The following is a 124,340-nucleotide window of genomic DNA, read 5'->3' on the forward strand; positions in this document are numbered from 1 at the left end:
AGGTGTGTCTTCTTTAGGTTTGTGTCAGAATAACATTGAGTGACTTCTCAGCAGTTGTGTCACACTTTCATTATGCAAATACAGTCAAAGCGGATGAGACACTCCTTTACACCTGTATGCTGGCAAACTTATTCCCAGACATCGTCACCACACCACACTTGGGAAAATCACTGTTTATAAATTATCAGTTTTTTTCAGTAGCATTAATTAACAAAAAGCAGTGGAAGTTGTTCTGGTGTGAAAATGTAACGCAATTCATGAATCTTCACACCATAGCTGCAAATATTCACACAACACCTCCAGACTTTTTCACATATATTCAGCAAGAAAAATACATCATCACCGAGACTGCACAGAGGGGCAACACAGTATTAATCACAGACTGGGGCGGAGTGTATCGTTTTTTCATTGGAATGTGACGTTTGTTATGTGCCAAGATAATGCGCTTCCTTCTGCCGTCTCCACCTCCCCTACGCCTTTGTTTTCTCATTTCTACTCCTTATTTTACATTTATCCTCCTCCCTCTTTCTCTCTCAGGCTCCATCTCTTTGTTCAGACTGCCATCCACTTGTCCCCGCTCCTCCTCTCCTGCCATCATGGAAGAGCCAGCTCATAACCCTGCCTTCATCATGGAGAACGGGATCCCCCCGGGAAGCATATTAGTGAACCCACATACCGGTACATTACACACACACATGCGCACACCCAAACACACATACATGCCAGTGAGATTTTAGTGCACAACGCATACACACTATCGTTTTATCATATTCAACCCCTCCACCTCTCAGGGCAGCCTTTCCTAAACCCTGATGGAACCCCTGCAGTGTACATCCCTCCAGACAGTCAGCAGCCAATCAAAAGCCAGACTCAGCTGCAAGGCTCTTCCTCTCAGCAGCAACAGCAGCAGGTAACATGAGCACACACACAAGGAAGTGTTTGACATGAGGCAGACTACTTTTTAGTGTCATTATTCCATGTATAATAAAATTATGGAAGGCTTCTTATCCCAAATAAATGCAAGTCATATATTCATAGAAAAATAGTAATAGCAAAATAAACAAGTAGTAATAAAAAGCAGTTCACACACACAAAGAAAAATACAGATAAAAGAAGAAAAAATAAAGCAGACATTTGTAATGTGTAATAGCTTTAGTGGAAGTCAAGAGGATGAGATAATCAGTTGTGTTTAATCCTTGTGCAACTTTGTCTGATGTGTCTACAGTGTCTTGCACACATGTTGCAGTTTGTGTCTTATCTATGTCTTCATATGTGTGTCTCTCGCAGGTGGTTCAGTACTCGTCTGTGTCTTACACAGCTCCACAAATGTTGCCTGTCACTCCTTCACAACCATACTCAGCAGTATGTATCACGGAAATGTTTACAGTACAGTACAGTGTGTGTGTGTGTGTGTGTGTTGACCTCCTTTCCCTCAACCCACAGATTGAAGACTTGCCCTCGCAGTTTTCTCATGTGACAGTGAGCTGTCAGTCAACGGGTGACGCCCCACCTTACTATCCTCCCAATCAGGGTTACATCTATGCAGCTCCTCCTCCTCCTTGTCCTCCCCCACCTCCCAACCCACCAAGCTACTGCCACCCTTCACCTCAGGTACCTAACCAAACACACACACACATTTTGCTCCTCCTAACATGGAACGATCATCATGTCAGTGTTGTGATGTATTAAATATTGATGTTTATGAAAAATGTGTTTATTGGACATAGATTAAAATCGAAATCCTGTAAAATGGATAGGAGGGGTGTAAGAAATAATAGTTTTTAAGCAAAAAACTGGTTTTGATTTAAAAGATGCAAATGTACCAGTCCACTGACTCCCTGATCAGTCTGAATATACCGTGAACCAGCTGACGGCCTGAAGTTAGGAGTTGGTTATGTGTTGTTGCTGTGAATCCTCAGTCTGCTGAGTGTCTGCACCCAATAAAACTATCATGACACTTGTCATAGTAATGCGAGATTGCTGTTTGCGATAAGGTTAGTATTGACTTATGTCAATTCATAATGGAAAGTGATTGTCTACTTTAAGTGAGGAACGATATAAGATTGCATGTTGCATAAAATCGCATCAAATCAAATCATATTAAATCATGTTGATTCAAACAAACCAAATCGTTCCATTTTAAAAATGGATTGTCCCTGAATTGTATTGTATGCAACGTATGAATTAGATTGCATTTTTTTAGAAAGCTGCACACCCCTAAAAGATTGTCAGTGCCAGTAGGACTATTTTATTTATTTAGTTTTTTCCAATAGGTGCCTGTGTATTACTATGGCCAGTATCCTACCTCAGCCCAGCATGGATGCCGGCCTGTCTCACCAAGCAAACACATCCAAAGCCAAGTAGCACAACCTACAGGTACTCCCCCTCCATTTGTGTGTTTGTGTATCTGAGAATGTGTGTGTGTGCGTGGTTGTTGGGCACACAGTGTGGCAGTAGAGAGGGGGGCCGTTACACTGTCAGAGATGTAGTCTGAGGGTCTCACAGTGAACCGGTCTCTTTTCCTGCTGCTTCTATTCAACACAGAGATAAAGACGAAGGGAAAAGACGTGTTTAGACTCTGTAGGGTCGTAGAGTTTACAGAGGGTCACAGACTGCTTCGTTCTAAATGAGCGATATCTCTCGAGATGACAGCAAAAGATCAGTCAACATCTTCAAGACAAACGGCTCATAAAAGTGATATGTGATATATATATATATATATATATATATATATATATATAAAACATAATATAATATAAATGACATCAACAGAACTGCATGAATGCTTTAAAAAAAGTGTTTTCTGTTTCTGTCAGGCTTTAATGTTGCCAATAAAGTTATGTGCCAACAAAATCCACAGTGAACACAACCACTATGTTATTTTTATATTGCATCTATTTATTAACAAATAAACCATTTCTGGAACATTTGCATTTTCTGATTTAACAGTTGTTTGCTGGTGATGTATATAATCTTCTAATTGTTCCTCATAGCTCCTTCTAATAAGCTCTAAAATGGATGTGAAGCTGTCTGTTGGCCTTTCGCTTGCAATTTGTGAAAGCAGTTGCATTGATAATAATTTGTAATAATGGTTTGTGTTTGCTGAAGGTTATGCCCCTACTCTTGGGGTGCAGCAGTCCTCCATCACCCAGACACCGGCTGTGCTGGGGGCCTACTCTCCCATGACCACTCATCAGTGTGGTGTGGTTCAGGTATGTTCACAGAGCACAAGATATTGAAGCACAACTCAGCCACAAAAAGAAGAGTTTAGCAGTTTGCAAAGTGTTTCTGGTAGCAGATTAGCCTTCACTGTGTCAGCTTAACAATAAAGTTGTTCTGAAAATGTTGCCAGAGTTTTGACCTCTTTAGACTTTTTCCTTTTCCCCTTGCAACTTAGAAGTAGGTAAACTTGTACCAGAAACCTCTGCTCTGCAAATTCTTTGCTCCAGCTGTCTTTCTTTTCTTTCCTCTGTAGGGAGGTGTTTCAGTGGCTTATCCCCAAAGTAAAACTATAACTGGGGTGGGTGGGGAGGCAGGTTACTGCTGCATGGTGCCCTCACCCTCCCACCACAGCACCTGCCTCCCTCCCAGTTGCACCAACCTCAGCGCTCCGACCTGGAACGCACAGTACTGATGATGCCTCAGAGGATGAAGGGACGATACTTTGGTTCCTGTGTGAACTCGTCACGCATTCTTAACATGAACATTTTTTTCTCACTTACTCTCTCCCTTTCTTCATGTTCACCTACACCCGCCTTCTTTCTGATGATGCCCACAGGGCACACTGTTCACACACACACACGCACGCAAACATGGACACATACAAATTACACCCACTCACATATATAAATGTACCACTGTACCAAAGCTTAATAGTATATATATCAGAGCTGCTGTATTGAATGCATAATTTATATACACAAATGGAGTTTTATATTGATATTAAATTATATATTGTGTTTTAAGGAAATGCACTGTGTGAAGAGAATAAAGGCCCATGGCTGAATTATTTCATCCTGGCTCTTTATGCGTCTATATGCCAAAGATGATGCTCATGGAGGGGATGCAGCCTGATGTCATACATGCAGGAAATCAAATGCATTATATGAGGATATACTATTGATAACATGAACTTTGTTGTACCACTTAGTGTATGATGAACACCATGTCCTCATACTTCAGAAGAAAGTGAAATTGTGTGCATTGATACAGTTGATTATTAAGGGCAGTCGGTTTTAGGGTGCCTTAAGGTTTAGTGTGGAAGATATCTTAACAAGAAAGTGATGATTCAGCTTATACATTTCAAGTCAACATGACATCTGTTACAAACTACAAAAATAGCAGAGAACATTCCCAGTTACCATACCCAATTAAGCCACTGGAGAATTTCCACCTGAAGACTTTAGTGCCCCCTCCTGCTCAGAGACTTTCAGCACATTGTCCTTGCATGTCAAGCAATTCAGGTAATTTCACCCAGTAGTTAGTTATCCCTTCATGAAACAATACATATGATTTAAGGTTTATATTTTATCTTGGAACACAGTCACAACTGTACCTATTATTATTATTATTATTATTATTATTCAAAATGATAAGTCCAAACAATAACGCTCAAATTGAAGCTGCTAAATTCATTTCAGTCACCACTTGTTTTTCTTAATGCCTGCTTTTTCTACAATCACATATACAGATCAATATCCATCTAAATTAGTCTTTGAAACACAAAGCAACACTAGAATGTGGCTCGTTGTGAGTCATGTGGTAGCCAACATTTTACATCACTGTGATAAAACTACTTTCACTTTCGTGCAGCTTGAACTGATGAGCCCAACAAGTTATTGTTCTGATGGTGGGTAATTCATTTTGCACTGAAACTGATTCATATTCTCCCCATCAAATTAAATGAAACATATCCATCATCCACACAAAGCTTTAAAATTAAATTTGGATTTCATAACTGCAGTACTGAATGCATAATTTATACCAACCAACGGTTTCACAAAGCCAGCTCTATTTTTGTCCTTTCCATAGTCAGACACACAGACAAAGGCATGAGCAGCAGTGCAGGTTCCATGATCTTTAATAAAAGGCACATGTACAGCCGTAGTGAGATGAGTGAGTCCACTGGCATAGAGACGAAGCATTAAAACACAGAAACACAGGAAGTAGAGGTCAGGAGGAGAGAGATCTATCTGCTTTACAGTAGAATCTACTTAAGTAACATCTTCTTGTTCTCATTCAAGAAAGTCTAACACTAATATGTCACTGTGGTAAGATAACCCCCCACCCCGCCCCGCCCCGCCCCCGCCACACTCACCACTCACACACACACACACACACACACACACACACAACCCGTCACTATCCAAGGTCTGAGCTTCCAAAACAGTCCTGTTGAAGTGCTCCATGGCTGCATTATCTTGGTCAGGAAGAAATTGTATTGTTGGGCTCATTGTGTTCAGGTTTGTTATGGGCTGCAAAAAGTGTGATAATTTAAATCAAACCGCTTTGTTTAGGAAAATGCATTTTGGATGAAAGCTTCTAATTCCTAAAATTGAGGACCAAAAAGTATTGTGTTATTGACTGACCAGGTGACATAATGGCAGAAAATGATATATTCAGTGACTGTAATTACCTTTTCTGAACATCTTTGGAGATTTTTTTTTATGAAGGAAAATACACCATGTGAGTAAAATATAAAAGTGAGGGAACTTTTAACACACAACCGTAATATTAAATCATGATGTTGATCAGGTCCTGTAGGGCAAATTTTGAAACATTTCCAATAAATCAAATAACAATTACGGATCAGGGAAAGTCAACTAGCACATATTTTGACAAACAGTTAATAATTTCAGTCACTTTTAGACGAAAATGCTCTTTAAACACAATGATTTACTGCTGTGGACGGACAAAAAAACTAATGAAGGGTAATCTCTTACAAAAAATGATTAACTGAGAAAGCCAGTCAATAACCAAAGTAGTAGCAGTCCTAAAACTTCCATTACAAGCTGTGAACCTGGGGCCCCTGATGATCAGTTGGTAATCCACTCTGGCTGGTTGTGTAATTTAATGATCATAGCCTGCTTCACCTCAGGACATGCTGACAGGAATCTCACAGTTATGATCTGTTCACACATACGCACACACACACACATACACAGAGCCAACTGCTCACATGCTAAAATCCCACCTAAGAGAAAAAAAGTTCACAGGTACTTAAATATTTAGGGTTAAAAGGAATAAAAATGATAGCAGTGTTGAAGGTTAAATATAACCACAGCTGGAGGAATAAGTCCAAGAACTAAAATATGCATGCAGCCAGGCCATCTCTCCTCTTGCTTAAAGGTAAAGGAGAGTTAAAGTAGGGGTGATGTCCTTAATCTGTTCTGGCAAGTCTGAGACACAAAAGGGAAAGATCTGCCAAAGCAGAAGGAAATTGGTGACAAAACTGTGTTTAGGGAGTGGAAAAATACACACACACACACACACACACACACACACACTCAATCACTCATGCCTTCAACATCCCTTCATGTGTCCAAAGAACAGCTCAGTAGAGTAAGACGCTCTATTTTCACATTATCACGTGATATTTGAACATGCAAGCAGTGTGGGCTCCACCCCAGGGTTTGCCAGTAACCCTCTTTCTGTCACTCTCACACACAAACTCATACACGCATGCACGCAACAAACGCACCCAGGAAATCCTGCTTTGGTTGGTGTGTGTGTGTGTGTGTTACCTTTGGTAGGAGTTAAAGGTCAAACATAGCCTGACATAGCCCCCTCAGGTGCACACCAACCATCTCACAAACCCCCTTTACCACTCGCTGTCCCCACCATCCCTCACCTGTGCTGTCGCAGGTTTCACCCCACCCCTCCATCCCATATCAATGCCCACCCATCTCCATAGCAACTCACAGCTTCCCCGAGCAAGGGGTCTCACTATCTTGTAAAAGGAGGTAAGTGTAATTAGTGGTGTGTGTGTGTGTGGGTGTGGGTGGGTGTGTGTTGGTGTGTGTACCCTGTGTGATTGTGTGTCTGTGTGTGAGTATATGTGTGTATTTGTGTTAAGAGGTATCAGTGGTTCAGTGGTGTCTCTCTTTAATCTTCATCACATCAGCTCCCTCTTAGGCCCCTCATCCTCCATCACCCTTCTTCCTCGTCTTTTCCATCATCTTCCTCCTCTTCCTCCACCCCTTCTTCTTCCCTCACTCTTTATTTTTGGACTTGGAAGATGAACAAGCGCAGGTTGATGTTTTTGGCGGCCAGCAGTTTGTTGCACTCCACCGAGTCGGAGATGGGCAGAGGGACATAGTCGGTCTCATTGGCATCATTGCTGAAGGAGTGATGGTGGATGACGGGCTTGATCCGCACGTCGTCATATGGCCCCTTCAGCAGCAGGAAGGAGCATTCAAGGGCTGAATTCACCTGCACATTCAGACACACAATGTATCAGGTAAAGCATCTACTCAGTACAGAGCTGGACACATACTGGATATTTAACACGAATACCAAAGTTTTGTAAAGAGTGACATTAAAATTTTAATCAACATTATCTTCGATGTTACTGCTATTCAGGTTTTATAAGCGGGAACTCTTGGCACAACTTGCATGGCATCAAATCTGAGCTCTCCATTCTGGTCACTACAGGGGTTCTGGAATGGATCCAGAGTACTGAAACACAGACAGACAGGACGATGTAAGTACCTTGCTCTTGAGGATGAGCTGGAAGGAGAGTGTGCGCTTGCAGGAGAGGTTCGGGTTGCGTTCTGAGTCGTTAACACGAGCCTTCAGCACCCATGTCTGGTTGAGAACAGTGAAGCGTGGCGTTTCATAGTACAGCCGAGTGATGAAATCATCGGTGCGGTACGGCCTGAACTGTACCTCTGGATTGGCAGGTGGACAAATTTATGAAACAGGGAAACAGGTCATATGTGGAAGAGAAAGAGTGGTAAAGATGAAGGAGGCTAAAGAAATCATGTCACCGCTTTTTCTAGTAATCTCTTTAAGTTCATGATCATGCTTCTGCTCTCTGTTGTGTTTATGTATGTACCTGTAAAGCCAATCTTTTCATAGCACAGCAGGCTAAAGATGCTGTTGTAGAGCTGCATGTCTCTGCGGTGGCTCTGGTCCATCTCTCCCAGGATTCCCATCAGCTCTGTACCAGTCTTAGTGGGATGGGAACACTCGCCCTCATGTGCTGGCAGCTCGTGGAAGGGACCTTGCCAAGGGCAACCGATCCTCTTGTACTTACACTGCGTCACCCTGGCAACATAATGTAAAATGTGAGTTAACAGACAAACTTGAGGAAGGAAAGACTTTGCTTTGTAGAAATTGGTTGCCTCACAGAGGAGCTTTGCGAGGAATACGTGCTACTTTGTAGCATTGAGTGGAAGATACCAACAATATCAAAGGGCCTTATTAAACTAGGTTATGAACGGAGGTTAATTAACTTTCCAATAATGACAACTGTTCGCTCATAGACCACCTCATAGACTCATTGATTACAATCTAGATATAGACGTTTATGAATGAAGAGCTGCTATTTCACTACAGTGAAGTGGGGTGAAATTGATGTTAAAGGTACCAATTAGCTTCAATAATGAACCAGGGATAATTAAAACCACACTGATGTTTTTCACCTATACATATTACCCAGTAGCTAAAAAGATGAACATATTGCTCTCAGTCATTTAAACAGGCTCTAATTTTGCTGACTGTAATTTCTACATTTTAACAATAGTTTCCTATTCAGATTTATTCCAGCCTCATGGTGTGACGCTGAGATTCCTATAGATAATGATATCAGAGGAAGCCAGATCTTTGCAGGAGACCAGCACATTCCTCTATCTGACCCGACCAAAAACACCTGGTGATTGCCACGGCTGTTGTCATGGCAACGCCAGCACAGAGACAGCTGTCCTGAGCAGGGTCACTGGTTGCCACAGCAACAACCCCATAGGATTTTTCTTTTTTTGGATGCAAATTCAAACAGCCCGAGCATCACACGCAACAAATACACAGTCTATAATCCCATCAGCTGTTTCTCATCTGCAGAAGTCACACGCTCCCCTTTCTTCCCCAAATGAACCCCATGTGACCAGCTAATGAGCCCAGTTAAAGCGCACACACCTAGAAATCACACTACTCACACAGCTTTCACACATTTCTGTCTCTCCCTTTTTTCAGTTCATGTGGAGTGTTTATAGCTATCAAATTACATTTTGTACCTTTATGGGAAATTAAATTGAACTCATTTTTAGATACTTTTCATTGTGATGTGATTATGATGTAAATAAAACTGCAGTAGATTACTTTTGTTGGAAAAACATTTCTATCTTATAAGTGAGTTAGGCTGTGAGTGTGTGTGTCTGTGTGTGGTGTGTACTGTGTAGTGCGGTGTGGTGTATACCTGTCTTGACACTCCTCTTTCTGGTGTCTCTCTAAGCTGGAGCGGGGGAACTGTTTTAGGCAGAAGGTACATTCTGTCGGCAGCTCACTGACAGCCTTCTCCACAGCAAGGTTCCTGCAGCACAGGTTCTTGCTGATCTCACACCTACACAACACAGATTCATTCCTCAGTGCAATGGCATACATTGTATTTGTGGCATGCACAGTATGTTCATACAAGTCTGTGAACAATACACAACCACAAGAAGCTGTCTGCACAGCAGAAAGTTATATTATGTTTTTGCCAATTGTTGGTGGTAATTCCAATATGCATAGTTGGACAAAAGTTATTATTCCTGTGCCCTTTCATAATTTTAAGTGCAAAAGTGTTTTTGGAAAATCATTTGGAGCGCAATTAAAGGCATTAGGTAAGACCACTTAAATAATTAGCATTCCTATTATCATTAAAATTTTAATGAATAATTGACATGGTATTAGCACTGCATAGGTCCTATGCATAAAAGTACTTAATAAAATATTGTGTATGTGATTTCAAACCCTAGTCTGATGTCACTGTGTTGACAGTGCAGCTTTGTAACATTCTTTTCTAGAAGTGTTTGCATATAACCAAAATATTAACAACATTAAATTCAAGGAATATATGACAATGCACAGTGATGTTTATCTGCCTACAATTACGAACTTGGGTACCCAGCTGCTCCTGACTTGGACTGAATTGATACTCATGTCTAAGGTGAAGTAGGTTTACCTGCAGTTGGGACATGTGGCCTGTTCCTCTTTGAGACGAGAATCAGCCAGAAGGTGAATGAAACAGCCTGCACACATCAGATGTCCATTGGTACACTGGATGGAAAAAAAGGTTGAACAGTCATTGAAACAAAATGACAAGTTATTAGAAAAATAGGGACCATTGGCTGAGGACTAAGCAAACTACAAAAAAATGTTATTGGAAAATTGGAAATTGTTTTAAATTCCACTTGTTAAACCTAATGATAAAATATCTGTATAATCTGTTATTATTTAGGACTTCTTGAAAATAGAAACTAGAAACTATTTCTGGACCAAATTCAAATCCAAATAACATAATTTTGGGGAAATACCATTAGACAACTTCTGATAAAGCTAGACATATTTAGTTTTTGTGTGTGTGTGTGTGTGTGTGTGTGTGTGTGTGTGTGTGTAAGTACAGCTAAATTATTGCAATGGATTGCCTTAAGTCATTGCACAGTAGTAGAGCAACCCTTGAAAATGTTAAAATGTACAAAGAACTTTTATAGAGGCGAGAGATCTGGAAGTGTGTAGTTTCGGCCCAGTTCTGTGGGATACACAAATTAAGAGCATTTAATATATTTATTGGTTATACTTATCTTGATCAATATATTTTATATATGAATGCAGGGGGAAAACATTGTTTATGGAGTTTGCAGTGTATTGTTGATTAATGTTAAATAACTTTAGAATATGTGTTCTGCATGACACATCAGGGGATGTAAATGTTTAGACTAACTTAACAATCAGTAATTACAAATGTGTTCATTTGACATCGAAGAGACCAGTTTGAGCCCAGCATGGGGAATAATGGGGTGGTTTGAAGGTGAGGGAAATATATAATTAAAATTTGGATATTTGCTGAATTGTGGATGTTTGAGTTCTGGGAGTGGGGGGCTGGGTTGTGGCTTTTGCTGATGGGGTTATTTGAGGAGAAGTCACAGTAAAATGTTGTGAACTTGAGCCTGCACGGTTGACCACGGGGCCTGGGTGTGTCTGGTCCCTGCCTCACGGCTCAATTTGCAGTAAAGACACTTGGGGCCTGTGTTGGGTTTAGTATGACTAAAAATAAATGGAGCTGACCAACACATTCAACAGGTTGACGGTGGGGATCAGGTTTGGGATACATGGGGGTCTTCTAGTAGGAGCTCCAGCTGGTTTGCTGATGTTTGACGGCAGCTTTTAGGAGTTATGAGGGGGAAGTTTTATGATTGACACCATGTTTACCTGGTATACAGACGCCTTGGGCAAGTCTAGGCACACGGTGCAGCACAGCACTGAGTACAGTCTCTCCTCCAGCTTTCCTGACTCTCCCTCGGGCATTTTCACCCTCTTCTTGGGTGGCTCGTCTGCGTCAGGCTCGGGCCCATCTCGTCGTATCCCGACCTCCTCCTGCATGGCAGCGACCCCGGCCACAGCCTCAACTGCCGCCCCCACGGCCCCGGCCCCCAGGCCGGCCGAGGAGGAGCCAGGGGCGGCCGCAACGCCCACGTCTCTCTCTTCCATTGAAGACATGGCGATGACTGTCTAGAAATGTCTGAGATGTACCTGCCGCCACCGGGGTGAAGCCGAAATATTAGCAGGTTAGCTCGGGAACTAGCTCCCAACCTGTCAGGCTAACGGTCAGCTGACAGCGAGCTAACGTTAGCCGGGCTAACGCTACGGAGCAGGCTGTCAGAGAGGACTGCGGGCTAACTTCAGATTAAAGCCACCAACACTTCGGAACCGGAAAACGTATAAAGCCGATGATTGTGTAATAACGAGATCATGTGCAAAATCGAACTGCGACTAGATTAAATGTTGACTAGTTTTGTTGACTTACAGTGAAGCTAGCAGACTATGTGCTAGCTAGGTTGACAAAAACACAGCAGTCCTCTCCCTTTGCCCAGGCAGAACAAAAACAACTCGGCTCCCTCAGCTGTTGTTGTGCTCTCGACGCCGTTACTCGCAATGACAGCCGCTTACAGCGATGTGCACCGGCGGCCCTGCTCGGCTGCCGTCTACCGTCCCCGCTCCGGTACCGACCGACCCTCCACACGGTTCACGGGAGCTGTCGGTGATCAAAGCCGCGGCTAGAGACACTTCTGTTGGGACTCGTCTCTCTGGCTACACAGCCATCTTTGTTTTTTTTTTTTTTTTTCCTGTCCGTCTCCCCCGACTTCACCCTGCACAGCCTCAACGACTCCCGGGTCAAATTCGTTATTACTCGGGCAGTTTCTCGATCGTGCCTGATAATAGAAGTACCGTGTTTAAAAGTAAATATTTTTTCCTGAATCTGAGGCGGCCTGTGTGTGCCTGTAACTACTTGTGTACAGCTCTGAATTGGCTGACAGCGAAGTGTTTTGTTGTGGCAGATGACTTGGGGTATTTAAAGAGTTTTTAAAGGCGCATGCGTAGTGAGCACCTGCGGGTCAGAGTATGGCAGGACTTGAAAGGTGACCAAAACCTGATATGCGACAAATTTTAGATAGTCCACCAAAACGACGCATCCTTCATACCTTTCCAACACTTATGAGTAAAATGTGCGTATTATAACAGGTTAATAACGCTGATAGTACTATGTGATAACTTTCAAACAAACTTTATGACAAAATCAGCCTGTTTCTTCATAAAAGTGATGCAACTGGTTGTAAGAAACTTGTTTATGTTGAGGATGCATACATAATAAAGAACAAGTCGGGTGATCGAAGAAAGCCTTTGCTGTCCTAGGTCAGAAGCATCTGTAAGCGTTTTCATCCCCTCAGTGGCCCAGATTTGTGGCTTAGCAGCCCCAAGGACTGGGAGGGGTGCCTGTGTGTACATGACTGGGGGTTGTGAGAGTGTACTTGGGGCGAGGCGGGGCAGGATGTCAGAGTTTCAGCTGTCGGTAATCGGGAGGGACAGGACTAACCACTCCTATTGGATAGACAGATATGCCTTATTTGGTTTGTGTGGAATGGCAAGGGTGCCATATCCCCCTCAACTATGCACACACAGTTTACCAAGGAGATCTATGTGGTCGTACGCTGGGTCTTGAATGCTGGGTGGCTCCAGTTATTAGCCATTTGATGTTACCACATGTCATTTCCACAGACTTCAAATGTTCTAGTTGTTCTAGATGACACAACTTTGTAATTATTCCGCGTAAGCAGCTATGTGTCACGGCCCATTACAAAATGAACACAGTAATACAAAGAGACAATTCAAGAACTTTAAAAAAAAAAATAAAAAGCTCGTGGTAAAGATTTTTTTAGTTTATAAATCAGGTTAACAAACGTTGAAAAATTATCCTAAGACAAATTTCTAGGAATGGGCTTCTTGGAGAATAGGTAAGTGCCACATAAACGCAATCAAAAATAACTATGACTAGACATGTTAACGTAACACATCCTCAAGGGTAATAATGTCAGAAAAAACAGATGGTGAACAAAAGCAAAAAAAATATGAAAATTATCTCTCAATTTATACATCACAACTTCAAGGACAAAGACAAACTTTGAAAACGTAGAAAATTAGTTTAAATCTGAATTGTGTCCTATTTGATTGACCCTGCAGCTAATTTCAACATAGTAATCCAAGAGTCTAAAAACTTTGCTATTCCCGTCATACAATCATTGAGTGTAACACACATTGGTCATTACGCAACATCTCATGATCAATTAATGATTATGGGATAAATGGATTACACACATTTATGAGATGCATCATCCCCCCATCTATCAGTTACTGTTCAGTCCTTAGAACAGTACATCATCTGTGCGTCATCAGAGGATTCAGCTGCTAAGAAGTGGGTGGTACTGTCCAGAGCGATGAAAGTGATGACTTCAATCTAATCAGATTTAAACAGACAATTGATAGTGAGGGCAGGAGTGTTTAGGTTAATGGATGATGCGGTGTGAACCAGCTTTTGTGGTTCTGCTGGTGGAGAGTGAGATGAGAACGAGTTGGAAGATAGATGGTGTTGATTTGAATGACTTGCTGTGCTTCGTTCAGCTGTATTGGTTGAAAGGTGGTGAATCCGCAGGTGACCGCTGTTGGCTGTTTTGTTTGGACTTTGTCTTACTCTGGGATGGAAGTTGAGTTTGAGGTTTGGTGGCATCGAGCTGATTGAGTTCCCAGTCTGCTGCTTTTGACAGCTCAGGACCCACATCTTGTATTTTTTTACAGTTGGGCTCCCTGTTGGGTGAACCAGACTCCAATTTATTTTGCCCAGGTGTGTCTGCTGAAGTTGTGCTCACTTTGATTTGGGTATATACTGTATGAACTGTTTCTGTCTGCGCTGACTGGTGCTGTGGTGGTTCATCCTCATCTTTCTCTCTGCTTGTGTTCATCTCAGTGTGTTTCTCAGGTGTTCCATTGAACTCTTTTACTGTGATTTCTCCCTCACTGCTCGGTTTTGTGTCTGCCATTATTCCTGCTGTACCGGTCTGAGCTGGACCCTGCACTTGGTGTGCTTCCACTTTATAGTCTGATGTGATCCTCTGTGTTTTGTCTATGAGCATCCTCTGCCTGCAGTTTGAAGCCATAGCCTTCACCCAGGGGTGCAGCAGGGTCTGCTCTGCTGTCAGCCTCACTGTGGGATCTGGCTGAAGTAGAGCTCTGACAAGGCCTCTGGCCTCTGCGTACACACACACATAAATTAGCATACAAAATGGATTGTACATTGATGTGTGGATGTTTGTAAGTACATAAATTTTTGGACCAACGTATTTTATAATTTTATATTTCTCACCCTCTGAAATGGGGTCCCAGTAGGGGGACAGGAAGTTGATCTGTCCCTGTTTTATTAGCTGGAATAACTCTTCCTGGTCTCGATCCCGACTGAGAAATGGGGGGAAGCCACAGAGCAGTATATAGAGAATAACACCCAGAGCCCATACATCGACTGCTACACCATAACCTGTTGAATAGATCATAAAAAGTATTATCCAGTTAAAAAATCTACAAAGACAGATACTGAAGTGACAAAGGATAAATCAGCCATATTTGTGATAAAAATGCATTTGAATGTATAACTGAAAGTAATGTTTGATACTGCAGAAAACACCAGTGACCTGTCTCACAGAGAATTTCTGGGGCTACATATGTGGGTGTCCCACATATGGTGAAGACTGGTTCAGTCACAACCATGGCAAGCCCAAAGTCTCCAAGCTTCAGCCTACAGATGTCAGCTGCCACATGCTCTATCTGAGAGAGGACATGAAAAACAAGGTACACACAGACACAGAGTCAGGTGAGGAGGCAGAGTTGAGAATATATTTAAAATTTCAAACTCCAACTAAGTTTCACACATACTGAAAAACTTGCTATGGAGATTTTCCTGTGAATACCCCAAATACTTACTTTACTTTATATCACCAACTCATAATAGTGTCCTCACATTTACTTCAATCTTTTATTGTTTTGTGAAATGTTAATCGAACTAGACATACCAGGTATATAAATTTGGCAAAGTTGGCATTAGATAAGGAAAAGATAGCTAAAAATACACTCACTGTTATCCCCTGAAAATAGGTAAAAAATTGGTTAGTTTATTCCATGTCATGGTATGGGGCAGCAGGGGAGCAAGTTGGCCCACAACAAGAAGGTTGCAGGTTCAGTTCCCGGGCCTGGGGCGTCTCTGTGCTGATTTTATATGTTCTTGTCGTGCTTGCGTGGGTTTCCTCCAGATACTCTGGCTTCCTCCCACCATCCAAAGACATCATGTTTAGGTTAATTGGTGACTATAAATTGTTCATAGGTCTGAGTGTGAGTGGTTGTTCATCTCTGATTGTCTCTGTGTGCTGTCCCTGCAATTGACTGGCGACCGGTCCAGGGTGTACCCTGCCCTCGCCTAATGTGAGCTGGGATTGGCTCCAGCGCCCCCACGACCCGGAAATGGATAAGTGGTTGAAAATGAATGAATGAATATCACAGTATGGTTCTGTCAACAAAATAATTAATATTACTCAACATCATCATCATAACCTGAAATAAATAGACTTTCTTCTCTGTGTAATTGTGACAGCAGTCTGTGACAGTTTTAATAGTTTTGAGTTAGGGCTGAAAGCCATTAATATGTGCAAAGTGATTCAAATTAATTAATGAATTAATACATTTTTCTTCTATGTTTAGTTATTAGTGGAATATCAATTCAAGGAAAAGAGTTGTATTTTGTTTTGTCTTTACTTCATGCTCCACCCATAACCATTCCAGCCTCCATTTTCCCTCATCCTGAGTGCTGTGAGGGCAAACACAGGCATTGCATTTGTCAGGTAGCCCCAATCAACATCACACAGTTGACCCTTGTGTCACCCTTGTGAAAACCCCAAGGGCATCTGTTTCTCAGTGCTCAGCCTTGCAAAACTGTTGTCAAGGGTAAATCTGTTCATGTGTGATCTGTGAACAAGTTGGTGCTCTATGCTATAAACTGGCACAGGACTTACTTATACTATTATTTCTTCATCATATCACATGAAACATTGTAATAAATTGATTACAAATCATCTTGTTTTAAAACATTGTAATGCCACAATGTGAAGAATTCTAGATGTTGTTGTATGGCTCCCTCTGGTGATGACAAAAAAGAGACACTGGCAGACAGAAAAGCATGCCGTTGATCTAAACAGTAAACAATGGAATAACAATTTTAAAGCAACATAATCTCACTGTCACATTTTTAGTCCCTACTCCTTTCTCACTAACCCTGATACCCACCAGCAGGTTTTCTGGTTTGAGGTCTCGGTGGACGATGCTCTTGCAGTGGATGTAATTTAGTGCTTCACTCATGTCTGACACCATCAGTCCTGCATCTGCTTCTGGAAACTTTCCTCTCTCACTGATGGCCTCAAACAGATCACCCCCACTCACCAGCTCCATCACCAGGTAGGAGTGAGTATGTGTGTGGTGGTATGCCACTAGCCGCACTATACGAGGGTGACACAGGCTACCCAGAAGGCTCAGCTCATTCTGCATCATGTGCTCTCGACCAATCAGTTTTGAGCGTTCAACTATCTTTATGGCGAATGTTTGCCCATTGTCACGACGACAGCACTCACGCACCATGGCAAAGTTTCCATCGCCAATGACACGTCCTATGTCATAGCAACGCTCAATATCGGACAGGGTGACCTCACTGCCGTCTAAAGGAAGGTCAAAGTTCGTGCCCTGCTGTACATCTTTCTGTAATGCAGCCACTTCTGGAAGCGGCTTTAAAAGTTGTAACTGTGAAATATTCTTCTTGTCATTCCTGCAGACTGGTTCAGCAGGTGGGGTGCTGACAGGAACATCCAGTTCCCTCACCTCTTGTTCTGTATGAGGACTACCTTTCTGCTTTTTCGACACAGGAGGAAGTGGGACTCTCCTGGAAAGGGGATTGATCCGTTCTGGAGCCTGAGGCCTGGTTCTCATTGCTGAACACTTTTCACACAGTGTAGGAGATTTAATTTCTTCTTCTCTAAGACACTCTTCATGATTAAACAGCCCAATGGCAGAAGGCTGTCTTTCTCTGACCCCGCCCTTCACATGTAGTCTCTGCAGGTGGTTGGGAAGGTGAGTCAGTTTTCTGCAACTTTTTTTATGAGACTTCTGAACTACTGGGTTATCATTTTCCAGGTGCTGTGAATCTGTATGGTAAAGTTTGTTTGTATTTGTATGATTTTGGACATGCATTTGTTCACCCTGGGACACCCCTTTGTTAGTCTTGCTGCTATCAGCCCCATCGCTGTATCCACTGTCAGCTTTAGCATTTTTATCTGGTACTGGGCAAAGTCGTTTCTTCCAGACCCGCAGTGCATCAGCTTGGTAATTGGGATGTTCTGGAAACAGCTCTTCCAGAGCTTCCTGCACGCTATTGAGCTCTGGACGAGCCTTACCCAGAGCCAAAAAGGCCACTTCACCTTGGAAGAAGTCACATACACCTTTCACCTATGAAAATAGAATTTGAAAAAATTACAAAGTCGGGCGTGGGGACATGATGTGAAGCAAAAAAACAAGGTTTCACAAGGGTTTGAGCTGAGGCCTGATTTTGAGGCCTATTGAATGGGATTTCCCTGTTCAGCGTGAAAAGAACTGCAATCAGAGAGTAGGTTAAGGCCTCACCTCTCTTGCGTGGGTTGTGTACAGGCGTGTGACTCTGGCTTTGTTCCATCGAGGAAACCCCAATGCCTCAGAAATATCCAATAGCAGTTGCTCGAAGGACACCACACCCCTTCGATTCAGCAATACTGTTACCTAGAGATGCAAAAAAGACAGTTAGGAAATTCTTAGTGTATATGCTTTGGCAACTCAGTGCCATTTTAATATGAAACCCTTCAGAAGGGGTGTATAAGTTGTATTTAATGGATTTATTAATGACTAATATACATTCTAGTCTCCTTCAAACTATAGTTTCATTAAGAAAATTTGCATTTTGCCCCAAAATCTAAACTTCTTTATTCTGTGTTTACTGAAATTGATACAGGTATCAAATTTTACTGATAGAGTCTGTTAGCCTTTTCAATTGCAAAGCATCCATCATTCAAAACTTCCATATTTCTGATAATTTAATCTAACTCATTAGTAAATTATTTAAGAACCATTTATGATGTAAATTCTGATTTTACCTTCCGCAGTGTAGTCTGACCACCGGGGCGGACAATGGTGACAAGATGGGGCCGCTCGGCGCTCTCCTCTGCATAACGGGTGTGGACAAGAGGAAGGTGAGGAGGAGGTAGGCAGTGGGACCTGTGGGCCGGTCTCATTGGCTGTGGATGAATGGGCCATAGTTGGTGTATCCCACCAGGACGCTTCAGGGATTGGATATTTGGAGGACCTGAAGCAGGGAGAGAGGGGGACACAGGTGGAAAATCAAAGACACTCAACAAGAGCTGGTTTATTGAAAACTGACCTGATCACAACATTGGTGGGTTTGTTGTAGACTGGTATACAAAGCAAAACTCATAAGTAACACAACACCAGTTCCTAATCCTTTGTCAGAGTGCATCTGTGTGAAAACAAATCCGTCTGATCAGATTTGAGTGTTTTCCATCACATGGAGTGCCATAGCCATTTGAGATTCCTCAACGCTTTACCCTGCCAACTCAATTATTTAGACTTCCTTAAGTCATGAAAACCCACATTCACACACACACCCACCTCACAAAGGCTTGCTTGACCTGGTTAGGGCTCAGTTGAATCTGCATGATTAATGAAGCATTAGAGACAAAAAGCATCTTTGACGTTTCACTTTCTGCCGCTAAGGGAATTGAAGAGATGTTATCCATCTAATCAGTGGGGATTTTGTTTGGGTTATCTTTCCTGGTGTAGAACAACGGACAGAGACACAAGAGCCTATTCCTCTAACATGACAAAGGCCCCCTTCGTTCAAAAAGACACCATTGGCCACCTCAGCGTGAGCAAAAGCAATCACACGTCCCAAACCCATTGAGAGCCCCCTGGTTGACACAGAAAACCTCCACATCCTTCAACAACACCAGCCTTTTCTCATTGGCCCTGTGACCCCCTGCGTCTGGGGACAGATCCTTATTACATTAATTACATCTCACATATTAATCATTTTACAGCTCAGATCGCTCAGGGTGAATCTTACCAACTTAAAGGCTGATCTATATGCCATATTATTAGTAAGACTTGACACTCATATCGGTCTTGAATTATTTGAACTGAGAGTAAAACACATTCAGACCGCCCATCAACTCACCTGTCACTCTCCATTTAGCATTACGCGCTGTTTCGCATCCATAACGGGCTCTCTGTGAGGGGGTCATGACTCTCCAAATTAAGACACCACACCTGCCAGTAAAAAGTCACTGACTGTTATTATTGTTGTTGTTGTTGTTGTTGTTGTTTTTCTTGTCTGCATTTATTCCTCCACCAACTGCAGCTCGTGTCCTTGGCTATCAGTTTCCAGGAGAGAAAACGGGATGCGCTACTAGATTACCGGACATGGCCTAGCTACAGCGGTTGCCATGGATACGTCACGTGTCAAGAGGGAAAAATACCGGAAGCGGAGCGGTTTCACCATCACATTGATAATCTCATGTGGAATAACTTTACGACGAGGTACGTGTGTCATGTCCCATCATCCTTTCTAACTCAAAAAGTGGTTGGCATTTACTTTATATTGTTATTTATGCACTTTTTCAATTAACGATGTCTAAGATCGATGATTCCCCGCGATAGGCAGTAATAGGGTTTTATTTTGAAGGATCCAACCGGATTTTTCTCTCTATTTTGTGAAGGGTGACTTTGAAGAGCACAGTTCAGAGTGTGAGGAGTGTTTTCTGCTGAAAGGGTGCACAACCCCTCTGCATTAAAGTCCTCTTAGCTGCTAAATAAACAGCAGCAGCTGTTATTGTTAGACAAGCTACCAGATATTGTGTGGACGTTGTTGTTTAAATTATTTAACTGATGATTACAATTAGTTTTAAGTTTGGGTCTGAATGCAGAGGCCATTTTTCCACAAGAGGGAATGCACAGTTACAGATCTTTATTTCCATATACATTTACTAGAAAGTCGTATATATATATGTAAGTGGGTTAACTGTACATCTAAAGCTTATGAAATGTACTATGAAAATAGTGGTTGGTTTTTATTAGTAGATTTCTGAAAAAAAAAAAAAAAAAGCAAAGGTTTTGATGTTAGAAAAACCATAAAGCTTTCTCATGGTCTGAAAAATGTTAACTCCAGATTTTAATTAGGCCAATAGACCAGTATTATTCTACCAGCCGTCTAAAGACTCTGTCTAAATGTGAAATCATTTTCATTTGATCAAATTATTTTATTTATTCACTTTTACTTTTACTTTTACTTTCTATGGTCGTAGCTCAGTGGTAGTGCTGCAAACCCCAGCAAACCCCAGTTGTAACTAGTGCTTGTGTCGGTCCCAAGCTTGGATTAATGGGAAAGATTTAATAAAACTGTAGTCAATCAACTATGTAAGTTACAGAGCTGACTAGCTGTGCTGTCCCCCAAAGAGGGAAGAGGGGGGCTTTATTCGTTCATTAACTTTTCATCCATCCATTTGCCTGCTTATTTATTCATTCCCTTCATCTAAAGTCTAACAATTATGGTAGCATGAAGCCTGAAGAAGTAGTGTTTTCAGAAACTTAAAACCTCTTATTGACATTGATAAAAACCAATACATTAAAAAACATTAGAGGACATGACTCCAATCAAGTCTGGCAATGTTATAAACCTTTGTCGTTGTTAGAGACCTTTTCTGATTGTATTCATGGGATACTCAATGATGGAAAAAAAAAAACCATGAAGGCTCACACAAAATCTTCAGATCACAATGGCGAGTGGAAGGTAATGGTGAAAAATTGTACTGACAAGGGTGAGTGGGGTGGGAGGGTGTGGGGGTGGGCACACTGGCAGTCTCCAGTGTGGTTACCATAGCCTCACTGATGGAATCCAATGCTTAGAATAGAAAAACACCCTCGAAACACACACAGACTGAAACATGCAAACACACACACACAGTTTGAGTGTCCAGTTGGTCTTTTAATATGCTGCCCCCCATAGCACTGTTTCCAAGGATACCTTTAGTATTGGATCAGGAAGCAACAACTCTGACAGCAGCTCCATATCCTGGTCTCACCACTGAGACTTAATGTTATGTTTTCTCCGATGCAAAGTGTCTTGACAACTGTGAATCAATAATTAAAGTATTTCCCACCTCAAACTTCCCTTAAATTTTATTGCTTTTATGCATCTCACTCACAGAGCAATAGTGGGGAGCAAGAAAAACAGGGAACAATTAAATGGACATGACAATGGACATGGATAAGACAAGAAAGAAGTAACAAGGTAATGATTCTAAAGTAAATATAATGTGGGTAAATCTATTCCATTAAACATGACTCTGATGTCATGAAAACTCGACAAGCACTTTAAGCATGTTAAATAAGTGCATACAAAGTTTTCTTTTGTGTGATACATGGTGTATTGTCTATGTGTTTCTGGGAATATGCATGTCGCCATGTATCTTTCACACCACTGGCCAAACAATATCACACCAGTGCTGCTACATAGTACGCAGAGTGCGCTACCACTGTCTGGCCAGCAGAGGAAGTAAGTGTATCTGCATTACATTACTGTTGCCCTAAGAGTGAAACTTAGACATAATGACTGAGGATAAAGTTGGGTCGTTCATTGGAAGAGCAGTCCAGCTAGATAAACATGAGTCACACGAATTTGCCATGACACAATGACCTTTTGTTTCCCAATATTCCTGAGCAGCATGCAGCAGTTTGATAGGCATTTCATTTTGACAACTTTCTGATTATTACCTAAAATTAAAGGAAGGAAGGAAGTCTGAAAGACAGTCACAGTTCAGTGTTCTTGAAATAACCTCACAATTTGTTGCTCAATCAGAAGAGGATTCATTAGACAAATGAAGGAATGCAATGGCAGGGCAATCTGCAGAGTAGAAATAAAACACACACACATTTGCACTGCAAGTACATCCCAACAACTGCTACTAGACTACAACTACTACTACTACTACTACTGTATGTTACCAATAAAGCCTTAAAAAGGTGTGAAAGGGTGCAAGTGTTTCATGTTTAAAAAGCTGCCATTCATGCTGTTATTTGATTCATGATCAGTAACTATACTTTCCAAGCTTTCATCCCCCCATTCAAGAGATGAAGTCTTTATTTTGCTACTGTTGAGTGCAGATAAATGCAACAGTGTGTTATAGGAGAGACTGGTGATGGCCAGATTTTATTTGGTTCTAATATTCACACGGGTACACATGGATGCATCAGGAAGGAAAGAAATATCAGCATTCTTGGTTTATGGTTTATGGTCATGATGGTTTGTGTGTTCAGGTATTCATCTCCATTCACCAGTCAAACCATCAGCTTAGTCTATATTTGATTTTAAATGCCTACTTAGCTGAAGTTTTCTAAAATAAAGCCTAATATGATGCAGAAAGTCTGTCTGAACAGCATGGGGCCTTGTTAATGGCTCCACTCATCAGCAGACTGGCCTAAATAATTGATTTTGTGATTTACACACCATTCAAAGTTCAAAGCTCAGTAGAAAGTAAAGCGACTCTAACTCAAAAACAAACACCACGAAGACTCAATAAAGCAAATCTTAGGTTACTAGCTAGATTCGTTTGTGTGATTAATAGTGCTTATTTAGCCTTTTCATGCATTGTTTTGCTCAGCCTAGCTTTTGCTTTCACCATACATGTTAGAGACTTACACTGTATGAAATTTTTCCATCAGTGCAAATATAAATCCACACAAATGAACCATACTTGCAAAAATATTGCAGGCCAAGGCTATATAACTTCAACCTTTCACCTCCTCTCTCTCCCCTTCTCTCCCCTTCCATGTGTCTCTTTCACACCTGTTTATGTCAAATGTGGGACCGACACACAAGCATGTTCCAGTTTAGACACAGTAACAGACAGGCAAATGTGGGGGCCAATGGAGGACAAGGGCAGTTGGACAGAGTACGTAACCTGGTGTGATGTAATGTAACAAGCAATCCCCATGAACTTTTTTTCCCCTGATCGTGCTGTTTGAATGTTGTGTATGTGTGTGTGTGTGTGTGTGTGTGTGTGTGTGTGTGTCTTAAGAGACACAGAGTCTTAAGAGTTTTGTGGCTGTTTGAACGGCAGGGTCAGGGTTAGACATTCAACTATGTGTTGAATGTGTGCGTGTGTCACAACAAGTGGTTTTTTAATGTCTGCTTGTTATTACACAACTTCAAGAGATCATCTGACCATCTGCAGATTCAGGAATTTCATCAGACAGAGAGACAAGCAGATGATAAGTAGACTTTTGTGCCTGTGAATGAATGCTGCTTCGTTTCTATGTGTGTGTCAGTGTATGTTTTTCTGTATCTATCTTTGGCGCAACTGATTAGAATTTTAGCTTGTCAGAGGTTTTTGGCAGGTTTTGGCATGTGCACGTTGGGCACATCTTCAAAATACTTCTTGGGGATTAGGCTGAGATTTAGATAAGGGTTTGTTTTAAGATAATAGCCTCACCCTTTGGCAAATATATTTGGCTCATAAGCACTAAATATGCTTGTTAAATAATCTATCGCCTGCAGCCTGTTAACTTAGTTTAAGACAAAGATTGCATAGTCATTGCACCCAGCATAGAGTGCAATAACTTTACCTTTATATATGTGCCCTGTTATACAGCAACAGATATTCCTTTGAGTCCAATTCAAATCCAATTTTATGTCAACAGACTAAAAGAGACTTGTGTTTTAACTAAATTATTTAGAATAACAAATGAGTTGGTTCATAAACAGATCATAAGCTATAGTTTTTGCAAATCACTTTGAAAAAAAAAAACAAAACATTGAGCAGTTGAGTTGAGCTGAGCTGAGGAAACAGCCGGCTGCTGTGTCACAGGTGCACTGAGCCAACACGCGCTCCAGCAAGAAGACTGTGTCTTCTTATACTTAACCCCCACTATTTCACACCGACCATCGAGTTAACACATCCCATGGAGGTTGCCCATGGAGATTAGGCTGGACAACCAGGAGGAGGGCACTGCGGGGATCTTCGTGCATACTGGAGCGGCAACTAGAAACAGCGTTTCCCAAATTTTTGAGTGTTGGGCATACATGCATAGTTCAGGCCTGTGGTCCAAGAAAATCATCAAGGAAGTTTTTCCTTGCCACTGTTGCCAAGTGCTTGCTCATTGGGGGATCTGTTGGGTCTCTTTAAATCAATGTTAAAAGAGTTTGGTCTAGAGCTGCTCTATATGTAAAGTGCCTTGATGTAACTTTTTTATGGTTTGGCGCTATGCAAATAAATCTGATCTGATTTTGATTTGACCTGACATGCTGAGGACGGATGTGTGTTTTTGAGTATAGTTGTGTTAATTGTGTTAAGGGGACAACATTATGTGGACTCCTCCATCAAGTTTGTCCCAGTAAGTTAAGACATATTGCATAAATCCATCTTGTAATATTTCCTCACTTTCTGAAACACAGAGGAATGATTGTACAAACAGTTGTCCTAGTATTTGTGCAAAGCAAGCAATAGCACACTAACCTTCCAATGCCCTTATCTTCACACTCTACAGCTACTGTAGCTTACTCTACCATCATTTGCATTTGTGTTTGCAAGTGTGCACACAATATATACATACAAACCCACTATCTTCTGGCAGTCCTCTGTGTTCAGACAGAGAAAGTTGAGGTCAGTCAAAGTTGCACAACCATGTGAAAAAACACGTGAAATCACGATCAACAATAATAAAGGAAAGAATAAAATGTTTGTATAAATGGGAAAAAAGAAAGACAGCGATGTGCTGTACTCAATAATCAACAGTAAAACATAACAACAATTAGAGTGTGTAGTGTGGATCAGCAGTGTTGTGTGTAGTTCGTTCAAAATACTGTGCAGTACTGTACAAGTGGCATCAATTTGAAAGCAAGAGAGTTTGGTTCAGACCTGCTCTGTATGCAAAGTGCATTGAAGTAACTTTGTTATTATTTGGCTCTGTATAAATCAAATTTAATTTGATTTGATTTAAAGGGTGATGTAGTGAAGCAATGGGGGTCGGGGGTGGCACAGAGGACGACAGAGGACTATCATCACATTGTTTTCAACCTCCAGCCCCCACCCCAGTGCAAAACAATCAATCATTCCCCACCCCCCAGGCCCTTCAGGCTCTATCTGTTTTTTCTCTCTTCCATGTCTCTGACAGTGGGGGCTTGTTTCATCAGCCCCTCCTCCCCTCTTTTCTTTACCTCTTTTATTCTCTTAAGCCTGGGATTTTTCTTTTACTGGCTCTCTCAGATCCTTCAAAACATTCACATTTAAATATGTCTCCTTGGAAAAAATTTGCAAAAGCCTGTTTGCATGTAAAACGTATTTAAATACTGGTGTGATCACTCTTCAATGTTAAAACCTGTTTTCACAACAATCTGTGATTCAACTTCATTTTAACACCAAAACACAAAACAAGTTGATGCAAAGAATTCACAGTCAAATTCACATTCAAATAGCTGTTATTTGCATGGAAGCTCCCTATGTCCCAAACAAGTGCATATAGTGTGTGTAGTGTGTAGTGTTGTCTATGTCTTTGTAACGAGAACAGCGCCCCCCCCAGCCTGATGACGTCAGGAACAGCCGGTATAAATCCACCAGTAGGAGCTCAGCTCATATGAGCCGCTGACTAAACTTCTCTCTTCCTCAGTCTGTCCCTCTCTCTGTCCTCCGCACTCCCTCATACACTCTCCCACTCAGATATCTTCACCGCCGCAGACATGGCCGAAGCTTTCGTTGGCACCTGGAACCTCAAGGAGAGCGATAAATTTGATGATTACATGAAGGAGCTTGGTAAGTGTGCGTGTGTGTGTGTGTGTGTGTGAGCGCGGTTTTTTTTTTTAATATGCATGTGCCTGCATCAGTATGTGCGCATGCGTGTGAAACAAGAGAGGATGCAATGGTGCCAATGCTGCATGTGAGCAAATGTGAAAAACGGGCCAGTAGCTTAGATCAACGCCTTAAGTGTGGGCTTGTTTCAGGTACAGTGACCACAGGGTGTAAGGGGAAGTGCAGAGAAGGGGAGACAGGTGGAGAATAAAAGTATGGGGTGTGGTGGTGATGGTGGGGAAATAGAGACAGAGCCTGAAGATGGGAACTGGGGGAGGAAAACGTTGAAGAGTCGTTGACCGCATGGCCTTAGTGCTGAAAGAAGGGAGGGGCCCTCTTCTAGAGGGGCCTAGAGACTCCAACCAACTGGGAACAGCCCCGAATGTCAAATAGCTCTAGCTCTCTCGCTTTCTCACACACACATACACACACACACTTGAGCATTATGCAGTGACCTCTGCTGAAAGCAGTTCATTGTGTGAGGGTGTGGGAGGATTTGAACATTGCGGTGGCCCCGATGACAGGGAGCTAAAGGGACAGGAAACTTACAGTCATGGTGGATGCAGCAAACTATTCGTGTGTATGCGTCAGACATATTACTATTGACTGATCCATTTTAGTCATCATAGAAACCAGAAACCTTTCAGCTTCTGACCGCAATGCCTTTTGATTAATGAGGCATATGCAAACAGACGTGCCTGTACACACTCATATACATACCCTTAAAGCAGGTAATCATTTGCACACAAACATGCCCAGACAGCAGTCAGGTCAATGGGACCTGGTAGTGTTTGAAGAACATGCTCCATGTCTGGACAGTAGGCAAATACTCATTGGGGAATATCACAGATCAAGGAGAGCTAGAGAGTAATTCTACAGCTGCTGCATTGGGTACATGTGTGAAAATATTTAACAGTGCTTTAGCATGTCAAAAATATAAATGGCAACGTATGTCAGATTTTATTTTTTTTTCCCCACCACTTTATTGGACCAGACTGAACAACTTGATCGACTATGAATTTTAGAATTTCTATTCATGCTCCTCAGAGGATGAATCACACTGACTGAAGTGATTAATTGGTGTGAATTTCCAATAAAAGCCCTGCCATCAGGTCAAATATTTAACCTGTCCATCCCTCAAAACTAAACATCAACTGGGATTTAAGTTTGCTTCCAATTTAAACAAGACTGTAATTTTAGCTGTCAGCCTGGAGTACACCTGCGTCCACACCCCAACTGACTGAGCTTTACAACCTCAGAGCCTCCAGAATGCTGGAAGTCCTGTTTGAAAATGTTCTTGTCATTCCCAGAAAGTTATGGTACTAACTATCCTTTCTTTTTTTTTTTTTTTTTTTTAGGTGTGGGCTATGCCACACGTAAGGTGGGCAACCTGACCAAACCCACCACCATTATCTCAGTGGATGGGGACAAGGTGACGGTGAAGACCCAGAGCACTATTAAGAACACAGAGCTCTCCTTCAAACTGGGGGAGGAGTTTGATGAGACCACTGCTGATGACAGGAAGGTTAAGGTGAGAGTTCAAAGGTCACCTCATACATATATTGACATATTCGAGGCTAGCATTTTTAAAATAGTAAAAAAAAAATGCAATCAACAAACCAGTGTGATTTGTCACAGCCTGTAAACATGAGGAGAGTAGTCAGAAAGGTAAGAGAGAAGGGTCATGGGAGATGACTTGACCCTAAATTGTGCCAGAAAGATTCACATTATATTAATGTAGTAGTCTGAGGGTGATGAACTGCAGTTAAGTTTTACAGTTGCAAAGGTGATTGGAGCTCATATGCAAAGTGTCACAGGAATGGGGAGTTTGCAGAGAAGGAAAACTCACCAGACTGCGTTTCGTTTTTAATAAACTAGAATGTCAATTCTATTCATTATGAGTCAGATTATTTCTTGGTCTGATGCCAAAAAAAACCCCCAAAAAAACAAAATGGATTCAAACTGACGGTAAAATGACACAACAAAAGAATAACATTTGCATTTAAACAATTAATTATAGTAAGAAGTGTTGCTGCTAAAGTATGACCAGAAGTTTTCAGTTGGTAATGTTGGTAAATGTTTACCAAATTACATACCAGTCAGTTTATTGACTCACTTTGACTCATCTCTTCTTGTTGCTACAACACAATGTTTACGCATTCACCATCACCTTGTGATTTTTACATTTAACAACTCCCTGTTGAGCTGAAACAACATAGGTTAACAAATCATGTTGAACTTGTTTGTTTAGCTGGTGGAGGTGGAGCTAATTTGAAGTACTTTATATAGTTTGGGTATTTACTGTGTAACAATGCATAATTTAATAAGTTTATCACAGCATTTCAAAATTTTATCCACAAAATGACTCTTTAAAGAGTGGTGTAAAGCCGAAAAAAGTAAGCATAATAAAACCGGACATGAATAATTTTCATGATCCAAGCAGTCAATAGAACCAGTTCCTCTGTGTGTATTAACTATCTGTTGTTGTCTGCAGTCCATTGTAACAATAGAGGATGGAAAGATGGTGCACATACAGAGGTGGGACGGCAAAGAGACCAGTCTGGTGAGGGAAGTCAATGGAAATGCCCTCGTACTAGTAAGTGCAAAAGTGCAAAAAGCATATGTCAACATCTGCGTGCGTGTGTGTGTGGGTGCTTGTTGTCTTATCTATCCTTTTCTCTCTGTCACAGACACTTACACTGGGACAAGTTGTTTGCACACGTCGCTATGAGAAGGCAGCATAAAAGCCCACATCATCTAAACCCTGAACCACAAACTCCTTAACACCTCATCTCCCCCGGTCAAGCAGACCCTGCATGCGGTTGCTGCAGATTTCCTACAATGTCCCTTCATACTGTATATCCAGTATCAACATTGCTGCTGATTGTGACATTATTTTCTTTATACTTTTGTTCCTTCCCCTGTAAGAAACACTCAGTAGATTGCAATGGTGTGTTGTGTTTTTCAACTCAAAAGTTCCAGGTCTACAAATTTTCCTTTTTTAAAAGTGTTACACATTGTGCCTGTGTTAAACCTGGAAAAACCTTTGAAGAAATTTTAATTTTACGACCTTAAAAATAAAAATAAGTCCATGCTATTGGAAAATTTGTTGTATTTGAGTTTTATCACTAGATATAAAGTTTACAAAACTGAGACAACAGTTGATATACAAAAAATTAGCAAATATTCTTGAGGAAAATTTAACTTTAAATAATAATGTGTGTCAGCATAACGATGCCATAAATGTTCGAGTTGCTGTCATGAATTCAGCTAATCTTTCTGACTAGGGAGTCTGATAGCTCTCCAACCTTAACTGGCTTTACCAAATAAGAGTTTAGTAGTACACCATAACAGCAGACTAAATAGATCCTAACAGTATGACCAAAGTTTCCATCACAGCTGGTTTTACAGAAGTTAAATATAGTTCTTGGTGTGTGTGTGTGTGCGTCTCCTGCCTTTGCCTTGGCTAAGTTAGGGGGAAAATTTTGTAAAAGCCAGCCCTAGGTGTACAAGAACTGTTTTATCACGCACATGTTCATAAGGTGCCCATGTTCTTTCCAAATTTAGATCATTCCCTCCTGCAGTAGATTGCTTTCATGTGTTTGTGACAGGCTGCCAAGTGGGGGCAAGGTTAAGGGGTGAAAAGCCATAGGACAAGTCAGCCAACCTTGAGCTGCTGTTTACTTACCCTGACATAACAGGGTCAAAGTAAGGGACCTGTACACAATGCAATAGCCTAGTTGTATCATATCTATAATTATATTTACATTGAAGTAATGGCTATCAATCAAAATGTCCGTTCATATGGTGCTAGTGAATGTATGAAAAACAGGCCACGCCAGAGTAAATAGTTTGGATTTACCTGAGCTCGTGCAGATACAGATTCTACCTTCTCAGCAGTGAAACACACAGTTAGATGAAAGCCAATGCAAAAGAATGAAAAATGACTTGTGAATAGTATATCTGACAATAAAAGGTTCTGTGCAGCTAATATGAAACCACAGAAACAAAAAAATGTCAGCTCTCTAAAAGTTACTGCAAAAAGATGTTCATATGAATATTTTTGTATTAAAACTGTTAATAATAGAGATTAAAAGTTCAAACTCTTGGAAAATAATAAAAAAAGCGGTAGCACTTATAATCTATAGGTTGCGGCTTTGCTTGCTCAGAACAAGCATCATGCTCTGATTTTACACAAGCCATCAGTTTTCCTCCATTCTACTTCAAATGACAATTCTCTACCCTCCCATTTAGTCTTTTCCTTTCAAATCCTCTCAAGGTGAATTGGCTATTCTATTATGGAAGCAGAAATGTTGCATATTTTCCAGGATACCTTGAACACAAGGAAAAAAACAAACACCAGATCCCTCATGGTCAACTCAAGCACTGTAGAACTAGTTTTACTTTTTCTGATGTCTGATGTTTGCCATTGTTTTCAAATTGCACACATGAACAACCCAACATCACAGACCCAGTCCTACAAGCTTGTGTACTGTCTGTTACACATGAGAACAATATTGTAAGAAAAGGCGGAGGCCTGACATTGGCCAGTGATTAACAGGGTGTGCTCACCAGAGACATGTCAGACCACTGCAGCTGGAATCTATCATTCAACAATCCTACACATAGAAGCATGGAAACTGGGTCAACACCAGACATTGAGCACCTAACGTCGCCTTATCTTGTCTCACGTTGAAAAGGAGCCACCCTTTGGATAGAGAAAAAGTTACTGCTGACATGGAATTTTTTATCTCATGGGACACAATCCAAATCAATTGCTCAGTCCAGCGTAACGTCACCTTGCTTCACTTGAAAACACTAACTTTGCATGACCCCAGGCTGGAGCAGAGCCAGCCTGAGAATTTCTGATGTTTGTGTATGTTTTTGTCTTTTGGTTCCCCAAGGACTCACATTTAATACCACCATTGTGTGCTCAAGGTCCTTGAACAAAGTAATTAAAATGCATTTTTGTTTTACCTTTACAAATAAAAACACCTTTAATGGAGTTCACAGTAGACATGCAGGAAGGGGGGTGTGTGTATTACACATAGATGCACATGTACAGTCACAATAAGTGGGAGACATCTGAAGGATATCACCATAGCATGGGGTTCCTGCTGAACTAACTTAACTGTTACATTTCCTGTTTCCTGTTTGGCTGGCTGTCTCTCTCCCTCTCTCTCTCTCAGCCATTTGTTTTCCCAAAACGAATGGATGACAGACGTCAAAGGAGAAATTGTCTTAAGTACAGCCTGGAGATTTGTCGCTCCCATCTAGTTCTCTTCCCTTTTTACGTCTATGTGATGGCGCGTGTGTGAATGTACAAGTATGTCAGCTATCAGCTGTGCTTATGAGATTTATGCTTCTTGTGTTTCTTCTTCTTTTTGTCTTCACCATCGCGAGTGTGGTCATGGCGCCTCCTCTTAGATTTACATTCACTTCCGCTGCTACTGTCACTTTCTGAGTCCTTCCTCTCCCTCTTCCTCTTCTTCTTGGTTTTCTTCTCCTAGTAAATCAACAAATTATGAGAAATGTTGTTGTAGTTTTGCAGAAACACATTTTCAGCTTCAATACCTAAAATGACAATTTTTTTCCTTGGAAAGTTCTCATGAAATTGTCTTGGAGCCTGTCCACATGGGCGACCGCAGAAAGGAAGCGAGTGAAGTGAAGTGTCACATATTCACCTTCTTTTTCTTCTTCCTTTTGTCGGAGTCTTGCTGTGGCACAACTGTTGAGGTCTGTTGCTGTTGCTGCCGTGGCTCTTCATCCTCCTCCTCTGGCAAAAGAGCATATTGCAGGCCCGGAGCAGAGAAACAGTCCTTTGTAAAGTGACCTGAAAAAAATGCATCATTTATTGACATTGCATCATGAGTTCAATGTGATCGTGAACCAATGTCACTGTACATAATTATAGCAAACAAATGCAGTTTCAATGTTGTTCTTTTAACATATGAAGTTGAATTAGTTCCATTGTTCACACTGTTGTACCCTTGCAGCCGCACTTTGAACATGTCGTGTTAAGCACAGCCTCCAGTGTGATCCTGTTGCCAGTGTGGTCTCTGAACTGCCTACGTCGTCTGGCATCCTGCCTACAATCAGATACAAAGTAATAATGAAACACATCTGTACATGCAGAAACACAAACACACATACATAATAATAATAATAATTAAAAAAAAAAAAAAAAAATCACTTACTCAGCCCTGACGTTGTTGGGATCCAAGTCCTGCCCTGTTCCCTGATTGACAGCTTTCATTGAGAAAGACAATTTCACCTTTTCATTCCGTATCTGACAAGTGGGGGACAGAGCTTTAATCACCCTCTGACAGTGGCGTTTACATACATTACTCTGTGTGCATATACGTGCATGTGGGGATGCATCCATGTGAATGTGAAGTTACCTCTCTTCCAATGACCTTAATCCACACCTGTTCCCCTACATCTACAATCTCTGAAGCATTCTCGACCCGTGAAGCTGACATCTCGCTCACATGTACCAGGCCTGTGTTTCCAAGGGCAAGAGTTGTTTTTTTTTTTTTTTTTTAAACACATCATGTCAAGGATCAAGATGCAAAAATCAATTTCTCCGTTGTTGTTGATGAAATTAGAGCTTTGTGTATATATCAGTTGATGCTAGTTCATAGAAGATTTGTTTATATAGGTGTGTATGTTAGTTGATTATTAGAAAGAAACTGAATGATAGGAAAGCCAAGATGAGATTTGATAGCGTTTTCATTAAAATATCTTCAAAAGTTCTCTTCTACTTACTCTTTTATACAACCTTTTCACTACCCTACATTGTTATTGCTGTGATTAATTTTAATTTTTTTCCTTGATTGTTTAAAGATAATTATTTATTGTCCATTCTTTATTAGTCCCGCAGTTGGGAAAATCCTCAGAATGAACAAATCTGTCTGATAATGCCTGCAGTAAACATATACACACATACACAATCTTCCACCCACCTTCCTTCTTGTATCCCGGCAGTCGGACAAAAGCTCCATAGGTCTGCACAGAAACCACCTCACCCTTGGAAATACTGTACAATGGTGGCAGACCATCAAGTCCGGCAGGCTCTGGTGCTGGGCCATCACTGTCAGACATGGTCTCAGTGAAGGCAGACCACAGGTATCAATGAGTAGCACTAGAAGATTGATAATTAAAGTATAATTACTTATAGCATCTTTGAATGGTAGAAAATGTGTAGACATTTATTGTTTAGCAGTTGTTTTTTGTTTATCCATTAAAGTCCTGGAGATTTCGGAGAAATTACAATAACTTAATGAATATTTTTTTGTTTTAAGGATATTCAACCGAAATAAATCCCTCTGAATTGTTGTATTTAAATAACTTTAAAGACCATAGTCATGCAATCACTGCACTCAGTGTTTTCGCATGGAGGACACATATAGTTGGTAGACTTGACCTATTTTATATATGAGTAAGCAGCGAGTGTCGAGGCTCTGAGAAGGAATTTAAAACTCAAACAACTTTCCATCAGCTTCAACAAAAATAAATACGTGTGATCAACAGCAGTGAGCTGCTAACGTTAGCTTCATACTATAATATTTTACTCTATTAAGGTAATTCTCTTTAACGCAATAAAAAATATTAACAGGATATTAGGTCCCTGCATCAAGTATCAATTCTTATCTGTAAAATAGAAATGTTGTGAATGCAATCCAGCAGAAAACATGAAATTAAATTTGTTACCTTCGTAGTAGCAGAGATGATTCAGTTTAACAACCGGGGCAAATCATGTTGACAGCAGGCAAAATATCCAATCATCGCATCCGGTACGAGCAAACTAGCCAATCACAGCCCACTGTAAATAAATTGCCCAATCACAGGCCTCATCCTTGGCGGAAGTAGTTCATACCTCTTCTTCGGCGGTAGGCCGCTGGACGTCCCTCAAAGAAAGACGTCCGTCCATTTTTGTTCATCAAAGCTGTGAAATAGTTGGTATTGTGTTGTTTTGTTGTCCTCTTAGCCGGGATGATTGAACCAAAGAAGAGAGCGGCGGACATGGCGGTGGTTCCTGCCGCCGTGAAGAAGCCCCGGACGGAGCTGGTGGCGGCGGCTCAGTCTCAGCAACTCGTGGCGATGGTACGGAAAAATGAACCTGGTGTGAACGGAGACGGGAAACCTCTCTGAGGAGACCAAAACAAAAACTTTATTTTATTAGTTATACAACCTCTGAAGTGCACTGACTGGATCAGAAAGATGTTTTATATCTGTGAACTATGTGTCCGACTATACAGGAACTGTGAGGAATGTAAACCCAAAAGCAGCAAATACTGTGATGCGTTGAAGTCACAGATAAATATGCACATTTACAGAGTTTCTACAATGACTTGTGCTGTATTTTGCAGCTTGCTATGACGAATATCAACTGGATGTCATTGCAATCCACACTAACTGCTCACTGGCCAGTTTATCACAAATGCAGTCCGATAGAAAACCTAAATAAATCCTGTCATCATAGCTGTTGCATTCAGGTTTAGTTTGATCTCAGGCTTTTTAGCTGCAATGGCTCTTGTGATTTTAGTTCAATCTCTTGATTATGTTAAGAAATTTTTATTTCTATTTTGTTCCACAAAATTTCTATTATTAAAAAATCTAATAGTTTGAGAAACATACAGCACATTTTCCGAAAGCAAAAAACAAACAATTGCAAAACATATATAAATTCTGCAACCTAGTTCTGTCCTCAGTCCAATGTATTTGACTCTTGATGTATACTGTACAGGGCCCCCCACGAAGCTCCAGCCTGCAGGCTCCCATCATGTTGATGTCTGGCCATGAGGGTGAGGTCTACTGTTGCAAGTTCCATCCCAATGGTGCCACGCTGGCCTCCTCAGGGTTTGATAGACTCATATGTAAGTTATTGACTCCTTAAGTATTTAATAGGGCTGAGAAATCCCACAGTTCACACATTCTTAAAACTAATGAATACCTCCTGTGACAAATTAGTTGCTTGTTGTGTTTCTTTGCTGTAGTGCTCTGGAATGTGTACGGAGATTGTGAAAATTATGCTACACTGAAGGGCCATAGTGGAGCAGTGATGGAGCTGCACTACAACACAGATGGCAGGTACGAAAGTTCAACCATGTTGTAAAGTTGCAACACAATTTTTAGTAATATTAATGTATATAATTATTAGAGCTGTTTGGTTCACATCATCATCACACACCACATCACACTACATCTGATTGAGCCACTTACAACAGCTTAAAGTATCGACTTTAATGAAAGTCTGTGATGTTATCAGCTAACCATCGCTCACAGGTCTAAACCAAACTATTAATCATACATGACTGTAATTGATGGAGAACAACACACAAACTGGTTCCAGCTGGTTGGAATGAAACTCATGCTTCATAATTCATGATTTTATTCCTAATAAACGATGAAAGTATTTCAAAATAAATGTTCATAGGGTGAAATGGCAGTTCGGGGACATATAGGGCATCTTTGTATCCACATTTACTATTATAACAGTGGGAAGAAACTCTGGCTCTGACAGGTTGCCTTCTGTGTTTAGTTGATCTGTGTTGAGGTGGTTAGATATTGTAACATGAAAAGGGCAGCTTTGTGTACTCAATGGAACAACAAATAAATCTATATGCTATAAAGAAGAAAGAACAGGCCAAAGACTGGGCTTGTGCATAAGAGGCTTAGACACAACACTTATTTAGTATTTTCAGCCTTTTAGAGTGAATCGAGAAAAAATGAAGTACTTGAATTTTGTGTTCTTGTGGTACATTTCAGCGTGCTGTTTTCAGCCAGCACAGATAAGACTGTAGGTGTGTGGGACAGCGAAACAGGTGAGAGGATCAAGCGTCTGAAGGGCCACACCTCCTTCGTTAACACCTGCTACCCAGCCCGCAGAGGGCCCCAGCTTGTCTGCACCGGGAGTGACGATGGGACAGTAAAAGTGAGATTCTTGGCCGTTAGTTAGTTGAAAAAGATTGAATGGTTTTTTGTTGGACGTGTATTCTAATATTGGTTTCTGGTCTTTGTTAATTTGATTCAAAGCCACTCTTTTCTCACAGTCATTAATCTTAAATTTTGGGAGTTGTTATGGGTTCATTGTCTGATAGTCAGTCTCTTAATGTTTTTTCCTGTATGTATTTGTCATAATTGTAGCTGTGGGACATCCGTAAGAAGGGGGCAATTCACACTTTCCAGAACACCTATCAAGTGCTAGCTGTCACCTTCAATGACACCAGTGACCAGATCCTCTCAGGAGGCATCGACAACGACATCAAGGTACTGGGTTTCACTGTTTGCAAGAAACCTCATAACAACACCTCATTACATTGTATATTCATGTCCCTGGAATTCAAAATCACGATGAGAATGAACTGTTCAAAAAATTTCAGATGAGCTTTTACCTGAAACAAATGCTGTAATTTTTTATATGTTATACCGTCTAAAAATTTTTTTAATGAACTTGTATGATGATTTTTAGCTATTCTTTTTGAAAGTGCCTGAGAAAAAAAGTTTAAATGTATTTAAAAGAAAGAAATCCATAATGCACCAAGTAACGATAATAGAAGTACATTTCTAAAGATGTTAAACCTTACTGTCATACTTTTCAAGACCAAGATCATTACATGCATCAGATAGATTATTTTGCAGCTTGTGAGTGTGGTAGTGATCAAACAATAGAATCAAAGCATCACTTGAATATTTTTTATTTAGATCTCCAGTTGCATATTCTGCTCATGTGCCTCAATTCAAATATCTGGTGAGGTGGATGAGTTATGCGGTTCAGTGTATATATAAAGTATGGGAGTTCAATGTCTGCATTTTAAAGAATGTGCTTATATATGAAACTGCTGCCCTCAAGTGTCGCTAAATCCATAAAATAGTAAATCCACAGCTTCCTTTGTTTGACTCTTGCATCTTTTAATAATGATGTTCAACAGTCACATCTGATTTTGTTCCTCATACTGGTACTTACTTTTGATTACAAAATGCTGCTGCTGATTTTGTAGCCGATGTGATGTAGTGCATTCATGTTTTTTACCATTACCATTACCTCTATCCATAGTAATGACAGCTGGTTATTGTCCTCTGAACATGACAAAGATCATATCAAGTCTACTTTTTACCCTGGTCATATTATACTGTACATTTACTTTAAAAAAAAAAAAAACACTGTCATGACTGTCTTGTGTTGAGCAGGTGTGGGACCTGAGGCAGAATAAGCTGATCTACAATATGCATGGCCATGGTGACTCAGTAACAGGACTCGCACTGAGCTCCGAGGGATCATACCTTCTCTCAAACTCCATGGACAATACAGGTAGGGCTTTGGTATGAGAAGTGCTGCTTTATGTGCTCATCACACCACATTTTCCATTGCTGAGTCTTTGCATTGACTTCTCTGTGTGTGTTTCTGTGTAGTGCGCATTTGGGATGTTCGGCCATTTGCACCCAAGGAGAGATGTGTGAAGATTTTCCAGGGAAATGTTCACAACTTTGAAAAGGTAGCATGAATGACTGTCTTATGTCGTTTTCATTCTTGAAACAGATGTGTGCTCACAGGGAACAGATTGTTTCATGTTTGATAAAATAGAAGCAGTAAATCAACTTTACCATCTGGCAGAGTTTTCTTCATAACATGGAGCTCACTTTTCCTTAAAAGGTGTTAAATCATTCCACTCTCTGCCATGAAGGTCTTTTATCCTGTGAATTGTTTAAGTCTATAGCTTTGTACATAAGTGACTACAGTATCTTAACATCTGTGCCTGTCATTCAGAATTTGCTGAGATGCTCCTGGTCTACTGATGGCAGTAAGATCGCTGCAGGCTCAGCTGACAGGTGAGAAGAGTACACACTGACACACACACACACACACACACACACAAAAAAATTATCTTCATATCTGTTATCAGGTTCAGGGGATTTGTTGTCATCACATGACTCCAGAGAATCATAGTCCTGCTGACAGCTCTTTGGGGTCAACTAGCTCCTGTTATGTCACTCTGAGGAAGTGAACCCCTTCCATATTGAGCTGCATGACCTGTATCTGAATATAATAGATGCAATTTAGATGTCGGCCACAGGAAGCAGCTCAAGAACCTGCGACATAACAACAATGAATTGATCTAATGTCAATTTTCTAACAAAGGCCCAAGACTTGTGGGAAATTATGCTTATCAAAGGCTGCTGAAAACATTAATATCAAACAAATAATAATTTAGGTAGGACAAGTGAGAAAAAAAACCTTGTCTAGACAAATGAAATAAACTAACTGACTCAAATATTAGATGAGGTTTTTGTTTCAGGGTTGGATTAGTCATGTAGAAAGGTCCATTGGGTTGAACATTGCAAAAAGAAAATAAACGTTCTGTTTGATATGTATCAACTATGGGTCCACTCACATTAGTTCACTCACTTTTGTTATCTGTAGATTTGTGTATATTTGGGACACAACATCACGTCGGATCCTATACAAGTTGCCAGGACATGCTGGTTCTGTCAATGAAGTGGTTTTCCACCCAGAGGAGCCTATAGGTGAGTTGAACATCTGCTTTAGGCTCAGATTACATGTATGTAGAATAAAAAAGAGACATGTTAAGACTGGAGGAACTGTTTTTTTTTTTTTTTTTTTTTTTTTTGAGGGGGGGGGGGGTCAAATATGCAGATTACAGAGAGGATCATTTAGCATTAATGTTTTCTTCCTGTATGTGAGATTTCTTTTTTTCAATGTGATTTCAACTCGTGCTTATTCAGAAAAATATGACTAACAATAAATACTTCATAATCTTTTTGTCACCACACAGTGCTTTCTGGCTCCAGTGATAAACGGCTCTACATGGGAGAAATTCAGTAGCGTGTTCATGTGTGTAAACTTGAATGAATGTGTGTGGGTGTCCGGCACTGGAAGTGAATGGATGGTGTTTGACAGTGGAAGTAGGAGGCTTTGTGATTTCATGAACTTCAGCTTGTCTTGGAACAACCTCAGGATGTGCATTTCGGTTTAATAACCTCAGTCATAATGACCTTTACAATGACATGTTTTTTTTTTTTTTTATTCTGATTTGTTTTTCTTTTTAATAAACTTAAATATTCTGGAAAAAAGGTTTCTTAGAGCTTTTTGTCATCATGATGCTTTTAACAGTAATCATCCATGTAACTGCCTACTGGTTTTATCCACTGCAGCTGAGTAGACAGTTGGCACAGTATTATTATTATTATTTTTTTTACTTTTTATAAATATATTAAATATATAATTCATCCACTACTATTTTAAAGACTTCTATTTTATTTTAAATTTGGTTTCAAGTTACTTTGAGAAAAGAAAGAAAATGTACAGGATTGAAAACCCAATTTTTGGAGTTTAAAATAATTACGATGATATCAAACAAGACCAAGAATTCAACTCTGAGATAGCCACAACAGCAGTTACTATGACAACATATTATTTTGGGTGGAATCTTTTGAATGTAGATTGTTCATCATGTTGCTTTACAGATCTGTTGGTATTTTGACTCCCACAGATGATTGTAAGTGTGGGAATTTAAATGCGCAAAACAGGAATCAACAGAAAATGTTGGGTGAAAGTTTTCTGGAGAGCTGTAATTACATTTTAAACCAACAGATCAAACAATAAGATTCTCTATCTGGTCTGAAATGTTTGCTTCCACTGAAAATTAGTTGTAGAAAATCCAGAACTGTAATTTACTCAAAGTGCAATAAATGCACTTGTTTCAAACCCACCACAAACTGCAGGTTTCCCACACAACTAAGTCATTTCTTTATTCTGTGTTCAATTGAGTGCATTTAACACACAATTCCTTAATATTCCTGCTTTGTTTAAGTGTGTTTAATCGGCTCGCTCCTCTTGTTTGACTAATTTGATACTTAAGAGAATGCAGCCATTGTTGAGTATTGCAACTACTACTTTTAATCAAACTCTTATTACTTGAAATGACCATATTTCTTAAATAGAAATAAATACAATGACGTTTTTATGGCTTATTTTGCCATTTGATTTTCCCACTTGAAGTGAAGGACCTTGAGTTGAATTGACCTATGCATTAATAAATCAGGCCAGTTTATGCTTCACCATGTAACTGCTGACATGTGACTGATATGTTTAATAAATACAGACAAATGGCAGTAGCATGGAAGCATCAGGACGAAGGCAGGATTATGTCTTTTCCAGTGATTGTCACATGGCCATTATCTGCTACTCCATCAGAGAGAGCGGACTTTCCCTCAGAGGAGCTCCCTGTCCCGCTGAGCCGAGCAGCCCAGCTCTCCAGCCGGTCCCGGTCCCGGTCCTCTCTCCAGTCTTCACGGACTTTGATCGGTGTCGGCTGTGGGAGTCTCCGCCGCCACGAGAGCCCGTTTCTTTTGTGCTGCTGCTCGGCCGCGCGCGCTCGAACTCACGCACGCGGGTCTGCAGAATCACGCAGCTCCTCCTCTAGGGGGTCTCGGTGACTGAGCCCCCCCCCCCCGGCTGCTCCTGCGCCCGCCCCGGCTCCGGTTGTTGACAAAAGACGCTGCTGGACGGAGCGGAGGCAGCCAGACCCGGTACCGGTGAGCGGACCCGTCCTTTACTTAGACCGCTTTCCTTCACAGCTCGAGGAGAGGATCGGGACGGCGGGGTGGAGGAGGCCGGGGGGGAAACCGTGAGTCACAACGGACTGCTTTGTGTCCCGACCGGATCTCAGCCAGTCCGCCGTTAGCCGGATTGGCACTGCGGGTCGGTCTCCTCCTCGCCGCCGCCACCGTGTGATCCGGGGTCACATGATGCTCATTTGTGTCCGTGTGCTGGGGCAGATGCTGACGGCTCTCTGTCTGTCTTTGTGTCTTTGTGTGTCCCTGTTCCGGAAGGTGTGGCCGAGGTGATTCGGTTGTCTTTGGTGGTCGGACCGCAGCGGGCCGGCGTGAAGTGGACGCCCCCCCCCATCCTTCCCCCTCCCCGCCTCCTCCTCCACTCACCCCTCTGCTCCACCTCCGCTCTCGTCCCCCTCTCGTCCCCCTCTCCCATCTCCTTCCTGAAAAACACCCGCGGCTGGTATTTACCGACAGAACCGGCGGCCAACATGGGTCGTTCGCTGTGAGTGGAAGCGCCGGAGCAGCCTTGCTGGAGGAGGAGGCGGCGGCGGCGGCCTTGGGTAGGTCTATTCAGCCGGGAATGGTGTGAGCTGAGGCGGCCAGGCAGTCTGGATCTGACCGGGGACCCGTCATTCCCCCGGAGCCTCCGCGGCTCCAAGCCGCGTCCTGAGCCCTCCAAAATGGGGAAGTGCGACGGCCGATGCACGCTGCTGGGGATATGCTCACTGCAGTTGGTGAGTCTGTGTGTGTTTGTGTGTGTTTGTGTGTGTTTGTGTGTGTGTGTGAGCACCGTCAGAGTCTCCCTCCACTCACTCACCATGAACATATAATTAGAGCAGCGTGCTACAGACTCCACATTGTAATCAGACATTTTTTCCAGCCTGTCTGTACAGTGAGGGGAAAAAGCTTTGAGCTGCAGCTGCCTGGTTGCTATGCCACATTACAGGCGAGGGTGTGTGTGTCTTTGAAGCGGTGGGAGCAGGGCAGGGGGGCCCTTAGGTGTCAGGGTGGTCTGCTGTCTGTAGAGAGAGAGGGGTGATTGCTCCATTCTGGCAAAACCATGTGAATATTAAGCACAAGAGAGACAAGGAGGCCCTGTTCACCATCTGGTCTCCATTCTGGGGTTAAAGTTATCCCTTCTTTGTGCCCACAAACAGCTTGAGACTATTCCTATAAAACGTAATAAGTGTGTAATATGAGACAATAATATCTATTCCTGCAGTGAGCATGATGGGCAGCAGCAGTGTGAGGATGGGTTGTTAAGGCCGTTCTTTGTCAGGCTGATGAGTTGTTGTGTAGCAGGGGGATTGGGCCCATAGATCCTCATTAGTTTGGGGGAGCTTTTAGGAGGTGCTCCTCTTTTACTCCCAGTCACTGGACTGGCTGGTGCTCCAGGCAGTTACCATGGAAACAACTGCGGCAGACCTGTGTATGTGTCCCTGTCACAATGTGTATGAATTGTAGTGTATTGTGTTGTGAGTTTTTTTTGTGTGTGTATTTTAATATATTCACATCTGTGAGTGTTTATATGTGGTTTACCTCTAGTGTGTGTATGTGTTTATGTGCCCTCGCCTCCATCCCCAGGTGGCAGCCCTTGAGAGGCAGGTGTTTGATTTCCTGGGTTACCAGTGGGCTCCTATCCTAGCCAACTTTCTGCACATCATGGCCGTCATCCTGGGCATGTTTGGCACTGTGCAGTTTCGTTTCAGATACCTCATCTTTGTGAGTATATCGCTCCCCATCAGAGCCCCTCACAGCTCCTCTATACTTGCTCGTCTGGTTATTTTCATGCAGAAGCTGATATCTGTATCTGTTTGGCAGTATGCAGTATGGCTGGTCTTTTGGGTGGGTTGGAACTCCTTCATCATCTGTTTCTACCTGGAAGTTGGAAACCTGTCTCAGGTAAGTTGATGTTTCTGTACTTGAGGTTGTTTTGTAGCACCCTTACAACTTACACATTTGCTCTAATTAGAAACAAATTTGATTAGTGTTGGAACGGTTAAGTAATTGGTTGAACAAAATACATTCCCAAAGTTATATGTTCAGCATCACATGTCACCAGGAGCTGCTTAGAACAACCACTGGTGTTAACTCTTGTTTTGCAATTATTTCTACAGCTTCTCTTTTTCTACTGACGTTATTAACTAATTAGCTAGCTGTGGTCCATACAGTCTGTCTTGTCACTTTCTATTACAGAGTCATCGTCATGTCTAGCTCTGAAGAGGTAGCAGTGTTCAGATGGTATATTATATTGTCTCCTAATGTAAATTTAGTGATGGCTGAAGCTCACAGCTGTAGTAACTCTCACAGCGGCTGAGAAAAACTTACGTATGGCATTTTTAAAGCATTTTAAGGGAAAAAGACCAGACATTTTTCAGTAACAACATAAAAAAAATATGAATATTTTCTTTTTTTCTTCTCTGTAAAAATTTATATTGTCAGTTTTGAGAAGCCAAACTCTCATCTAAAATTTCCCTCTGGGATGAATAAAGTATCTAGCTATGTATCTTAAGAAAAAGATTGAGTGGATTGATTGATATCTGCAGCTCCTCCTTGAAGTCCGGAGTCATTCGTATGTTGTTACATTTGACCTGAAACACAGTTTTTCCTTCTTCAGTTATACCAGTGAGATTATAAAATCGGATGTCTTAAGGATGTAAAATTACCAGAAATGTATAAGAAACAGTTGAAGGAACCTCTCCGGGTGTCTGCCCAATACTATCTTTGAAGAACCCCTTCAGATCTACTTTGGGATCCCTTGGCAACAGGCGTGTTGTTGGAAGACAAAACTATCAATAGATAATTTGAAAACATAAACCAACAGAGTTTCAGTTTCGGCTCGACTAATGCAAACATCTGTGTGTGTGTGTCAAAGGACAGGGACTTTCTCATGACATTCAACACATCCCTCCATCGTTCGTGGTGGATGGAGCATGGTCCCGGTTGCTTGGTAACACCAGTGTTAGATTCCCACATGGCCCCTGATGACCACCATGTCATCACTGTCTCCGGGTGTCTCCTTGATTACCAGTACATCGAGGTGTTGAGTTCAGCCATTCAGATCCTGTTGGCTGTACGTATCCGACACATGCACTCCTACAAATAAACATCCATGCATTTTAGTTTTTTATAGCATTACACATTGACACACAAGTCAAGTTTCTTGAACACTGTAATAAACATATTGTTTCCACAACAATATTCATCTTATTGCTGGCCCCATCTCTTCTCTGACAGCTCTTTGGCTTCGTATATGCCTGCTATGTGAGCAAAGTCTTCCAGGATGATGAAGACAGCTGTGAGTTCTTTTGTTTTCTCGTAAAATCTACCCGCTTGTTCAGCCAGGTAGGTTTTCTTTTGTCCTACTAAGGAGCAGGCTTTTGTGTAAGTGATCCATGACCTTGGGTGAGAGTGATGTTAGCCCAGTGTGTTCTCCTGCCTGAGTCACACTGAACTATATCATCATAAAGGATTCCCTCAAGAGGATCCTAGTGCTCCATCTGCAGTTAGTATTAGAGATGTCTGCAGAAATATTCCCACGGGTTGCGCTTGCTTGACTCTCAGCTTGGGTCTGCCATCTGTGTCTCTGAGTGATTCCTCTCCTCATGTGGCTCTTGTGAGACTTCTCTTTCTCGGTGAAAGAAATTAATTAAAATATGCCACCAAAAGTTTGATATGCTCTGAAAGACTTGTTTCATTAATACTATAAGAACTGCTGAGTCGAGAGTAAATGCATGGCAAAAATACGCAAATCACTTACAACATTAAACAAAGGCAATGGTAAAGTAATGTGATATTAGTTGACTCACTACAAACTCCATGACAAACCAAAATCACAAAAATCATTGTTAACACCTTAAAAATAGGCCACGGATATCTACATCTGCCGTAAAATGAAAAGTAGCTACCTGTTTTATGTTGTGGCTGATCTGTGTGGTGGTAATGGATGAAATCAAAATGACATGCGATATCAAATTTAAAAATATCTGATAATACTATGTTAACTAATGTGACCAAAAAAACAAAACATTTGACAAGTGTGCCTAAAGATTTGTTTCAAAATGTGCTTAAGATGCATATAGAAAGGGCTAGGGTTATATGATATATATTCTATAAAGGGACAAAATAATGAGACAATTTGTCCAATGGACAAACTGCAATGGAAAAAGCATCCCTTGCTAGTTATTTGTTGACATATACACCACATACCAAATATACTGTATCTGCAATTAGATAATAATGGCCGGTAGGCTATTTCAGCCGAGTTGATTTATCTGTCTAACCACTTTTTACTTCCACTGGCTTATTGTTTCATATATTTGGTCCATACTATCTTTGAAGTTCATCCCTCAAATCCAGGTAGATATTAAAATGTTAGTGGTGAGAATTTTGTTTTTCAGCTGCTTGTTGCTCAAATTCAATATTGATTGAGAAAGATTAGAGCCATGTATCCATGACTCAGAGGCAGTGCAAAAGATTATGTTATAAATATATATTAAAGCATTGTGATACCATCTTAGCTTGAAATTCAACACTTGGCAAAAAAACTAATTTAAGGGACTGATGTCATCTCTGCTCTCTCTCTTTTTGAAGTTGATTTCATTGGTGGTTTTGACTCTTATGGCTACCAGCCTCCTCAGAAGTCTTCTCATCTGCAGCTGCAGCCTCTTTACACGTGAGTTACGAATACATCTTTCTTTGATGCTGAACAGTCCTCTAACATGGACTACTGCATTACTTAGTATTTAGTATTTCACTTCCAAAAATGTGTCTCCAAAATTTAAGTATCCTGACTTTCAGCCCCTTGTTCGTTCCAAAAACTCTTTCCTTCACTTAAATCCCACTCTCCCTTTTTGTTGCATAGATTTTCTGTCAAGCCATACTGTAAGTTTTACAATAACTAGTAAGGTTAACTAGGTAAAAAGGTTGTTGGAGTGCCCCTTTTGTGCAGTTGTATCAAAGTGAAATATAGTGTATCAAAGTGAAATATACTGTAACATTCTATGAATCCCTGTTTCTCTTCCTCAACCAGGGCTGGGTAACCACTGGTAGCGCCCCCTTCAGGCCAAACCCTGACAGTGTGTGGAGGTCAGAGGTCGGAGGTCCCCCTATTACACTCAATATGTGTGTCACAGTTTAACCGAAGAATGGACTTGACCCCACCCAGAGGAAGCGTTTGTGCGTGTATGTATGTGAGTGAGTGAGGGTGTGTGTGTGCTTGTGTCTGAGAAAGACAAATACAGCCCTGATCAGAATGTACAGAGCTCAGGGAAGAACCAGCATGCCAGGTGGTGTGATAAGATGAAGGAGGAGCAGGCGGGCAGGTATAGGGAACAAGAGTTGGGGACATCTCTGTCAAATCACGGAGCACACAGTTTACTAAACTACCAGCTCTCAACACTCCCACAAGTGTGTGTGCGTGTGAATGACTGTGTCAACCCACAGGACTTTATGGTGCTTTGTGGTTGCACCCTGGACTCTTACCACTCAGTGCCGTCATGAGTTTTGTTTTTTTTGGGGTGCTTGTGTGTGTGTGTGTAAGGGGGTGCGGGTGGGGATGTGGGTAGGGTCTCGTAATAAAAAGAGGCACGGCTCGTACCTTTTGTCGTTTTAGAATGTGGTGATGTCAAATAGAGCAGTCTTATGAGTCCCGTTCCCAAAGCCATCTTTCCCTTTCCCGGTGCTGTTAAAGTCACTGTTGGCATTCAAGCCTTTTATGTTATGGTCAGGGTCAGGTAATAAAGCTGAGCTGGTGGAGTGGGAAGGGTTAACTGCTTAAAGGATCAGGATAGCAATATTTCTTTTTGTTTTTCTTCTTCTTTTTTTATTGTTGAAAAAAAAAAAAAGAAAATCCAACAAAAGGACCAAAGCCAACAATACTTTCATCTGCTCTTAAGTTCCTAATTTTGCATTTTGTGTTTGTGTCACTCAATTTCAAACCCATTTGCTCCTACATAAAGTCATATAAATATGCTTTAATAAAAAAAAAAAAAAGCTTATTAATTTCCTAAAACATTTGGAAAATGCCGTTTGTGCAAGACCATTTAAACAACGATAAATGCTACACTTGTTGGGGACTATTTTGCTGAAGGTGTGGTCACTTGAGTGAGTGTTGGATCAGTAGAAAAGTGCCCAAATCTATTGTAATAAAGCTGGACTGTACAGTCCTATGGCAAACAGGCGAAGGTGATACCAGGCTTCCGTGACACATACTTATTTGTCTGGAGAATTAGTTAATTACTGATCTGGTCTTTTCATTGGATTTGTTGACAATAAGAAAAATGAAGTGTGTGTTCACTCTAGTTCTTCCATATCTGGGATACACCAAGAATCAAGTTGAATGTTCAGTGCTAGAATATTTCGTTTTTCACGAGATTCAGCCTACTGTAATGTGATGCTGTTCATTAGGGATGCAGATGGCTTTGGGATCGGGCATTAGTGTGTCTATGGGGGGCAGTGGGGATACTGTGCATGTAAATAACCAGCCAATGATTGTTTTGTTGGTTCCGTTTAGAAAAGTGGGGGGTTGCATTAGGGGGTGGGTGGGACTCGGGGAGAGGGGTACACATCAAAATTTTTCTTTATACCTCTTTCTCTTGTTCTCTCTTTTTGGATATCCTCATGCTGCCATCTTTTATTCCATCTGCAGCTAATTATCCCCATCAACTTGCTCACTAAATAGATACACGCCTGCAGCTCATTCGCTGATCTCTACTGGAGCGTGGCAATAAAGGAGGAATATATGTCATGAACATGTACTGTGACATGCTCTGAGTAGTTTTTGTAGCTTGAATGGGAGACAGGAAGAGGGAAGGAGGGGGACGGGTATGAGGCGAAGACCTTATCGGGTGTTTGAAATAATAAAATTACACTTTCTACATTAAATGTGGCTTCTGCTGTCATCTATAGACAGACATTTGTCTCACTGAGAATGACTTTGTGTTTAATAAATTGAGTGCTTCTATCCCCTCATTCCAATGACATTAGAATAATATTTAGATTATGAGGCACAGAATTACATTTTCACCAGATTAGTTTAGTAGATTATACAAATGGTGCACTGTGGGGATCTGATATTTTACAATGAGGATTTGATTTCATGGAATCAATGTGATACACTTTATAGACAGCATTTAAAAAATAACATGCCAATATTATACAGCAATTGTGTCTGTACCCAGACCACAAAATACTTTAATAAAAAATGTGTAGAAACCTAATAAAATTGCAAAATATCAATAATTATATGTGGTCTAGTGAATAAGTGATCACACTGATCTACCTGAGACCTGAGATGCAGTTGGAAGGATATGCTAGTCTAAATCAATCAACACTCTTTGCTCATATTATATTTAACATCTTTAAAACAAAGGCCTGACACATATCTAACAAAAGTTCTGTTAGTTATCCCACATGAACCTCCTATTATTCAACACTTGAATGACCCAAGGTCCCTGGTCAGCACCGTAACTAGGCTGACAGACAGTCACAGCTCTATTTACCCATCTATTCCTTTAACCATCACCGGTGAAAAGTTTTCATCACCCAGCGTAACAGGAACATGGCATTGGTCATAAAGGAGCTGCACAGCCTACCTTAACTCATATTTATCAGTGATATATCACTTTTTTCATATTTGTCCATGTTGTACATAGTATAGCAGCTCAGGGCCAATAGTTTTCTCCTCATATATGCTTCCTTTAAGCATTGCATACATCTTTAACCCAATTTGTTCCAAACACGTTTTCTTATCAGATTTAGATATTATAGTTCTAAATTTAGACAAAACTTAGATTATATTATATTTTGCCTAGTTCAGTCATTTTTAGCCCAAGCATTTTCTATACTTCTATCTGCGCAACATTGTAAGGAATAGAAATATCCTGTCTCATAGGACGTTGAAAAACAAGTCTGTGTATTTTCTCACCTCTACACTGGACCATAGCAATTCTTTATTCTCAGAATATCACAATATCTGTGTAGAAAGCCTCCAGCTAATTCAAAATGCAGCAGTATGAATACTGACAGGAACCAAGATAAGAGATGATATCATTTCTGGTTTAGCTTCACAGCATGAGCCACCTGTGACACCCCAAAAAGAATATTGAGTTCTTTGTACCTACAAAGCCATTGATCGGCAGCACCCTCGTATCTTAAAAATCTTATAGTACCCCCTTTTTTCTGAAATTGGTTTCTTTAGTATAAGAGCAGCAATGGAGGAAGAGCTTCTTTTATCAAGCTCTTCTTCTGTAGAACCAACTCCCAGCTCCCACCCTTTCCACCATATTCAAGAGTAGGTTTAAGAACGTCCTCTGTTATTAAACATATAGTTAGTTTAGCTTGGAGCCCTAATCCATTTCTCAGTTATACTCCCATAAAGACTACGTAGCTAGTTATTCTCCCATGATGAAATGAATAGTTCTTTTCGCTGTCTTCATGTATTTGCTATACCATACTATTGCATGTCATTAACTTTACTATAGAAATCTGACTCTGGGGGATCCATACAACACTTATGATTGTGTATTACACCTGGAATAATAACAAGAAGAACAATAATAATAATAATTGTGTTTTTTAATAACACCTTCATAATGATGAGTATAACTACAATTATTTCACTCTCCAAACCTGCCTGCTGAGTGCTTAACTATTAAGTGTGTTCTTCTTGGCATCATGCTCCAGCCTTAAAATAAATTAGTCAGCTTGCTTTAACAAAATAATTTGTTTGTTGTGTATATTTTTCCATGCAGTAAAAAACAATACCAGACAATGTACATCATGAAAACTGGACACAAAAAAAAAAAAAATATATATATATATATATATATAACCATAACTTTAACTACTTTCAGTTTCTATAATGATATAAAATAAAATGGGTATTTTACAGGCTCCACGCTGGGCTGTTAAATCCAGTGTGACTAAGTCATTAAGGTTTATCATTAGGTGGATAGGCGCCCATAATCTACAGTGTGGACATTACGTCATCCACACGCAGGTTGTGGACTCCTCTCCGGTGCAGCTCGGGGTCACCGCCGGTACATTTCTGAAATCCCATTGAGGTTTTTTTTTTTTGTTATTTGGTCCACATGACCCGCTTTCTGAATTTCTGTCACACCGACCGCTGACATCCCGGAGGAGTGACGGAGCGTGTGGCGCAGCATGTTGCCATGGCTGCCGAGCACCCCGTTACCGTAGAGACCCCGGTGCAATATGTGCAGTGTAGTCGCAACAAAACAGCTAAGCAGCCCAGTATATCCAAATTAATTACACTAAACTCATAACATCATGTGCTAAATTGTCAGTTTGTGTTTTTCTATATATCGGTGCTGCAATTGATGAATTTCCGGTAGTATATTTCAGTGACAGCCAGCTGACAGTCGCACGTCAGATAAAGTAGCATATATATTTTTTCTCCATTGATAAATATGTGAGCGGCCATAACTAATTGGTGGTAAATGCACTCCACAATAGGAACAGACTCCGCCGCTAACAAAGGGACCGGTCCGGTTTGACCCTCCCTCCCCTCCCGGTTGGCGCAATGAACCGCACGCTCTCTCTCATCCCTTCCCATCATGCAGCGCTCTCGCCTGCTCCTCCGTCTAGCCGCCATGTTGTCGGAGTGAAATCCTGGGGTGTCAGAAAGAAACTGGGGCCGAAATCCGCGATCATCCACCCCCTCCGCCGGTGAGTACCACCTATCCCGCAGTCGCGACAGCACGGGACATTGTTTATCCGTGCATCGGTGCCGGTATTGTTACCGTGGAGGCTCCGGGGGGGATTTGAGGGAGTGTTTGCTGAGGCTGTGGCGCTCTGTCTCCCTTTCTGCTTCTCGCCTCCTTCCTCCCGTTGTGTCGGTCTTCCGCTCCAGACAGCTCACGGGCCTTTGTTAGCATCCGCGTCACGGGGACCTGTGGGGCTGCGGGCTGGACACACAGACACAGACCCCGGCTGTGTGCTGATAGCTACATTTTGATATTACTGGGCCGCCTTCGCTGTAAAAAAAAAAAAAAAAAAAAAAAAAAAAACATTGTGTGGAGCCCGTGTTTGGCCACCGGTTCTCTCGGGCTTAGCCTGTATCGGGAGGCCGTGTTATTGTTGGTGGACATGGACTGTGAAGCCTCCATAACAGAGCAGGGACTCGCCGTGAGTGGACACGGATGTGTGAAAATGGAAAGCCCCGCTAATTGTTGCGACGAAGCATCTACATATTCCCCTTCATGTTGATGTGTCATGTCTGCCAGGGGAGGAATATCTGCTCTGTGTTGAGACACCTAACGTAATGTCCTGCCAGTTGCAGGTCTCCTGCCTGTATTGTCACACCCCTGTCTGTGCCCGGTATGCGGTGGATTGATCCCCGGTATTGAATAATGGTTAACCCAGTTAGATTATGGAACAGAAAGCTTGTTTCCGGGTGCTGAGTTAAACTTGTAGCACAACAACCCGTGTGCGCTTCGCTTTAGGGAATGGCTACATAGTTGTGGATTTCCGGGTGTTTCTCTACCTGATTTCGAGTTGAAGTAAGTGAATCAAGAGCTAACCGTGTCCCTTTATTGTAGAATGAAGAGTGAAAAGGGAAACAAACCAAAGACATTGTATGTGAATGATCAGTTGTTTCTATATATTGGGACCGGTCAGATAGTGTATTGCATGGAGGGGGTGTGTTGTGCGGTGGGTTCAGCAGACTTGAGAGAAAGCTGCATGTGCTTGAAGATTCATTCACTGTCAAGCAGTCTCTTCCAAAGGTAATTACTGTGTATGGCTCAGTGTAAAAAGCTGCTTGTAATTTCCCTGTGGCCTGTAGGGACACTAATATGGAACTGGTAATTTCAACACAAATTAGAGCTTGTTGGTTATAGAGAGGCCGTAAAATGCTAATTATATCCCCCTGACTGCTGAAAAACTGCAGCAATTGTTGTGCCCACTGTTAACCCTGTTGCACCCACTGTTGACCATCACAGATTGGGCCATATTCGTTGCAGCTGGTACAGTGGTCATGATGGCACTGTCACCTTTTCAGCTTGTCTCCATTTCTTTGCAAATAAGGTCAATAATCTCTATAGTGCCAGTGCAATTATTTTTTTTAACATAGTTCAGTTGTCAGTTTATTAGGAACTCATACCTCTGTCATTTTGTCTAATATAATTAATACCAGTTAATTATGTGTTATAGGTCAAAATTAAATTAATTTAAACTGTTGTGGTCTGCAATTTGTGGTGTTGTTTTTGTACTTTACACTGAGAGGTGTCATTAATATCAGAGACACCTCACTACATCTCACCACAATAAAATAAACGGCAACCATTAAATGTAATTAACACCTCTCTTTAACAATTTACCTTCTTGTAGGTAAGATTTATTACAGTATGATTATATTATCCTGCAGTTGCTTTGTCTAAGTACACGATAAACTGGCAAATGACCATACACTCTATCAGCTGTAATGGTGAAAACTTCTATGACTAACATTTCATTTGCAAATGTCCGATTCACAGCCATGTCTGTACAGTGTTTCATTGCAACCAAATTCCTCTGAGTTGAACACCTCTGGCCAGACAAGGGTAACTAATAAGTGACCTACAGTACGTGCAGATCACATATAAATTGCTCCATTTGTTAAGAGTTGGAAACAATAAGTTTGGGTCTGCTGTCTGCCTTTTTTCCCTACGGATGTCTGACCTGATTTAAATTATTATTATGCAGTATGTAGCTTCAACCACAAACTTAATCACATGCTTTGGTTTTTTAGAGTGATCAATCTAATTAGCTGAATTTTTTTCTGTAAATTGGATGAAATGTTATTGTCATTGTGCAAGTGAAGAACATGCAGTCAAAACTCAATGTTACACTCAATATTCCACTAATTAATATATCCAATTAGTGAATTAGAGCATTTTCAAACAAAATTATGGTTATCAGTGTAGTGCTCCATTGTAGTGAAAAGTTGGGACAAATGTATCTAACCATGACAGAGTTGGATAAACCCATCTTAGGGGGAGCACTGTTGATAACACTCCACTGACAGATGAAAACTTTCCTAGGCATACCTATACAGAATAAATACACCAGCCTTACATTGTCGGTTGTTCATTTAGTGAAGGCTACTTCAAAGATGTGTTAAGCCAGTATTATAGTTATTATGGTGCTGTATTGTGTTATATTCTTGTGAAGTTTTAGAAACACTTAAGTGTCTAAAGCATTATCTCAATGTTGTGTTATAAGATCACATTACCAAGTACCATATGAACTGGTAAACGAGACTAGCTGGGCATGAAAACCAAGTGGAGCAACAATCTTCGGAGCAATATTTTCGCAACTCTGGTTTGGCCTGAGGAAACTCCCCATTTTATTCTCAAATGACTCCAGATATGTGCTTAGTGACATGACAGACTATATGTGTTTATGTTTCTTGTTAATGTAGGATGACTATATGCGTAGCCCCAAGAAGAGCGACACAGAAACTGACCTTCAATCATAAACCAGTTGATATGGTAAAATGACAGGCAAATGCTAAGATGAGCATTTTTTTTTCACACCATATTTAATCTGTTTTCACTCCAGTTACTACTAACAAAATAAGGTTGCAGAACATGATTCATAGTTTTCATTATGATTTGATTGGATTCCCTAGAGCAGAAAACTGGTGTAAAACACACAAAAAAGTTGTCTTTGAATCTGTTGCTAAGCGGTATAGTTATAAAACTTGTAGTATTACTCTGGCTAAACTATGTTCTTAACACAGGACATTTGTTTTAGATAGGTGTACCTAATGAACTGGCAACTGAGTGGTTGGTCTCTATTCAGAATGAGACAATTCTGGTGCTTATGAAACTTCTTGTTTGTTCATCATATTGATCCCAAGTACTGCTGGTTGCATGTGACTGATGTATTTTTCTCTGTACAGGCTGTGGTGGAATGAGCAGTGTGTGTGTGTTGAAGAGGAAAGCAGTGCTCTGGCAGGATTCATTCAGCCCCCACCATAGAACTACATCTCCCAGCATGCCTGTGGTGCTGAGCAGCGGAGGACATGCCCCTCCAACTGGGCAGACCTCCCAGGCTACACCCCCCAGCCAGCAGGTGATACCCACCACATTTACTTTTAGCTGTTTTTTATTATCATTATTCATTTATGGACTGTCTGTCTCCAAGAACCATCTGGGTGTCACCTATACGGCCCCGTTGCCTGTGATGTTGGTCCTTAACACTGCTGCTAGCTGGTATTCTGCCATTGTAGTTGATATAAAAGAAGAAAGGGGGGAAAAAAAACAACAATAATGGGGTATCTCTCAGTAAAAGTGATGGAAAATAGTTCAGAAATCCTTTTACTGCTGTACCTGCTGAATCAGGTGAAACAGTGCTGCACATGTGAACTCTGCCTAGTCAAAATTTAAGTGTTAACTGAGTGACACTAATGACCACTTGTCATAATTATCTATCTCTAAATGTATTATAAATGTGCTGCACTTACCTGAGAAATTAAGATTATTAAGATTTGTTTATTTTTAGTCACCATATGGATGGGTTAGAATGGCAGTTCAAACACAATGAGGTTTAGTTCAATGTATTGGTGATTCATGTATAAATCAATTATTCATATGTCAAAATGAATGGCTTCTTTTGTATTTAGAATTCTGTCATTATTTATTTTGTTGAGGTATGAAAGATTTGGTGGTTACAGCCGCTCAGCATGGATGATTTGTTGTTACCTTTTTTGTTTCATATAATTTAAGGTAATTGTTGTTGTTGTTTTTTTCCCCCTATATTGTTAAATGGACATTTTTAAGTAAAGTGGGCTCACTAATCTATGATTTAAAAAAAAAAAAAAAAAGAAAAAACAACCTATATTTTATTCACCTTGACAATGTATAGATTTTTTAAATACGAAATGATGATTATAAAAATGGTTTATTGCAATTACAGAGGGGTAACAATAATAATAATTACTTAATCAGGTTTGAATCTTATACTTTATATCATCAGGGCAGTCACATCTATTGATGTCATGTAGAATAACTGTTAGCATATTCAGAGTTACTGTTAGCCAAACAGGCTAGACATGGTGTTTACTGTAATGAATGCTATTCCACTAAAATTTGTAATGGCACCAAAAGTAGCTGTTTGGCAGTCTGAAAAATGACTGTGCTTGAAAATGGCCTGAACATGACTCTGCCTCAAAAGTGCAGTTGTATTTAAGTACCACGATGCCTCAGTTAACTGTTAGTAACTGATAACAAGGTCAACATTTTTGTGAATAACCCTGGAAAGGAAATCAAGTTTGCCAATGCAATGAAGCACTGCCTCCTATTTGAATGTGTTTAAGAGGATGTGGTTCCAAATACCTCAACTTACCTTTTCATTTTTGATGACTTTCTTAAACCTAAGGTTGATTTTTATTTTTCCCGTGTGGGATTTAATGTCTTTCATTTGTCCAGTAGATTAATTACTCCAGATCTTAAAGAGAACTAAAAAAAAAGGCCATCTCACACTGTAGCAGTAAGGGTTAGTAAGTGGAGCCCTCATGTTGCAAATATTAAATAATTTTTCTTCTTTTATATTCAATTACTTTGCTTGAGTGTAAACATGCTCCATGTACATCTATATTCTGTTTGTGCTCTTTTTTACCCTACTTTTTTGATTTACCTTTTTTCTCATTAGCAACTATACTTGTGTGCTTCCAGTTGTTGCTCAGAAACATTCACTTGCTACTTGTTGCCAGTAATTTTAGGATAGTGTGTGTGACTGTGTGTGTGTGTGTGTGTGTCTCTAAGGGTGTGGCGGGTGCTGGACGTTCCCAGGATGATGCCATGGTAGACTATTTCTTCCAGCGGCAACATGGTGAACAGCCTGGCAAACATCGCTGGCCCACTGGAGACAACATCCATGACAGCCAGGTGTGTGTTTGTGTTGCAGAAGATAAGACACTATTTCACTACTAGTACTGTCATTATCCTATAATTTTTACTGTGCTTTACTCATATTTATTAAATCTCAAAGGAAGTTTTTCCTTGCCACTGTCGCCGATCTCTTAAATAATTTTATAGAGTTTGGTCTAGACCGGCTGTATATGTGAAGAACCTTGATTTAACTTTGTTATAATTTGGCGCTACCATAATTTCTAGACTATAAGCTGCTACTTTTTTCACACGCTTTGAACCCTGCGGTTTAAACAACGATGTGGCTAATTTATAGATTTTTACGGGTAATGAGCTTCATGCCGCCAATGCATTTAGCGTCATATCAAACCAATGAAATTACCGAACAGGTCACAGTGGGCCAATGAAATTGTTCGAATTAAATTAAACGCACCCACACTAAATTCTTCAGATCACTCATTTATTTTGCACTTCCTGCACACACCCTTATCATGGAAAACACACGATGCAGCTTTCAAGTTAAAAGTTGATCGATCTGGCTAAAAGGCGAAATCTTTCTGTGTAACACATTTTCTGCCATATGCCATTTCCTCCCATATTTTTGACACCTGCGGCTTATAAACAAGTGCGGCCTATATATGTACAAAACTGTTTTTCTCTTCAAATGTAGGGGGTGCGGCTTATATTCAGGTGCACTCTATAGTCCGGGAATTACGGTATATAAATAAACCTGATTTGATATTTATATGTTAAAATAAAGTTATGCTGTAGACAATGAAATAATTACATCCTCCATCTGTAGTTTGGTTTGAAGCGTCTATTTGATGATTAAAAAAGTGCAGGTTTTAATTGATGCCATTTGAATCTTTTAAGTATTTAAAAAGTTATCGTTCTGATTTTAGTTGCTGTAATGTCAGATGAAAATCATCAATCGAGTCGGGTTCTTACTAATTATAGTATACTCATTAACACGAGTGCTAATTACTTTCATTGCTCATAAGCCTAGATAATGAAATCTTGGATTATGTTTGTACAGTTGCACTATAGTGCTTTTCATGTCTCACTGGGCTTCCTGCCTCCAGGTCAGGTCCATGGATGAGCTCAACCATGACTTTCAGGCTTTGGCTCTGGAGGGACGTGCCATGGGAGAGGTGAGAAATCAGAGCTGGTTATGGTTTGTGTGACCAGAACTTAAACACCTCTCCTGATAATGTGGCTGTCAGACTATGGTTACTCATGACATTTTGTTACTGGGTGTCTAAATTTGGATCAAAATGCTGTATGTCAGCCTTTGGCATAACATTTTTCCACTTGGGGCACTTAGCTAAACAGATTCCTAATGAATACCAGCAGTCAAACTTGAATAAGAGGAAATAAAGAAGAAATGGACCAGTTGCTTGTTGAAAGACCAGTAAGCCGAAAGTAGTGTGGCAAACATAGATAAGGAGATGTTCTTTAATTTGAGCTGGTTCAACTAGCTGTTGCCATTTATTGAATACAATCAACCCTCAGTAGCTCAGTTAATGTTGTTCCACTGCCTTCAATTACGTTTACTTTTACACTTTTACTTTATTACTTTTACAAGTTGTATAACAGAGCTCTAACCAATTAATGTTTTGCACTTGCATCAGTTATCACAGTTTATTTTGTTGACTCAAAACAACCTAAACTTTTAGTTCGGAGTTAAGCCTGTGGTTGAAATGCAGATATGTCTATTTTTGGAAATTGATAGTAATTAAGATGGAAGAATGATAGAATTTGATGGTAAGTTGCCAAAGTTAAACCATTAAAGGAGGTCGGTGCAGTATTAAATTTTGCCCATATTTCCCTGCAGTATGTATTTATTTATTTTTGCTTTTTATTAGGCAAATGAGTGGACTGAGAGAAAAATTAGTGCACAGAGGAGATGACATGGCGCAAAGTGCCTGGGCTGCATTTGAACCAGGCTGCTTGCAATAAATTGTGGAACTCTACTCGATGAGCTGTCCCTCTGCAACCCCTTTTTAACTCCATCTTTTTTTCCATTTTGCCCCTGTATCCCTGCAGCAGCTCCTAACTGGTAAGAAGTTCTGGGAGACAGATGACTCTGGGAAGGATGGACCAAAAGGGATCTTCCTGGACCAGTGGAGGGACAGTGCATGGGGTGCTTCAGGTATTGATTAGCCTGGTATATGTTTGTAATACAGTGGGAGAGAACATGGTGCTATGAAAGCAGGGACTTTCATACCCCCCCCACATGTGCATGCAGACACCATGAAAACACTCATTTAGTGCTGATGTAGTGGCTATTTTATATTCCTCTCAGGCTCATAAGTTAATGTTACCCTGATCTCTCCTGAATGATTATTCTGACATGGTTTGAAATAAATAACCCTAAACCCTAATCTCATATCATGTCGCACAGTGCAGTTATATCTGTTGGTATAATAGCAAAAGAAATGTATTTGTTTCTAGAGATGTTCTCATCCTGTGGACCTTACTTGTGGATCAGATTGTCTCTAAGAAGAAACTGCTGGTTGGAAACTTGTTTGTAGATTAAAATGCAGCTGGTGATTACATTACATGGTACATTCGGCACTTTGTACAATTGTTGATATGTAATCTGGGCATCTGGCCATGCATTAATGTGTGATAAAGTGTCGCTTCATATCACACATCCTCTCACAAACAGTACAATCTGATAATCATAGGTGGTTTTGCACCAGATTGCATTATGTCAAGAGAATTTTGTGTTTTGTTTTTTTGTTTTAATTTTTCCTCTTCCCTTTTACATCCATGAGGGGTACAGAATAATGACTTCAAGCCCAAAACATCATTGAATTATTTAGATACTATCAACAAGCACAAACATGAGCATTGTAGGAAAAATGCCACTGTATATCTTAGCTCAAAATAGGAAAAAGAAGGAACTCAAACCCCCACCAGTAAGAGCCTAGTCCCACGTGTATAGGTGTGACCCTTTAAGACCCTCTTAGTAAATGCATGCTGTTTAAAAAGAAAAAAAAAAAAGAAAATATGTTAGTATGTATACCTGTTAATGCTCCTAATGTGTTGTATCATCACTTGTAGAATTTCCCTCTGGGATTAAAGTATTTCTGATTGCATGCATAAAAGTTTAACAGCTCCTCTTCTACGCATTGCAGATCACTCGGTATCTCAGCCAATTATGGTGTCCCGTCGACCAGGCCAGGGTTTCCATGGTGGAGGTGAAGTTGGGGTGGGCTCGGTGATGTCACCACGATCTGAGAGTGGAGGGTTGGGAGTTAGCATGGTAGAGTATGTCCTCTCCTCTTCACCAGCTGACAAACTGGATTCCTGCCTCCGAAAAGGACCCTATGTAAGTCTCAAAGTATTTTCTTTTTGGTCAGTTTTGTCAGTCAGTCATTACTCATGTTTTTGCATGGGTCAGGGTTTAGTGTTTACGCCTTTTGTCCTTTGTCAGCCTGTGGTTATCATATTGAGAAAGTGTTCTTCCTTAGCTGGTTCATGTCAGTCTGTTCTCCTCATACTGTACCTTTAGTGTGTTTTCCATCTATTACTGTCATGTTGTCAGCACTTCTTTCACTATTTCCAGAGTAGCAATTATATTTATTGTCTCCCACTCATTGCAAAGGGGCAGAGAGATGGAGAGGTGGAGGAGGAGAAGAGGGAGAAGCCAAAGGCAACATTTGAGGGAGAAAAACTGAAAGAGTTGACAGAAGGTGAAGCTGATGTCATCAGCGATGTCATCAACCCCAATGGGCTGCCTGTGCAGAATGGCCTCGATGTGGATGTCAAAGAATTTGGGTAGGACTGAGTAGTGCTCTTTACTGATGTTAAATACAAACTCAGCTGTGTCAAAATTAATTTGGACTGTCAAGATACATGTTATAAATGACACAGATACAGAAACTTTCTTCAGGCAGTTTAAGACCGTGTCTGTCACTGTATAATGTCAACCAAAAATGCTTATTCTACTAGATTTTCGCGTGAAAGTACATTTGGATAATTTTTGCAAAGCCACACTAACCTAGAATCCTCTTATTTAGAGTCATGAAGATTTCAGAGACAGATTTGTGAGACTTGACAACTCTGCTTTACTACAGAGCATGAAAGACTGAGAAAAGCCAAAGACTAGTTTCTATCATGTCAAATACACAGCCTGCTAACTCACTCATGTTAAGTTCCTTAAAAGTGACAAATATTATTTTTCAGTTAGGCAGCTTGGTGTAATAAGTTGTAGGAACAGGTTTGCTCAGTATAAACCAGGCAAACAACAATAAGTAACGTTTCCCTGTTGCAGCTGCAGCTCTAAAATCAGGGGGAGGCTTGTTTCTGCTCTGTACTTTCTTGATGAACAAAATGGTATTTGACCACCTAAGGAAGTCATTATCATTCTGACACTCAGCAGCAGCAGTTACGTCTGTGTGCTCATCTGTATGTTGGCAAAAAGGTTTAACTAAAGCTGTGTGCCATACAAAACGTACAATTGGTTTTCAATCACAATGTTACCAGGTTTTTTTTTGTTTTTTTTTTTCCCTTGTCCTAAGTTCATTCCAAAATTAATTCAGATTCTCTGTGATTCTGTTTTCCTTGGCCTGAGATGTTTGGAGGTCAAGCTATGGACTTAAGTGTGACGTTGACACAGTTGTTCTAAGTGCTTATCTTCCCTTTACCTTTCATTTGTAAATTTCTTTTTTCTGAACCTTGCAGTCGTCCCCCAGGCAACATGCCGGCCCCTGGCCCTGAGGGGGACCTGCTTGGGGGTCCTGGGGGTGTAGGGGCAGAGGGTCTGACACCCCTGGGAGGTGGTGGAGGCCCCAAGCCCCCTGAAGATTTCTCAGGTGTAGAACAGGGTGGTGTCACCATGGATCCCATGGAGTCGGTGATGGAGCCACTTCAGTTTGACTACAACTCTCAGATGCCCATGGACTCAGCGCCCACTGTCGGGCTGTTTGACTACAGTAACCAGCAGCAGGTAAGGCAGAGTTGTGTAAAAGCCTTTTTTAAGACCTTCTAAGTCCCTGGACGAATGTGATGTGATGTGATATTAACATCTGTTCCAGGTGGCCACCTCTAAGTACATGAAATCTCACCACATGGTGGTGGTGTCTATTCCTTTTGCTGTGCAAACACAATTTGACTCACATTCTCTGCCACCATTGAATTATTACCAACACAGTCTAATGAACCAAACTATTTTATGCTTACAAGTTGCGGAAAGATTACTTCCTCTCTCTCTGCAACAATTTATGTGATCACTTGTGTGGAACAAGTGAGATCTAATAACAAGTGTCCACTTAAAATGCATTCATATGCCAAGTGTGGACTGATGCTTAGACCTTGTGTTCACTTGTCATCGTCCAAGACACTTAATGATTCTCAGTGCTATATTGGAATTTAACATTGATTTTCCTGTTGTCCTGTGTAGCTGTTTCAGAGGAATAATGCCCTAGCAGTGCAGCAGTTAACAGCAGCACAGCAGCAGCAATATGCCTTGGCAGCAGCACAACAGCCTCACATTGGTAAGTGCGTGTGTGTGTGAACATGTGTATAAATGCATTTGAGCAAGAGAACTTAATGTTATGTTGTTTAGATGTTGATGTTTCCTTTTGCACCTTCCGTCACTATAAGAGTTCTTTGAAACAAATTAAAGTATAACCTAAGTTTGACATTGGTGGGAATGTCATGGATCACTATGTACCGCTTCAGTGAGTGAGAGAGAGAGACAGAGACCAAGAGACCAGTGCTGTTGCAGTCTAGTTCATTTTGGAGCAAAGTTTCAGGACTTCCCATGATGACTTGACTCCATGTATTATATAAAACCTTGTTTCATCAGTTCATATTTACCTTCTGTGTGTTGACAGGTTTGGCTCCAGCCTTTGTGCCCAATCCTTACATCATCAGTGCTGCACCACCTGGGACAGACCCGTATGCAGCTGGCCTAGCAGCAGCTGCTACACTAGGTAAGACATTCGTATTACGAAATAAACCCTTATCCCCAGAGCACATGTTGTTTAATTGGTCTTAGAAGCGTTTAAAAACATTCATAAACATAGACACAGTGGTCTTACCAGTATTCTACACGTGTTTGCGTCAAGGTCCAGCAGTGATGCCTCCCCAGTACTATGGTGTGACTCCCTGGGGGGTCTACCCTGCCAACCTTTTCCAGCAGCAAGCTGCTGCAGCCAACAGCTCAGCCAATCAGCAGGCAGCAGGCCAGGGCCAGCAGAACCAACAGCAGGTCAGTCGGGTGCTTGCCAAACTGACGTGCTGATTGCCAGTGGCTCAAGATGTTTCTGTCAGAGCTCTCCTTATTGCCAGTTGAAATGTGCATCCAGTCTTACTGCTGCTCTACTTGGACCTATTAACAGGAAAATCTTTGTGTAGATAATGAGCCAGTCAGCAGAAGACTGCTGTTTGTAATTTTCTTATGCTAATGTTAAGAGTGGCCTCTGATTCTGGCAAATGCCACCCTGTATCTCTGTGTGGGCACATTCTTGTAAACATTAACCACAAGAGAAAGACATATCAACTCAAATCTACAGTACATATGTTCTCCACTTTGGATCAGATTGTGGGGCATGTTTTTGTATGGATTTACATAGTGATGATGACAATTTGGATAAATCTCATCTTTGTGATATCATAAAGGTGATGCGTGCTGGGGGCAGCCAGCGGCCTCTGACCCCCAGCCAAGGTCAGCAGGGTCAGCAGAATGACCAGCTGGTTGCAGCAGCAGCAGTCAACTCAGCCCTTGCCTTTGGCCAGGGGTTAGCAGCAGGAGTGCCTGGTGAGTAAGATGCCCTGTAAACTAGTTTTATTACTTTGGCAAAACTCCCAATGTACCCAATTACATTTGCCTTTACAACACTATTGCCTATAAATACTAATGCTGAAATGTAACTGAAATGGCCACTCATGTACATGTTAGCCAAAAGGGAACATTGCACACTGAAATTTGGATATATTCTGAATGTTTGTTTATTGCCATTTCTTTTTCAGGGTATCCAGTCTTAGCCCCTGCAGCCTACTATGACCAGACAGGGGCTCTTGTGGTTAACACTGGAGCTAGGAGTGGCCCTGTCCGCCTAATGGCTCCTGCCTCCGTGATCATATCGCCTTCTGCAGCACAAGCAGGTAATGCTGGTAAAGCCATGAGGAGTCTCAGACACAGACAAAACTAGGATTATGCGTTGTGGTCTTTAAAAATATGCTCTTATGTTCCATCTAACCAGAATGTGTAATTAAAAGATTATGAGACGGTACCTTTCAACAGCCTTTACATTTCAGGGAGTTCCCTTGTGTCTGTATTGTCAGTTTGAAGGGAAGTTAGGGTTTAGATCAATACAAGCAGTGAAGGGTGAGGTTCAAAAATTCATATGATTATTTATTCTGTATTTGAAAGGGACTCCAAACTAAGCTAGAAGTAAAACACCTTTCCCTCTCCTGCTATCTCTATTCTTCCAGTTGCAGCAGCAGCAGCATCTGCAGGGGGTGCCAATGGTGGTCTTGGTGGTGGGGCCAATGGTCCATTTCGAGCCATGACATCCCAGCAGCCTCAGCAGCAGGGCGGCCCAGGTGGTGCTCTAGGGGGCAGCTCCTTCTATGGATCCTCATCTCTCAGCTCCTCCTCCCAGAGCTCCTCTCTTTTCTCGCAAGGTTCTGCCCAGCCTGGACCCGGCTCTGCCTCCTTAGGCTTCAGCCAGCCTGCTTCCTCTTCCCTGGGTGCCACTCTGGGGGCCACGCTGGGAGGCTTTGGAACTGCAGGTCAATAGACATGTCACACTTTCTGCTATAGGTGGTCAGCACACACTAAAACTTGCTGTATAATAGTCCAAGCATGTTATTTTTTATATTAACAATTTCTCACCTCCTATAGATGGTCTAAATGATGTCTTTATCCCCCTCTAGTGGCCAACTCAAGTGGTGGCAGTGGATCCAGACGGGATTCACTGACGGGCAACAATGAATTGTACAAACGCACGCCCTCCAGCCTCACCCCGATCGGTCATGGAGGGTTCTACAATGGCACCTTGGGCTTCAGTCCTTCCCCTGGCCCTGTGGGCATGCCCCTGCCCAACCAAGGTCCCTCCCATTCCCTCACACCCCCACCATCCCTGTCCAATCACAGCTCCTCATCCAACCTCAATCTTGGTATGTTATTAGTTTATTTAAAAACTCTATTATATTATTATTTGACTGGTAGTGATTTGAAAAGATTTTTAATGATTGGTTCTATGGAGGAGGTGTCAGAATGGGAATCGAGATGCAGTGTGTGCCTGAATATATTATCTGATGTCCCAGGTTTTTATCTTTGTCGTGTTCAACGCACTATACATTATATTAGGAGATTTAATTTACCAATCTAGCGCACATAAAATTAATTATGCAATTTCACAGAATTTTCAACAATTTCTTGGATATCGCTTTTATGTAATTCAAAGTTATTTATGATCTGTAATGCAAACAGTTATCTCCATTGTTGAAAAGAAATGGCTATCAAACTGGTGAAGCCAAGTTGAGGTGTCATAGTGATATGAGTGATTGCCCAGATTTGACAATTTTAATTTGGAGGTGTAACAGTATAACAATAACAGTGTAACATAATGTAGAGACTGTTGTAAATAGCACCTCATTTGAAAAGCGGAAATAGAGACACAGACTGCAATATCTATATATTCTGTCTAGTTTTGCTTTTGGCTCTGACAAGTATTTATTTACTGATACAGCTGCTGCCTGAGAATACTTCTGTTTTATGTTTATGTCTAAGTATTTAATTCACTCTAGTGTCAGTAATAAAAAATAATAATCCTCTTTCAACCCTGCAACAAAAATTTCTGAGCAGCTCATCGCTCAGGTCCTTTCAAAAATGGAAGCCATTTGTTTTTTGGAGATGACAGTTTGCAGTGTCACTTATTTGGGTAGAAAATCCTCTTATTTATCTTTTCTCTGTGAACAGAGTGTTATGTCTCAGGCAGTGCTGCTATCCATTGCTGTTTTTCTGTGCTGCAGAGATAAAAAGTCATTTTTATTATATTGTGGAATATATTATATATTTATATTACAATGTTATCAGTTTAAATACAAAAAACCTCCATGTTTGCTCTAGCATGCAATTGGTATGCATTTTGAGTATTTGAAATTGATTGGAATGTCAGAGAAATTTGATACCTTCTTTTTAATAAATTGCATGTCGCATGGCCAACAAAAAAAAAAGCTTGTTTAAAGTAACTGTATACATGTTGAACTGTTTTTTTTTTCCCCCTTCTTGCACACTAACATGCAGACCAATTTGTCATTTTTAGAAGAGTAGAAAAATATGATTGGGTTTAGGTTACAGTTGGTTAGATGGCTAGCATTGTACAGTATTAATTGTAATTTAGCCGTTTTTCTTGAGTCTGGTAATTGACGACCTCGTATGAAGCATGTCCATTCTCTCACCCATAGGTGGTCTGACCAATGGCAGTGGGCGTTTCATCTCGGCTGCCCCAGGAGCAGAGGCCAAGTACCGCAGTGCTGCAAGCTCAGGCTCTTCCCTCTTTTCACCCAGCAGCCAGCTGTTTCCGTCGTCAAGGCTACGTTACGGCATGTCAGATGTGATGCCTTCAGGTCGGAGTCGCCTGCTGGAGGATTTCAGGAACAACCGTTATCCTAACCTGCAACTTCGAGATATTGCTGGACACATCATGGAGTTCAGCCAGGACCAACATGGCAGCAGGTATACATGCACAGAGTTCAGAAACATCACCGAGTACAGTACCAGTCAAAAGTTTGGAGACACTTTGCTATTCATTCCAAACTTTTGACTGACAGTGTACATCGCAGAAATCCCACCCCTATCTCAGGTGTTCGGTGCCCGATCAAATTTCAGCAAACGATGTAAACCAGCCAAATAGGCAAATGCTTTAAAGTGGCAGCTCTCAGGACATTGTTGTGTATATATGTTAACTACTCCACAGACTTTCCTGTACTGTTACATTTCAGGTTCAGGCTCAGTTTCTACTGATCAACAGGTATGAGGGTGTAAACACAGCGAATGTAACATGAATTGCAGCTCAGTCTGTATATGCCAAGTGTTTTTCAAGACAGACAGTGTCATTGATCTCTCACAGATGGTAAAAGATATATTCCAATTTGGTTTCAGGGCCCCTGGAGGCCACTCTGGGGTCCTGGTTTCTGGGTCTGTCTGGGTTGAACCATCACTGCCTCAAATGCAGAATTTTCCTCTCAAATGATCTATTAATACACTGTGACGTCTAGTCTGCACATTCCAGACATTTTCTTTCTGCAGTCTCCTTAGTATCTCTGTCCTTTTTATCTCTGTTTTTAGCCTGGCATTCATCATTTCACCTCACAGGCAGCTTGGTTCCTTCAGCTCCCTCTTTGTGTTTTGTCCATCCTGAGTTTCATCTCATTTTGTCTGACTGTTCCCTCAGGTTAAAGATATAGGAGCTTTCTCTCTTTTCTTTCGCTTTATTGCTCTCTCAATCTCTGGATGTTTATTTGTCTTTGTCTTCATCCAAAGTTGCCAGATCCCCTTGATATTCTAAGTGGGCTTTAAGAAAGAAGGCTCACTGTCTCGTGAGGCTTGTATACATTGCAAAAGCTAATGAAAATGAAGAACAAGAGTGCAAAAGGTATGTGGAATTTAACATAAAATCTCTGTGCTTAATGCAACACTTATCCCCTATCTCTTAGGTTTATCCAGTTGAAACTGGAGCGAGCCAGTTCAGCAGAACGCCAGCTTGTCTTCAGTGAGATACTGCAGGCTGCCTACCAGCTTATGGTGGATGTCTTTGGAAATTATGTAATTCAGAAGTTCTTTGAGGTGTGTATGAGAACCTAGACATTATCACCACAGTTGTGATTTAGTTCAGTAAGAATGAATTTAAGGGAAAAAGACTAGTTCTCACACTACATTTAAGTTTTATATACTTTGTAGTGTGTAAATGCTTCATGTATATGTTATGTGATTAATTAATTTATTTATTTATTTACTTACTTACTTACTTACTTACTTATTTATTTACTTAAACATGTGGATTTACAGAAGTATTATGTGTCTCTGTAGTTTGGTAGCCTGGACCAGAAGCTAGCTCTGGCAGAGAGGATCCGAGGTCATGTACTATCTCTGGCCCTGCAGATGTACGGCTGCAGGGTCATTCAGAAAGCTCTCGAGTTCATCCCCTCGGATCAGCAGGTCATTGTAAGTACACTTCTTCTCATTGAAATGTATCGGTGTAAACAAAGGAAAAAGACTAAGTCTTTGCCCTGAAATCACCTTATTTAAACTCTATCTGCAATAACTCTGCTCTGATAATTCAAATTAAGTTTCAAAGTACTCCAGTGCCCCAATTTCTATACCTATCAGCTATCCCAGTGCCCACAATTCTCTTGTGAATGAGTGTATTGCTTATTAGTGCTTGTATAGTGGTGCATTTCTCATGATGAAATGACATTTTTCATCCACCTTATGGGCTTTATGTTAGAGCTTTCTGGCGTTGCAGTGGGCTCCTCACCTGCGCTCTATCATCAGTGTTGAATGAGGCTAATGATACCACAGTTTACGCATTTTGAACTGCAGGTGTTTCAATAAATCTAACTGTAAATCAGCAGGAAATAACTATGTCTAAATTCACAGGTTTTCAGAAAGCTGATGTGTGTGTAAGATAGGAGAGAAGGAATGTATCTATCTCCCCTAATGGATCTCAATAGATTTCTTGAGGGCAACTGTTAAATCTGAGTGTTACTTGTTGGCTGTGAGCCAATGTGGAAAAATGGAAGTAGAGTTTAGAAAGTGCTTTCAGGCAATATTTGATTTCTCACAATTACATGTCCCTCTCCACATTGTGCCTCATGCTCTGCTCTCCTCCATCTTCTCTTCCTCCTCCCTGCAGAGTGAGATGGTGCGGGAGCTTGATGGCCATGTGTTGAAGTGTGTGAAGGACCAGAATGGTAACCACGTGGTGCAGAAGTGTATTGAGTGCGTCCAGCCTCACGCACTTCACTTCATCATAGACGCCTTTAAGGGACAGGTGGGTCCCTTCTGTGTGCACACAAATTATTTCCACATTCAATCACTGAAGCCTGCTGGTGCCTGGCTGACATCCACATAAACATTCACTTGTGTGTAGACGTGCACTGTCACTGCCTTGAGGCAACAAGCATATTGTCACCACCAAAGTATATAGACACATATACTCCTTTCTAGGGATAGGGTATGTTTCCTTGGCAACAGAAACCTCAGCCTAGTGGCAAAAGCCATCTCCTATCCAAAAGCTAAATGTTACATTAGCATAAAGTGCTAAAAGAAAGGTTTTGTGCATTCAAACAGACGCCTTTTGTTAAAGACAAATAAAACTTTTGATATTTTCTGCAGGACTCCAATGTGCTATTTTATACATGTGCATGTTGTTTAGGTCCTTTTTTATTTATTTATTTATTTTTTCCCCCAGCTTGGTAACTCAGGTTTGTTTGGGTAGCTCTAAGCATGTCAGGAATGTACTTTCATCTTCCCTGCAGGGAAGGGCTAGCTGTGGGAAAGTAGTTATGATCATTTGGTGCTACAGGCCAAGGGATTTCTTTATCATGGAGGGGGGATTTGAGCAAAACCATTACTGCCATGTTTAACCTCTTTACACGAACACACAAACCCCTTTTTGTACAAGCCCAAAATTGAAATAAAAGGTTAATATTCTTTGTCCTTGTTAGTCATAATCATGGATAAGGTAACTCAAATATTTTAACAAATAAAAGGCCAGCAAGATAATAATGGCCAATACCCCAAAACTATTGAGATAAAAAGAAAATTTGAGGTTTGTTTTTTGTATTTCCTTTAGCAATAGTGTATTTTTGTTTTGGTAAACAAATTGGAGCCTGAAATGCAGAAATTGAATCCGGAGAGTGAGGACAGCTCTCAAGCAATGTGTAATATTGTTGGTGAAGACTTAGACAGAGTACAGACAGAGCACCCACAAAGGTCCAGACCCTCCCACAAGTAGGTGGTATGTGTGTGCTCATGCATGCGCCTAATGACTAATAATGTATAATTACATGTCTCTCAGGTTTTTGCCCTCTCCACTCACCCTTATGGCTGCCGAGTCATCCAGCGCATTCTTGAACACTGCCTTCCTGAACAGACGCTGCCTATACTAGAGGAGCTCCATCAACACACAGAGCAGCTTGTGCAGGTAACACACACACACACACATATATATAAAACCTAGCACTTACTGCAGTCTTTTCACTCCTACCAGTTATGTTTTTCAGAATAATTACACCTCGAGTTGGCTTACATAAAGCTCTTGTCAGAGCCTCCAGATTTCTCAAGTTGGCTGTGTATGACATGACGTCAGCGGCACCAGCTGTCCTCATCACGTTTTAGTTAATGTGTCTGGGTGGTTTGTTTTATTTAGGACCAGTATGGCAATTATGTGATCCAGCATGTTTTGGAGCATGGCCGAGCTGAAGATAAGAGCAAGATAGTGGCGGAGATCAGAGGCAATGTACTGGGACTCAGCCAACACAAGTTTGCCAGGTAAAACTCAATATGAACAAAAGATTTCTGTCTTTTCTCCCCTCTTTAAGAAATTCCTTAGGTTTTCCACAGATTACAACCTGGATTTTTATTTCTCCGCTTACTTAAACCTGTTTACACTCCTACCCCTTCTTTCTTTTTCCAGTAATGTGGTGGAGAAGTGTGTGACCCATGCATCGCGGGCTGAACGGGCGGTACTGATAGATGAAGTATGCAGCCTGACGGAGGGCCCCCACAGTGCCTTATACACCATGATGAAGGACCAGTACGCCAACTATGTGGTGCAGAAGATGATTGACGTGGCTGAGCCAACCCAGCGCAAGATCGTAATGCACAAGGTCAGTTAATTTAATAGGAAGCTTCTTGAGATATGAACAAATTATGGAGTTAATAATAATTGATGATTTAGCAAAAATGTATTTACATTTGAAAATAAGAAATGGAAAGAAACGTACTGCAAACTTTTTGTCTTGATTATCAAAATAAAAGATTTATTGTGAACTGCTCCAGCACAAAATATCATCTTTTTGGCCCACAAAATTCAGATGTATCACAGAATGTCTTTCAACACAAAGCTCTTTGTTATTTCCGTATCAATAGACTCAGGTCAATAGTGTCAAAGGTTTCTAAGGCAACAAAACAAGTGGATATAATTATTGATTTTTGGGTGTTTCTGCTTGAGGTTGATGAATTTTTTATTTATTTATTTATTTATTTGGATGGCTGCACTACTGAAGAGAAAACATGAAAAGTGTACTGAATGTGTCAAATGTTCTTTGTACAGATCCGGCCTCATATCTCCACCCTAAGGAAGTATACCTACGGGAAACACATCCTGGCCAAGCTGGAGAAGTACTACATGAAGAATGGTGTTGACCTGGGTCCTCTTTGTGGTCCACCCAATGGAATCATGTAAACCAGTTCAACCCTCCCACCCCCGCCTGATATCATGTGTTACCACATAAAACCCCCATCCCTCCCAACTCACACTCCTAATGGAGTCATGTCTGCCAGCCCCACCCTCCTCTACTTATCCTTCACAAGGCATCATGCCCTATTTCACCTCCAAATCCTACTCGTCAAGGACATTGAGTACCCCCTTACCCCTGTTTCCATGACAACCCTTTGGGAGGAGCCTGTTGCTACAGGCAGCCTTAGTTTTTGTCAGATTTTTTTGCTCCTCCACCTGAACGCACCGAGGGAGGGCAGGGAGTGGAGAGAGAGCTGAGACCTGTTCTATTCATCGCTCCACTCCCTTCATTTTCTTTCTTTCATTTTCCTCTGTTCATTGTTTCTGATAAACTGAAAAATCATTTCACTTTTGCTACTGCTGCATACACAATCCTAGTGCCCCCTCCTCCCATCCTAGCTATTTACCACTATGAGATGGAACGAGTATTTAATTTGTCTGACGTCACAGAATCATAGAAATACACATGCCATCAGCTAACCAGCAGACAGATCATTTAGCATGGGAGATTCGTTTTCTGGTCTTGCTTCTATAAATATAACGTGTATACTTGGTGTAGACCTTTGCATATATATATAAATATATATATAAAACTTTGTAGTTTTTCTGGTTTTTGATGTTGAATCTGTATCTATAATGTATCCTAGTAGTGACCACATACTTCTGACTGTATAATTGTACATTTGTAAACCCTTGTAATGTAAAAGTGCTTTACCACCCTTTTTGGTATGAGAAGGAAAAAAAAAAAAAAAAAAAAAAAAAAAAACCACTCTGGGAAAAAAAAAAATCTTAGAAAAAAAACCCTGTGCATTTCAGTGTATATTCTCACCTCCTTGGTTGTGACATATGAGTTGTTGTATATTGTAAATTGTAATATCAAATTTTTGTTTTGAAAAGCCCTTTCTATACAGCGTAGTACTTGTACAAAGATTTGCCACGCTTGGTTTTATCTTCATAATGTCACTGCTTAACTTAAGACAATGATCTCCCACCAACTCCCAATTGGACACATTCTGTTAGACTTAATGGTGTCTCCTGGTTTATGTTGAAGGTTTTTTTGTTTTGTTTTGTTTTTTCTTTATTTGACTTTTTTAAAATCTTTTTATAAGAATGCATTACCCCATAAAATGTGTCATGTATATGGGTATGCTGGCCGGGTGGGAGAAGTAACTTTTACTCATTTAACCCCCACCTCCAAACCCTTTGATTATCCATGACTGTTTTCAGGGGTAAACCCATGGATTGTACAGAGAATATACTTGTGTTTTTTGGCATTGGCTCTAGTGCTGTAAGTGCTGTATCATACTGTCCATGTCCTTTTGGGTGAGAGAGGCAGCCCGCCACAGTGCGGTGTACATTTGGAGCAGCCTTGTGTATATTTACTACGAGCACACCTGTAACCATATGTGTATAGTTAACAGAACCTGTGTATGCTTATTGCCTGGGCAACTATTTTTTGTAACTCCTGTTGTAGATTGTCTCTAAACAATTGTGTGATCTTTATTTTGAAACCAAACTGAACAAAAAAACTTTGAAAATTTAACAGTCTCAAATGTGCTTCATTGTATGTTTGATACAGTTGCAATGCAAACACCAAATGTTTCAGAAACTGGGGCAGAGTGTCTGTTTCAGTTGTTTGAACGAACAAGCCTGGAGTATTAGGACTGCAACTACACAGCATCAGTCACAGGGGGGAGCAGGAAGCCCGGTCCTGACGCTCCAGTTTCTCCATATATTCGACTGATTAATGAGATTGACTCCTTAACATGGCATGGCTCTGACTGATGATAGCCATCGCTTTCGATCAGTTACAGTAACATCTGCTCCCAGTAAAGAGTAACTTCAGTAATGTATATCAACACTAAAAGTGATCAATCAAAACCCACCCCTGCTTTAATTTTCCAGATAATTTACAACATGATGGGTTATGCAGTATTGAAAGTCTTCCTATCATTACAGCTGGCAGAGATTAAGGTATACTGGTATTCTTGAAGAGAAAGAAAGAAAAACAAGTTCCAACTGTTACTTGGTGGAGCTGATTGTTCTTTGAACACGAGTAACGAGCCCAGGCAATACAATAGATTACAGACTAATCAGGTGTTAAATGGGTATCTTATCAAAACGCACCTTATGGTCTTTCAGTTTTCTCTTTGAGGAGGGCTGGGTGGCAAAATCAGCCTGTTCATACCTGTCTAGGTCTTGTTTTGAACACGCTGGGCTGAAGTGAAAACAGCAAAGATGCTACTTTGAAGAACAAGTCAGACTGGGTATGATGCTGGAGAAAGTAATCCCATGGCTTTGTCTAATAAACCCAAGGAAGTAAGGGTGTGTTGCCTGCAGTGATTTTAAACCACCTGGACAGCACTTTAAACTGAGGCTGTGAGGAAGGCTCATTAGACCTGCAGGCTGAATTACCAACTAAATAAAAATTGGCAACTGTCCCTTGGGCCACAGGAACCTTAAAGGCCTGTATTTATTGTATGTCAACTGGTTTGTAGTCATTTGATTTATTGCAAAGTTATATGGGAATTCACAGCACTGGAGTACATGGCCTCAGGTTAAGACCCACATGAACTTTATCACCTGCCTGTCTTGTAGAAAGGCCCTGTGACAAACTCCCAGGAAATGTGTCAAACCCAGCTACAAACAGGATGGAAACAGACATGTTAAATTGGTTAGTGATGTTTAAAAATACAACTCCAGCATACAATGAAACAGTCATTAATAAGGTTTGAAAAAAAACCTGAGGGTTGTCCATTTTAGATTTGCCAGCCAACCAACATGTTGAATAATTGCAGGTGATTATGAGCCCAAAGCAGTCTCTCCCAACAAATCAGACAATCAGAGTGTAAACAACTCCGCAAAGCTTTACCTGGCTGTGGAATGTGGTCGGACGTTGAAGTCAGACCTTTCCAGCGAGCCTTTGTGTAATAAAGTTTCGGGTTCGTTGGAAAAGGTGTGAGCCCGCTGAGGCCGTCACAGCTTTCTCTTCTCCCTCGGTGCTTTCCAACCGGCACCAACGGTTAGTCCGACCGAAGCCTGTGGTTGCCAGGCGACACAAGTAGGCTGCAGCTCGAGACGTGCATGAATATTAATTATTGTGACGTAAACACAGGTACCGGATAGCCTACGTGGGATTCAAGAGCACGTTTGTCCGCGAGGGAGCCAATAGGAGCGGAGGACGGGCACCGTCTGGGAAGGTGTGTAACAATGGCGTCCAGTCAACCGTAACAACCTGAGGGTACAGGGAACCGTAACCGGAGAGAGAGGCCCTGATCCCCGCATGTGTGCGGGGTGGTGCGGCTGCCCAAACGAGCTGCAGGGGGCATCCTCACACTTGCTCGCGGAGACCCCCCCCCCAACAGACACACACACACACACACACACACACACACACCCCTCCTCCTGCCGGTCTCACAGGCCAAACAGTGTCGCCATACGGAACATCCTGCCCTCAGCGGAGAGAGGGGGTGGAGAGAGAGCCTGAGTGTGCGCTGAGAGAGAGAGAGGCAGAGAGAGCGACGGGGTCTGGCGTCTGCCCCGGTAGTAAACCTATCAGCGCTCCAGCACCGAAACTCGGAGAAGGAGAAAGAGAAAGAAGGAAGGCTCGCCAAAATCTCCTCTCCGTGCCGGTGACCGGGAGCAGTCGGGAAGCCTCTGGATTAAACCGCCCGACTACAAGGACGGATGGTCACGCGGATGTGCGGCGCGCGCTGAAATCGGACAGATTACCGAGACGCGGAGGAAAAGCAGGAGCAGCTTTTGTCCAGCCCTCCTCCCCCCCCCGAACCCCGAGAAGGCAGCGGTGGCACCGGGAGGCTGTGCCCGAGCACCCCGACAATGAAGCTGCCGTGGCTGCTGTCGCTGGCGGCGCTACTTGCTCACGCCGACGCGGTAAGCACGAGCCTCGGATCCTTTGTTAACCGGGCAGCTCTCGGGCACACACCGGGAGAGGGGGGCATGTTGAGCGTGAGGGTTGGTGCGAGTGGGGTGCGCTTCCATTAACGAGACGGTGACGGTCGGTTATCGCTAGGAAATCCTCCACTCGACCTATATAGACTACCAACCCTCATTGGCCGACCGTGACTCCCGTGAGGGGGCAGGTGACTCCCGTGCACCCCCACCCCTGCTTTTACACACAGACACACACACCCTTTGTGTCTCAGTGTAGGGGTTTATTGTGGCCTGTGTCCCCTCCAGTCAGGAATTGTGTGTGTGTGTGTGTGTGTGTGTGTGTGTGTGTGTGTGTGTCGGTAATTAGCAAGTAATCTCTAATTGGGCTTGATGAGGGCTTTTGTTCGGTGCCTCTGTCTGTTGTCTGTGTCACCAGCTCACATCCTGTCGTTAATTCACTGAGCTTCAGCCATACTGCGGGTTTAACGACTTTATTACCGGGGATTCACGCGCCAGGACGCGCGCACTCGTGTGTGTGTGTGTGCGCGTGTGTGTGTGTGTGTGTGTGTGTGTGTGTGTGTGAGAGAGAGAGAGAGAAAGAGGAAGCTGGATGTCCCATTTCCACTTGTGAGGTTCACGCTCATTTAACTGCCTGATATCAGGCTGTCTTATTGTTCAGATGCCAGAGTCCGACAGACGGGCTCCCTGTCGTCACCGGAGGTGTGTGTGTCTGTGTGTGTGGCAGAAAGTGGGTGGGGTAACGGGGAAGTTAACTGCGATGCGGTGTGCGAACGGAGGTTTGGATGGAATGATGTCATCGGGAATCGCGAGGGGGGAAACTGATTAGGAATGCTCGAGCCCCCAACAACCCCTCCCCCTCCCCCCTCCCCTCCAAACACACACATCCTCTCCCAAATCATCCACGCCGAGCTTCACCCCCCCATAGCAAGCCCACAGCTTCCGTTACCGATTAGTCCAGATTTATCTTATTTGGAGGCGGTGGACGAAGAGCAGGGGGCGGCTTATTTCATACTTGAGAGAGAAAGAAGCTCAAAAATAATGCAGAGCTACATTTGAACACCACACAGTCCGGCTAATTGTGCTCTGTGAGCAGATCTATGATCAGTTTCTATTATTTTTTTATGATACTGCGGGGGCGTTTTAGCTCATTGCCATTTCCCATTGGGCCCCTTCAGTCCCCACCACCTACCCCTCCATGTGAGTGTTAACCTCCTCTTTCTGTGCCTCCATGATCCCAGAGAAACCAGCACTCCTCTCCTGGAGTTATACTTTAAGTAAAGATCGACTTCAGACCTGTTTTGATTTTTTTTTTATAGCAAAGTTTGAGTAGATCATTGAAAATATCCTTAAGATATAATAATTAAAAAAATTAATATTATGAAGTTCATTTCAAGAGTTTCACAACCTTTGGCAACATGTCCCCTGTTTGACTGTGAAATCTATTCTGAGAGTATGCGCTGGAAGTTTCAAGTTTCCACATCCCACTAGACATGATGCCTTAAAATCTTGCTTGTACATGCACGTCTTAAACTCAGAATGAAACTGCGCACAGAAATATTTTTGAAACGCAGATGCCAAAAATCCAGCATTGAAATCTGCACATTATTTGTGCACATTGAAGGTTAAACATCCACTAAAGTGAAATTAGATAAAGCACATTTTGAAAGTAGTAAACTAAAACTACAACACAAACCCAAAATTAGATGTAGATTCACTAATCCAGTTTTAAATAATCAAATTACCAAAAAATACAATATTTCTATCATCCACATCTTTGGTACCACACTTGTTTTTGGCAGGCTTGAACAACTGCGCACACACTCAGACAGTGATCATTACTGGGCTGCTCAGCAGTGGTCATTGCCAAAGATCCTTGGCCTCAAGCTGACCTAATCTTTAAGTGTACAGACAGGTGTGACACATATATATACACACACACACTTCAGCATACATTGTTAGGCGTGTAGATTGTTGCAGGTAATGCTTAAATGGGTAACACACATGGCAACAGTCTTTAATCGTATGACTAACCTACAGCAACTGAGGCCTTGAACACACACACACACACACACACACACACACACACACACACACACAAGCCTGCATCTTTCTCCAGATGCTACTCGGCTTCAAATGAAGTATGTGTTTCTTTTGGTGAGTGATTCATTGTGTTGTGTCTCTGTGGGTATTTCCTGTTGTCATTGCTGTGACATCATATCCGGTCGACTATATTTTACATGAGACCAGTTTTCCCACAGACATCTGTTCTGTCCCATGGACCACAGCCTGCGTGTGTGTATGTGTGTGCAGCCGTCTGCCTTCATGGGAGCACTGACTATCCATCTGTCTGTGTGTGGGCTCAAAAATAGTGAATCTCCACTGCCAGAAAGTTCTTCTCGCCAGCCCTTGCTCCTTGAAGTGTATGTAATAGCGTGTGTGGGGGGGAAGCAATGTGTCTTGAGGATCATGTTTAACTCATAGAATGAATCAGTGTTTTGTGCCTACAACAGCAGACAAAGCCCCCCATAGACAGACGAAGAAAGAGAGACAGCGCAAGGAAGAGGAAAAAATACCCTGAACGAGGCGGATTGAGGGTGAGTGAGGAATGTAATAGGCAATTTGACACAGGAAGTGGGTCCTTTCTCACTTTGCTGGAGGACAAAGTTCCTTCAGACACATGCTGGCAGGTAGAAACACTCCTGGGATGGAAGTGGTATTTCAGGTGTGTATGTGAAATGGTTGGTGAGGGTATCGTGGGTCACCTTCCATTGGATGGAGGAAATGAAAAGGATCACGGTTCATATCCGGAGCTGCTTTCATTGGGCCAATGTTTGGAGGAGAGAGTGAACAGAGAGGAGAATAATGACAGTGTTCAAGGAGAAAAACATTTTGCCCCCCCTCCCTCTCACAATCCCCTCCCTTTGGCTATTGTGTGTGTGCTCACCCATATCTGAAAGCAATTTCTTATCACACTGAGAGACTGCCTTGGCAGATGTGCTCCATTTTATTGAAATGTATTTATTTTGTTCTCATGGACAAAATTTGTGTATTTTATTTTTTACTCACTGGGAAAATTTACCTGCTGCGATAACAGCAAGTAAGGTTTGAGAAACCTGCTTTTACAAAACTTGAGCTTAGAAATTGCAGCTAAGAATGCAGTTTAACTAAAAACGCAGCTAGGACCTAAATAGAAAACTGTCAGTTAAAATGAGCATAAAATAGTGGGCCTCATTAATGGCCCCAAGAGAGCAGAGAATACTTTGCAGCAATCCCCCTTTTAGCCTCTAAGGCTGTGTTTGTGTTTCACACTAATAATGTAGATGTCAAATGTAAGTCTATTCTGGATTTTTCTGCAAGAGTCGAATGAAGAATCGTGTGCTGTATGAGCAGTGAAACACAGTTTAGAGGATGCTCATTGATGTTTCATTGCTTTGAGCTGTTGGTAACAAATTAAGGCAAACCAGATGAATGTTTGAGTTGAAAGTTCTGAGAAATTACTCTGAGCTTTTGTGTCTCCATGACTAGATGATTACGCCTGATTATTATCCTGCTGCAGCTAATATAGCTCATCTACAGATGGTTGAAAATGCTACAGCTCATTTTGAAATAAAAACAAAATGTAGTGAGCGCTTCGCTCCAGTATAGTCCTTTCCCCTTTGGCTGCCAGTAGATTTTAATATTAAAATTGTACCCATTAGCCAATTACCAATTACAACACATAAAAACCATATATCTAACTTGTGTCCATATGTTAACGTTGAGTCTCCCAGGTTGTCTCATCATTGTCTCTCAGAGCTTTGATGAAAATGAATGATTTCTTTAACATCATAGCAGTTTACTTCTCATTATTAAGTGTAGATTCTAGTATTTGTATCAGCAAGGGTTTTATTCTCATTTCTGTTACTTTCAGCTCTCGCTTACTGCTGTCAGTTGTCACCTTTGTTGTGAAGTTTTGGATTAGCTGCTGCTAAATGCTTATCCATTCATGCATGTCCAGGGTGAAAAATGAAAATATTCATTGAAAACATCCGATTCAAAAGCTTCCCTAGACCCATTTATTGGCTTTCTCCTATTTCCTATCCTCATAACCAAAGTTTTTATGTAATTTCAATTCATTTATATCTGTTTTAGTTGCGCTATCATGGATGTTTAGAATTGCTAAATGCTTTTATTGTGAAACACGTATCTTTTGGTTTGAGAGGTGCTTGCTTCCTTACCTATATAAGCTGAAATGTACTTTATCAGCATGCGTGGGTCCCACTCTCGCTTCCAGTCAGTTAAGAAAATACCTGTTTTATTGAATCATGTAGTTCACAATATTGTGCAACACTAAACTGTCTGTGTGGAATGTGTTCAAGTCGTCCCACGTATTAGAAAGAATGCCTGTATAGCCTCAATTCATCCAGCTGGAAACTTCAGCTCCTCATCCATAAACAGTAACACACACGCATACAAGCGCGGATATGATTTCTCAATATGTGCATCGGCGCATGTTAACATTAAACTCCAGATTATCTCATACACACTTGCTGTGCTCGTGAATGGTTACAGTGGTGTGCAGCATTTGTGTTTATACAGTGAGTCAGAGGGAGACGGAGGATGCTGGAGGTGTTAAGGTAGGTCAAAATGGGCTAGAAACATGTTGGGAAGATACTAAATATACACAGATTCTCCCTTGCAGTAATTGGGCAGCACTGCACAGATATACTCACATACATACATATGCTCTGGAGAGGGGAGTTAGATGAATATAGAGACGGGAGGGGGGGCTATGCAGACCACAAGATGATGAGAAAGAGGGGAGGAAATAAAATGGAGACAGGTAAAGATGGAAAAAGAGTAAAGGTAAGGATGAGATGGGGATGCCAGACAGCAGCAGAAAAGGTGTGAGAGTCTGGTAAAAAGGGCAGTCAACAAAGCCCTAGGAAATTAAGAGGTTAAATAAAGGTGTCCAGAAAATGGGAAAGGAAAGCCCATGGGAGGCAAAGAGGAAAGAGCGATGTAAGACGAGGGGGATACTGGCACACGGAGATGGAGAAGGAGAGCAGAGAAATGAAAGCTGGATGATGAGGATGACAGGGAGGGGATGGAGCCGGGCCAGTATGGTCTGAGACAGAGCCAGGATGGAGGGATGTCGAAAGACAGCGAGGGTGGGGGAGGAAGGCGTGCACTGCTCATTCCCAGGAGACCGTGCTCTACCTGCTCTCTACGGCCGTTACCATGACAACCAGCATGGTTGCTGCTGTCACAGCTTTATTTCCCCTCTCTCCTCCTTCACCTCCCTCCTTTTCTCCCTTTCATTCTGTCATCTTTTTTCTTTGTCATCTGAGTCTTTCATTCATAGTTTTCGTATCTCTATTCTCTGTTTTCTGACTCCACCCCACCCCTTTTCATTTGCTTCTCTTGTCTTTATTCTCCTCTTCCTCCTGCCTCCTTTGTCCTCCTCCTCCTCTTTTCCATCTGTTCAGCTACAATAAATAAAGAAATAGAGACTGGGAGAGGCGGCAGTTACGTTTCACCTTTTACAGTATTGTGTGTGTGTGCGTGCATGTCTGTGTGTATTTGTGCTGTTACAGGACTCTAAATTAGAGAGCATAAACGCAGTGCCGTCTCCCAAAACCACAAAGCATTCTGGGATCTCTGTGTTAGAGCTTTTGCTATAAATAAAAACCCCAGAAACAGGGCGCCTCCTACCTACCAACAAACGTACGTGTGTGTGTGTGTGTGATAGAGTGAGAAGCACAGATGCTCTTCCACCAGCATAGTACTGCTCATCATTTTTCACCCATATCATTCATGTATACATTTGTACCCCTTTAGCGCTGCTCTCTTTCTTCACACGTCTTGGTAAAGTCAGGCTAATTGGGTTAACGAGGCACCGGATGGGCGGGGTCATGCAGAGCTGAAACTCCATATGATCCAATGGGACTGTTGGAATGTGTATTTCCTGGCAGGCAGCTGATAAGAGCGGGCTGAGGATGTGCCAGGCCAGGCTTCACACTCCCGACCGGACCCTGAATGTTGTCTCTGTGAGGCTGGCCCCCGCCTGACCTTCACTCCCCCATCTCCCTTTCCATCTGTTGGCCCATTTATTTGGCGTATGGTAATTTTGTTAGCAACTTTCAATTTTCTACTTTCTGTCCCTTAAAAATTTGGACATCACAGCCCAAGCTTTGCTTCACAATTATTGTTATTCTTAAATGTATTCCAGTTAAACTTGAAACTTCATCCCAAAGTTCATTCTTGGTTGTGGAAATTGTGGTTTGACAAAAGTTAGTGGCCTTGAGGAGCAGGAGATTGGGTTTGCTCTTTTGTCCCAGAGATGGATCTGTTGACAGATTGAGATTGTCCATTGAAAGTCTGTCAATTGATAATTTGATTGACAAAATATCTTTAGCACAACATGCTGGTGTTCATGACCCTTTTGATATTAAACTGAATATCCTTGTCTCTGACACTGGTTTCTTAAAGAAACAAAATTTTTTTATAACATTTTTGAATTTTTTACTATTTTTGGAACAAAATTATTGATTATGCAAATAATTCTTAGACTATTTTGTTAAATTAATAACTAATAATTAAATTATTTAATCATTTTACAATACAATTATTATAACTTATTTATTTATTTTTTTACAAACAACTATGAACATTGGATTAGAAATTGCTTTGTTTTTTGTGTGTCACTTCCCATGTCTTTCCCCTGTTTCCAAAAACTTTCTACTGCCAGTCTGATTCATATCTTTGTATATTGAATTTCTTTGGGTTTGGGGTCTGAGAACTTGTGATGTCTGTTTCTTTTATGGACTAAACATTTATCCATTGACACATGACAAGTTACTGATTTGTCCATTCAGTGATATAGTGTATTCGATAACCTTGCTCTCTTTCTATGATATAGAGTAAAAAGAAAAGAAATGTTTAAACTTTGAACAAAAGATTTTGCCACCAGTCACAGATAATGACAAAAAATCTTATCTGTTTTCAATGCTCTGTCCAAGGAACTGCTGTCATTGTCCTCCATGTCAGTGGATGAGACATTTTTGACTCAGCCCCGGCTTGAAGTGCTATCACTGTTCCTCTGGGAGCCCATCTTTGAAAATAGCCACCATGCCCACTTAAAACCCAGTAAGTTTGTTTGGCCTTAATCGAGGTAGAGAGTGCTCGTAAATGAAGACACAGTGGAAGTTAGAGTGCATTTAACTGCAGAAGGGACGGTAGATGCGTGCATGTGCATGTCTGATGTTGTCACTCAATAGAGCAAATTTGTATATGCAGAGTTAATTTGTTTAATTTTCTCTGTTATTTTGTCATAGTTTGTTTGAAATGATTTTCATCTCACATTTTTCTGTGAAAAATCCTAGTCACCTTTAATAATTATCTGATACATGTTTGTCACCAAGGCAGATTAACACAGCGGTTTGTTTTTTTTTTTATATTATGGGGTTTTCTGACAGTAATATTTTGTAACAGTTTCATTAAAACTGCATGTGTTTTTGTGCTTAATTGATCATGGGGTTATTGCATTGGCACAGGATGCGAGTATTTAAAGACATTGCCCAAAACTGGAGGGAGTTCCTGAGTGGTGCACAAAAGGGAGGCGTTATATGGGTGTGCTTTTACATGTGTGTGTTTACATTTGAAAGAGAGACAGAGGGAGTGATGAAGGAGTACAGTGAGGCTGCCTGTGTGAACAAGAGCGAGAAATACTGTGTGCAGGAGGCATGTGACTGTATGTGTGCGTTTGAATTATTTAGCCCAGCGTCCCGACAGAGGAATGAACGAGGTCAGGAGCTCATTGCTGCAACGTTTTTCTTTTCTCCATCCATCCATCTCCAAATCCACCCACCAGCTCTCCTCCCCCTCCTCCTCTTGTACTTGTCGTTGCTGTGGATCTTCCACTTTCTTCTGTCTGTCTTAATAAACAGGAACTTGGAAAATAAAGGCTTTCCCACATGTTATACCCGTCCCCTCAATTATTGGCAGGCCATAAGGGAACCACATCGATCCAATTAAACACAGACACTGACATCCACTGCATGAGTGTTGTTTGTGTGCATGTGCGTGTATATGGACTTGCTGATGTAAACCTGTGAACTCTGTTGCTTTAAAGAGTTCTTTCAAAGGCATTTGCAGTCTGAATGAGCCACTGAAGCTAATGAGGTGTGTGTGTGTGTTCGTGGGCGTGCATATTTGTGGTTGGGGGGGCTGGGGTGAGGTGGGTAGATTCTTTAATATTGCTTGATTGCTTGGTGGTTGCAGAAAGGTGTTTTTCTCATAGGGCCTTTCTATAACACCCCGCTCCACACACACACACACACACACACACACACAAGCAGGTGATTCATTCTTAATCTTTCATTCCAACAGTTGTGGATTAGCCCTAATCTTAGCCAGCAGAGACCCATGTCTGAAAGGCTGATTGACACGGAGAGCCTCTGTGTGTGTCTTCTCAAGTGTATTGTTTATGCAGCCTTCGCACGTGTGTGATGTGATAATTGTTTCCCTTGTCGGACTGAGTAGGGTGTCTGTATGACATAACATGATATGACTGAGGCAGATACACATGACAGACTGACACACAACACTGAAACACTAGACAGGAGGAGTAGGAGAAGTTGCTGATAGGAGTCACTTCCTTTTGACATTAATGGCTTTGAGAAGGATTAGCTCAGTCCTAACCAGTGTAAATATTATTAGATTTAATTGGGACTAGTTGGGTTAAACTATAGGGTTTTTTCTAATTGTTAGCAAGAATTTGCCTAAAAGTTTGAGTTGATGTTATCAAATGTTTTGCTTCGTCCACCTAAGATTTTACATTTTTGTTTTGAAGCCCGTGCCCTTCCCTTGTCAGGCTTGGTGCCTTCTACGGCCAACAAAAGGGGCACAGATCATAAAGTTTCAAGTGTCATGGTGGCCCACGTTTTCCAACGTCACTCCTGTTAGGGAAATTTTAAAGCTTTTCTATTATTAAGCACCTCTTCTCATGCTATGCACAAAAATGCTTTCACAATTACTGAGGCAGCCCAGCCCTAAAGGTGAAAAAAAATATTTATCTAGTTATTGTCAAGTTTGCAAAAAAATCGTATCTTAACTCCTGATAACACATCGAAATCTTGGTTGTTTAGCACTCTCAGAGAAACTGAACAAAGCACCAAGGTGACAGATTTTAAGGTGATTAGATTTTGTGTGGGACAGGGAGAGGAGATTTGAGTGGAATGAAAGGGGAGGAAGGTCAGAGGCAATCACAGACAAAAGTGATATAAGAGGATGCAATAGCAGAAGGTGTGTGTGTGGGTGGGGGGGTCGGAAAGAGAGAGCATGTAGCAGACATGGTGAAATAGAATTAGTTATTATGTAAAAGTGGTGATAAAGGAGCAGCGGAGCTGATGAGGACAGAAAAGGGAATAAAAGTTAGATAGATGGGGTGTTGTGGTGTCGTGGTAGCAGCAAAAAGAGGGAAAGACTGACTGTTGGTTAACTCAGGTCCTGTAAAGAGCTTAGAGCAGCTGAGAGGGATTGAATGGAGAGAACAACCTGGACAGGATTACACTGAGGGGAGGTCCACAAGAGCAAGATGGTATCATAACCTGCCTATTTCCTTATCCTTGAGTGACACATTTCCACTGGTTTACACTGAGTCATACCTTAATTAAACTGAACTAACGGTACCAAGGAATTAATGATCACTGATTATTATACCAAGTGCTCGGGAGCTAATCTATGCGTTAGACAATCATAGTCGAGCCATTAGTTACTTAAATCCACCTTTTAATTAATTAATCAGTGAGTAATGTTGCCTACAGAGGAATGAAGCTATCTTTAACTGTCCCACTATAAAAAAGCATGAACACGCTCTCACGTAGAGCTTGTGATTATATTTATTTTAGTGCCGAAATGATTCAATAAATGCTGAAGGGAAGATAACACAGTCTGATTGGCAACAGGAAACTTCAAACAGAATAATAATGACTACGGGTATATGATACATTTTACTCTTTAATCCTCAGTGTCACCATTAAGCTGTTTTATTAACACCATTTATCATGTGTAGCATACACATAAAACAGATTTTGGGTGGTTTGTGGTCACCACGTTGGATCCACATCTCTTCTGTGCAGCAGCTCCCGTCGTAGTGGTGGTTGTTTTTATACAGATTCTGGTTTTGTCTCTTAACAGGCAAGGCTGTTACCAAACCTAGCAACCACAGTGTGATGACAAGACTTTAAGCTGCAGCTCATAGTTACTGTGTCAGGTTGTTGTTTCCCAAGAAAGCAAATGAGTGTTTTTCCCCAAAATGCTCATCTCTTCTGAAATGAAATGTGAGCTGTTGTTACAGGTTGCAAACCTGAGCTGCAAGCAGCACAGCACATATTCTGGGCAAACGTTTTTTCTTGCCCAGACTTTTTCAGTTGAACATTTTTAGAAAATGATCTTGTATTTTTCTATTTTAAAAAAGTAAAAGAAAAGCACAAATGATATATTAATCAAATATTTTTTTTTCTGTTCCCATATAAATTGTTGTTTTCGGAACTAACTTCAAAATTGTTAAACTTAAAAGGCCTTGGTTATGAACTGAGATGTATATAATGATTCTTTTTATTATTAATTAATCTGTTTAAAAATCCATTACAGTTCAGAGTGCAAGGCCACATATTTTAATGCCTTGTATCGTTCCAAATCCCAAAGCTACAGACACAGGCAGTTTAAAGATTAAAAAACAGTAATCCTCATTGATTCATTTTCTTGTCGTTTCCAAAGGGAAGATTCACATAAGAAACATCTGACAAATACAATGTATTAAATTCAAAAATGAAATCTGATGATGATGAAAAAAATTACTAAAATGCAATCTCAAAATCAGCCAAGACAACGCAGGAGCCATTTGCTGAAAGAATCAGCAAGGCAAGTCTTACTTCCTTGTTTGCCATCTTGGCTACTGAGTGGCTGAAGTCTTCTGACAATGATTCATGAGAGTTAATCAGTAACTTGTGATAAATATCTAATTAGTTCACAATCATCTAGTCAATGTAGCCCTTTACAGATACCACATGCTGCTCAAGCCTAATGCAGAGTTCACTCTGTTGCCAGATCTCACGACCTGTGTAATTTGTGTTCAATATCAGGGGCTGTTATGATACGTAAAGAATCAATCGGCTATCTGGCTGCGCTGACGGTCACTTGGCCTGCAGTCATTGGCTGGAAGCGTCTCAGATGCTCAACACTTGCAATGACTTCGCCAAGGTCAGTCAACCAATGAGAGTGAGTCAAGAGAGCGTAGCAAGGTCAGCTGCTTGGGATGCCCCTGGAGCAGCAATTTTTTACCTCCTCTGTGTGTGAGTATGGTGGTGTACTACACAACGCCCTCTCAACACACACACACACACTCGAAGGGGGGCTTCTTTCCGTCCCAGATTGAATTACACAAGGCTGATTGGATTTTTCTCCCCTCCATCAAAGACAAAAACACTATTCTATTGTTCTCCACCCTCCCTGCCTCTGGGTCCACCATCCCACTATCATACCTCACTGAGGCCCTCCTCTCCAAGAGTAGCCCATTTATGTTTGGTTTTTATCCCTTTTCTTGTCATTCATCTTTGGTATCTATATAGTTGCATGACTGTCATTAGCCTGATTAAACAGGCTGTAATTACATGAAACTGTCTTGTGACTCACATCACTGTATGAGAAAATGAGAAATGTGATTCCCATCATCGTGTGTGTATGCGCGTGCATGTGTAAGGGTTTTCGATTTTGGGCTGAGAGGAGGCCATTGATTACCGTTTATGAGTGTCCCCCTCTCACTCTCTCTGCTACACAAAGGCATCATGGTTTGCAGGGTGCTCTCTCTCACACGCAGCCACATTTCTGAGCCCCTTTGAAAAGTTCCATAGAAACACAAGAAAAGTTCCAGCCACAGGCACCACGCCCTCCCACTGGCCCCGCAGAAATAGGCCCATTGAGCCAGCCTATAATCACACACACACACACACACACACACTCATATTCAGCCTCACTACTTCTCTCTCCTTCTCCACCACTTCATGAAGGCAGCCACAAAAATGCAGACATTGACCCACCAGCCAACCAACAGCATTAACTGTTCACTGCCACCTCTTTACTAAACACTACACTCACAAATGCACTTGCATGCACAAATACTCATAAGCGTAGAAATTCACAGGTCATCTATAATGGAAGAGGGTGTGTGTGTGTGTGTGGTCTTTAATCCTGCTGGATTGTCAGATTAGTGTAACAGCTGGGTCCTACATACAGATATACATCTCTCTGTCTCTATCACCCTTCCTCCCATCATGCTGCTCTCTATACTCAGGCCAAGAGCTGAGAGGATCTGTGCATTAGTGTGTGTGTGTGTGTGTGTGGGTCTCACAGCTCAAATCCATTACACAGTTTCAGGCCAGCTGATGTGTCACTAAACAGTCACGTGACCTCTGCTTTGTCTGCAGTAAGTTTCAGTGTCAGTGCTGCTTGGTTTGTTGTAAAAGTGAGGACATTACAGGTTAAACACAGTCTGCCTCTGAGCAGCTTCTCTTACAGCCACTGATCAGCTGATTGTGTCCACTGGAAACAACCATTTTCAATATCAAGGCTCTTTTTATAAGCATTTTCTTGTATTTCCTCATTTATCAGTCTCATTATAATCCTTAAGAATACAGTCCTTGTTGATTTACATTACAATACTGCAACAAAAAATTCCAGTAGCAGCTGGTTTGTCAGAAATACACTGTTTACTAAACTCTGTAATAGTTGCTGATAACAGCAGGGCACAGTGAATAACTTGGACATCCCTGTAGCAGCCTGCATGAAAACAGAAAATAGAAATAACCTCAGCATGCTAATCATTGACACAAAGCAATGACTGAAAGAACTTAATTGGGGATGCCAGATTCTGTTGTATTTTTTAGCTGATTAATTTAAAGTAAATCTCAGTTTCCCTGCTGGAAGACCTCCATAATCAATTTCCTAAAAGAGAGAGAGCAAGGGGCCGTCCACCTAATGAGGATTAATTGTGAAGCTAACAATGAAGAAAAAGCTGTAGTGACTATTATAAAAGTAATGCTTGGCTAAAGATACACTGGACATTAACATAAGTCAATTCAGCGTCTATTGTGTTGTGACAGATATGGATATTGAGAGAGTTTATGCATGAAAGTGGATTTAAATTGCCTTGCAGTGGTGCAGATGCATGATTTATTTTTTCTCCGGTGTGCACCTGTTTTGTTCCTCCAGCTCTCTGACCAAGCCATTCATTGTACCATGGACCATGCCTTTATTTAGCAAATGCAGGTCTCTCCGTAAGGGCATCCATCACTTAAATCATCTTTGTCCTTATAACTCAGTGGAGAAAGATAATATTAGAAGGATAATATTAGTGCTTGGATGCTTTTCAGCTGTGGTTTAGTGCTGCTCTAAGAAAGCTTTCGGGCCAGACCGAGCTGGAATAACAAACTTGAGCCACTGTAATGCTATCCTCCCACAGGTTTTGTATGCGGAATTAATACGACCAGCGAAGCTATGATTTGGATCAGCTACTGTAACGCAATCAGGAATTTGATCAGCATAAAGAGTCTAAAAACATTGGAGGGGGTGTTTCACTCATTTCCTGGCTGCCACACATGAGCATGTTTACAGTGTTCGCTTGATGGTTCATATTCGTTGGTCACGGGGAGCAATCTTGTGTGAAAAACTAAAACAAACATGCATAAATAGATCAGAAATGTGTTTTACAAGTGAGTAAATTAGTGTTCCTACCTACCCACTCGTCACTACTTATAGCATCATGTCCAGGAGGATCTTTTTGGGCACTGAATGGCAGTTTGGATTTGATGGTCGCATATATACAAACAACATAAACAGCTACAGAAAATCTATTTTTGTGTTAAATCTGAAATTAGGCCTATATTTCTAAAAATCCCCATGTAGCCTGATTTTATCCAAGACAATCCAAACCAAAACCACTTCCCTTCTTTTTAACTGCTAATCAGTGTAAAATTGCTTAGCAGGATCTTTCTAGTAAACACAAAATGATGCTTACTGATGAATTCCTGCTGCAGCTCTTTCCGTAAAGAATCTCTTGACACTAAATGATATCTAACTTTACATTTTTGAGCTACTTTATTAGGCTCACTGCCAAAAAGAAAAGAGCCCTAAGGGGCTGCAAATAGTGATCATTTCACAGGGGAATACATTCATTACAAACTTTACAGCCTTGGTAGTGAATGTATGTATTAATAAAGTAGCCTGGGAATCATTTTGATGGATGCTGAATGGATTGGACCCACAGGATGAATGCTGCTGATACAAAGTTTGACAGCTTTTGTTGTGTTAAAGATTCTTCCGTTGTAATTGTGCAAAGGGGCAAAATAATCCCCAGTTTATAATCCTTGTCTGTCTGAGTTCAGAGGTTAGTTTAATCAACAGGGATCTTCAAGGAAATTCCACGATTGTTATGAAAATAACAAAAGGAATACATGGCACATTACACATTAGCCGTTTACTCTGTTTGAAGATTTGCAGTCAGTTATGGGAAGCGAAGTGAAAAATAATCTATCATTGTAACTTTAAAAGTGTTTTCTAGCTTTTTTTTCCCTTAATGTTGAATAAGTACGTTTGTAGTCATTTAAATATAAGTATAAGGAATATGACCCACATTTCAGACTTCCTTGAATGTCTCACTTTGCATGCTATAGTATTCTGAATAGTTTCTGCATCACCAAGTGCATTTCCATTCATCTCAATTTATTTATTTGAAGTTTGGTACCTAAAAACTGAGTGGAGACACTGTAAATTTCAAATGAATGAGAAATATTGAGTTTTATGCTTCTATGCTTCGTTTAGGTAAAAAAAAATGTGTATCACATAGCCACATTGATTACATTTGGTTGTAAATGTCTTTAGAGACCCTGTCCTCATCCAAAACATTCACAAAATAGTATCAACCAACAGCAACCAACAACCTTTAGATTTAAAATTCACCTGTACAACCATTTACTTTAGGACCTTAAACTACCTGGATAGACAGAGACAGGATTTCTTTGACCCTCTTGGCTGATGTGTGGGGGTGTTGGTTATTTGAAGGTTCATTGTATACCTGACGTCATTGTTACACAATGCGGCCTCAACATTTGACTGATGTGCGTGTTTGTAAGGTGTCATTGAGGGTGTGAACAGTGTGACTGAGCCGACGCTTTTTGTCCTAATCTCTGCTGAAGGTGGCAGGTGTCTTAACCAGGCCATCACCTCCTAACCCACTCAGCCGTACACACACACACACACACACACTGTCTGCCTGCTATCTCTCTCTCTCATCGCCTTGTCTGACTGGAAGAGTGTTAGTGTCCAGGCTGGCTGCCTTCCAACCTACCCAGCTGGTAGGAGAGGAAGAGCAGGGTGGAGAGTGAGACGAGGCATAAAAGCAAAAGATGGAGAGAGATTAGAAGTCACTACTGACAGGGTCAGGGCTCCACCTCGGAAAAAAAGATGTGTGAATAGTGCAAGCACTAAACAGGCTGCACTGTTTCCTGAAAGTGTGCAAGTATCCAGGGGGCAAGTGCCAAGCGGTGTGACCCTTTGCAGGTAGAGAGCTATCAACAGTCCACTTCTGAAAGTGAGCAGCATGCCTCAAACTCCCTACCTCTTATCAGAGTCAGTCAGACTGCTCCAGAGATGAGCAGACACAGAGACGGCTGTGAATCAGCAGCTACTTTAGAGTGTGGGCGCTCCACCCACTGTGAATTAAATTGCAGGGATGTTGGAGATGTGGCCCATAAAGATCACTTTACATTATTTTAGGCCTGATCTGGGTCTCAATTTTCTGCCAGATGATTATTGTTTTGTAGTTGTAACTGTCATGTGTTCATGATACCTTGACAGGTTTGGCATCCAGCACTTAAGCTCAGTCAGGACACCCACATGGATCTTTAAACATTCAACCACAATGACACTAATTTAACTTGATGAAGGGGCTCAAATCTGAGCAGGTCTCAGACAGACTGAGTGGAACATGAAATACACTCTGTTAATGGCCATTAACATACAGAGAAATCCTGTCCATTCAAATCCAGGACATCTAAACGTAAAGGCAGGGGAGGGAAACTGCAGAGAAATTTCCTGATGGATAGAGAGTCCAGTGTTGTTGCATACACAGAAACTTTCTTACATGTTAAAATGGATGCTCTGGTGTCAGACGTGATTTCCTGAAAGTCCTCTACTGGGTCACACCACAAATCTGTGTGATTGCAAGATGTTAAATAGATAAGGTGAGAATAAATAACATTAATTGTAGCACCACACGTTTTACTGATTATGTGCCATTAGTGACCAATTATTAAAGGGAAATGGGACTTTTCATCTTGATTGATGCGCCGTGTTTCTCAGGGAAAGTGAATATTTGTTTAGTTAGGAATCAAATGGAATCAAATCCTACTGATTTTATTGGCTCTATAAAAAATTCTGCTTGTCTTATATAACACAATACGAAGCTAAGTACTGGCAGGTTAAAGCCAAATATGAGTGTGCATGAATACAACTAGACAATTTTTTGCTTTGATATTTGGAAAGTACTGATGGCGGTCGGCTTGCACAGTAGTGATCTATGTAAAGCCTTTGCCAACTTAAATCTGAAACCCAAGCACACATCTCTGACTATGCTTTGACAGATTCTGCAGCCCACAAGCTAATAATCAAGTGTTGTTTTATGCCATTGGTATTAGTACCCCTTATCAAATCAAATAGAAATGCATATACAAGTATATACATATAGAAGTACATATAGTCCTGAGTTTAAGGTGAGCCATCAAAAAACTAAAATAAAAAAATATTTGTTTTGTTTTTACTTGAAAGTGAGGGAAATATTATATTTCACTCTTTACAGTGACAATAGTATAAACAAAAAGACAACAATGGAAATTACCTCAGCATCTCTTGTTGTATTTATTTCCCTGGTTCTGGATGAAGTAAATGGGGGGACAGATAGAGGAGCAGGACTCACAGATGGTGCCAGAAAGCAGAGGGAGTATTCAAATTATTCCTCACAGTTGAGAGCTCAGAGATGCTGCTGCAGTCAAGAATATTCGCTCAGATAAAATCTCACATATTAAAAAGCACAATTAATGGTTATTTCTCTGCAGCACTGCATCTTCTGTATCAGGAGCAGTGGAGGGAGAGAGGGAGAGAGGGAGAGAGAGAGAGAAAGAGAAAGAAGTGTGTGTGTCAGCCGTAGCCTCTCCGGTTACAGAGGAATGCATTTGAAGTCAATCAGAATGAGACTCTCTATCTGCCCAAATAGCCTGAACAGAACTGAACAACCAAAACTCATCCTCGGATCACACACACATCTGAAGGCTAATCTTCCACCAGCCCTCCTGTGTGTGTGTGTGTGTGTGTGTGTGTGTGTGTGTGTGTTCTCCTGGTTTGGTGAATCAAACCAGGAAAACACTACACAACTATATAAATCTGTACAACTACTTGTACTTCCTTTTGTTATCTGACTTCCCGCATCTTAGTGAATTGTATAGACCCATTGTTCCAACGTTCAAAACACACACACACACACACACACACATACCTTCTCACTGTGAGATTGCTGCAGTGTTGTTGCTGTAATATCACACGCACACACACACAGTTATGATCTTTTTTTTCCATTCTGATTCTAAATTAAAATCTGGAACAAATCATCTACTGTGGAATATTAATATCTGTGTAAAATCCAGGCTCAAACACACACTGATCAGAGGACAGAGCAGCTTTAGTGTATTGGATGAAATGTGTAATGCTAAGCCTGATGTCAGCCTCAGATCAGGTTTCTACCGGCGTCATCCCTCAGAGGACACACCTGTGTTTGCTTTGTCCAAACATGACATTACTTTAACTAACATGATTCTTGTGCTTTTTCCCTGTCTGTCAATTAAATGTCCTCCCCTTCTCTTTTTACAAAGTCTACATAATTATATATCCCAAGCTCCCAGATTGTTTTAGAATGACTCCAACTGGCAGCGCATGTCTTACAATGGCACTTCTTCATACATTGCCAAAAACCAGGATTGGGCTCAGTGCACAGATTCAGCAAAATATGGTTGTCGTCTTACAGTTTCCTTTTATAACAAATGGGTACAAAATGCAGTGGTTGAAGGAAATTCAGGGCAACATACAGATGATTTTGGCCCCGGGTAATGTGTGCGGTGGAAGAGAACTCATTCATTGTGGTTAGTTAGCAATGTGGCGCAGCCTGAAAGTACAGCTGTTTATAGATCCAAAACGCAGAGCTGGCCCTATTTGATGGCCCCAAAATCACATAAAACGCACACACACACACCCGACTGATAGGTCTGAAGGGTATTTGTATGCGCCTGCACTCACACACCACATACAAAACCTGTGATTATACCTATTCAAACTCACACACTGTAATTACATACAGTGATGTGCTGCCGCCCACCATAGCATGAATTCACACATATAATATTGTGTCATAAATAAAACATGTTGAGGCACATGAGCTGATTATATATTACTGTTAAAGGTCAGGATAAACATAGATGATACACATTCAAATGCCACTGAATAGCAAACAGCAGACTAGCAGCTACGTTGTGTCCTGGAGGTTGTTGTGTGTGTCGGGGACTGTGAAGGGGCCCTTGGGTGGGTTCTGGTGCTGCCTTGGGGGGGGGGGGGGTGTGTCTGTTTATTTAAGTGCATGTGTGTGTTTTTGGGAGTCACGCTGAATTTAGGAGGCTAGCCTTGAGATAAGGAATGGAGTTTAAGATGAAAGGAAAATGGGGCGAGGATGGGGATACACTGGCAAACTTTGTGGATTGGGGGGGGGAGGCAGGGAGTGGTGGGCAGATAGAGAGGGGAGCTCAAGGAGTAAACTGTTTTGATGTTTTTTTTTTTTTTGGTTGTTTATTTGATGTTACATAACACCTTTGATAATGTAGTTAGAGTTCATATATATGTGTGTGTGTGTGTGTGTGTGTGTGTGTGTGTGTGTGTGTGTGTGTGTGTGTGTGTGTGTGCGCGCGCGTGTGTCTGGTAGCTTCCCACTTGGGGATAGGAATTTTTGTGGAAGGCAAAGGTTGCCCATAGCAACGTCCTTCATTGTAAAGCAAATCCTTGTAATACAGAACACACACACATTTGCACCATGCTCGCACTCTGAGCTGTCTTTTCAGTATTTTTCAGCAGTTTTGTGAATTGAGATCACCAGACCATCACCACACACACACACACACACACTCTCTCTCAATCTCTTTCTCACACACATTTACAGTTGAATCGTGAAGAAGCACACATACTCTTAGCTTATCACTTTCTGAAGCCCATATACTTGGTGTGTCAAGGCTCCAGACATCTTGAAGTCAATTTCATTTTCTGGAGGTACATATAGCGCTTAAGCTCCACCTCACGCTGAGATGTGATGGACTGAGATGCTCGGGTTTCTAGATTCCATTATGCTTTTATTGGCTTTTAAAGGCATCATGTTTCCTCTGTCTGGAGCCGGGGAGGAGCTTCAGTGTGTGTGTGTGTGTGTGTGTGTGTGTGTGTGTGTGTGTGTGTGTGTGTGTGTGTGTGTGTGTACGTGTACGTGTACGTGTGTGTGTACGTGTGTCTGTGTGTGTATACAATTAGCAACACACAGCTCTGAAGGGCCTCAGGATGGGCTTAAGATTTCTGAGGAGATAAGTTTGCTTTGGTCAGATTGTCAGCAGCGGACCGACTGTTTTCCAATACCTGGAGCAAAACTGTCCTTTGTTTTTTGGCCAGAAACACTGTACAGCTAAATCTAGGTTCAGAGGGAGAAAATACAACTCAAAAAAGTATGAAAATAAAAATGCTAACTATGCAGATCAGCCACTTTTGGACTGTTATTATGTATAATCACAAATCACTGATGCATGTCTACAGGTGACAATGTGTTTTATAAACTGATCATGATCAAATCATGATTTGCAAAGTAAGATAAGAGAAAAATGATTGGTAATGGTCAAGTTCACTACAAATTTGCAGTGATAAAATCTGACAAAATAGTTGCCATGACTTATTCTGAGTGGGGCTTTGATACACCTCAAACAATTACCTGGAAATATCTGAAATGAATGGAGCCTGCATATACAGTTCCAGTTGGAAACAAATGGATGTGTAGTGTAGTGAAATGTATCATTGCATTGGGTGGTGTTTCTTAAGTGCATGCATTTGATAGTAGTATCAGTTGACCTTGTGAATGGCTAAAACCTCTGAGTGCTAAAGTGTGTGTTTAAACATCACAGGGATGTGGGATTGAGGTCAAGAAAAAGAGAGAGATGAATGGAGCGAGAGAGGGGAGGGATCACCCTCAAAGCGACCTGAGCCTCGAGGTCATTCACTCCAGCGTTTCAAGCCCAAACAATCCACAACTAATCTCTCTCTCCCGACCCTCACAGAGGTCATCAGCCAAGCTGGCACTTTCCCCTCAGTCATATATAAAACAAGCCTGGATTAAGATGTGATGAGCAGGACAGTTGCAGTGAAATGATCCATGAGAGACAGTCAGGGGCGTATTGCAGGCTGAGAGCCTTCAGAGTGCTGCTGTAAAACTCACAGCAGTCACCCACTAGGGACTGTTATATTCTCCACACAAGGGATTCAAAATTGCCCTGAAACCATTTGGACAACAGTTGTGATGAGAGATTTTAAGTCATTTATGAAACAAAACATTAGCCTTTTCCAGCTTCTCACGTGAGAAGATTTGTACATTTTTATGAACTTCATATTTTTGGACAAAACAAGCAATTTGAAGACATCACCTTGTGCTCAGAGAACGTCTGATGGGAATTTTTAGCCTTGTCAGCACCATGACCCCACGAAAAACAAAGCCAGCACCCAAACTTAAATATCAAGTTCACTGATTCAGTAATTTGATAAATACCTTATGGGGATCCACCTAACTCTAAATTCATCATCATAATCATCATCAGCATCAGAGCAAATATCACAGTCAACATATTTTTTATCACCTGAAAAATTAATGATGTTTCCATCAGCTCTATATAGTTCTATCAGCAAATGGAAGCATGCCGACTGGCCAAACTAAGGTGGTCAACTTTCTGAACATTATATTGGATGAACATCAGCAATTACTATAAGCACTTGATTTAAATTACAGTGGTTTCTAAATAAAATAAAATGATGACCTCACAGACCTGCAAGGCTGTAGGCTCCTATTTTCTGATGTATAAAAAGTATTCAATGCCAGAACATTTAGTTATGGACTGATTAGATGACAGATTGACAGTCAATTTACTCATTGAGGTGATGTGTTTAAGGTTCTCCTGTTTCAGCCTCTCATATGTGAAAACAAGCTGCTTGTATATGATCATCAAATTAATTGTCATTATACTGTTGGTTAGTCAAACATCATCAATGCTTTGACAGGACTTTTTTCACTTTATAACTTAAACAAAGAATCAGTGCTTTCAAAAAGTTCTTACAGTGTCAGTTGATTTAAAAAAAAAAAAAAAATCATTGCACCATGGGTTCAAAAGTTACCTGCTTTCCTCTGCTGTGCTGTTTTACAGTCTGAGCATCACTTCCGATTGATACGTAAGCAGAGAAAATGAAGCCCTTCTCTTCTCCGAGGCTTTGATGTTCCCCTAGAAAGATCCCAGCTTTAGATCAACTCATTAACTATGCTCCACCATGGAGGGAGACAGACAGATGTTAGCCTGTCCACCATCTCCTCCCAGACAGATGTGCTTGTGTGTGTGTGTGTGTGGGGGGGGGGGGGGGGGGGGGTACTTGTAATCTACCAAAGTGGTTTGTCTCAAATGAAATGACAAACAGCTCAGTCATTCATGATTCATTAATCTCTCTTATCTCCCCCACCCCCATCCCCCCATCTTTGTCTCTCCAACAGGGACAGACATGGTCGTCGCCATCTATCGATGACGAGGGCTCGACAAGAGACGAGTTCTACGATGATGAGGACCTCTACTCGGGCTCAGGCTCTGGCTGTAAGTGTGTGTGTTTGTCTGTGAGGTTACACATTCATGCCCTGCTTCTTTCTAACCCGACAGCTGCTGGGTTTAAAGCAGCTGACCTAAAGATACCCCACTCCCAGTCCCCAACTACAATCCAATTATGGTCCCTGTATTCACCAAACTCATATGCACAGGCTCTGCACACACACAATTCAAACATGCCATTTGGCTTTCCAGACAGCTTTTGATGCAGATTTATTTACACACCTGTAAATACAGACACACCTTGCAAACAAGAAGCAACCTAGGCTCACTCCTCTCAGATCTCATTTACTCTAATCAGATTACTGTCCACACAGATTAGACAATCACATCCAAACCAGTTGTTACTTGTATACACGTATGTCTGAGTTTGCTGTCTGTGCATAGGAATTACCTACTTAACATAAATCACGTTGGTGTAATTGAGGCTGATTTTCTGATCTGGCTGTTGAAGCTTGAATTCAGCTCTCCTTATTAACCATGACTCATTGAGGGCTGCCCTGTGTTCAGGAACCTCACTAGTATTAAGCACACTCACAATGAATTACAATTCAGAGCATGAGGGTGCAGCCGAGGCACCCCCTGTGGTTGAAACAGCTACACACCAAATTGCTTTATCTTGAACCGTGATGCAGAGCCATCAGATTGCAACGAAAGGTTTCATTTTCCACAGAAGGATGTGCATTTTGTGTCGCTGCAGTCTCAAAAAGTGGCATTTTGTGGCATCTGATTTTTTTTTTTTTTTTTTTTGCAGCAGTTACATTGTTTGAGTCCATATTTCAATGTCTTCTCCTGCACTTCTGTCAGCTTTCATGTCTTTATGCCTGTAAATTCAATTTGTTTCTCTTTCAACCCAGGGAGCTGCACTGCTCCAAAAAAATGAAAGGTGGTATAATACTATTATGAGCTTTAAGAAGAAAATGAATCACTCAACACCATTGTCGCTCCTCTCCTCCGCTCTCCTGTATTTTTCACGGCGATTATTAAGAGTGGTTTCATTGGAGTGTTGTGACCAAGATAGTAGATCAGTGAGAGAGCTCCGTACAACTGTGCACGATAGAACTTAAACTCCTGGATAAACATTACTAACCCTCCAAGTAAAACCTCAGTGGTGATATGCCAAATCTGGCGATGGAGAAACCAAATCTCTTTGAACCACTGAATCAATATGAAGCAATCATGTTGAAATGACTCAGTGTTTCAAAGCATTTGATGCAGTTCAATATGGCTACATCTGCTGTCCAACGTTCAACCAAACATTTGCACGGAACAATAAAGGGCAAGGTCTTGTGAAACAGTAAAGCACTATGTATGTTTAAAGGTTCTATGTGCAGCTTTAAATTTTGACAGTTTCTTCTTTAACATTAAATATATACTTACATTATAATGTGATTGTGCCACCATAAAATACTGTACATAATAAAGATATACTTATAAAGAAACCCCCTCCCTCAATTAAAAACCGGAATGATACGTCATGTGTGACATAATGAAGCTTCATTTGGGGAGTTATGATTTTTTGCATGATGAAACGTGGGGTCAAACATCTTGCTGCGATACTTCTGCTTTGAAAACATAATAATGTCAATACTTTTAAAAACATCAATAAACACATTGCAGAGGGGAGAAAAAAAGAGTGCTTTCATTTATTCATGTGTGGCTCTAGGCTGTAAAACATGCAAATTTGTGAGTTTTGGACTATAAACCTTGGTATCCCTCCCAGAGGAGGGGTTTCTCCCTTGTCTGCCAGCCATGGGGTCAGAGTTGTGGCAGATGCTCTTTACACTGTTGAGCAAAGTCTCCTGGCTGCAGGACATGAAAACTTCATTTAAAGCTCTTAAATGAAAAAGTGTTTGGTCCACTTGATAGCTGAAATAAGCCTGGTGCTAGATGATAATTTCTTTTCCATTGACTGTGTGACTATTGAAAGAGAACTGACTCAAATCAGATTGTACTTGTTTCCAGGCAGTTTGTTGTTGTTGTCAGGGCACTGGAGTCAAGCATTTCCATCACAAACTTTATAGAGGACTGATTCAATTCAAGTAAGAAAATGTTTTCTTCAGTGTATATACGTTATGTCAGTATGAGATGCTTCCAGAGTGGCAATGTAAACGTCTGTCCTGCCCACACAGTGAGAACACAACATGCAGCTTAAAGGTGATACTGCAAAACACCCAGCAAGCAGCAGGAGGTACCTAATCAGTGACCTGTGTAATCTGCTACACAAAGAAGGAAAATGAGCAAGGTGTCTATAATGTTAATGAGAATTATGTGATGCTGAGGTAAAGGCTGGATGCTGTTACTGTGCACAGATGACTCAGACATGGTGACGCAGTGAAGTGAAGATGAGGAACTGATACAGGATGTCATTTTGTTGCAGTTTTCTGATATTGCATCACAGGATGATTCACAATTTCACTCCTTAAAGGAGACTCATGAACCCAGATGAAACTTGTGGCAGACAGTTTGTTTTTCTTCAGGTTCATCACCCTGGTTGTAGAATTTTAAAATTTACTTTATTTGAAGTGCTGAGCAAATGTGTCATTTAAAGAATATCCTTCCAAAACCCAGCAAGAAAGGCAAATGTAGAGTTGTTAAAATGCATGGAAATAAAAATTGGGCATGCCTCAAAGGTGTCTGTTGTTAATAGAGACACAGGTCAGCTGATAATAGGGCAGAGTGGGGAATGGCAGTGCTTTTTGAACACTGAACTGACCTCACCAACAAATGTTTCAGCATGAACATTTTAGAATGGGGGCTGACTACAAACAGTTCATGGCAATAAAGCCTTTGATTCATTAGATGGGCTCATAATTTTGTTGCTGGTGGCTTTAAAAACAGAATGACAAAGTTAAACCGTTCGATAGTGACTTGAAAGACTTTTGGTGGAGCCTTAACTGAACAGGCAGAAGGTATATGAGGGTGTAAGATGTACAGGGTAATGTTTGGGTTGTCAGGATATCAAACATACAACAACAACAACAGGTTATTTGAGGCTGCAGCAGAACCTGTTGGATTTTCATATTACCAAAAATGGCAGATTTCTCCTTGGAAGAACCATCATGACGCCATCCCCATTAGCGTTACAGTGTGTAGGTAATTCATATGGACTTTCTGTCAGTTGTTAGGATGTCTGGAGATAGTGGAGCTCGAGGAGGAAGATTTTACAGCTAGCTTGATGGTGGGAAGTCGGAAAAACGTAATTCAAATTTCTATCAGCAGTACACAAATACCTTAGAAAGAATCTGGCCATGAATTTTTTTGACAACCTCTTCAGTGCTGGTGGCCAAGACTTGGACAGTGTGGAAGAGATAGATGGGATGGCCTTAGAAGGGTGAAGCTTCATTTGAATCACCGATCTTCTTTGACAAAATGTCTTTGGGAGTTCAGCAGCTCAGCTCTGGCAAAGCTTCTTGAGTTAACGGACTTTCCTCAGAGTTTTACAAGAGGTTCTGGACCTTAATGTGAAAAGATTTAAATGAAGTGTTGACAGACTTGAGTTTTTGTGGTATCAAACACAGGTTGTTGTAGCACATACCAGTAAAAAGGTTTACTTGGTTAACTGAAATATTAGAAACCCATTCCATTGTTGTTGTGTGTGGAATATCTCTTAGACAAACTGCAGGAGGGTCTGAACACTGTTGTTATAGTCGATGTGGCGTGTCCCTGAAAGCATGAGCATGGATAATTGAAGCTTTTTTAAAGTTATCTTTAAAGTCAGAGCGACCTTTTCTGACAACTTTAACTCTGTTTGTTGCTATGCACTGATGATGTCGCTGTTTAACTGAGCAACAATTGGCTTCATACGAACATGCTATGCGCCTTGATTTCTTCCTTGAGTATTCTTTATATATATTTATTTATTTTTATTTTATTTTTTATTTATTTATTTGTTTGTTTGTTTGTTTGTTTGTTTTATTTTATTTTTATTTTATTTTTTAAACGGCTTTATCACTTTAAGGCACCTGGAGGATTCTATACAGGACGTGCACTGCAGATACACAGTGGAGGGGGGTTCATGGGACCATGGCTACAAACAGGAATGTGTCACACAGATTCAAGAGAAGGGAGTCACTGTTATCTGTGTAATCTTACTTATCTTACTCTTAGTTGTCATTTTTGGATTACTCTGAAGTTCTGGTAAGGTTTTGGAAAATAAGTGACACCTTGGTTAACTGTCTGGTCAAGTAAAGTGAGCGTCTGCCTCAGTAGAAGCGACAAAAGACACAGTGTCTGAGGTTGCTACAGTCATGCTGTCATGGATACCTGCCCAAAAATTAAATTCACATACTATGAAATGATTTCTTACGAAGAAAAATGGTTTCAGTTTGGGGATATATATATTTTGAACTTTTCTTATCTGAAACAAACAAAACATCAGTCAACATCTGGCCAGGAGAGAGATAGACAGTTCAGTCTCAGCTGGTTAAACCTCCATTCTGTCCCCTGCTGCTCTACGTCTTTTAAGACAGCTTAACTCACAATTCATTGTTATTGTTCTCATTTGCATGTTTTCTCTTTCTATTGTCGACTAAACGAGCAGAAAATAGCGATTTAATTGTGCCTCTGATTGCTGTGCAGCGTCATCGATAAAACCACTACTTTATGATCCAGAAATCGTTTAGGAAAACAAACTTAGCTGTGCATGTGTCATTGGGTATATTGACAATTAAAATGTGTGATCACAGAGTAAGTCAGAAGCAACAGAACTTGTCATCTAAAAGGAGAAGTTCACCAATTTTATACCCCAAGAGTCCGGTTGGTTAGGACTTGTCAGCCTGAAATATACAACAGACCCTAACCCTAACTGATTACAAACTGGAGTTATGGAGGTTGTGAGTGTGTCTGAGGAAAAACATGCTATTAAGTTACACCAGAGGAAAGGTAAGATTGAATCTTTTTGGAATACAGACTTTGTTGTCCTTGCTCTCTGTTGCACTTGCAGTTTTATTATTTTTATATTTTTTAAATCTTGTGACAACTTTATAAAAGTGCATTACTATATTGCCGTGGTACTGCTTTGACTTCACTGCTCGACAGCCCCCGCCAGCATACATGACAATATATTTTATGTTGCTGTTTGTTTGATTCACTCACTTTTAAATATATTTATATTTGATGTAATTTCTTTGTTCCTCTTCAGTTCCAGAGATCAGTATGAGGCCGACATCAGTGGGCGTGTCTTTCACAACAGAGGAGCCCCTCCTCCTCTCCACCACTCAGGCCACTAGCCCCGCCCCCTCTGCCTCACCTGCAGCTGAGCCCAGCCCCAACCCTGAGGACCCCCCCTTTACCATTCCACTGCCTACCGAAGCTGACGGAGAGAGTGGTGCATTCTGGGAGAAAGAGCTAGAGAGGGAGAGAGAGAAGGAGCAGGAGAGAGAGAGGCAAAAGGAACTAGAGAGGGCAAAGCAGTTGGAGAGGGAGAGAGAGAGGGAGAGAGAGAGGGAACGTGTCAGAGAGCTGGAGAGAGAGAGGCAGAGGGAATTGGAGAAAGAGAGAGAGAAGGAACGTGAAAGAGAGCGAGAGAAAGAGAAACAGAGGCAGAGAGAGCGTGAGCTAGAAAGAGAGAGAGAGTTAGAACGAATCAGGGCCGCCGCTGCTGCCCAGACCACCGCAGTCCCGAGGTCCTCTGTTCCTGTGGTGACCTCCGGCCCTGGAACCAGTCCTGCAGAAAGTGCAGCGCCATCTGCTGGTTCGGATGACCTCAGCACCACAGAAGAAGAGGAGGATGTGTACCTGTCGCCTGAGCCCACCTTGCTTTACCCAGGATTTGACACTGAAAGCACCACAGAGGAAGACATGCCCACCACAGCAGAGACCACACCTGAAGCCACGACAGCTGCTCCTAGTCCCACCACCACAGTCAGAACCAGGGTCCCCTTCAGGCCCAGGGTTCCCATGACAACAGCCACTCAGGTGGTGCCAACAGAGAAAACCACCCGCCCACAGCAGCCCACGACTACACAGGTAGGATTCAAAACATCAACGCCAGCTTCTGACTACTGTTCTTAGAAAATATCGTAGCTGCCTGGTTTTGGTGTGAAAAAGATTTTTTTGTTTTCCTTTTTTTAATTTCAAAAGTCACTCCTGAGCATTCTGGGAAGCACTCTGTTTTGCTCTCTCTCCAGGAGATAAGATGAGAAGATCAATACCTCTCTCACATCTGTCAGTGAAGTATGAACGTAAAGCCTGGAGTCAATGAGCTCCACTTGGTATTAAGACAGAAAGCAGGGGAAACAGATAGCCTGGCGCTGTTCAACACTTAAAAGTAGGCTCACACATGCCTTTAGATATCACCAGTCAACACAAAAGACCATGGCCATCATTAGAAATTGATATATAGTTATGGTTTCAGAGGTATTTATATGTAGCTGGTTAGTTTGAGAGTTGCAGGTAATGGGATAGTTTAAATGATTAAATTATAGCATATTGAATTCACCTGGCCTGACTATTAATAAGTCTAACTTTGATGAGAGCTGAACTATGTTTTCAGTCTTTATGCAAAGCTAACCTCAATTTCTTTTATTTTTTATACAAAAGATGCTAAGCCTGTATAGATAAGACCACTCTACAGTTTAGTCCACCTTTATGAATTGTCAAGAACAGGCCCCCACCTAAAAAAAAAAAAAAAAAAAAAAAAAAAAAAAAAGACTAAAACCAACATATTTGTCTTCAATAATGCTCTCACCACTGAATACTTTGAGATGTTTTATGCAGTCCACAGCCATTAAGCCCTTCATTCATCTTTAAATCAGATCACAAATTAAAATGTTTCTGTGAAAGTTTACTCCGTGGTGATTTCCTGAAACAGATGGGCTCTTTTGTATAATTGTGTTTTTGTTAGGACTGATGTGGATTAATAAACATTGTTGTTGTAATGAAGAAACATATCATTCACTGGAATAGTGTAGCTCATTTGTGTGTTTTTAAATAGTTTTAGACAATGATGGAAGCCTTTGGTGCAGAACGATCAGATATATCAAACTTTGGCTTCATGAACAGAACTCATTGGTGGTACAAATTCCAGTTTTGCAATTGGTGTTTTTACAAGATGGACTAACAAAAAGAAAATATCTTAATGTCTTATTAAACTAAAGACTAAACACAAGCAGCTGTGCAAAAACTTTGCCTGAATAAAGCATAGTTCTAGATTCATTTTTGTTGGTACCATTAAGCTATTGAGGTTTGATTTTCAGCCCAATGTCTGACTACCTCTTCAGCAATGAGTAAAATTATTTACAGACCAGTAATTTCTATGATTGGTTTGCGTTTGTTTATTTGAAGTAGTGCTGCATTGAAGCATGATGCATTTAGATTTGTCTGGGTCCTCACTTTGCAATTAAGCTACTGGATTTTATGAAGGGTGTATATGAGTTGGAAAAAATTCAACTTTCCACCAGTCAGAATATACAGCAGCTCATTGTTTCAAATTTAACCATGTTCCATGGAAAGTATAATGAATCCATGCTACAAATGTGATTATATCAAAAGTACATTTCCTGTCATTAGTCTCACTTTTCTCTTCCTGTTTCAGGAGGGTACCAATGAGGTGGCTGCAGCAGGACCAAGTGGAGACTTTGAGATCCGTGAGGATCGCCACAATGATCTTGGTCGAGGTGTGATGCCAGGAGATCCTGATCTGATGGGAAACACGCTGGATGGAGGAAGCTCTGCTGCCCAGCTGCCACAGAAAAACATCCTGGAGAGGAAAGAAGTTTTGATTGGTAAGAATATCGCTTTTTTATGTATTGTCATGTCTAAATGTTTTCCTGGTTGTTCGGCTCTGGTTGTCTTTCTCACTGTTTGGCTGTCTGATCCCATCCCTTCTGTTTCTGTCTTTCTGCCAAATCGAAATCTTCACAATGAAAATTGACAGACTACATTTTCCGTTGCCTCCTGTATTCTTTTCATGCATCCTGGAACCTGCAAATGTAAACTGGTGTTACATCACATTCACATAGATCCTAGAAGTGAATGTGCTGCTTATCCCCGTTTGACCTGTTGAGAACAAGCAATCCTCTACTTGGGTTGTCCAACCTCCTCCTTTCTCCCCTCTTTTTCTCATCATTTTCCCTCTGGGTAAATCCAATTTCTTTTCAAGTGCCCCCTCTCCTCACCCAAAGAGCTGTTGTAGAAAGTGAGGGAGCAGCCAACTTGCTTGACCTGACTGGCTCTCTGTCTCTCCTTCAGCTATTCTGATTGGTGGATTGCTGGCTGTGGTTTTCGCTGATTTCCTGGTCATCGGTAAAGAGCAGGAGGCAACAGACTTTAGAGTAGGCTGTCTGTGATAGAATTACAGCTACATGTCAGCTTCATAGATTCATGTGTAGTACTGCACATACATACCCACACATGCATTCATCTTGCATTTTCTAGAGGAGCATACATTTAAAGACACACATTTCTCCTTCAAAATCTATAGAATGCCGCACAGGGCTGTGATGTGTGTATAAATATTTTAACAGCACTAAACATCTACAGAGGAGACACTGTGGGGCACTTAGGCACAGCGGTGCTTTGAGTTAGATGCTAACGTTAACATATTAAATATGGCAGATTTCTCACAGTGACGGTGCTGACGTGGTGCTATGTAGCAACCTAGATTAGCACGTTAGCACACCAATTTGAGCTAAAAAAAAAACTCATTTAAGCTGAGGCTTATCTCATTTGTTCAGGTCAGAAACCAGACAAGTGGACAGAGTAAAACTTTTTACTTGATGATGGCTCAAAATGAAAAGCAGTAAGATCACCAAGGTCGGTGCAATTCATCCAGAGGAAGGTTATTAATATCATTAATACCATATTCCATGGCCATCCGCTCATTAATCTATAGGAAATTTAACTCAGTTGAAATTAGTTTTGCACTATTGGTGATGGTGTGGTTCTCGTGTCCAAATGTCTTCCACGCTAAAATCAAAGGTGGTAATTGTACATATTTATGCACAGTACAAGACAAAAATAGCTTGATACAAAATACGGATGATTAAAATTGTAAGTAGAAGAAATTGTGTATCAGAGAGGTTCAGTGCTTATGCAGTTCTCTGTGAGTTCTTTGTCTGCATGGTGGTTGTATTATTTTACATACCCCGGCTTGTGCATTCTGATCTTGGCAGTAATGGGATAAACACAGTGAATACCTCCCACAGAATGAATGAAAACAAATTGTTCCTCAAGCATTTAGGAAAATAGCATATTGTTTTCCCTTTTTGCATAGTTGCCAAATACTTTAATGAGGGAAATTTTTATTTTTCCATTTGATAAGCTCACATTAATTTGTCACACGCAGTTCATTAATGATGTGTGCAGCTGTAGAAGGTGGGAGAATATAGCTGCTGTGATTGGTTACATCAGCCCCATCGGGCTTAACAACTATGTAGCACTGCAGGGCTGCAATTTAGCACAAGACTGTTGGCAACACAGGACGTTTGTTGGCACAGTCAACCTCATCAGTCTTCACTTAGCAACTAGATAATAGTGATGCTGTAGTGTTTGCAGTGCGTGTTTGTTGTGATGTAGTCTGCTGCAGGATGTAACAGTGTACCTAATGGTATTTTAGTGTTGTTTTTGTGTATTTTTGTGACTTTATAGGATCTAAACTGTTCTGAAAAGATTTTAAGAGATCTACCCTGTTCTTCTGCCTTTATCTAGCGGTGATAGTTGGAGGTGTGGTGGGTGCCCTGTTCGCTGCCTTCCTGGTGATGCTGCTGGTTTACAGGATGAAGAAGAAGGATGAGGGCAGTTACACACTGGAGGAACCCAAACAGGCCACCGTCACCTACCAGAAACCAGACAAGCAGGAAGAGTTTTACGCATAACACTCGTCCACCAGAGAGACACTGCACACCGTGGGAGAGAGAAAAATGGAGAGACAGAAGAGAGAAAGATACTCTAAGTCCCCGTCCTCCTCCTCCTCTTCCTCCTCTTCTTTGTTGCTCCCCCCTCATCTGCTTGCCTCTCCTCATCCCTCTCTCCACTCGTCTCCAAACACTTGAGAGCGCCTTTCTCTCTGCACACTTGGAACTTTCTTTTCAATGAAAACAAAAAAGAGGGGAAAAAATCCAAATATATTCTGAAAAAATGACATACACACAAGATGTTTTTAAAGTAAATGTTGTTATTAATATTCTACAGATTCTCTTGTTCTGTATGTAATAATATGATTATTTTGTAAAAAAAACAACAACAAAACAAAACACAAGCGCTTAACCTGTGTTTTCCAGCACAAAAAAAGTTCCTCTTTGGTTTGTATGGAGCGAATGAAAAGGCTTAAAAGAAAGAGGAGAGGAGAGGGGTGGAGTGAGCTGAGTGAGACACAAAAGCTAAAAAAAAAAACAAACAAAAAAAAAAAACCAAGAAGGAGCTAAAAAAAAAAAAAAAACAAAGCTCAGCTCTCCCCCTCACCCCGCCCCAGAAAGAAACACTGAGCGTCTGGTTGGCCACACAGAGCCCAGGGTCAAAGGTGAGAGGAAAGGTCTCTTTTTTGCCCTCCCCCCTCTGGTGCTCAAAGACATACAACTGCACATCCATACAGCCACATATAAACACATACTTATGGACGCACATGCATACTCGCACGCTTGTATCGCGCTTGACGGTGGCTCAGACCTCATGCTCCGTGCTTGGCCAACCAGAAAATGGTGCTCAACCTTCAGTGTGTTCCACAGTGCCAGGAGCCGCTGTGGAAACTAGCATTGGTCGCCTTGAAGTTTGCTATGCGACCATAATGCTCCTCTAAGCTGTATAAAGACTAGTTACGGATAGTAATAATAATCAATAATATATCAATGTTTTGGGCTGGCTGGTGAACAACAATAATAATAATACCGTTATAATGATAATAATAATAATACGTAAACAGGAGGATGTGTATTTAGCTGTTTAAAAAAAGTTTATATGTAAATATTGTATCCTTTCTGGCATCACTAACCATCTGCATGATCATGAAGAGTTTTTATTCATCACATCTGTCATCCCTTTAGATGAGCTGTGCTCTCATCAACCACATGCAAACACAAACACTGACACACACATACAGAGATATGCTTTCTGTGCATTTACACACACCACACAGACTTTAAATATACTGTAGATTATATCATTCAAACACATATCAATCCCATCATCTTCATCATCATCATTGTCAATGTGATAGTCATCACTTTTGATACAAGTGAGATCAGGTGGTTTCAATATGTTATTGATTAGTTATCAATCAGTTGCCGGTTGGTTAAGTGTTTTGTCTGTTTGTGTAAAAGCACAACTCTGTGTCCAAACACCATGTCATCTGATACCCCCCAACACTGACCTAACATTACATCATCTGACATCCCCCACCCTTGAACCCTTTGCATGCATCACTTTGTTTTTATTCCACCGTTGGCTCTCTGTTTGGGGATGGGAGGGGCCACTGGGAAGGGCAAGGGGCTTTAATAAAAAAACAGGAAGTACAGATCTGAGCAGGAAGTTGCTTCCACATGCACTAATTCAATCAGCATTATCATGTAAATCATAATTTAATGCAAATATTATGAAAGGACTTTGAATCAGTGCTTATGGTGTCAACTTCATTCTGTGGGACCATTTTGGGGACCATGACTCGGGAAGGGGTTTAGGTTTTAGTTTGGGAAGGGGAAGGAGATAGGAGGGCTCTTTATTCTATCTGAGATTGTAACAATAACCACACCAGTGCGACTGGGCTAGTAGCTTCTATTATACTCAGTACTGTAGAACAAAAATGCATGGGAGTCAAAACTATACTAGTCTGGGTGTGCGTGGATGCCTGTTTGTGTGTTGTTATCAGTGTGTCTGTTTCAAAGATGAAGAGGGGAGAGTTTAAGTTGGAATGTACTGTGGTCGAGTGTGTGTTTACCTACTCCAGCAGTTCTCACGCTCTTCCACAGACAGGTAACACACCTCCTCCACTCCTGTGTGTATACGTCGCCTGCTCTCTCTATAGTATGTAAGAATATGTATGTGAGTGCGTGTGCATGTACGTGTGTGCATCTACACCTCATCCAAACCCCCTCCTGTATGCGTGTGTGTGTGCACGCTTCACCTTGGTATTTCACAGCAGACTCTTGTGTACACTGACTAGCTTGTCCATGTGTGTGTCTGTGTGTGTTTGGTCTGTTCTGAATGTGGGGCAGCTGGTCCCTAACAGTGGCTTTCACACACACACACTGACTATGTCTTTTCACTGTCTGTCTGTCTGACTGTCTGTCTGTCTGTCTCCTTACTTAAGGACTGACAGACAGGTAACACATCACTTTCTCACAGGCAGGAATGATCATGTACTGTCTTCTCTAAAGTGACTGTCAAAGTAAACACGTGTGTTTGTACCCATATAAGCCTGCGTAGCCAAATAAGATGTGTGTATGCATGTGCGTGTGTGAAAAGAGAAGTTGAATTTGTATGTTAAAGTGTAGGTATGTGTGTGTGTGTGTGTGTGTGAGAGAATGAAGCCTAATGCAGGCTACACTACTCTATGTTTGCTGTTCCCATTCCTGTTTTTATACATTTGCATTTTTTTAAGGCTGAGTTTCTGTCGTTGGCTGAGTGAGCGAGAGGAGACAGATCCTCCATGCCACCGCCCTGTCACTAATCTGCCACTCTGTTCCAAATAAAAAACCTAAATTGGGTAAATCTGTCTTCTTTTGTCTTTTCTAATCATTAAAAAATCATTAAAAAATTTGAGACTTCTGCGCTCTCGCTGGTGTCCAGTCTGATCACAAGAACGTGATATAAACTGTGATCCTGCTGATATAAAGCTCAGCTAAAATATTGGGTTGCAATGCTGAACCCAATTGAGTTTTTGCTTGGTGCAGCATCCTGTACGTAACATATTTAGCATAAATCAAATTGCAACCTATTAAAAATTGCACTCTGTATTAAACATGCTGGCTCCATCTTTATGACATTGGTAGACTGGCAATCCTGAAGTACTTTCAGGCTTATTTGTGGGTGTGATAGAATCATAATGTGTCATAATAATGTTCTGGGCCTGTCATAGACCTGTTATGACCTGTCTTCACTGCTGTCCATTGGGACAGGCTCCAGGTCCATGTGAAAAAGGGTAAGGAGATATAAATAAATAGTGAAAGGGCTTTTAAAATACAGGTGATGACGTGATTGATAAATATGCTGTTATGGTCTGATCAGTAATGCTTTGGTTTAGGAAGTTCTGAGAAAAAAAAAAAAACCCCAGAGAAATGGATTGAGGTGTGAGGTGATGAAGGAAATAAAAATATGAATTTTTACTATCACCAAATATATTAGTTACATGTAATTGAGTAACACTTGAGTCAAGCCCTATTGCTTTGACTTCCGTTGATTAAAGCTACACCTAGTTTCTACATGGATCAATGTGAATTCATTGACCTAAAAGGTTGATTCACCCAAATACCCAAATTAAGAAATTATATTTCCTTAAGGACATGCCCTGGCAGGTCAGCACAAGGATCTGTTTATTTATTTACATATTTCCAGTTCCAGTCCTTTCTGCTTTTACCTCAATACAATTTGAGCAGCTCAAATTATAAAATATATCTTAATCTTGGAGCAGCACGGCGGCATAGTGGTTAGCATTGTTGCCCCAAAACAAGAAAGTCACGGGTTTGATTCCCAGGCCTGGGGCCTTTCTGTGGAGAGTTTAAATTTCCCCCTGTGCTTGCGTGGATTTCCTCTGGGTACTTCGGTTTCCTCCCAACATCCAAAGACATCACGTTTGGTTCAATTGGCAACTCTAAATTTTCTGTAGGTGTGAGTGGTTGTTTGTCTCTGTGTGTTGGCCCTGTGATGGACTGGTGACCGGTCCAGGGTGGTATTGGCTCCAGCACCCCCTGCTATCTGGACACAGATAAGTGGTAGAAGATTGATGAATGAATTATTTTTATCTTGAGAACAGGCTATCAACACAACAACTGGTCCTTGTAAAAAAGTACTGTTGTGCCAGTAAAAACTCTCAATGGTGTCTTTGGATCACCCAAAGTAACCAGGACATTGTTGCTGAAGACACCATAACTGTTGAATTACTTAAATGTAATATTTCAATACTCTAAAAATTAAAAATTAAATTTTGTGTCTTCATTTGCTGGTGCTGTGGAGCTATATATGGCAGACAATCAGAAGAACTCATATGTAGACATGAAGTCTCCCTCTGTGGTTATGGCACGCCAGCATTAGCATGGCCTACATACCATCTGTAACCTGCTGATATTACAGGAAACCCTGTATGCTTCAGTGCTACATCTGAGCTACTGTGTGTGTGTGTGTGTGTATATATATAGCTTCTTAACAGTCCATTTACACTTGCTGAACTCCCAAAATATTCAAGGGAGACACAGCCAAAGTTATTGTAATTCTTAAGTCATCACATAAATTGTACTTATGAAATAATTAGATCAACCGTCATTAGAGATTTGTGAGCGCACAGCAAAGGGCATTTGTCTAAATTGGTCTTTAGTTTACATTCTTAACATCAAACCAGATGAGACCAAGGTCACTTGAAATGGGGGAGTATTAATATGGGTCTGCAGATGGTTTTGACCCAGAGACGACGACAAGCTGTGGCGGCCTTGGGTAGAAGGCTGCTGATGTGACACAGAGCATGATGGGGGGTGGGAAGGCTGCATATGAGTCTATGAGGCAGGGGTTGTTGGAAGATCACTGCCTGATAGTAGGGTAGGCAGAAGCCAGTTTATGTTTCCAGGGTCAAGTCAGTACCCCATCTGGTGGGAAACAGAGGAACAGCTGCACAAAAGAGAAACAAAATTTGGACTTTTAACAATTGAAGTGCAGTGACTCGGAAATCTAGACTGTGAGCTGATGATTACTATTTTACGAAGCCTCTTAATTGGGTCGTTTTAAGTTTTTTTGGAGTAAAAAGCTCATAGTTTATCCCCAGTTTACAGTAACTGGTGACAGTTGGTTGCAAGTAGCCCTAACTTGCAACCAGCCAAATGTTCTTGATAGTCTTCAGGCAAAGAACCATTTATTTGGCTTCCCCGTGTTTATAGGATTGTGTTTAAACTTTACAATTTTTACATGTAAATGCAAGCATAAAGAAATTATGTCGAAAAATGGGGAATTCCTGCCAATGTTTAACACCCTTCAGTAAAAAACCCACAACACATTAGAATGCATTTAGGAGCTGAAATTTAACATAATCTTCTTTTATATGCCCTATAATATGATTTTATGATAATTTGACTCAGAGACCTGTGATCATTTGTAATTATAGCCTTCATTCAGTTGCTTAAATTTCATTCTGGATACCCATTGAGTTAAAAAAAAAACATTTCTACAATACTAAAGGTCTCAGAAATAAAAATAGAAAAGTTGTGTTTATGCAACTATCAACTTTACAGATATATCATGTCATTCCCACCACCACTGTGACTCTATCGGAGTTAAAGAGAGATGATTCAGTTTATAGAAGCACCATGCTTACACGCATACTGTGTCATTCATGTAATAGGTCTCTGGTGTATATGAACACTGAGGGTAGGTAGGAAATGTAAAGCAAGCATTGTAAATGTCAGTTTTGTGTTTGCACACAAACTTTGGCTAACTTTGGTCAACTTAACGAATTAGTCAATAAAGTAAAACAGAGTGTTTGAACCCAACCCAACCCAAGCTTTCCAAACTAACATGAACTGGAGGACTAGTTTGTTGTTGACATGTGTTTGAGTCTCAGCTGATTTGATCGTTTCTGCCCGCTGATTGGCTGATTCTCATTCACGCGATAATTCCCCTTCACGCTGCTGACGACGTTAATCAATCAATCAGCCTCGTTAACCTTCCTTCAGCAGCCCGGCCCGTCAGCCTGCCGGACTTAATTGACTATTAACACTCGTTTATTGAATTTGACATCGGGGTGGGTCGCTAATATGGATGAAGATTGTGACATATCTGAAGATTTTGGTAAGGCCTTTTAGTTTGAACCTGTTCCCCTCTGCCTACTTTCATTCTCCAACCCAGGCAGACGGCTCTCTATCATTTCAGCTTTTGAAGAACTTTTCAAACTTCGTGTGCTCGTTTAAAGCTCATAAGCTCATGTTTCCTGTGAGGTGCTGCTCGGCTCTGGGGAGACTAAATAAGAATTTAAACGCCGTTATTAACATTCCCGACCCGGTGTTTGTAGATGGAGACGGGTTAGCCGGGTTAGCAGCAGCTAGCCGGCCCCGGTTAATTAAGGCCAGGTGAGGGGGCACGAGGCGCTGCACAGCTGGGACACTAATGAAGGCACTGACGGCTGCAGCTCCTGTGAGGATGAGCCACCACCCATCACAAATAAAGCTCCTCCAACATGATGAAGATATTTCTTATAATGTCAACATTTTTATGCTGTAATAATCTATGTATGGCCACTGGGGGAGTGTACCTCTGTGCAAACGTCTTTATTCAGGATTTAGATAGTCAGAGGTTTGACTAAAACATATACACACGTTTCAAAAACAGTATTTAGATTTGCGGCAAATTAAGGGGTTATTTGTATTTTCACTTCTTGTATTTAGGTACATTTAGTCCTAAACGTGTTCTGGATGCAGATTCACAGTAGAGCTGAAACAGTTTGACACAGGGGGGAAAAAAATGCTGCACCGATTAGTTTTTTGAGTCAATTTTAAAGCCTACCCAAAAGTACCCTTTTCTGTTGAATGTCTAGTTATTTTTCCAATTTCAGCAAACTGATTTAGGCTTTAGAGGTTTTACTTGACAAAACAAACATTTTGCAAATTTGTTCGTTAAAAAAAAGAGGGTGGGTCAGGGATTGTTGCATGTGACTCAAATCAGTTGCTTGAACTCTCAAATTCCCCAGATTGCATTATTCTCTTGCAAATGTGGAACTCTTTCCAGGCTGGGTGTTGATTGAAAGTAGAGTTTGTAGAGACAAAGTAAAGATGACTTTCCACAAATACCCAAATAGTATGAAAGCGGTCTAAGATAACATCCATAGAAAAATAAACATCACCACACTCTGTTGCAGATTGTCCCAGCCTTCTGTGTGAGGAATTGGAGGATCTGGAAACAAAAAATTGTCAAGGGAGGATGAGGAAAAGAAGAGATGGAGAGGAGGATGTGTTAAATCGAAAGGAGGATGTGGAGGTGGAAAAGGAGACAAAGAGCAGAGAGAAGGAGGGGGAGGAGGAAAAGAAAGAGTCAGAAAAGGAACTGGTTAGGACAGAGGGAGAACAGAGTAGGCTGGAAGTGGAGGAGGCGCAAGAGGTGCAGATGGAAAACAACAAGGAAAAGACTTCTGATTATCATCAGAATAAAGAAACAAAACGCTTAGAAGAGAAAGATGAGCAGAAAAAGAGTAGGAAGAGGAGAACTAAGAAGCAAAATGAAAGAGTGAAAACTAGAAGAGGTGTAAAAGATGTTAGTGAGAGGTTTGAGGAGGAAAAAAAGAGTCAGATACAGGAGGTGTCGGAGGAGAGCTCAACTCTGTCTGAACCTGCCTTTGGACTAATGAACAACTGTGACTTGTCTGACCCCATCTACCTGGGTTGTGGGGGGACAGGCCTGTATGGTCCCCCAGTTACCATTCCCCTGATGTATCCTGCACAACCCTCACTTTCAAATCAACCTGCACCACCGCAGACCCATGGGACAAAAAGGCCTTACAGCCCACCTCTGCCTCACAGTCTCCACCAGCAGGGCTCACAGCCTGTTGAGGTGAGAATAGAGCTAACATTCAATTTTATTTACAGTTTTAAAACTAAAAGATGAAAATAAAGGCAGCAGAATAATGCTTTTTTTTATCCCACACAGGCTTTTTTTCTAGTCTAAACCTTTTGCATGGTAGCCTGGCAGTTGCCATAGAGATTTAGTTGTTTTACTTCTAGTGGCTAATGTTACAGTGAATCTGTACAAGGTACGTTATGTCTTTTTGTTGAACTGGGGAGACAATATGATTTAAACATATTTTAATTTCTGAGTAGTAGTATTGTGCTGGCTTCTTCTCCCTGTTTGCATACATGAAGTGGTGAAACATTTCGATGTTAGAATGACAATAGAATTATGTTTTGTGTTTATATGTTGATATGATATGTTTGACTACAGAGCATGAAATGTATTCAAGTAAAAATGTTCAGTACTTTAGTACTGTCGAATATCTTAAGTATTAGAGTGCACTGCATATAAAAAAGCACACTTACAACCTTCTGCAATTTTAATGATGTAGCTGTAGAATAACATCCTGCTTTTGAGTATTCGCCTCGGTGGGTGATGTTGTGTGATACTTGTAGGCGTCAGTAACAGTATTTGATAAAGTCAGAATGTGGCAGATCATCTTAGCGAACTGTGAAGTCATATGATGTGAAACTTATGAAAAACTGATTATATTTTGTCATTGTTTGACTATAAGACATACTGTTACTTATTCTAAAATCTATATTCTATATACATTCTATAAGTAATAACAAATCAAGTCATGGGTTGAGAAATAGCAACTTTCAGCAGCACTGTACAAAATAAAAAGAAGCAAGAAAAAAGAACTACTTGTTTTACTAAAAGGCTGCCTATAAATTCATCCAAAAGCTCTTTGAAAACAGTACTATGGGCTCTTCAAAAAAAAAAAAAAAAAAAAATTATATATATATATATATATATATTTTTTTTTTTTTTTTTTTTTTACATTTTGTGATATTTATTGGACCAAACATCTTAAGAAAATGGTAGCAGATTATTTAAAAAAGGGTTAGGGTGTTATCATTTGCAATTTTAAAATATAACATGTAACACCATCAAACACTGAAGACGTATAGACAACAGTGGCAATTAATTATTTGGGCCTCTGGGATTTGAATTATTCTAGAAAAGTCTTTTTTGCATCGCTTAAGCAGTTTTCAGTGGCATTTTTGGAAGGAAACATCAAGGACTGGAAAAATGATTATTGACTTTCAACTGTTAACAAATAATCATTATTAAGTTGAAATACACAAAATCACATCAAGCGATATCAACTAGATGAATTTAAGCTGAGATAATCAGTGCAGATTCTTGCCTGGCTCATGGCAGATGGAGATAACCCAGGTCTACTCTACCCGGCGCTCCATTCGCTACAGCACCAGGGGCAGAGGCAGGGCCCTCAGCTTTCCTTTGCTCCCAGGGTTGGATGCTGTGGACAGCTGCCTGCTGCCGCCTGCACCAAAGAAGAAAACCCGAACCCTCTATAGTACTGGTAACTAAACTGTCTATTTGTAGGGATGTTCAAGTTTGAGATGTACTAATACTTGATTTGTATGTACACCTGCACATGCATATCTGTGCAGATCAGTTAGAGCATTTAGAGGCCCTGTTCCAGGAGGACCATTATCCTGACGCAGAGAAAAGGAAAGTCATTGCAGCATCAGTTGGTGTCACACCTCAGAGAATTATGGTTAGATGGCTTTCCCTCTCTTTTCCTCTTGCTTAATCTTATAATAGTCCTTTCCATTGACAAATTGACAATCTACTTATCCTCACACTCTGTTATCCGTCTGCTCTCTCTATATCTTGAACACCTATTTTCTCCCCTGGTCATTTATCTGTGTGTATGATCTGCTGTTATCTTTTGATGTCCCAGGTATGGTTTCAGAACCGCAGGGCCAAATGGAGGAAAGTAGAACGGTCAATTACAGCAAAAGTTGAACACAAACAGAGTGGAGCTATATACAGCTGCAGCCCCTCACATCATCAAACCAACCCCATGGTGCCCACTCTGGCATCTAATAGGTCAGTGATCTCCCAAACTGAGAGTACATTCTGTCATTTGGAGGTTGATTTTTTTTTTTTTTTTTTCCCTAAGGAAATTCACAAGTACTTATTTGTGCTTTCTTATTTGATGCACGATTTAATGTTAGCTATGTTTTCTCATTCTCAGTCAGGGAAATTCCTCTTTTCCTGGTCATTTTGCCCCCAAGCTACCCCAGCTTGCTCCGACCCTATCCAACCAAACCCCACCCTCCTACAATAATCTGCTGGCCAGCCTCAACAGCCCAAGTATACAAATCTGTATTAAGTTTGTTAGAAGTGGTTATAACAACTTCATTTGCAATATGTAGTTGTACCAATAATTATTCTTTAGTGCATTTTGGCTCTTTAAAAAAATAGTTTTTGCTCAGTGTATGCTGAAATAGGGTATTTCTCATGAACATGAACTGAACAGTATTTCTTTCCGTTCGCCATGTTATATCAATGCTCTTCAAGGTCAATCCAAAGCACGAGATGGGGGCCAGGTCCAGCTTTCATCACAGGTCGGGTTCACAGAGTACCACCCGCGTCCCATGCACAGCCCTCCGCCCTTGCGGAGAGCCAGTCTCCCTCTTTTCACCACGACGTACAACCCCTCTAATCCCACGCCACCTCTCCTTAACACGCCAGCTCACACTCCGCCTCTGTTTTTGGATACTCTGGAGGGCAGTTCAACCCTGGTACATCGTGACACCCAATCTCTACAGACAGACACCAGGTCAGTTCAGTTCAGCTCACCTCAGCTCACAGAAGACTGTGACACGAATACTAGACAATGATTTGAACAAGAACAACGGGTACATGACATGACAGGAGGACAGACTGAGACGTTAGCAGGGATCCAGTGAAATACTGATATAATGATGGCTCACACAGTGCCAGTGGTAGTGGGGAGTCAGTTTCATTTGGCACTCTGAAGTATTTCAGGAAACGTGCTGAGAGTCATCTCAGTCAGAAATTGCTCGGTGAAAAGTTTGTTTATTTTCCTACAATTATGCTTCACAGCACTAAAAAATCTCCCATTTTAAGCCAACACAAAAAAAAAAATGAATACCAATAAATGTCTTGCTGTTAGAGGAGCCTAAAATCTCGGTCTGCACTAATCATAAAATAACATTTTCATTGCTAAAGAAATGTAAAAAATAATAGTTCCGTCTTGTGTTCTCTATAGTAATTGGGATTTCCTGTCTTGCAAACCCTGTGCTTTTGGTGGTAAATGTTATTTTCAAAACCCAGAGCCCAGAAAACAATCATCTTAAACCTTAGAAAAATAATCTGAGAATCACTGTGGCTCTGCATAGGAAGACATGGCTAGATGTAAAGTCATCTGCAAAACTGATTTCAATTAGATTTTCTATCGAGTACCACCGAGTCTAAGGCTCAGAGTAGTGTGGTACCTGTTAAACATTAACAAGCTAGTGCTGCCATTGAAAACATGTTTTAATGCAAATGTTAACATTTGGCTCAAAGCCCCACCATGTTTAATTATGCTTGTGTGGCTGTATACACTTAGGTCTCATGTAATTTTTATGAACTGAAACTTAAGGAGGGTGCTCTGATGACTGATTTACAAAATAAATATTGCATGTATCAAAGATTAACAAACTGTTTTTGCTGAATCAGTTGAAGATATTGATAGTCATTTTGACAATCCATTCACTGCTTTGCCTTGACAGAGGTGCAATCTTTGCTGAACATCCACTTTGTAGGTCCATGCCTCTTGGTTTTGGAACAGGGTGATAAAGACAGATGCACTCGATCAGATGTAAGAAATTTTCTAAGCAGGGTTATCAGTGTGTTTTGTCACTCAACTCTTCTATGTTTTTCTCAGTTCTCTGTTTGACTTTGGGGAGAAGCTTGACTACCTGACATCCAGCCAGCAGAACACCAGTCTCTCCTACCAGCTTCAGACCTCCTATACCACAAACCAGTCGCAACACCAACATCAATCAACTCTGCCCCGCCTGGCCTACCTTACCCCCTCCCCCTACCTCACCCCCAACCCTCTAGATTCCAATCCTAGCTCCTACCTGACCTTTGGGCCTGGAGGAAACTCCAGTGGGGTGGTGACCTACTCCTCAGGAGGCCACACCTATTTCCAGTCCCAAAGCGGTGGACAAATAATGCTGCAGTCTGCTGGTCATCATGGTGAGTCACTTCAAAATGATTTGTTTTACTTTTGGTACTACCCAATAGTACAATAAAAACTTTTTTTATTATTCTTGTTATTTTATCATTCTTTAAAAATCTGAAATTTTCTGTTTTAAGTTTTATGACAGGAAATAGGATGTAGAAAGTTTTTATTATATGGTATGAATCTCAACAACTTGGACATCACAGTAAAAATTTCAGTTGAATATGAATTCTATGACTTAAGATGAAAATAGTGGAGCAGAATGACAGCTTACGTGGAGGAGAAGATTTGGGGATGTCCAGACATAAGTGAGAAGCACAGATGACATACAGAGAACCAATGATAGATACAGGATAAGAAAGAGGAAGGGGGATTCATGGTGTGAGAGAAAATGAGTACACAGGTATATAGGGTAGGTAGGGATTTTATTTATTTATTAGATGTACAACTGTAAGAGAATTGTTTCAGGGCTGGCCTTGTACTTGAGTTTCTGTAGTTGTGTTCTTACGTTGTTTGCTTAGATCCATGTGTTTTCCCACAGGTGGAATCACAACGTACCAGTCGTACCCATGGGCTAACATGTACAGCCAGCCAGCCATGCACCAGCATGCTCAGTGCCCTCTAACTTATCCGGCCAGCTTTGGAGCTACTGTAGACCACCAGCCACCCTCCTCTACCGCCCTACCTCCCTCCTCGTTCTACCCCCGGGGGGATCTTGAGCTTTCGCATTCGAACTCCCAATGCCCATCACATAGCCAGACACAAACCAGCAGCAGCAGCACCATCTCCCTCCCACCTGTGTCCAGCCTGAGGCCCTCACACCTCAGTGCAGAGGGCACTCCATCCAAGGTTGCATCCCTGTTGCCATCTCAGGTCAGCCCTGCCTCACCAGAAAGCCCTCCAGTGCCCCCTTGTGTCAAGATTGAATACGACAGTCCCCGAGAGATTCACAGTCACTTTCACTGTGACTTCTCACCCATACATTTTTGACTATATATTTGTGTGTGTTGCAGTATCTGTGAAAAATGTTCTGTGTATTTGAGAATATTTCTGTATTTTCCACAGACTGTCGTGTTGCATAATTATTAGGATGTTCTCATTATAAATGGCCAGTTTGGGCTGCATTTAGCTGGGCTGCAATAAATTCACACTCTTCTGTTAATGTTTTCTTTCTGCATTTAATTTGATTGCCCATGATGGCAGTTTATGATTCCCAACTGTTTTTGCTCTGTAGCCTTTTTTGATATAATTTTGGTAGTGGACCAGAGGGAGAGTGGTTAGGTTGTTGGAGATACAGTCCGGCTGTTTTCCAGACACATCAGAATATTCATGATAGTTTTGGCTGGAGAAAAATCTCCCAACATACAAATAAACAAGTTATTGAATAACAAAGACACAAAGTCAGAGAAAAGTACTGCGATTTAATACAATAACCCTAATCACCCAAATTACCATTAACAAATAGTATATAGGCATGTAATAAATATTTGCATAATTATGTGCAGCTAAGTTAAATGTTTTTCATCCAGTGCATTTGTCAGAAATTATAGTGCTCACTGTGCGCATCAATAAGTGAAATATAGCAGATAAGGAATGCTATTGCAATCAAAGATGTTATAACTTCACGACTATAAAACAAAATGGGAATTTAAAGTAAATTGTTAACCAGAAGCTTCTTTTGGTCTGAACTGTGGTTACTAAAAGAAAATAAAGAATAATACAGATAGACTTCAGGCCAGGTTATGTGACCAGTGAGTGATTAAGTGAGGCAAAAGTGATGATGATGGACTCGATAGCTTGACAGATACTGAATCAAACCCGAAGCTAATTCAGACCAGTGTGATCTGAAATAATTAGTTTCATCCAGTTGTTTGCTTGTGTCCTGGAGAAGTGGCTCTAAGGCCCAGTGACTTCTACAGGCCAGTTGTTGGGAAACTGTGATTGAAATGAAATATCCTACTTGTGTGACTCATTTAAGATTAATATTTTGGTCACAAGAGGGCACTGTTCTGTTTTGTGAGCCATACAAACAGCTTTCACATTTTAGGGGGTAACTGGTGCTGGTGGGGGGATATGTGGCAGTCTCTAATCCAGCAGAGAAGAATGCGATTTGTTTGTTGTATAGATGTTTCCCAAATGATCCCTGATGCAGCCCAAAGCCTTAATCTGTGTTGCCATCTGCTGTGCTCTCACATTTACTGCACTTTATGCTGAGTGTATTCTTAGTATGCCAGTCAGTTTCAGGCATTAGTGGAAATCAAATCGCTGTGTGAAACTCTGCCTCTGGAAAACCTTAAGGCATTTTCCTGACACTAGAAAAGACTTTTGGGACTGGTATGTTGTTTTTACTCTTGATATTCAGAGTTCCTTGTTTTAACTCTAGTTAATATTCCTGGTTGATAAACCTGCTCTATATAAAAGTAAAATTTGAAGTGAAGTTTAGATAATGTGGGAGTAAGAGAGGAATGTTTTTGATGAGAGAGAGGAGGAGGTGGCAGGGACCAGGGGAGCAGCTAAAGCAGGAGGAAGACGGCGGAGTAAGGCAGTGTGGTGGTCTGAGAACAAGGGAGGAGAGCTGAGATGAGCTGTTGCTATGGGAGGAGGAGAGGATGATCGGTGGGCTCTGCCAGCAGGCGTGGGAGGGAGAAGAAGATGGGGATGAAGGAGGAGTGTGTTTGTAGCACAGGAGGTTCTGGGATGAACAGTACTATTGGTTATGTAACTGCTGTATTTGGGTTTTTAATGAACCTCTCTCTTCCTGCTCACTGGCTACTGAGCTGTTTCTGTTGGCAGGATGAGTGCAGCATAAACACACATACACGCAAATACACACAAAAACTTTGCAATGCAGAAATTTATCAAACTTTCTTGCTAATGAGATTCACATAAAACTCATTTCATTTCCGAATTGAAAGCCTAAATGTGAGCGAGCCATTCAAGCAGCACAGGCAAATTTTTTAATCTCAATTTTAGTTATATTTCATTTACATTTGTGTGTAGATTTGAAGCTGGCCAGTGTGTCTCAGATTTCCTTATATTCATGTGCCAGTGAGCTTGCCCATGTTACTGAGTAAGGTTTTGTGTAGGCTTAAGTCAGTAATTAATTTTTCCAGGACTTCCATGGTGTGAACAGAGGGTGCTCAGAGCACAGCTGGAGGGCACAAGTGTGTGTCTGTTTTTGTCCGTTTATAAGCATGTGTGTTCATACATGCTCATATGTATGAGTGTTTTAGTACAGGTATGGGATGCTTCAGTGCACCCCAATCCTGATGTGTCAATATTTACTTGGTATTCTGAGATTTGAAGAAAGGGAACTTGTTTCAATATTTATGGATGTGGTCAAACACGAAATCCCTGCAGTCTTTCCCAACTCTGTGACAGCGTGCACGCACACACAGTGAGAAAAAAGGAAAGAAAACTTTGCACTGTGTAATGGAGTTTATTGATATAACAGATTGAAAGTAATAATGTTGGTTGTGGGACAAAACCGAAACATGGTTTGGAGATCCTCCAGTCCTCCGACTCTTTGGTTCTAATAGCATCAGGCTGTCGGTTTTGGGTTTGTCTTAGAAAGATAAGACAAATAGACTTGTTGGGATTGCAAAAAGGACAAACACAAAGTAGAGCGGCAGGGGAACATAATTTATTTGATAAATAAGTTTGTCTATGCAAATGCTGCTTAAAAATGGTTCAAAACATTTGGGTCCAGAAAATAGCTCCCTTGACCATGTTGCTGCTAAATACGAAGTGGCTTTATTTGAATGTGGTCTTGTATTAAAATGCCCAATGGTATGCAGTGTAGGAGAGAGAGATCCTTTTTTTCCCTTTTTTCCATTTACTCTTTGGGTGTGGCAGTGCTATTGTGATGAATATTCTCTAAATTGAGAAGCCCACAGTGGTTGCACAGTTGGTGGTGAAAAGAGGACTGACGGGAACATTTCCTTTAAAGCAAAAATGCCATGTCTTTATATTAGATTTCCGATTTGCTTCCAGAGGCTTCCAGAAGCTAAATGGAAAAATAAGAAACAAAAAAAGGGAAAAACGGAGCTGTCTTCTCTATTGTCTCTATGCTGTGTAAACTATGTGTAAACATGAATTATTTCCAAAAATGTTGGTATTAATCAGCAACATTTTGATCATACAGACTTTGATTGGGTGGGGCATCAATTGAAGTGCCCATTATAATTTCCAAGAGTCCATGGTGATGTCTGCAAATTGCTTGTTTTTTTTTTTTCTCCAATCAAGAAACCAAATCCAAAGGCATCCAATTTAATTGAATTTAACCACTACATCTTATTTTTCATTCATTCATTCATCTTCTACAGCATATCCATTTCTGGGCCGTGGGAGTTGCTGCAGCCAGTTCTAGCTCACACTGGGTGAGGGCGTGGTACACCCTGGACAGCTCACCAGTCCATCGCGGGACCAACGCACAAAGACAGACAGAGACGGACAAACACTCGCACACACACTCAGACCTACGGACAATTAAGAGTCACCAATTAACCCAAACATGATGTCTCTGGACGGTAGGAGGAAACCCACACAGGCCCAGACCCGAACCAAACCTGCAACCTTGTTGTTGTGGGGAAAAGGCGTTGTCTTCTTTTGGCATAAAAGTGGATATAAATCATACAAATCATCAAAAATGTTGGTTAATTTTTGACAACTCTTTTTGTCATGGGCTAATGGAGTAATCTTTGAATCGTTGTACAGTTCAAGCTAAATGTGAAGACTTGGTGTTTTCAGGCAAATGGTTTTATGATTTTAGGCTGCTGATCTGACAAACTAATCGTTCTGAAGAGGTCAAACGTCCTGAATAATTAAATAATCCATTAGCCAGAAAATGAATTGACAGATCTATGATCCAGTGCAGCCCTGGTTTGGACGAGGAAACGTTTGTTCCTCCAAGATGGTGGAAAAGTATCGTGTCATTTAACATGGCATCACATTACCAGCTCAAGCTAATTAGTCATATTCTGTAAATCTAAACTGCATGATGAATCAGTGAATTGCACAGTTTTATGAGAAAGTTGAAGGATGCAGGTAAGTCTCATCCAGCTGCCTGCTCATGTTTGTGTTTGTTCTGCATGCCAAGCAGACTGAGTTACATAATCTGTGTGCGTACTGTATGTTTGTGTGTTTGGATAAATATGTGTTGTGTCGTCTCTTGTAAGCCAAATAGCCAATTCCCACATAGGGTATGCTGTCCAGGAACAACATCTCAAACTTTTCATCTCCATACCTCTACTGTCTGCACACACAAAGACACATATCCACGCACACATACATATTGTTGATTTTGCTGCTTGTTCTGTAGGGTGGAAAATCTGTCTGGGTAGTTACTGTACAACATTAGCCCAAACTCCTCTTGGCCTTCCAGATTTGACCCTCAATTGCGGCTTGTTCAGGTTGTGTGTGGATGGAGGAGGAAGGGTGGGTGTAAAGGAATGCAGGGTTGGGTTGGGTGGAATGGGATGTCAGGAGGAAAAGAGGGGTCTCTGTTTAGTGTGTATGTAGACTCTATAGACAGATTAAAGTCATGTATGGGAGGTTATTGATGGAAGTGTTTTCTTACTGTGTTCATTGGGGCCCACTGACCAGCTGACAGTGGAAAGGACAGGACTGGAGAAAGGGATGAGTGAGAAATTGGTTAATTTTTTGATTTGATTGCAGTTGGGTGATCTTGAGTTTGTTTGTGTTTGCTGACCCATGGTAAACCTGCTTTGCACTGAAATATGATGTCAGTTATGTCAAGTGAGCGATAGATGACAGAAAATGATCACCACTGAACTGAGTTGAACTTAAAAAAACAAAACAAAACAGTGGGCTCGGCGTTTTCAAGCTACACCAAAATACATGCTTATGCAGAAATGCACACACATGCCAATGTACAGAGCTGCGGGAACACTGTAGGCTGTGTATGATTGCTCTCCTTTACTTCCGCACCATAAATGTGTGTTTGCTATATGAGGGAACACGGGGAGAAAAGAGGAATTCATGTTGGTGTTTATTTGAGCTTTGGCCAAATCCAACCTGGGCGGCTTCATTGGCGGGCACTCTCTGCCAAACCCCAGCTGCTCCTGTAC

The 124,340-nt window shown here is 41.2% G+C and overlaps 9 protein-coding genes across 13 annotated transcripts in view; 6 read left to right on the top strand and 3 right to left on the bottom strand.

Annotated features, from left to right (window-relative positions):
• arpp21 (cAMP-regulated phosphoprotein, 21) overlaps positions 1–4,006 on the top strand; it is an 11,104-nt gene extending 7,098 nt beyond the window's left edge. For all 3 annotated transcript variants that reach the window (XM_029514244.1, XM_029514246.1, XM_029514245.1), the window contains exons 13-20: positions 1–2; positions 538–678; positions 792–910; positions 1,288–1,362; positions 1,444–1,611; positions 2,274–2,376; positions 3,109–3,212; positions 3,476–4,006. The exon at positions 1–2 is cut by the window's left edge and continues 189 nt beyond it. In XM_029514244.1, the coding sequence (XP_029370104.1) occupies positions 1–2; positions 538–678; positions 792–910; positions 1,288–1,362; positions 1,444–1,611; positions 2,274–2,376; positions 3,109–3,212; positions 3,476–3,634 (871 nt within the window). In that variant the 3' untranslated portion in view covers positions 3,635–4,006. The remainder of the gene's footprint in view (positions 3–537; positions 679–791; positions 911–1,287; positions 1,363–1,443; positions 1,612–2,273; positions 2,377–3,108; positions 3,213–3,475) is intronic.
• Positions 4,007–5,314: 1,308 nt separating this feature from the next.
• Positions 5,315–12,514, bottom strand: zftraf1 (zinc finger TRAF-type containing 1). Of its 2 annotated transcripts, XM_029514202.1 has the most exons (7): positions 12,005–12,514; positions 11,410–11,730; positions 10,163–10,257; positions 9,416–9,559; positions 8,057–8,268; positions 7,711–7,889; positions 7,219–7,431 (listed from the first exon to the last, which is right to left on the bottom strand). In XM_029514202.1, exons 2-7 carry the CDS (start codon positions 11,695–11,697, stop codon positions 7,219–7,221), a joined length of 1,131 nt encoding a protein of 376 aa, XP_029370062.1. In that variant the 5' UTR covers positions 11,698–11,730; positions 12,005–12,514. The 2 variants fall into 2 exon arrangements, with proteins under 2 accessions (XP_029370063.1, XP_029370062.1); XM_029514203.1 differs by having other exon boundaries at positions 5,315–7,431; positions 11,410–12,514.
• dclk3 (doublecortin-like kinase 3) lies at positions 12,124–21,539 on the bottom strand. The gene is made up of 10 exons (XM_029514826.1): positions 21,476–21,539; positions 19,550–19,648; positions 18,744–18,952; positions 18,241–18,372; positions 17,820–18,066; positions 16,854–17,552; positions 15,216–15,344; positions 14,894–15,061; positions 14,585–14,779; positions 12,124–12,212 (listed from the first exon to the last, which is right to left on the bottom strand). Exons 1-10 carry the CDS (start codon positions 21,537–21,539, stop codon positions 12,124–12,126), a joined length of 2,031 nt encoding a protein of 676 aa, XP_029370686.1.
• A 4,749-nt stretch (positions 21,540–26,288) lies between these two features.
• Positions 26,289–29,452, top strand: fabp3 (fatty acid binding protein 3, muscle and heart). Its single transcript, XM_029513587.1, has 4 exons — positions 26,289–26,468; positions 27,863–28,035; positions 28,999–29,100; positions 29,195–29,452. Exons 1-4 carry the CDS (start codon positions 26,396–26,398, stop codon positions 29,246–29,248), a joined length of 402 nt encoding a protein of 133 aa, XP_029369447.1. The 5' UTR covers positions 26,289–26,395; the 3' UTR covers positions 29,249–29,452.
• Positions 29,453–30,501: 1,049 nt separating this feature from the next.
• On the bottom strand, positions 30,502–34,264 carry zcchc17 (zinc finger, CCHC domain containing 17). Its single transcript, XM_029513586.1, has 7 exons — positions 34,218–34,264; positions 33,470–33,648; positions 32,906–33,006; positions 32,702–32,793; positions 32,493–32,593; positions 32,189–32,337; positions 30,502–32,010 (listed from the first exon to the last, which is right to left on the bottom strand). Exons 2-7 carry the CDS (start codon positions 33,606–33,608, stop codon positions 31,843–31,845), a joined length of 750 nt encoding a protein of 249 aa, XP_029369446.1. The 5' UTR covers positions 33,609–33,648; positions 34,218–34,264; the 3' UTR covers positions 30,502–31,842.
• A 140-nt stretch (positions 34,265–34,404) lies between these two features.
• Positions 34,405–39,586, top strand: snrnp40 (small nuclear ribonucleoprotein 40 (U5)). The gene is made up of 10 exons (XM_029514471.1): positions 34,405–34,610; positions 35,254–35,383; positions 35,504–35,597; positions 36,276–36,441; positions 36,654–36,776; positions 37,698–37,818; positions 37,920–38,002; positions 38,275–38,336; positions 38,929–39,032; positions 39,302–39,586. The coding sequence occupies exons 1-10, from the start codon at positions 34,500–34,502 to the stop codon at positions 39,349–39,351; spliced, it is 1,044 nt and encodes a 347-aa protein (XP_029370331.1). The 5' UTR covers positions 34,405–34,499; the 3' UTR covers positions 39,352–39,586.
• A 1,413-nt stretch (positions 39,587–40,999) lies between these two features.
• nkain1 (sodium/potassium transporting ATPase interacting 1) lies at positions 41,000–47,136 on the top strand. 2 transcript variants are annotated; one of them, XM_029513917.1, is made up of 8 exons: positions 41,000–41,063; positions 41,361–41,818; positions 42,669–42,806; positions 42,906–42,986; positions 43,960–44,157; positions 44,322–44,382; positions 45,678–45,759; positions 46,117–47,136. In XM_029513917.1, exons 2-8 carry the CDS (start codon positions 41,765–41,767, stop codon positions 46,124–46,126), a joined length of 624 nt encoding a protein of 207 aa, XP_029369777.1. In that variant the 5' UTR covers positions 41,000–41,063; positions 41,361–41,764; the 3' UTR covers positions 46,127–47,136. The 2 variants fall into 2 exon arrangements, with proteins under 2 accessions (XP_029369777.1, XP_029369778.1); XM_029513918.1 differs by having other exon boundaries at positions 41,057–41,229.
• Positions 47,137–50,655: 3,519 nt separating this feature from the next.
• On the top strand, positions 50,656–71,215 carry pum1 (pumilio RNA-binding family member 1). The gene is made up of 23 exons (XM_029514981.1): positions 50,656–50,774; positions 53,992–54,164; positions 55,856–55,978; positions 57,043–57,111; positions 58,007–58,112; positions 59,104–59,297; positions 59,574–59,746; positions 60,653–60,917; positions 61,371–61,464; positions 61,807–61,905; positions 62,041–62,183; positions 62,594–62,732; positions 62,945–63,079; positions 63,410–63,709; positions 63,854–64,096; positions 65,390–65,660; positions 66,641–66,770; positions 67,014–67,148; positions 67,840–67,977; positions 69,007–69,132; positions 69,358–69,479; positions 69,625–69,817; positions 70,264–71,215. The coding sequence occupies exons 2-23, from the start codon at positions 54,003–54,005 to the stop codon at positions 70,393–70,395; spliced, it is 3,492 nt and encodes a 1,163-aa protein (XP_029370841.1). The 5' UTR covers positions 50,656–50,774; positions 53,992–54,002; the 3' UTR covers positions 70,396–71,215.
• A 2,629-nt stretch (positions 71,216–73,844) lies between these two features.
• On the top strand, positions 73,845–106,768 carry sdc3 (syndecan 3). Its single transcript, XM_029514982.1, has 5 exons — positions 73,845–74,343; positions 96,278–96,374; positions 101,527–102,353; positions 103,921–104,110; positions 106,035–106,768. The coding sequence occupies exons 1-5, from the start codon at positions 74,290–74,292 to the stop codon at positions 106,199–106,201; spliced, it is 1,335 nt and encodes a 444-aa protein (XP_029370842.1). The 5' UTR covers positions 73,845–74,289; the 3' UTR covers positions 106,202–106,768.
• The last annotated feature ends 17,572 nt before the right edge of the window (positions 106,769–124,340 follow it).

Source organism: Echeneis naucrates, chromosome 11, assembly GCF_900963305.1.
Source record: "Echeneis naucrates chromosome 11, fEcheNa1.1, whole genome shotgun sequence".
In the NCBI taxonomy this organism is placed as follows: Eukaryota; Metazoa; Chordata; class Actinopteri; order Carangiformes; family Echeneidae; genus Echeneis; species Echeneis naucrates.

Bases quoted from the DNA above. Each gene is read 5' to 3' on its own strand.
- zftraf1 (XM_029514203.1), bottom strand. From the start codon at position 11,697: ATGTCTTCAATGGAAGAGAGAGACGTGGGCGTTGCGGCCGCCCCTGGC. The intron at 9,560-10,162 runs GTAAACCTACTT...TGTGTTGTGTAG, and splicing joins GCCACATGTCCCAACTGCAG to GTGTGAGATCAGCAAGAACC. The intron at 7,432-7,710 runs GTACTTACATCG...CTGAATGTGCAG, and splicing joins AGCTCATCCTCAAGAGCAAG to GTGAATTCAGCCCTTGAATG.
- dclk3 (XM_029514826.1), bottom strand. From the start codon at position 21,539: ATGGTAACCACACTGGAGACTGCCAGTGTGCCCACCCCCACACCCTCC. The intron at 18,953-19,549 runs GTGATTGCTTTT...TCCCTGCTTCAG, and splicing joins TCTCAATGGGTTTGGGACGT to GTCCTCCAAATATCCAATCC. The intron at 15,345-16,853 runs GTATCAGGGTTA...TCTCTCAGATAG, and splicing joins ACCAGAAAACCTGCTGGTGG to AGCATGTGGCAGCTGACATC.
- fabp3 (XM_029513587.1), top strand. From the start codon at position 26,396: ATGGCCGAAGCTTTCGTTGGCACCTGGAACCTCAAGGAGAGCGATAAA. The intron at 26,469-27,862 runs GTAAGTGTGCGT...TTTTTTTTTTAG, and splicing joins TGATTACATGAAGGAGCTTG to GTGTGGGCTATGCCACACGT. The intron at 28,036-28,998 runs GTGAGAGTTCAA...TGTTGTCTGCAG, and splicing joins CTGATGACAGGAAGGTTAAG to TCCATTGTAACAATAGAGGA.
- zcchc17 (XM_029513586.1), bottom strand. From the start codon at position 33,608: ATGTCTGACAGTGATGGCCCAGCACCAGAGCCTGCCGGACTTGATGGT. The intron at 33,007-33,469 runs GTGGGTGGAAGA...TTGGAAACACAG, and splicing joins GCCGGGATACAAGAAGGAAG to GCCTGGTACATGTGAGCGAG. The intron at 32,594-32,701 runs GTAAGTGATTTT...ATCTGATTGTAG, and splicing joins CCCAACAACGTCAGGGCTGA to GCAGGATGCCAGACGACGTA.
- snrnp40 (XM_029514471.1), top strand. From the start codon at position 34,500: ATGATTGAACCAAAGAAGAGAGCGGCGGACATGGCGGTGGTTCCTGCC. The intron at 37,819-37,919 runs GTAGGGCTTTGG...GTTTCTGTGTAG, and splicing joins AAACTCCATGGACAATACAG to TGCGCATTTGGGATGTTCGG. The intron at 39,033-39,301 runs GTGAGTTGAACA...GTCACCACACAG, and splicing joins CCACCCAGAGGAGCCTATAG to TGCTTTCTGGCTCCAGTGAT.
- nkain1 (XM_029513917.1), top strand. From the start codon at position 41,765: ATGGGGAAGTGCGACGGCCGATGCACGCTGCTGGGGATATGCTCACTG. The intron at 42,987-43,959 runs GTAAGTTGATGT...TGTGTGTCAAAG, and splicing joins AAGTTGGAAACCTGTCTCAG to GACAGGGACTTTCTCATGAC. The intron at 44,158-44,321 runs GTACGTATCCGA...CTTCTCTGACAG, and splicing joins CCATTCAGATCCTGTTGGCT to CTCTTTGGCTTCGTATATGC.
- pum1 (XM_029514981.1), top strand. From the start codon at position 54,003: ATGAGCAGTGTGTGTGTGTTGAAGAGGAAAGCAGTGCTCTGGCAGGAT. The intron at 57,112-58,006 runs GTGAGAAATCAG...GTATCCCTGCAG, and splicing joins AGGGACGTGCCATGGGAGAG to CAGCTCCTAACTGGTAAGAA. The intron at 69,133-69,357 runs GTAACACACACA...TGTTTTATTTAG, and splicing joins ACACAGAGCAGCTTGTGCAG to GACCAGTATGGCAATTATGT.
- sdc3 (XM_029514982.1), top strand. From the start codon at position 74,290: ATGAAGCTGCCGTGGCTGCTGTCGCTGGCGGCGCTACTTGCTCACGCC. The intron at 74,344-96,277 runs GTAAGCACGAGC...TCTCTCCAACAG, and splicing joins TACTTGCTCACGCCGACGCG to GGACAGACATGGTCGTCGCC. The intron at 104,111-106,034 runs GTAAGAATATCG...GCCTTTATCTAG, and splicing joins GAGGAAAGAAGTTTTGATTG to CGGTGATAGTTGGAGGTGTG.